At 48.0% G+C, this 121,896-nt stretch overlaps 1 protein-coding gene across 2 annotated transcripts; it reads right to left on the reverse strand.

Annotated features, from left to right (window-relative positions):
- Positions 1-48,859: 48,859 nt before the first annotated feature.
- LOC144173678 (very long chain fatty acid elongase AAEL008004-like) lies at positions 48,860-118,480 on the reverse strand. 2 transcript variants are annotated; one of them, XM_077702002.1, is made up of 6 exons: positions 118,389-118,480; positions 114,486-114,674; positions 100,017-100,162; positions 60,007-60,442; positions 53,727-53,927; positions 48,860-49,915 (listed from the first exon to the last, which is right to left on the reverse strand). In XM_077702002.1, exons 4-6 carry the CDS (start codon positions 60,418-60,420, stop codon positions 49,715-49,717), a joined length of 816 nt encoding a protein of 271 aa, XP_077558128.1. In that variant the 5' UTR covers positions 60,421-60,442; positions 100,017-100,162; positions 114,486-114,674; positions 118,389-118,480; the 3' UTR covers positions 48,860-49,714. The 2 variants fall into 2 exon arrangements, with proteins under 2 accessions (XP_077558128.1, XP_077558129.1); XM_077702003.1 differs by lacking the exon at positions 114,486-114,674.
- Between the last annotated feature and the right edge of the window lie 3,416 nt (positions 118,481-121,896).

The following is a 121,896-nucleotide window of genomic DNA, read 5'->3' on the forward strand; positions in this document are numbered from 1 at the left end:
ACGGAGATGGAGACGGAGGCAGTCGCAGCGACCCCTCCTCCGCCTCACTGCCTGTGCCACCTGTGGTGCTCCCCACGCCTTCGGCACTGGCAGCGCAGGCAAAGAACACCCGAAAGGGTACCACGTCAAGGGGGCCCAGTCCGGTGGCCACCCCCTTGCCATCAGATGACGACATGGACGTCGAGCCCTTCCGGCTTTCATCGCAGCGGAAGGACCGGGCTGCGACGTCCAGGTCAGTAGAGAAGGTCAGAAAACCCCTTCCAAGAGTGCAAGCCCCGAAAGACCCTACATAAATAATCACACTCCTGTAGCTCTAACACATCATAATGGGAAGAGAAAACATTGTTCAATGGAACTGCAGAGGCCTTCTGAATAATCTTGACGACGTGCATGAGATTCTGCATGCCAATCAGCCAAGTTTAATGTGTGTCCAGGAAACACATCTTAATTCCAAACACACAAATTTCTTGAATAGTTACCTGGTATACAGGAAAGACAGGGATGGCTGCACACACTCTTCTGGCGGTGTGGCCATAATTGCCCGCAAATCCTTAGCATGCCACCCTGTCACCTTGAACACTGTCCTTGAGGCTGTAGCAATTCGAACAATAATATTTAATAGGTTGATAACGGTATGCTCCATATACATTCCTCCTGATGTCTCACTCTCGAGCTCTGACTTCGAGGCGCTGGTTGACCAGCTGCCCGAACCGTACATCCTTACAGGTGACCTTAATGCTCACAACTCTCTTTGGGGCTCTTCTCGCACGGATGCCCGAGGTCGCCTGATAGAGAAGTTTTTAACATCCTCTGGAGCATGCCTTTTCAACAAGAAACAGCCTACATACCATAACATAGGACACAATACATACTCAAATCTTGACTTGGCTATTGGTTCAGTAATTCTCTTTTCATGTCTTGAGTGGGGTGTGGGCACTCACCCATATGGCAGTGACCACTTCCCCACCTCACTAACATATATTGGTAAAGGCCCATGCAGTCCATCTTCGCACAACATGTTCAACGAAGCAAGAGCTAACTGGAATACATTTACTGAGACATCCAAACTACACCACACATCCATAGGACACCTACATGTTGAAGAAGCTACCCAACTCCTCACGGCGCACATCCTCGACGCAGCCGAAAGGTCCATTCCCCACACCTCTGGTGCCCCGCGCAACCAGCGGAGGCCGTGGTGGAATGAGAACTGTAGGCGGGCGCGAGAGGCCCAGAACAAGGCGTGGGGTATCCTTCGTCGGTACCCCACGTCGAGTAACCTCCTCTTGTTCAAACGGGCCAAGGCGTTCGGAAAACGTGTGCGCCGCGAGGCAAAACGCGATAGTTGGCGTACATTCATGACATCAATTAACTCCTACACAGACACACGGAAAGTATGGACGAGAATACGTAAACTCAAAGGACAACAAACACACAGCCTGCCTCTGGTCAGCACAACAGGGGACACACTCGTTGACAAGGCTGACACACTCGCACAACACTTCCAACACGTGTCCAGTTCAGCACACTACACAAACACTTTCATGAAATACAAACAAACGGCCGAAAAGAAGCCTATACTAGATAACAATAGGTCAACATCTTCTTATAACTCAGAGTTTTCACTGTATGAGCTGAGGGCTGCTCTGAGCATGTGTAAACCCTCAGCTCCAGGCCCAGACAACATCACATATACAATGATACAATACCTGCACCCAGACACTCTTCTAACACTCTTACACCTATATAACAAGATATGGCTTTCGGGGCACATTCCAAACTCTTGGAAGGAGGCTATAGTTGTAGCTTTCCTGAAGGAGGGAAAGGACCCGTCGTCTCCCTCAAGTTACCGTCCTATTGCCCTGACGAGCTGCCTGTGCAAGCTTCTCGAGAAGATGATCAATCGCAGGCTCGTGTACTTCCTCGAGTACAATGGTCTTCTCAAGAGCTGCCAGGCAGGCTTCAGGGCGGGGCGATCCACGAACGATCAACTCGTATCTCTTGAATCGTATATAAAGGATGCCTTCGTTCATAAACAGTATTGTGTAACTGTGCTTTTCGACCTCGAGAAGGCCTACGACACCGCTTGGCGGTACGGGATCCTCAGTGACCTAATGTCATTCGGTGTCTCGGGTAACATGTTAAACACTCTTGTCAGTTACCTGTCAGAAAGAACGTTTCGAGTGAGAGTCGGTGGTGCACTCTCAAGGGTTCACGTGCAAGAAAATGGCGTGCCACAAGGTGGTGCGTTAAGCTGCACTCTCTTCATAGTAAAAATGAACTCTCTTGGTAAGGCACTGTCACCCACAATCTCTTATTTCATGTATGTAGATGACGTCCAGATATCCTATAAATCATGTAATATGTCAATCTGCGAACGTCAAGTACAGCTTGGTGTAAAGAAACTTGCCGGCTGGGCAGACAAGAATGGTTTTAAATTGAATCCTGCAAAAAGCTCCTGCGTTGTGTACTCCAGGAAGCGCGGGGTCCATCCGGACCCAGACATTACTCTTAATGGCGTGTCGCTTCCTGTGAATAAGGAGCACAAGTTCTTAGGTGTGGTGTTTGATCACAAACTCACATTCATTCCCCACATCAAGGAAATTAAAAATAAATGTCTCAAAACAATGAATATACTTAAGGTTCTCTCCCACCAATCCTATGGTTCCGACAAAGAACTCTTGCTTCGCTTGTATACTGCTTTGGTTGGGTCTCGTTTGCACTATGGCAGTGTGGTGTATGGGTCGGCGACTAAGACAGCCTTGCGAATTCTTGACCCAGTGCTACACTTGGGTTTTCGTCTTTCGTCGGGTGCTTTCCGCACTAGCCCTGCTGAGGTCTGTATGCCGAGTGTAATAAGTGGAGCCTTGAGAACCAACGGACGTACACGGACTTACTTTATTCTTTTAAAATTTCGTCGCTGAATAATCATCATTTTTATCCTGTCTTTAACGATACATCCACATCTCTGCTCTTTGTAAATCGCCCATCCGTTCCTCTGCCCTTTTCACTTAGAGTGAAAGAGCGAGCCTCGGATCTGAGCGCTTCGTTTTTAGACGTGTACAGGTCATCCTCTTTAAACATTTTCCCGCCTTGGCAAGTTCGTCCTGTGTCCTGTGACCTTTCTTTTATGAAACTTGACAAAAATCGGGTACCGCGAGCTGCAATACTTCAGCACTTTCTTTCTTTGCAGTTCAAATACCCACGTGCTGAATTCTACAGTGACGCTTCTAAAACCTCCACTATGGTGTCGTGCGCTGCTCATGGTCCTGATTTCAGTGCATCCAGAACCATGAGCGTGCACACAACAATTTTTTCAGCAGAAGCGTACGGAATTTTACTGATTGTACGACATATCCTTGAAAATGAAATTCCCAATTCTATCATCTACACAGATTCCTTGAGTGTTGTTCGCGCACTGTCATCGCATACACCCCCCAAAAACCACATAGTTAATCTTGTATTTAAATCTATCATGTCTGTGTATGCGCAGAAGCATCAGCTGCTCCTCTGCTGGGTCCCAGGACACGCTGGGATCGCTGGAAACGAGTTGGCAGACGAGAGGGCACCTTCTGCTGCACTCAGGAACACTGTAGACATAACAACCGCACCATATACAGACCTCAAGCCACACATAAGACAACACTTGCGTAGAACATGGCAAACACACTGGAGTGAACAGACAGATAACAAGTTACACGCTATAAAACCACGCTTGGGACCATACACCACTGACACACGCAACAGACACACAGAAGTCGCCTTGGGTAGGCTGCGGATAGGGCACACCCATGCAACTCACTCGTATCTGCTGACGGGATCTTCTAGACCCCAGTGCGGCAGGTGCGGAGAGGCCCTATCCGTAGTGCACATACTAATCACATGCAAGGCACTTCACACAACACGACACAAACACTTCAGAGAACTCTACAGACAACATATTTCCCTACATCCATCGTTTTTCCTAGGTGATGATGCCATTGTTTCCGTGAAACGTGTGAGTATTTGTCCAACGTCAAGTTTTTAAACCTCTTTTCCTATCACGCATCATGAAATCTGGCCCTATACACCAGCCATGCTCATTGTAGTTTTGTGACTTTACTTTTGTTTTTGCTGATTTTACTTAGTGTTTAAGGTTTCACTCCTATCATCGACTATTGTTTTGGCGCTCTTTGCCCCAGTTGGCCTTGCGCCATAAACATCCAACGATCATCATCATCAAGTCCTGATTCACTTGTGTTTGTAGTAAAAACCTGGGTAATGGGGATATGGTTCACCTGCAACAAATAGTAACAATTGAAAAATACTTATGGGATTATGAAAGTATTTCATTTCAAAAGCACGCTTGAGGTTGCCCTGTGAATATTCTCTAAGTCATGTACATGCATTTCTTGCTTACTACCTTTTCTTTTAGGCTGAAGTTTGTGGCCCGATGTGTAATGAAATGATGGTTCCATGCTTTTTTATGCTTTCACCAGTTTCAGCAACCAACATAACTGAACAGATTCTTAGAAGTTGCCATTCATCATTGAGTGTTTAGTGTCTTTGAACACAGCAGCCAAATGGGCGCATTACTGCATCATGCACCTCGTGATCTTACCAGTGTGCCTCAAGATTGTTTACTTTTGAGCACAGTTTTAACTTAAATAGAAACGTTTTGTTTACCCCATAGGTGCTGGTGAGGAGAGTTCCTTCGTCCCCCAGGAGGTTCCTCAGCAACTTCAAGCCGTGAAAGGCGTCGAAAAGCAGGTGGATGGAGGCACCGATGCCCTGCGGGTCAGGAAAACAGGGCTCCAGCTCCTCAAACGTTGTAACATGGACATGGCAGCCAAGGAGTTTTTCCATGGCCACATTTGCGCCCAGGCAGTCACACACCACAGCCATCACAGTCAGCCCACACTCCTGGAAGCACCGTATGGCTTCAAGGAGCAAGTTCTTCAGCACCTCCCCGGACAGGCCAGCATTTAAGAAGTATCCAAAAGGCAGCTTCCATGGCGCGGCCAGTCCAACGGCCATGAGCACGAGTGCGTCAGTGGCAAGCGGCACATCATCAGCATCGTCAGGTGGCTGGCCATTACCAAGGTCCTCGTAACCAATAAGTCGCCCGCTTGCAGCATCAAGATCACAGGTTTTCTTGATGCTCATGCCATCGAGCAAGATGGAGCACAATCGCTCCCGGGGGGAATCGTGCTGGTGTCAGCTTCAAATTGACCAGGGCCTCTGGTGTGAACCCAGGCCACGCACTAATGACTTGAAGCCACTCCCGGATGGATCTGGTGCTGGGCATGGGGAACATGGAGCACAGGTACTCGTACGCGTGAGGGGAGTAATAGTGCAGAGTTGCTGCAAACTTCTTCACCTCTGCACTATACCTCCTGCCTCTGGGTTGCTCCCTTGCGTTTGAGCACCAGCTGTTTACAATTTCGTGTGGCAGGGCGCCAAACTGCTCTAATTTTTGTTCGGCCTCTTGAGATAGCAAATTCATGGCTTTCAGTTGTCTAATTACGGTCTGCAGGGTTTCGTTTTTGTTGCTATACCGCTTCGTTTTCTCGGTGAGCAATTTCGCTTTTTTTCGGATTTTCTGCAGTGCTTCGCCCAGCCTCTTTACGTTTACCTCTAGATTCTCATTGTCCCAATAACTGTGGTCGTCGTGGCCGAGCCGGGTCCGAGATGCTTGCTCTGGTTGTGTAGGTGCACCAGTCTGTGCTTTTTGAGGGGCTTCACTTAGTGATGGTGCTCTTGCTTGCGCTGTGCTTGTTTGTGCTGGTTCCCAGTAATCGTGGTCATGCTGAATTGCTGCCCGTGACGGTGCTGCAGGTGGTAACGCTGCACTGGTGGTTGGCGGCCCTGTCTCCCAGTTTGTGTGGTCCTAGGTGGCAGTGTGCCTGTGGTGGCTGGGAACAGAGCATGCTCTTGCCTCTGGTTGTGAGGGCACTTTTGTTGGTTGTCCCTGTGATGACACAGCTCTTGTCACTGTTCCTGCACGGCATGATTGTCTCCCATCGTGTGGGCTGTCTTTGTGGTGAAGCTGTGATGATGGCACTGCAGTCGGTGTTATGCTCAGCGCCCGTGTGCTGCATGCTGACCAGTGGCCGTCTTCCGTGTCCGGTGGTGGTGTCATTTGTGGCTGCAGGGGAATGGGTGACATTAGTTAGGCGTGCAGAAGCCATTACCTCCTTTTCAACTTACCTCTCTGTGTGTGCCTCCTATCTCAGCAGCACAGGGGCCATGAAGTTGAGGCTCTGCTTTATTTCCACTTGTAACACAGGGACCCTACAAAAGTTGTGTGCCTCTTTATTGTGTGCTGCTGCCGTGAGATTTCGCAAAATTCTCTCGCATTCGCAGGTTTGTGATTGTTTCTTTTTTGTTTTCCCTGTCTGCTTGGCCGCAGTGCGATGGACATTGCATTTTTGTTTTCCCTGTCTGCTTGGCCGCAGTGCGATGGACATTGCCACAATGCAGTGTTGCCTATGGACTGACTTCAGGTCACGGCACACTTTAATGGGTTGCAACGTTGAGCTCAACTTGGGAAAATTACCACTATGACTGCCCTTGCAAAATCATTTTGTGGGATACTTGCAGAGTAGGACTGCCTCTTTTTCCGCCAAGGCTGGGCTAAGGTTGACATCACCCTTTTGCGTCTAATGCTTCCACAGGCTCGAGTGAGAGCCTAATTTTGTTTCTTGTTACAGTGTCATTTGCTTTCATGTAGGCTGAACGTGCACTCACGACAGGGGAAATCAAGAAGGCCAGATGGCATTGTCTTCGCGCGTCTTCTGGTTTGTCCCATGAAACATTACATCTGTAGGGCAGTTCATGTGCCCTTTAGAAAAGGCCTACTCGCTGCCGTGGCTTTTCGCTTGGTTATTTTCAGGCGAAAAAAACAATTGGGTCAAATGAAACCCTTCGCATTTTCAAATGGTTCAATTTGAACCAATTCTGTTTTCGGCAAGTCCAAATAGACCTGCAATTGTTTTTCGCCTTCGTTCACACATTGGCACACATGCTAGTTAGTGCAAATTTGTTTCGATGAGTCAAGTGACAAGAGTGTGAGGCAGAAAACATGAATCAGGCAGAATAGAGCACAAACTAAAAAGAATTTGAGCCAATCAAGGTGTTTACATTGCTTGCAGCTCCCCAAAGTACACCAAAGATGCCAATATGTGAATAACAAAGCGAAAAGCCACGGCAGTGAGTAGGCCTCACTGCCGTGTAGGCCTTTCCAGCCTCTTTGGCGTGAAGCCTTGCTGACCCATGGCTTGAAGCCATTTTTCCAGAAGTTCTCTGTTGTGCAATGGAAACCTTGAACAGGGGTTTTTATCTAGTTACAAAGCCACAAGGTAATGTGCAGCTGTTTTTCACTTGTCAGCTGAACAGGTCGCCCCTGCAGCCTATTTAGAACTTGAAATAAACTCATTGTCTTATGTGAAGCAGCCAACAAATTGTCTTCTAATAGCGTAACTAGTTGGCGGCCCTGTTTCTCGTCACTCGCAAGGAAGGTGTTAATAATTTGGAGCCGCGCGTATACAGAAGGGAACTCTTACTTGTGGTAGGACACCTCGCTGTTTCCTGGAACGTATTTGCTCTTGCAAAATAGGTAAGCACAGTACCATGACATGTTTACGTTACGGCTCTGGCAGCCAGAAAGCAGCGGCAGCAAAGCGGCGGTCCGCATGGTTCAAAAGCGCGGGCGAGCTACAGCAGCAGACGATAGCAGTCATGTATTTTTAAACGGCCTTACACATTGTTTGTGGGTCAATGATGCATTTTTATTTCACCAAACCATTCGTAGAACCCTAAAACATATGAGTATTGTGACACTTTTAAGAAATACATTTATTAAAAAGTGCCCACCCCGCTTTATCTGGGGCTAATGGCAGCCGTACTCCACATGTCTGCTTTTTATCTAAACACGCCATTTTATTTCGTACAACACCAATTTTTGGCCGCTGCCTTTCGTGTGCACAGAGTAATTTCTATACAACAAACCACGGGATGGGTGTTTATTCCGATACAAACCACAAATTCTAAAGCCACAAGCCCGTTTTGATCATACGCAATCCGGTTCCAGAACTACCCATCATTCCCATTGAAGCGTAAGCGCCGCTGCCATGTTCGCGTTGACACTAGTGCCAGTTACCTCTCTAGTTATATTGTGTGAAACTCTATGCGCGAGGCCACCCACGTCGTCACACGCATTTTCGCCGTGTCCAGTTGCGGAGAAAATCTACTTCGTCTCCCTACATTCACTGTTCTGCATCTCGTGGAACTGGTATTTGTTTTTAAAATGGGCGGCAGCACCATCACTTACATACCTAAGCATAGCGTATATTGGTGCGTTGTCTTCGAGATGCTGCTTGATTTTGGCGAGGGCCAAGCATGCAAGGGCAGAGTCATGACTAAGGTGGTCGCAGATGATGGCACAATTCCTCGTCATCTTCTTGGAGTTACAACACAAGTTGGCCTCTTGGGCCAGTGGTAATCTTGTACTTCGTCGGGCAGCACAATCGTCCAGTTCTCGGGAAAATCAAAGTGTAGCCCCACCGCGTTCCTTTCGCAGTTCTGCTTCGCACATCTCGTGAAGTTGTTCGGCACTCATTTTTCAGTTAACCTTCGGAGCTCTTCAGGGAATATTGGGGCGGTAATTCTTTTTAATAAGCTCGCCAGATTTCCAGGAAGCCATAACCACCTCCTCTTCAACGTCAACATGGAGCTTATACAAGGCCAAGTTTTCTGCTTTCAGGCAGCGTTCACAATGTCCAACAAAACACGCGGCTGTAGGCTGCGGACATGTGTAAAGGTCCAGCCCCGCTTTCGCCTGAGAACGAACGTCCACTTGCATTTTGGAGGGCTACTTGGGCCAGGTGAAAATTGGCGCAATATATGCACACACATACCTTGCGGTATGGAGCGCACTTCACCCACTTAGGACGCAGTGAAATGAACTTCGTTATCCCAACTCCGGAGGTGGGGTGAGTGTGCTTGTAGATACAGTAAGCTTCTCGCAGGGACCGTATCATGAAGCGCTTAGAAGTCCATTGTTGCTCACTGTGAACCTTAGCGCGCACCACATCCTTTTTATTAGGGATTTTCCTTGAGCAGTTCAGTTCATCAGGGTGTAGTAGCAGAGCAGTGTACGGATGTCTTCTTCACTCCCTCTGTGTCTACTGTAGGCCTCCACGGTAGACCACACCCCGTCAGAATTTGCGAGTTTCTTTGCCTTCTTGATGATGTGCCTAGTCGCCTCTCAAACTTCATTTGCGGTAATGGCAGGTGGCAGCAAAGCCAGCAAGTGGCACCGCTCCAGAAAGGAGGTGCATCTGAGATACGCTTGGCTCATGCTGCCTTGCCAGCTGTCACAGTCGTTGCAGCTTCCATGCGGCATTGTAGATGTGCCTGGGACATTGTGCGCCGCCCCGAATGTTCGTGTTGATTTCAGTGGTCACTGCATCATGAATGTCGTTCTCGTTCCTTGACGTAGGAAGCCTTGAGGCGCTTCCGCAAAGCATTCGGTTTCTTTAGCAGCGAGACCGCCAAGCGCCTGCCGACAAAGCAATTTATGTTTGTGACAATAACTTCTCCAGGCGGCAAGTTGTCAAGTGCGAGGTGAAATTGCTTTGGCGTGCTTCGGGTACCCTCTTTAAAATGTGGAAATAGTTCTGACAAAGCATGTCTTCTTCGTGCACCATAGTGGCTGTGTCCTAGGGTAGCAGTTTCTTGATGGTGGCGACACCAATTTCCCTCACACAACGAAAATACCTTTGAAATTGAATTCTGCGCTTGTGTCTTTTTAAGTGCGAATGCACTTTATAAGCGACCCCAAACCATCCACCGCTGGCGGCGTCGGCGTCCGCAGTGCTCCTCTGTAAAGAAACAGCATCCGGCGCCAGGTTTCGATCCGAGGACTTTGCGGGCCGCAGCCCGACGCTCTACCGAATAAGCCACGGACTCGACGCTGATATCGGTGTCAGTAACGCGCCTTATATCTTTAACGCATTCAAACTACGTCGTCAGCGGCGTGCGTTGGCGACTCAGCGGCGTTATAGCGGCTTGATAACTGCGTGGTGTACACGTGATACTACAAACCCGATGGAAGAGATGGAAGAGAAGGCGGCGAGGCGGTGGGCTGCGGGGGCCGAGCGCAAGCGCCGCAAGCGGGCCGACAACCGTGCATTCGCACTTTCACATTCTCCCCCTCGGGGAAATGCGGGGGAATTTTTTGAGGAGTCAGAACAAAACTTCTGCCCAGGAAAAGGCGCAATGTTCCTCCGGAGGTAATAAATGCTACTTGTTCAGGGTTGCCTAGTCTGTTCAGTAAGAAATAAATTGAAACTCTCACAGAAACGGCGGTGAAAGGCTGCGAAACTCGAGTGCTTCCGTATAGATGCCGGCCACAGTTTCAAATATACCAGATCCCCTAGGAGGTTGCTTGGCTATGTGGTAATCCAGATTGCTGCAAGTAGGATCCGCGGAGATGATAGGGGCACAGGATGACGATGATCAGGCAGAATTCACTCGAAGCTCGTGGATCGTGATAAAACCGTCATCAGTCGGGCACAACAGGTCCACAGATGACAAAACGTTTGAGCTTGGTCATTTTGGCGTTTTACCAAGGCGCAAATGACTGCCCCGTATTAGTCGAAGCATTTGTCTGGCCTTATAGGTTCTTGATTGTACGTGCTTTCGCACGGTGTAATTAGAATTTTTTGAAGCCGTTCTGTCCTTAATCTGCTGGAAAACAACGTACTGTTTCTCGCTTGGCTGTAAGGAACAAACATTTATGATTTGAGAATTTGACGGACCGGAAGGCAATCGTTGTAAACAGTAATCACGGAATTGGTGCTTACGCACTTAAAATTTTGAAGAGTGTGAACACCTAGTTTGGCGATTCGTAACGGTTTGTAGTTTGGCCAAACAATAGATACACACTGAGCCAAGAATAACAACGCTGGATGTCAAGTTGTTGCCTCTCGCAGGACTGCCGCAGTTAGCACAGCTCTTTGTTGTAAACCCTCACCCGCGCACCCTTCTTCAGTAGTTTGTTTACAACCTTCCGCGAAGTTTTCTAGAAACGAGCCGTCACATGGGTACGATTGTGAGCATATACAAGGTGTACGCTTCAAAAGGGTCATGGTTTGGGCCTGTTGGTGATGCATAATGGAAACTGAAAGCGCAAAATAGACACGGACAAAGAAAGGGGACAACAGGACGAGCGCTAATCCTGTCCTGTTGTCCCCTTTCTTTGTCCGTGTCTATTTTGCGCTTTCAGTTTCCATTGTGTACGCTTCCTTCAAGTTGCAACGGTGTGAAAGTGCGCTTCAAACGTGGAAAATAAACCAACAAAAAAAGGTAATAAATATTTTGAAATATTATGTACAGGCTAAAATTAAAGCCCTGATAATAGTCATAAGAAGGCGTCTCGATCCAGTATGATGCATTTTTTTCCTTCGCCACCATATAGAAAGCATGCAAAGGCTCACGTTCAGATTATAGGGCGAAGTATGACCTCATTTTTCTACATTCAAACAAAAAAAATGCAATACATTTTTACTGCTTCAGAATAGTCCTTCCTTGCGGCACAATTCAGGAAAATATCAAGAAAATTGAGAGACGTGATTTCTTTAATATAACGTCGAAATTTGGCTCTTTTTCAGAGCTTTTCATTTTCCAACGTAATTGACATATCACCATTCTGAAAAGTTTCTTTTCTACAGTTCAGAGAAGGGTACAAAATGATCACGCGCCCTTGGTAAATCAGGCAAAAAATTGAGACCATGGATTTTGAGCCTATGGGTAAAAAACATTTCAAAAGTGCCACTTTGACCGACATTGCTTTTCTAATTTTGGGAAATCTTTTCTAAAAAAATATAATTACGAAGAAGTCAATTTCGCTGAATTCAACAGAAAAGTTTGCAAAACTTTGTGTTGGCAATATGAATATTTAGAAAATTTTCCTTTTTGTTTTACGGGACATCAAAGTTGCCACACCGGACACAATGAAAAGAACTTTGCCCAGTCGCGTGGTAATATTTATTTTACTTCGCCAACTATCGTGTTGCTCGCTAAGATACTGTCAGGTCCTTGGTGCGGATACAATATTCTATGCGCCCTTAAAGTTTCGTTCGAAACAAAAAATGGTCATGACACCACTTTGGCTGTCCTTATCTGAATACACCCTTCAATAAAAACAAGCCTACACACCATAATATAGGACACAACACCTATTCACACCTCCATTTGGCTATTGGTTCCGCTGTTCTCTTTCCATCTCTGGAGTGGAATGTTGGCACTCACCCGTATGGTAGTGACCACTTTCAAACTACATTAACATAATAATTGATTGATTGTAGGGTTTAACGCGCCCGCAGGCGATGAGGCGCGCCGTAGTGGAGGGCTCCGGATTAATTTTGACCACCTGGGGATCTTTATCGTGCGCCGAAATCTCGTACACACGGGCGTTTTTGCTTTTCGCCTCCATCAGAAAAGCGACCGACGCGGCCGGGAATCGAACCCGCGACCTCGTGCTCAGAAGCGCAACGCCTTAGCCACTGAGCCACCGCGGCGGGGTCTACATTAACATAATAGATAAAGGCTCAAACAGTTCAATTTCCCAGAAAAGCTTCAATGAAGCTAGAGCTAACTAGAGTACATTTACTGAAACATCTCCACTACACCACCTACACATCGAAGAACCTTCCCAACTACTCATGGTGCACATCCTCGACGCCGCCGAAAGGCCAGCCCATTCCCCACTCTGGTGCCCCGCGCAATCAGAGGAGGCCGTGGTGCAATGAAGACAACAGGCGAGCGCGAGAGGCCTAGAACAAGGCGTGGGGTATCTTCCGTCGGTACCCCACGTTGGGAAAACTTTTATTGTTCAAAAGGGCAAAGTCGATGGGAAAAAGTGTGCGCCGTGAGGCGAAACGAGAAAGTTGGCGCTCATTCATAACATCCATAAACTGATACACTGTCACTCGCAAAGTCTGTACGCGTATACGAAAACTCAAAGGACATCAGACACAGAGCCTGCCCCTTGTGTGTACAGTAGGGGGCACCCTGGAGGACCGGGCTAACACACTCGCTTTGATAGTGAATGGGCGTTCGTCACACTTTTATGTGCTGTCGGACGAGAAAGGGGGCGACAGAAACGTTGTGAACAGGGGCAAAAATGTTACGTTTTTCTGTCCAACTAGTCCTGAGTTACGGGACGGAGAAAACAAAATACATCGTTATTTTACGTCAGTCTCACAAGACAAGTGACCCCAAAATAGAGTTCGGCAATTGTCGAGCTACTGGCTATTCTACCCCACACCAACGTTCCTCGTGAGTGGGCTTCAGGAATACTAAAGGCGTCGTCTTACGGACGATGACAAACAAGCTTTGTCATCGTCTGTTGATGTGGCTGTCGAAGCGAGCGAGGGCAGGGGTGGCACGACTGCTGCAACTGGATCGTCGCCGCCACGCGGCTGCTCTACTGTGTGCTGCGCTTGCCACGGGACAGCGCGCCGATGTCTGATCCCCGCTCAGCTCGCGAGGACCACGTCCAACAAACGACCCCGGAGAAGAGTACCCCGGTAGCGTCGGCGAAGGCCCGCACTCGGCAGGTGCACCCTGGCAGGAGCCGTTCGACAGGCCGACCCTTGGTCCTGAGACAGGCCACCAGGGCCGGTTGAGGTAGGCATGCCCTGGGTGAAGGCCCGCAGCAAGAACGACGGCAGGAGCTCTTCCTCTGGAACGTCGCCCAGCCCGTGGTTCCATGGCACGAGACCCTTCGCAGGTTCCCTCGTAGCTCTTCCGGCTTCGCTCTCCTTTTTTCTTGATTTTTGCCCAGCTGCTGTGCCACCTGACCACAGCCCGTCGTTTTGTCTTCCGGTTTGCAGTGGTAGCTCGAGTTGACTCACAGCCCATGTCATAGTGCATTAATTAAACAAAACACAACACACAAGTGAAACAAGAAACTTGTGTCCTTTCCTCACACTCGCACAACACTTCCACAGCACACTACACAAACACTTTCATGAAACACAAACTCTCAGCTGAAAAAAAGCCGTTACGTGACAGCGACAGATCCGCCATTACCCTTTAACTCCGAGTTTTCTCTTCATGAGCTGAGGGGTACTCTAGTACCTGTAAACCCTCAGCTCCAGGCTGAGACAACATCACATATACAATGATACAGCACTTACACGCAGACACTATTGTTACACTCCTTCAGCTTTGCAACAAAATATGGCTTTCGGGGCGTATTCCAATGTCTTGGTAGGAGGCCATAGTCACAACATTATTGAGAGACGGGAAGGACGCTTCCACTTCCGCAAGCTGTCGACCCATCGCCCTCACAAGCTGCCTTTGCAAGCATTTTGAGATGATCAATAGAAGACTCGTGTAGTTCTTGGAGTACAACGGTCTTCTCGAGAGCTGCCAGGTAGGCTTCAGGGTGGGGCGATCTACAAACGACCAACTTGTCGCTCTTGAATCATATATGAAGGATGCCTTCGTGCATAAACAGTTTTGCCTTACTGTGTTTGTCGACATCGAGAAAGCCCGTGACACCGCTTGGCGGTACGGCATCCTTAGTGACGCGAAGTCAGTCGGTGTTTCGGGCATGTTGCACATCCTTTGTAGTTATATGTCGGAGAGGCAATGTCGTGTGAGAGTTGGTAATGCACTCTCCAGGGTTCATGTTCAAGGAAATGGCATGCCTCAAGATGACATTTTGAGTTGCACACTCTTTATAGTCGAGATGAACTCCATTGTGAAGGCACTGCTACCTACAGTCACTTACTCCATGCATGTAGACGACGTCGAAATATCTCCTAAATCTTGTAATATGTCATTCTGTGAATGCCAAGTCTATGTCAATCTGTGAACGTCAAGTATAGCGTGGTGTAGCCAGACAGGCAAAAATGGTTTTAAACTGAAGCCTGGAAAAAAAGTAGAATTTAAGTTGAAATTAAGTAGAAGAAATGGACGTGGGCAGGGCATGTAATGCGAAGGCAAGATAACCGCTGGTCATTAAGGGTAACAGAGTGGATCCCTAGAGAAGGCAAGCGTTGCAGGGGGCGGCAGAAAGTTAGATGGGCAGATGAGATCAAGAAGTTTGCGGGGATAAATTGGTCACAGTTGGCACAGGACCGAGGTAATTGGAGAATAATGGGAGAGGCCTTTGCCCTGCAGTGGGCGTAGATAGGCTGGTGATGATGATGATGGAAAAAAAAACATCCGTCGCATTACCCGCTCGAGGGACACAGGCTGACAGACGAATGGGGAGAACTTTGAACGATACAGATGCCTTAATACTGAGAATAAAGGCATGCCGACTGACAACGACCCCTTGACCGTCATCCAGCAAATCGAAGCGAGTGCTGGAGTCAATGACAATAGCACGGACATCGGCACGTGTCACTGGGTGCACACAGAGAACTGAGACGCAAACAAGATAATTTGTTGGTTTGTTCACACCAGGAAGCTGGACATCATTTTGACGAAATGCAGAAAGAAAAAAGTATACACCTGTTATCGGGACATTAAAAAGAAAAGGTCCAGGCTATGTAAATGAGCCCAGCTGCTGGCAGAGTGCTATTACGCAAAGAACACTGAAAAACGTCAAAATTTCCAGCCATGCCGACGTTGACAAAATCGCGTAAATGTAATGGCAAACTTGGGTTTAACATGACAATGCGACGCTATAGCCATACGGCGGCGAACGCACAAGTAAGTGGTGACTACGACAGCAGCGAGTAATTTAACCGTGAATTCTGCAGCCGTGAAATTTCACTTTCACTCGTTCATATGACTATCATAAGTATAAAAAACCTCCGTCGCATGCCCCCGCGCGAGGGACACGAGTAAATGCAGAGCATTGGGGGTGGTCACGTGGCGTAGATTGTGGTAGTTGGCGATGGTAGTTGTAGTTGTTGTCGTTGGGGTTGGGTAGTTGGGTAGCGAGCAAGAGAGAAAGAGAGAGAGGGAGACGAGAGACGTAAGTACGTAACGTGTTATTTATTGCCATCGTTTGCACCCCACCCTCTCTGCGGGGCAATCGGTTGGATCTTTATTATAATTCTTTTCTTTTCTTTTCTTTCTTATTATCCCTCTCGGGAGGGCAGTGCGCCATCGTCGAAGTTCATAAGCGATGGAAGCAACACCTTTAACCAGTACCGCGACGCGAGCCAACGTCAGCGTTGCAGTACCAGTTCAAGACATCGTGCCATCCTCTTCATCGACGGCGGCAGAAGACATGGCGGCGAGACGGCGCGCTGCCGACGCCGCACTTCGTGCACGAGAAGCCGCAGCCAAACGTCAATGTCGGGCCGCGGATCCTTCGCTCGGGCAACGAGTATATTTGTAGCGCGCGCAGTAGAGGGAGAGGAGGTAGCACCTGCTGCTGCAACGCCTCTTTCAGCGCCGGAGCACGCGCATGCGCGCCCGCACCTGTTGTTGAGAGCGAGGAGGAGCGGGGGAGGGGCGCACGTGCTGGCTGGCTGCGGACGCCGATCGCCAACGGACGGGTGACATTGTGAGTTAAAAAAATACTCTACATTTAAAAGCTCTCGTGTTGTGTCCTCCAGGAAGCGTGGGGTTCACGCGGACCCAGACATCACTTTTGAGAACGTGCCGATTCCTGTGAACATAGGTATTTTATTCGATGAAAAGCTTACATTCACAGCGCATATCAAACAGCTCAAACACAAAAGCTTGAAAACAATGAACGTAAGGTCCTCTTAAACCAATCTTATGGTTCCCACAAACAACTGCTGCGCCTCTATACTGCCTTGGTAGCGTCTCGGCTTGACTACGGCAGTGTCATGTATGGGTCGGTTACAAAAACATCACTAAAAATGCTCCACCCAGTGCTGCATCTTGGCCTTCGTCTTTCATGCGGCGCTTTTCGCACTAGCCCTGTCGAGAGTCTGTATGTCGAGTTTGACAAATGGTGCCTAGGGCATCAGCGGGAGTATGTTGACTTGCTGTATGTATCTAAGATAGTGTCTCTCACCAAACATCCTTCTAATCCTATCATGAACGATATATCAAACTTGCAAGTCTTTTTGAACAGGCCATCTATTTCCTTACCTTTCTCTCTGAGAGTGGGAGAGCAGGTTTCTGCACTCAACGTACCGCTTTCAGACACGCACAAGACACCCATCCATAATTTGATGCCACCATGCCATCTTCGTCCTATATCAGGCGAGATGTCATTCATGAAAGTAGATAAAATAGGGTACACAGGAGGGCGATTCTTCGGCACTTCCTCTTTCTGTTGGACAAGTACGGGTGCGCTGAATTCTTCAGCCAGGCGTCCAAAACTGCTTCTACGGTCTCTTGTGCAGCACACGGACCAAATTTTAGCGCTTGTAACACTATGAATTTTTATAGCAGTATTTACACGGCAGAAGCGTAGGACATCTTACCCGTTTCAAATCATATCATCAAGCAAAATTCCCACGTCCATCGTGTACACAGATTCTCTAAGCGTTGTCCAGGCACTGGCATCAGGATGGTCCTCTAAAAAGGGCCCATCTCCCCGCGAGGGGGACTCAAGTAAATGCGTCGCATAGGGGGTGGGTGTATTGCGTTAACGTTTAGTGTTTGGGGAGTTGGTGGTAGTGAATGCGTTGTATCAGCAGCTTCTTGACGTAGTTTGAATGAGTCAAGGATATAAGGCGCGTTCGTAGCCTTTCATTCTGTGTCGGTTTTGTGGCGCAGTGTGAAGAGCACCATGTACTTCGCGTTCCGCCCACAGGTAGTGAATGCGTTGTATCAGCAGCTTCTTGACGTAGTTTGAATGAGTCAAGGATATAAGGCGCGTTCGTAGCCTTCCATTCTGTGTCAGCTTTGTGGCGCAGTGGGTAGAGCACCATGTACCTTGCGTTCCACCCGCAGGGTCGTGGGATCGAAACCTGGTGCCGGTAAGTATTATTTTTTTATATAGTGTAGGGGGAGGGGTGCAGACCTGTTGAGAGCGAGGAGGGTAGCGTGATGCGGGAGAGGAGGAGTGGGGGAGAAGGCGCACCTGGAACGGCTGTTGCGGACACCGAGGCACGCCGAAAACGCCGGGTGACATCGTGAGTTTAAGAAATGCTCTGCATTTAAAAACTATGTGATCAATGTTCTTTTAGGGGTTGTAATGACTGCAGATGCTTCAAATTTAGAAATAATGTGAGACACCCTGACCACGACTCTGCGCTCTTCAACACGTTACGGACATTTCCTCGTAATCGGTACATTATCAGTGCTAGCTCTCATGGCCCCGGCATCATCATCACCTGTACATAATCATCATCAGCACTTGATGGGGTTTTTCGTCCGAGTGTCCGAATAAACCGGTCACGCTTTCTATCGTCTCTCAAGTGGTGGAGGGTCCCTTTGGATCTCACAGCTCCGTTCGGGCCGCCGTCTGCCTCAGGGGACCATGCCCATGAAGCTCGATCCAGCCAGCGCCACGGCTACGCCTCCCCCGCAATGTTTTATCAGCCGCCAGCGAGATCCGCCCGACTTCGCTGGTCTTCGTGGGGATGATGTAGAAGAGTGGTTGGAGAACTTCGAGAGAGTTAGCGCATATAACGGGTGGGGCGACAAGCTAAAACGGCTGACTGTCGGCTTTTTCCTCACCGAGATCGCGAAGACGTGGTACCTCAATAACGCGGGACGCCTACCCGATTTTACGACCTTTACAACCGAGATCCGCAAGATCTTTGGGACATCCGCAGCTCGCTCTGAGGACGCGAAAAAGAAACTGGAAGCGCACGTGGAACACCCGTGCGAAAGCTACGCCTCTTATATCGAAGATGTTCTCGCACTGTGCCGGAAGGTCAATAAGGATATGTCAGAGTCGGACCGCGTACGCCAGATACTGAAAGGTATTAACCAGTTTGCTCTCACTGCGCTCGCCCTTCAGAACCCAAGAACCGTCTCGGATGTCACCACTACTTGCCAACGTCTTGACGATCTGAAGTCGATCCGCATTCAGCAGGATACATCGGCCACGCGCTTATGCGACGAAGACCTTCGCGTGCTTATAAGGCAGCTGTTTCGGGAGGAGCTTGACGGCCGGGCCTCCGTGTGTGCTTCTGCTCTTGCTCACCATTCAGCAAGCACCAATCTTCGACAGATAATCAAGGAGGAGCTTGCCTGTGTGCCTGGTCGGTCAGTGCCTCATCTTGCCGCCCCTTATGCCGTACCGTCCTATTCGGAAGTCGCTGGAAGGCCGCCCCTGCCAATGGGCCCGGTTACCTCGCGACGTAATGACGTAACGACGTAACGCGACGTAGCGCGACGTAACGAGCCCTCGGTATGGATACCGCCCGCGGGGTTACCAATCTCCGACCCGCCAGACTCCTCCCCCAGCCGATTACCCTGGAATACAGCGCGATTCACGTGATCAACGACGCCGCTCTCCATCGCCTTTCCGCCGATCTGTATCGCCGCTTCGCCCCGTCGTGCACGACAGCGCTCGTCTCTCGGAAAACTAAGCCATGCAGTTTTTGGAGGGGAAACTGCGTACAGGGAAAAGATAAAAATTCCTCCAGAGCATCCCTCGAACTATTTGTGTGTGTTCGTCGAAGGCATCCGCAACGAAGCGTTGGTGGACACTGGTGCAAGCGTCTCAATTATTCATGCTGATCTGTGCAAAAGGTTACGCAAGGTGAGAACACCGTTTAGAGGTCCCTCATTACGTGGTGCAAATGAGGCACGCATCGATCCTTCCTCGTATTGTACAGTGCGTGTCTCCATTGAAGGAATTTGTCATCATATCCAGTGTGCCGTAATCTCCACGTGTCCATACGACCTAATTCTTGGCTGGGACTTTCTTTCATCGACGTCCACTGTTATTTGTTGTCGAACTCCTGCTATTAGCATCACAGATACTAATCATTCAACTGTTTCCCCGAGAGAGCCAATTTCTTTGGCGCTGACGACCGATCACGTCGTACCCTCCCGTTGTGAGCACATCATTTCAGTTTCTGCTAGCACTATACTTGACGGTGATGTCCTGGTCGTTCCCTGCAGCCGCCTCCTTTCCCGTGGACTTGCTGTTGCCGCATGTCTCGTTCGTTTTTCCGAAGGGCAAGCTCTTATACCTATGCAAAACACCACTGCAGAGGACGTTCTGCTTCAGCAAGGTTCCATAATTGCATCTGTCTCCGATGTCGAGGTCACCATTCTGCCTTCGCGTTCCCGTCCCCTTACATGCCTGGCTTCAGCGACTACGTCCTCGAAGCCTTCTCTTGCAGTCACCGACAGCCCGGACCTGACAGTCACAGAAATTCTCAGTCCTGGAGCTTTTAAATACGCACCGTGCATCGTTCGACTCCTACTCAACCGTTCTTCCCGACACAACCACGGCCACGCATCGCATCGAAACCGAAGGGTCGTCTATTGTTCGCCGTCGACCGTACCGCGTCTCCTCATCAGGAAGGCAAGTCATCGAGGAAAATGTGGCTGACCTGCTGAAACGCAATGTTATCCGGCATTCCTGTAGTCCTTGGTCGTCCCCGGTCGTACTGGTGGAGAAGAAAGATGGCACCGTACGCTGTTGCGTTGACTATCGTGCCCTCAACAAGATTACCAGAAAAGATGTATATCCCACGCTACGCATAGACGACGCCCTGGACTGCCTTCAAGGATCCTAATACCTTTCGTGCCTTGACTTGTGTTCTGGCTATTGGCAGACCCCTATGCATGAGTCCGACAAAGAAAAGACCGCGTTTGCAACTCCCGATGGCCTATACGAATTTAATGTCATGCCATTCGGGTTGTGCAACGCTCCGGCGGCATTTGAACGCACGATGTATTCGGTGCTCAGAGTACTGAAATGGAAGACCTGTTTCTGCTACCTGGACGACATCGCTGTCTTCTCGTCGACGTTTACAGAACATTTTAAGCGTCTGGACGAGGTACTCACATGAATTTCTAACGCCAGACTTCAACTCAACTAAAAAAATGCCGCTTTGCTCCTAAAACCATCAAGGTGCTTGGCCATGTCGTTAGTAAAGATGGCATCAGACACGATCCTGAGAAAATCGCTGCCGTTGTCAGCTTTCCTCGTCCACGCCAACAAAAAGACCTCCGTAGTTTTCTCGGGTTGGCTTCGTATTTCCGCCGCTTTGTCCGGAATTTTGCCACCATTGCGTCCCCACTGAACCATCTCCTACAGTCAGGCGCCCAGTACGTTTGATCCGATGACTGTCAACGTGCTTTTGACGATCTGAAAGCCGCTCTAACGTCTGTTCCGGTGCTCTGCCACTTTGACGAAACAAAGCCCACTATACTCCACACGGATGCTAGTGGCCATGGCATTGGCGGTGTTCTCCTCCAAAGTGATGATAAACTTCGGGAGAGGGTCGTCGCCTACGCAAGCCGGTCGTTGACACTTGCAGAGAAGAATTACACCATAACTGAACAGGAGTGCCTTGCCATCGTTTGGGCTGTTCAGAAATTTCGCCCTTACCTTCATGGCCGTCATTTTACAGTGGTGACCGACCATTATGCGCTATGCCGGTTGTCCACCATGAAAAACCTCTCTGGACGCCTTGGCCGCTGGGTTGTCCGCCTCCAGCAGTACGATTTTTCCGTGGCGTATAAGTCAGGGAAGAAGCACATGGACGCCGACGCTCTCTCTCGTTGCCCATTGTCCTCTTCATCTTACGATGCGCAGGAGCCCGCCGATAACACAGTTTGTTTGGCCCCCGTTATCTCCTCAAACATCGAGGGACGCGTCGATTTGCCGTCGCTGCAACGCGCAGACACATATTGCGGCCCCATCGTTTACTATCTCGACGGTCGTTTAACACCTCCGAACAGCCGTGCGCATCACCAACTAAGTAAGTTCAAACTATTTCATGGCGTTCTTTACCGCCAAAATTACCATCCAAATGGCAGAAAATGGGTCCCCGTTGTGCCTCGTACACTCCGGCGCTCTATTCTCGAAGCCTACCACGACTCAGCTACCGCTGGACACCTTGGTTTTTGCAAAAACGTACGAGCGAATACGTAGTCTCTACTTTTGGCCTGGCCTGTCCACTTCTGCTGCCAAATACGTTCGCTCGTGCGCTTCCTGCCAGCAACGCAAGCGCTCAACTACTCCTCCTGCCGGACTACTTCAACCTCTCCTTTGTTAGTGAGAGCCTTTCGGGACCGTCGGCATCGATTTGTCCGGACCACTACCTCCAACGCCATCTGGATACCGTTGGATAGTTACGGCTGTCGATCATGTGACACGATACGCTGAAACAGCATCCATTCGCTTGGAAACGGCTGCTGAAAACGCTGACTTTGTACTGCACAACATTATTTTGCGCCACGGCGCGCCACGCGTCCTCCTCAGCGATTGCGGCAGGGTTTTTCTGTCCGCTGTAGTCGAAGAGCTTCTGCTTGCCTCCAAGACCGTGCACAAGACAACGTCCAGCTACCATCCCCAGACGAATGGATTAACAGAGAGATTCCAACGAACCCTCGCGGACATACTCTCGATGTACATCAGCCGTGATCATCGCAACTGGGATACCATCCGGCTATTTGTGACTTTTGCCTACAATACTGCAACGCAAAAAACGACTGGATACTCACCATTCTTCCTAGTCTTTGGCCGCTCTCCCTCTATTACCTTCGGATCGACTTTCTAGTATGCTCCTGTCCCCTCTGAAATGTCACCTGGGCAGCAGTACGTTTCACGGCTCGCCCACTGCCGCGAACTCGCGCGAAGTCGAACCGAAAGTCAACAACAAGAACGCAAAGTTCGCTACGACGTCGCACATCGCTCTGTTCAATTTCGGCCAGGTGATGAAGTATCGTTATGGACCCCTGTTCGTGTACCCGGTCTGTGCGAGAAATTCCTTCATCGCTTTCTTGGTCCATACAAAATAACGGAACAGACTTCGCCAGTTAATTACAGTGTGACGCCAGTAGAGCAGTCGTCAGATCGGCGCCGCCGTGGTACTGAAATCGTACACGTATCTAGCCTCCAGCCGTTCAACCGCAGGACAGAAGAATAAGTCGCGGCCAGGTGGCCGCTTCCGGCCGCGGAGGGGTAATTATGTGACACCCTGACCACGACTCTGTGCTCTTCAACACGTTACGGACGTTTCCTCGTAATCGGTACATTATCGTCAGTGCTAGCCCTCATGGCCCCAGCATCATCATCACCTGTACATAATCATCATTAGCACTTCATGGCGTTTTTCGTCCGAGTGTCCGAATAAACCGGTCACGCTTTCCATCGTCTCTCAATAACTATAACACTTATTTTTAGAAATAAAAAAGTGTAAAAACTTTCGAATTTTGTAATACAGTGACGTGTTTGGGTGGGAGGGACTACGTCATCAGTAAAGAGGCAGTTTTTAGTGCGCAAACTACCTTTACATTCTAGTAACACGGTCAGACGCAGTAGACTACAGGCAGAACTACAACTGGCCAGGCATGTTTGTTGGCCGTGGCTTAGGACGAACCTACGTGATCAATATTCTTTTAAGGTTCCAGTGATGACATACCGCTCAAATCTTGAAATAACTATATGCTACGTCCCAGGGCACTGTGCAATTCTTGGCAATGAGACCGCTGATCAAATGGCTGGTGCTGCTGATCTCATCACCACGGTTGACGTAGCAGTACCTTACACCGACTTAAAGACACACATCAAAGGACAGCTTCGTAACACATGGCAACTACACTGGAACAAACTACACATAATGAAACCACAACTGGGACGCTACATAAGCGACTCACACAACAGATACACTGAAGGCGCCCTGGCTAGGCTGCAGATAGGTCACACACATGTAACGCACTCCCACTTGCTCACTGGAACTTCGGGACCCATGTGTAGCAGGTGTGGAGAGGCCCTATCCGTAGTCCACATACTAATCACATGCAAGCATGTTGACACAACATGACACAAACATTTCCCCGAATTACAAAGACGACACATTACACCGCACCCATCATACCTTTTAGGCGACGAACCAATGTTTTCTACTCAACGAGTTCAGTTGTAAAGCAAAGCTTTTTACCTCAACCCCCCAAGGGTTCTTTCGCGACCGTTGGTGTCAACAGAAACTCCCGCGAACAAATTTCAGAATTTACTGGCACCGCCAGGAATCGAACCTACAACTAATAGAGTAACAGAGCCAGAGGCCGTTATCTTACCAATTCAGCTACGGGCCCACAAAGACAACTGGTGCATTCACCAAGCACATCTACGGGTTTAACTCGTGGACTCTCGTTGAATGCCACACGATAGCGATTGAAGGAAGCTCACACCAACCGTGGCATCTCACTTCTAGTACGCGAATGTGCTAAAGCCTGTGGCTTCCAGTGTTGTCGTAAAAACTCTCAGCTTTTTGTCGTCCGCCCTCACGCCTAACGACACCTCAAGGAACACATTCAAATACTCCTTGACGGCCAGACCATCACTCCAAGCCCCAGAATCAAGATCCTGTGCCTACATCTTCAGGCCAACACCAACAATGACGATCCTTGCAGCGCCTCAATCACAGCATCAATCAAATCCTACACGTGATGAGTCGAGCTGCAACCACAAAGTGAGGCCTCAAGGAAGCCAATACCCTTCGATTAATTCAAGCATTTGTCCTCTAGAGAATCACTTACGTCACCCCATATCTCTTCGGCAAGGAGGGCATAAAGGTGCTTGATAAAATTATTATACGTGCGGTTAAGCAGGCCATTTGTCTTCCCATCAGTGAGTCCACGGAGAGGATGCTTAGGATGGGGCTCCACTACGGGGTGGAAGAGCTGCTAGAGGGCCATTTTCTAACCAGAAGCTCCGATTCAGCGGAACTGCACTAGGTCGCCGTATCCTTCACCAGATTGGCAGAGCAGCACAGAGTGTCAATCCACTGGATGTACTCCTGGACTTTTGGCGACAAGAACTAAAGATGCTCCCTTTGCTTAGAAATATGAACCCCTCACACGACGAGGGTCACCAACAAGCACGGGCTCAAGCGCTCAACACCGCCCTCGGTTGGGATCACGCAGTTGTCTACACAGACGCCTCCCAACATCGAGGGCAGCAGTACGCCATCATCGTGGCCACCACCAGAACCAACGTCCTTGCTTGTGCTTCACTCAAAACCGAAAATATGACAGCAGCACAAGATGCACCCATCGCCTTGGATCTCTTTCTACCAGGGGTTCGTAAGTAGTCACCCATTCCCAACAACCCCGCACGGGGCACCTTGAGTAATCTTGGTGACGGTACTGGCGATACCGCGGACCCTGAGCCCCCCAACATAAGCTATGACCTACCGTTGTGATGTGTTTTTAAGGTGAAGGGTAGAAACCTCTAACGGTGGTCGTCGGAGCCTTGGTCAAGCTCCGGCCGATGGGCTCCCTGCCTGTCTACCAGGCAGGGAGCTCCGGGACCTCTTTGACTACCAAGGTAAGGTCAAAGAAGAAAGTACCCCCGTCTCCCTGCTTTTATACTATGCTATATGGCATTTTCCAAACCCCCCCCCCCCAGACGTGATCGGCCCCCGAAAAGGGGTTGCACCGAAGTTTCCTTTCCACCACTTCCTGACTTGAGTCCTCCGAAACCGAACAACTATCCTCGCTTCATCGTGATGGAATCTGTTGACCAATCAAAACCTCTTGCTTCACAGTCGGTATTTCTCATTTCAAAGTTTCTTTACGGTATTGTTGGAGGGTCGTATAAGGTCAAAAAACATTGAACCGGTGAAATTCTTGTCGAGGTCAGTAGCCAGGATCAGGCCAATAAACTTCTTGCTCAAACCAGCATCGCCGATCTGCCAATCCGAGTCACGCCCCACCGCAGCCTAAACAGCTCCCAGGGCGTGATTTCCGAGTATGACCTACTAAATGAAGCTGAAGCTGACCTGCTGGAGGGCATTCGTAGTCAGGGCGTAACAGCGGTCAGGCGCATAACCATCCGCAGAGACGATAAACAAATACCGACAAAGCACCTGATCCTAACCTTTGACAAGTCCACCCTTCCAGAATTCATCAACGCAGGTTACATCCGATGTTCAGTCCGGCCGTACATCGCGAACCCACGGCGCTGTTTCAAGTGCCAACGGTTCGGGCACGGCACAAACTCCTGTCGCGGCCGACTTACCTGCGCGAAATGCGCCCAGCACGACCACGCGTCAGAAAATTGTAACGTGCAACAGTCTCTTTGCATAAACTGCCAGGGTCCACGCGCGGCCTACTCCAGGAAATGTGAAAAATTTCAACTTGAAAAGAAAATCATAAACATCAAGGTAACCGAAAACATCACCTTCTCACAGGCGCGGAAGAGGTTCGCCTCCTTCCCTCTGGGCAGGTACGCCGACGCAGCTCGCCGGGGGGCGGAGCGGCGTCTTGTTTCGGCGGGGACCCAGTGCCGAGAGTCGGACTTGCTCCCGTCCCCGCCGCCCCTCTGGGTTGCCTCTTGCAGCCCAACCCGCCTCCGCACCGCTCGCTGGGCCAGCAGCGGCTGTGGTGGCTTCCACATCTGGTGGTAGTGATGCTGCATCCTCCACTTCCGCTCCATCGTCCCAAACCACACGCGAGGGCACGGAGATGGAGACGGGGGCAGTCGCAGCAACCCCCTCCTCCGCCTCACTGCCTGTGCCATCTGTGGTGCTCCCCACACCTTCGGCACTGGCAGCGCAGACAAAGAACACCCGAAGGGGTACCACGTCAAGGGGGCCCAGTCCGCTGGGCACCCCCTTGCCATCAGATGATGACATGGACGTCGAGCCCTTCCGGCTTTCATCGCAGCAGAAGGAACGGGCTGCGACGTCCAGGTCAGTAGAGAAGGCCAGAAAGCCCCTCCTGAGAGTCCAAGCCCCGAAAGACCCTACATAAATAATCACACTCCAGTAGCTATAACACATCATAATGCGAAGAGAAAACATAGTTCAATGGAACTGCAGAGGCCTTCTGAATAATCTTGACGACGTGCATGAGATTCTGCATGCCAACCAGCCAAGTTTAATATGTGTCCAGGAAACACATCTGAATTCCAAACACACAAGTTTCTTGAATAGTTACCTGGTAAACAGGAAAGACAGGGATCGCTGCACACTCTTCTGGCGGTGTGGCCACAATCGCCCGCAAATCCTTAGCATGCCACCCTGTCAACTTGAACACCGTCCTTGAGGCTGTAGCCGTCCGCACAATAATTTTTAATAGGTTGATAACGGTATGCTCCATCTACATCTCTCCTGATCTTGCACTTCTGAGCTCTGACTTTGAGGCGCTGGTCGACCAGCTTCCTGAACCGTACATCTTAACAGGCGACTTCAATGCACACAATTCTCTTTGGGGCTCTTCTCGCACGGATGCCCGAGGTCGCCTGATAGAGAAGTTTTTAACATCCTCTGGACCATGCCTTTTCAACAAGAAACAGCCTACATACCATTACATAGGACACAATAGATACTCAAATCTTGACTTGGCTATTGGTTCGGCAATTCTCTTTCCATGTCTTGAGTGGGGAGTGGGCACTGACCCATATGGCAGTGACCACTTCCCCACTTCACTAACATATATAGGTAAAGGCCCAAGCAGTTCATCTTCCCATAATAGGTTCAATAAAGCACGAGCTAACTGGAACACATTTACAGAGACATCGAAACTACACCACAGATCCATAGGACACCTGCACGTTGAAGAAGCTACCCAACTCCTCACGGCGCACATCCTCGGCGCCGCCGAAAAGTCCATTCCCCACGCCTCTGGTGCCCCGTGAAACCAGAGGAGGCTGTGGTGGAATGAGGACTGCAGGCGGGCGCGAGAGGCCCAGAAGAAGGCGTGGGGTATCCTTCGTCGGTATCGCACGTCGGGTAACCTTATTTTGTTCAAACGGGCTAAGGCGTTCGGAAAACGTGTGCACCGTGAGGCAAAACGAGAGAGTTGGCACGCCTTCTTGACATCCATTATTTCATACACGGACACACACAAAGTCTGGACACCTATACGTAAGCTCAAAGGACAACAGGCACACAGCCTGCCCCTGGTTAGCACAACACGGGACACACTTGAAGACCAGGCTAACACACTTGCACAACACTTCGAACACGTGTCCAGTTCAGCACACTATACAAGCACTTTCATGAAACACAAAACATCTGCAGAAAAAAAGCCCTTACAAGACAAAGACAAATCAAATACTTCCTACAACTCTGAATTCACTCTCTATGAGTTGAGGGTTGCCCTGAGCACGTGCAAACCTTAAGCCCCAGGCGCAGATAAGATTACATACACCATGATACAACACCTACACCCAGACACTCTCGAAACACTCTTACACCTATACAATAAAATATGGCTTTCGGGGCACGTTCCACGCTCTTGGAGGGAGGCCATAGTAGTTGCTTTCCTAAAGGGAGGGAAGGACCCTTCTTCTCCCGCCAGTTATCGTCCCATTGTCCTGACACGCTGCCTGTGTAAGCTCCTCGAGAAGATGATAAACAGGCGACTTGTGTACTTCTTAGAGTACAATGGTCTTCTCGAGAGCTGCCAGGCAGGCTTCAGGGCGGGGCGATCTACCAGCGATCAACTCGTTGCATTACAGGCGTATATCAAAGATGCTTTCCTCCACAAGCAGTACTGTATGACAGTCTTCTTTGATATGGATAAGGCGTACGATACTGCTTGGCGGTACGGCATCCTCAGCGATTTGAAGTCCTTTGGCATGTCGGGTAACATGATGAACACGCTTGCCAGTTACCTGTCTGGAAGAACGTTTCGCGTGCGAGTTGGAACTGCACTTTCCAGGGTTCATGTGCAGGAAAACGGTGTGCCGCAAGGTGGAGTTTTAAGTTGCACTTTGTTTATTGTAAAAATGGATTCTCTTCGGAAGGCATTGCCACCGTCGATTTTATGTTCAATTTATGTAGACGACGTACATTTATCTTTTAAGTCTTGTAACTTGTCTGTCTGCGAGCGGCAAGTCCAGCTTAGTGTGAACAAGCTTGCCGGCTGGGCAGATAGCAACGGTTTTAAATTTAATCCAGGAAAGTGCACTTGTGTTTTGTTTTCCAAGAGGCGTGGTATCCGGCCGGATCCTGACATTCAACTCAATGGTGTCTTGATTCCTGCCAAAAGTAACACAAGTTTTTAGGCATAATCTTTGACGAAAAGCTTACATTCATCCCACACATAAAACAACTAAAACATAAATGCCTAAAAACAATGAATATCCTGAAGGTTCTGTAGCACATCTCTTTTGGTGCTGACAAACAACTTCTTTTACGTGTTTTTTCAGCTTGATAGGTTCACGATTGGACTATGGTAGTGTTGTTTATGGGTCAACAAGTAAAACATCCCTCAGAATGCTGGACCCTGTGCTTCATCTAGGGCTCCGCTTGGCGTGTGGCGCCTTCCGAACTAGTCCAGTTGAAAGCCTGTATGTCCAGTGCAATAAATGGAACCTACAACGTCAGCGAGCATACACAGACCTCCTTTATGCTTTTAAAATTTCATCCATGCCTCACCATCCTTTTCAATCAGTTTTTCATGATACGTCCATGAGTGAACTCCTTTTAAATCGACCATCGTTCTCTGCGCCCTTCTCTCACAGAGTTAGAGAGGAAGCATCAGAGCTTGCTGTTTCCTTTTTAGACACCATCCAAAGTTCTGTAACAGATTTAATAGCACCATGGCATTTCCGCCCTGTGTCATGCGACACATCTTTTAAACATGTAGATAAAAACCGAGCTCCCACATGAGCAATTCAGCAGCACTTCTTGTGTTTGCAGGAGAAGTATCAGTGTTCTGAGTTTTATACGGATGCCTCTAAGACTTCCACCTCTGTGTCCTGCGCTGCGCATGGGCCCGGCCTTAATGCCACTAAAACTCTGAACAGTTGTACTAGCATCTTTACGGCAGAGGCTTATGGTGTACTTCTTGTTGTTAATCATATACTTCAAAGTCACATCCCACAATCCATTATCTTTACAGATTCCCTCAGTGTTGTGCGGGCACTGTCGTCAACAGTGCCTTCGAAAAACCACGTTGTCAATCTGATGGTCAAGGGTATTATGTCTGTGTATGTACGCAAATTTGAACTGGTTCTTTGCTGGGTCCCTGGCCATTGTGGTATTGCCGGGAACGAAGCAGCGGACCGAATGGCTGCTGCTGCTACACTCTTGAATACAGTAGACATAACCACATTACCCTACACCGACGTGAAACCACACATCAGACAACAACTTCGCAAAACATGGCAAACACACTGGAGTGAACAAACAGACAACAAGTTACACGTAATAAAACCTCACTTGGGACCATACACCACCGACACACGCAATAGATACTCTGAAGTCGCCTTGGCCAGATTACGGGTAGGGCACACACATGCAACGCACTCGCGCCTTCTCACTGCATCTCCAAGGCCTCTGTGCAGCAGATGCGGAGAGGCCCTATCCGTGATCCAAATCCTCATACAATGTAAGGCACTTCACACAACACGACACAAACAATTCAGAGAACTCAACAGACAACATATCCCACTACATCCATCACTGTTTCTAGGTGACGATGCCAGTGTTTCTGTGAAACGTGTGTTTGATAATTTGTCAGACGTTAAGTTTTTAAAGCTCATTTTCTATCACGCATAATCAAATCTGGCCCTATACACCAGCCATCACCATTATCTTTAACTGATTTTACTATGTTCGGTTGACACGTTTTTTTTACCTACCTTTTTGTGGTAACCACTTCACTTCATTAAATAAACCTTTCTCTGGCGCTCTTTGCCCTTAGTCGGCCTTGCGCAATTAAAAACCCAACCATCATCATCGATTCCCAACAAGCCAACCGGGATTACCAGTCGGGTTTGATGTCCCGACGTGCACGGCGTGTGCTAAAAGATCACTCTGCAGATGGTTCCATTCAGCTCATCTGGACACCACTCACACTTCCATGGAGAGCAACGAATACGCCCACCTAGCCTGCACTTTTACTCCCCGTGCTATGGAGCTACTCGAGAACAGTAACCCAATTGTTTCGTTCAGAGACATAACCCAGTATTATCGCATTCTGAGACAGACCCTACCTTCGCCTTACCCTGACTTTTGCATAGAACAACAAACTACCCTACGGCTCACGCAATCCGGCATTCCCACACCCGACGCGTCTTCACCTAATGCCCCCGAATCGTTACGGCGCTGAATGCAAATTTTTCTCAGAAGAAGGAAAACTCTGCCACATAATAGGGGTGTACGACGCTAGCCCTGGGCACCCTCCTCGCTTTCCGTCAACTACCGAACAAGAGCAAAGGGAGATGCTGCTGTGCAGCCCCTCTCTGCTACCCAGCTTCAGCTGGTGGACGGAGCACAGGCGGCTCGGACTCAATGTGGGCTACAGTGAAGAAGGAACCACTCCATGGGCCGCACTCTTGGCCGTTCAGAAATCTGAATAGAAGTATTTCCCCCTTCTCCGGCTCCTCCTCGATCTCTGCCGCCGATCTCGTCGATTCCGTCCGCGACGGCAGAGACGGAGAAGTGAGATCGTCTAACACCGGGTTTGAGTTTTAGTTTATATAAAAAAACAGTTTCCACTCATTTGCTACACCAGTACAGCTCAACCAACCACCGCTCATGCATCAGGGAATAATTTAATTTTTGCAAGATTATCTCTTTGAAGTAATAGAGGGTGTGGTTAAGTGCATTTCCCTTCTCTCTGCCTTCAGTATTTGTAGAGCTTCGTCAGTGAACTTAAGTGACGTCGCTTGGGTAATCGTTGTGGGTGACTTTTACAGCTTGGCTTTCCAACCACATTCACAGGCAGATTAGCGCTAATTTTTTTGGCTGAGGTAAAATTTCTGCAGCTCTTATCATATCACGTGTAATTATCCTGGCCCTATACACTAGCCATCTCCGTTTTGCGTCCCTTTTACTTTTACTCACATGTTTTAGTATTTACGGTATCATCAACGATTAAATAACTTCTTCTCTGGCGCTCTTTCCCTTGTTGTCCTTGCGCCATTAAACTCCAACCATTATCATCATCATGACTTCCTGAAGCAACGAGTACGGCAGGTGCTTCTGTCATCGGTACCTTTCGACCCTCATCCATTGCCCAGCGGACTGCCGCGTGCTGCCGAGCTTTTCATCCATAAGGCTCGAGCTGGAGCGGCACTAACCGATGATGTTCTCGCTAAATGGCGAGCTTACATCCCTCGTCATGGACGCCACCAACCTGACGACGTTGAGCCCTCCCATCCTGACGTCACCTGCCGAACCTGTGACCGGGGGGTTCGTCCTACTGTGCAGCACCTAGTGAGGGAATGTTTCGGTATTGAGAGTATTCGCCCGCTGATTGCCGCCAAGTGGCCATGTACGAGTTCTGGATCACGCCACCACAGCACACGCCCGTTGCCCCAGTCCTACGTTCCCTCTGGAATGTCACACGTGAGGCTTTCATCCCGAGCCGGACCTAATTTTGCCCACTTCAATCCCTCCCTACCATCCTTACAGGCCTCGGAGCCAGCCCCTTCCGTAATAAAGTTACAGCTATCTATTTTACTCTTAGGGCAAGAGGAATTACACAGGGGAGTGGTTACAAGTCCAAAATACAAATACAGTTTAATTGTTAATAAGAAAGAGACATAACGTTGCTCGTAAGTATAGAATTTTTGCTACGCATGCGCGAAATAAATTGTTATCGGCAATCGTAACAATTTCTTAGGGGAGGTGGTTCCATTCCCGTTATGTCAGCGGCAAAAAAGACTGATAAAATGCCTTCGTGTTACTTTGGTGAAAACCCACTTTGTGACGGTGATCGATGCGAGAAGAAAGGTACAGAGGCCGGGGGATAAGTTCATTGCGAAGAGCATCATAGTTTTAAAGTTTATAAAACAAAGTTAAGCGAGAAATTTTTCGCCAGGACGATAACGATCGAAGTCCAATGTCTGACTTCACATGGCAGTTATACTGGCGCGTTGGTTGTAATCAGATAGTATAAAACGAACCCAGTTATTCTGTACCAGTTCAAGTGCGTTAATTAGATTAGCCGGGTGAAGGTCCCAAACAGTCGTAGCGTATTCCAATTTGGGTCGAATTAGTGTTTTGAGCAGCAGTAATTTAGGCTCTAGCGGTGCGTTACAGTTTCGTCGTAAGGAACCGAACATGCGAATAGCACTGTTAATTATATTTTGCATATGAAGGGAACAAGTGAGGTTACTTTTATGTGGATACATAAGTACTTATACGACTCTACAGCTTCTAACGGAGTGTCATTTAAATAGTAACAAAATGTAGTGATGTTATGCGGGATATTAGCATAGCTTTGCAGTTGTTAACATTTAGTTGTATACGCCACGAGTTACACCAGTTAGCGACAGCATTGAGTTTAGATTGGAGCGTGTTATTAGAGAGTTATTGGCGAGACCTTCAAGAAATATTACGCAGTCATAGGCGAAGAGGTGTACGTTAGAATTTACAAGAGAAGGCAGGATATTAATGTAGATAAGAAATAAGAGGTGACCAAGAACCGACCCCTGGGGTACACTGGAATGAACCTGGGCGGGTGTAGAATAATGACCATTGGGTGCAAGGTACTGTAACCGGTTCCGTCCACCAGTGGCGCGCAGGCGTGGTACAGGTGATCCGGGCAAGAGCAGACGCGTTCGGGATCCACAGGCGGAGCCGATAACGGAACGACGAAGAAGGGAGCAAGCAAAGACTGGAGCAAAAAGACGGGCTTTGTTGGAGCCATGGCGTAAGCACTGCTCCCGTGCCCACAGAATTGTTGTAGAATTGTCAAGGCGGGTGGCGATATGCGTCCATTTAGGTAGTTCCTGCAAGCGGATTGGCAATCAGTAATAATAGTTAAAAATCCTTCGCCTGTTGCGGTGGGCAGGGCGATGATAACCTTGCTGTTATGATAACCTTGGGCGATGATAACCTTGATGATAGTCTTGCTGCCCGGCGTGCCCTGTTGTATGCGGGGTGCATATTCCGTCGGATAGGAGCAACGCAAATGTTTTGTCTTATAGCCAGGAGGATGCGAATTTCCTGGGCGTGGTTAGGCGGTATAGAGTATTGTGTCAAGAGAGTTGCCCTACCCGTGGGAGTTAATTTAAGCCGTTGCATTTGGGAGATGTGGTATGCTGCTTCGATTTCTTCCCATATGTTGTGGACGCCAGGCTGCTGGAGTTTCGTAGTTGCGGTCTTCGGAAGGAGACCGAGGGCTGTCTTGTATGCTAGGCGGGTTGCTGAGTTAAATTTAAGGACCTCGGCTGGTTGGAGGGCTAGTTATGGAGCAACATACTCTACCCGGCTGATGAGGATGGCTTCTATGAGGCGAAACGGGTCCATTTCTTTAAGGCCGAAGCTACGATGGGAGACAAATGTAAGAGGTGCATGAGCTTAGCGAGAGTCCGCTGTAAGGGGTGGATCGTTTGGGAACCTGGCCCATCCTTTGGAATGGTTAGTCCCAATATGCTGGGGTAGGGGACGTTGGGACCGGCTGGTTGTTGATCTTGAGTTCCTTGTCGGGTTATCTTGCGCGTTTTTCTTGGCTGTTCTTTTGCTGAGTGTTATAAGGGACCATTTTTCTGGAGCACATTCAAGACCGCGTGCTTGGAGGAATTGCGTAACATGTATTCCAGTGTGGAGGGTAACTTCTTCGGCACCGATGGATCCTGTAGGGGCCCATAGTGTGAGATAATCCGCATACTTACTATGTCGGAGGTTGGGGATTGGGGGGATGTCGTAGGTTGGGGAAACTGGTGGGAGGTCCTTCATAGCGAGTAGTGCTGAAATAACGGAGTGTTGCGGGGCTTCCTGCGGTATGCTTGTGAACATGCCTGAGCGGAGGTGCCCAGTGCTCACTGTGGCGGTACGGTTCGTGAGGGATGCGGTACATATTTGCAAAGACCTTGCACAACTGATTGAGCTGAGTCCTCGCAGGATGGCTTGATGTGATACGAACCTCGGACAAACGGAGAAACGCAGCGAGAGCCCGTTATTTTACCGATCGAGCTACGGCCCAAACGACGGCGCAGCTCGAGCGCCTCGCCTCCACAAAAACGGGCAGGCGCATCCTGGAGCGCCTCGGGATGGTACTGAAGACCTCGAACTCGCATCGGCACGAGACGACGCAGCTCCAGCCGGAGGTGATGCAGCGGCTCCGGATCCTCCCGCTACCCCGCAACGTCCACCCCGACCGCAACCGCGGCTGCCGAGAAGCGAGGGCGCGCGCCCTCGCCGCGACGCACGCAAACGACACGGGCGCCCTGTACGTGGACGCCGCCCGGTACCCCGACAGACCCGACGCCTACGTCGCGGTGTCGGTCCGCGCCACCACGGGTGAAGTGTACAGCGCCTGCAGCGTCCGCGCCCCGTCTGCCCGCCAGGCGGAGGAGACGGCGATCGCGGTGGCGCTGACGGACCCGCGATGCACCATAGTGATCACTGACTCGCGCTCGGCCATAGCGAACTACGCCAAGAACAACGTGTGTGAAAGTGCAGTGCGTGTTGTGAGGTGTCGTGCAGTGATCAGTGAAGCGGTGCCGGCCACCCACCTCCGGTGGTTTCCGGCGCACACGGAGATCAGAGACGTGGGCGGCGGTCTCCCCAACCGCAACGAGACGGCGGACGCCGCCGCGCGAGGACTGACCAACCGCGCGGCGGTGGCGACGGCGAGACCGGCCCGCGGCCACCGAGCTGCCGGCGGGGCCCCCCTCCTCCTCCGAGCTCCGCGGCGGAAGACCACCGAGAAGACGACGACGACGACGACGGATGGAACCCGGAGCCCCTCCTCACGTTCGGTGAGGTGCTGGAGTGGTACCGGCTCGGCCGCCGCACGGCGCCACCGCCCCACCCGGGACTCCCGCGTTCACAGGCAGTGCTGTTACGCCAGTTACAGACACTATCGGTAATCACGCCGGAACTCGCACGCCACGTGTGCCTGGACGTCTACGTCAGTGATGTGTGCAGTGTATGTGAGCGCGAACGCGCAACTTTGGCCCACATCCTGTGGGACTGTGCAGTGCATCCTGTAGAAGCAGCCGACCTCTACGGCCGGTTGCCGGACACCATCGTCAGTGCCGCGAACTCACCGGACCTGACATCACAAACCTTCGCCGTCCAGCAGGTCGAAGCTGCTCTCGCCAGGCAGAGACGGAGAGAGGCGCCGACGGGGGGGAAAGGGACGAGTTCACGAGTACCTTTCGCGCGCTGCTCTCGCCGACGCCGGCGGGGCGACGTAAACGCGTCCGGGGGAGGGAGCGGCTCTGCGTAGCCCGGACCTCCCCTCTGCTGGCATTGAATAAAGTCTTTCTCTCTCTCTCTCTCTCTCTGAAGTGATACGTTGTCGAAAGCACCTTTGATGCTTAATGCAAGGGTGGAATACTTGTGATAATTTGACAACTTGCTGAGTATAGCTTCTTTCATCTGTACTAAAAACCTAGAATTGTGTGAGGAAAGTAGTTGTCTTCGATTTGGGGTGAGAGGCGATTCTGGACCAAATGTTTCAAAAGTTTTCCTACGCAGGATGGGAGGGAGATATATCGGGGGCTGTGGGGGTTAAGTGGCTTTCTGGGTTTGGGGATCTGTGTTATTTTTGCATGCTTCTATTGTGAAGGCAAGGTGCCTGCGATTCAGTGTTCGTTGATTTTTGAGTAGATTGTCGAGCGTTACAAGATCCAGATTACGGAGGAGTTTATTGGAAACTTTGTCCTTGGTGTCGTGTAACGGGAAAAAAATCGACAAGCACAGGGAGAGGCGACGGGCACAAGCGCTACTTCCAACTGAGGTTTATTGAAAAATTGCACGAATTTAAACACTGAGGCGGGCATTATCCTAAACAAAGATAGAAAAGAACAAAACAGAACCAAGACCTTCCCTGTGGTAGTCTTCCTGTGCACTGCACCTTCGATTTCAGTTATGGTAAAGAGTAAATCGAGTTCCGAATTGTAGTGGCCGGTATATAGTGAAAGTATCATGCGATGCTGTGACGGCGGTGCTTCGAGGTGTCGTTCTAGTTCTTTTAGTAGGTCTTGTTGAGTTCCTGGGTGGTTGTGGATGAGCTATCGGAGTTGGTGTGCTGTAAACGCTTCTGATTCTTTCGCACCCACAAGAGGCCGAAGTAAATGCCAGTGCAGCAGGTTCCGAGTGTTCCTTGAAGTCTGTCGGCAAACAGAGTCCAGTTTTGCCGGCTTAGTTGGTGCGCGCATGCTTCTGCATGTAGCGTGATCTGGGCTATGCGGATTCGGAATTTTCCATTTGTTCTCCGTTTTTTCCAGCGTTTCAGCAGTCCCCTACGGGCATCCCACATGTGGCGTAAGTGGTTGTCTACGACAGGGTTTTCCTGAGTGAGTGGGACTTCTTTGGTGTGCTTGCCCATTGGTGTGCTTGCCCCAGTGTGGCGGCCCAATCTTCCAGATTGTGGATTGGATCAGTAGGGGAATGTGGATTTCTAGCTCTATTATGTAGTTATAACTCCTCAGCGATTCTTCCATCGTCGTCATCATCATTATCACCAGCCTATCTACGGCCACTGCAGGGCAAATACCTCTCCCATCAATATCCCATTAACCCGTTCCTGTGCTAACTGCGACCAATTCATCCCCGCAAACTTCTTGATCTCATCTGGCCATCTAACTTTCTGTCGTCCCCTGCCACGCTTGCCTTTCCTAGGGATCCACTCTGTTACCCCTAATGACCAACTGTTATCTTCCATCCACCTCCAAATGGCGTTCATGATGTTGCAGGTCAGCGTTAGATCGGGCGAGGTATCACCGGGTATGGTATTTCCTATGCGGCCGGGGTGTGTGCAACGGTGCAGAGATGTAGATGAGTTTGATGGTGTCTTCGTATATTTTGCTGCCCTTGCTGTTGTTGCGAAAGTAGCCCCATGCCGTATGCTGCGCGTTAAATTCGCCTAAAAATATTAACTTGTGTCCTCTGGTGCACTGTTTTGCTTGCTTGAAGAATTGGTCAATATCAGAGACCGGGGCGGTGGGAGGGCCGTATATGTTGAGGATATAGAGACTATGTAGAGTCTTTTTTCGAGGGAGTATTTCGATAAAGGTGTAGTCAATGGTTTTAGGCAGGGAATGGAGCTGTGCTGTTTGGTTGGCTCGTACGAGGACGGCTGTTCGTGCTGTGGGGTTCGTGGTGTATGTTGCATAATCGCGGAGAGTTACTTTTTTTGTGTCGGATTCTTGTAAGGCGATGACATTAGGAAAATTTTGCCGGGTGATTGGAAGAAGTCATGACTTTTTGGTACAGAAGGATCGACAATTCCATTGCCAAAGTAGTATCGAGGGTAACGATGTTGTAGGTGCATTAGGTGGAGGGGAAGGAGGAGTCGCCATCATTTAGAATGGGGCGAGCTTTGCTGTCAGGCTTGAAGGTAATGCGCGGTGTTTGGGTTTCTTGTGCTTCTGTTTGGTTGCTTCAATTGCACAGAGGCGCTTGTCAAGAACCCGAATCTCGGATCGGAGTTGCGAGACGATTGTCGCGGATGCGACGCAAGAATGGAGCCAGACAGCCGGTGGCCCGTTCGCTGGGCTGGTCACGAGCAACTGGCCAGCAGAATGTGCGAGCTAGACCCATGCCCCGTTTCTGTGCCAGCGGCCTCTTTAGTACAAGCATCAACACATACTCCCCCGCCTCCAAGGTGCGCAGGTCAAGCGCGAGGAAACAGCTCATAGGCGGTAGCCGATCACACAAATGCACTCATGTTCAATAGATAAAACAGCTGGTTAACCCTTTCAGCCCTGTTGGTGTCATTTGACGCCATCACATAAAAGTTCCTCTAGCACATAGAGAACAAAACCAAAACCGTTAGTTTTAGGGGGAATTGTCCTTCAATGATGCCTATTGCAATAGATATTGTTGTTGTTTCATTTTATTAGAGCTAGCGCTACAAAAAAGAAAAAGCTCCGGTGAAGTCGAAATACGACACTGAGGCTGAAAAAAATACCGGTCTCAGTTTTATTCCCAAGCTTGTAAATCTATATGTACATGCACTAAGACCTTGATTTTTTGTTTGTACGTTCATGTAGTCATAATCTTTAGGATAATGTGGAAAAGTGATGTCATTGCTCCAAATAAACTTTTTAATTTCCAGATGTCTAATTGCCTCATTAATAAATCTGTTATTCCCTTTAGTTAAAGCTCTATTTTTGAGTTGTGGCCTTATGAGACCTTAAAATTTAGGAAAACACTCAGAAAACACTGTTTTGCCTGAAATAAAGAAACCAGGGCTGACAGAGTTAAGCAATACATTTTCGCACATTCCACATTTTTTGTAACCAATTTTGCACATTTAAAATTAAAAACTCTATCGGTTACCTCGTTCCACTGTTTTTCTGCAGTATGCAGCAAGCAGCCACAAAACCGAAGACAACTGCTTGACCCGCCCGCACAATACTGAGCTGAGTGTTGCGATTGTTGGAATACATCATTCCCGAAGATGCCACCTTTGAGCCAATTTGCACTCGTCTGTCACCTTAGCTGTCTCTCCTTACGATACTTTCCAGAGCAAAAACGTAATAAATGCGTAGAATGTAAAATGTGCAGTCCGAAACAGTTACTTCTTTAAGCCCCCCCCCCTCGTCCGCCAATCCCGACATCCTCCATTCGTGCCACGTTTACTTGCCGACATCAACGAAGAAACCGGACATTCCTGAAATGGGGTCTTGAAGATTAAAATTGGGCAGACATGCGCGCGCAGCAAGAGTGGCAGCGACACAGAGGTGTTGCGACCGGGCGGGGGCACCCGATCCGTTCTCCGTGGCCTCCAACATACGATGGGTAGCGTGTATGATGCGAGCGGCCAGCCGCTGTTGCAGCCGTGAAGAAGTCCAGAGCAGTAGGATAACGTAACTGTTTACTTCATAGCGAGAGGTGAGCCGAAGCCAAAAACATACAATGCCCTGACGGGCGAGGTTACAATACAGGACTCGAGCAGAGCGACCGCATTGATTCGCTGCTCAGAAAGGAATGAATTTCAGCGTTTGTGCTGCTTCTATTTATACAAAAAAACGCCCCCAAGAGTAACACGCCACGAACATCACAGACACACACACGCTCTTTCCATAGTTCGTGAGTCATCCATGGCTTCGTCCCACGTGGCGTCCGAGAGGGGGGGAGAGAGTGTCCGTGAAAGGTGCCGGGGTCGCGCTATCGAATGTTGATCGCGCCGATAGCGAAACGTCTGAGCGGGGGATGTCAAGGCGGGGGTCACCGACGCGCAGGTACCTGAAGGGTGTGGCGAACGTCGTGAAGAATGCCTGGGCGTGCCGCTGGCAGCCGCCGGAGGCGCGTAGCAAAGCGAGGTGACTGACCCGACATGGCGAGACACGAAAGTACGATTCACCGACACGCGGCGCACGTGGTCGATTCCCACGTGGTGGCTGATGCGGGAAAATACGGCGGCGTTGGCCGATTCGTAACAAAGGCAACGACTGAAGCTGAAATTGTGCCACGAGGCGCGTCAGGCTGTAGGAGCTCCGAAGAGTGCGACCCACTAGGCCTTCAACAAGACATCCAGGATCGAGACTGTGTGACTGCTCAGAAGGAGCACGCCTCGGCAAACTGAATTCCCATGTATGGGGCGGTCCAAGAGTCGGGCTAACACTCACCTGGCTGTCAGCCCCCAGGTCCACAGGCCTGTACTCATCGCTCACACTGCAGAACCTGCACGGGGGAGAGAGAAATAATTAGAGTGGCTTAGTTCGGCTATGCCAGGATATACGTAGCGTGAGCTCAGGTTCAGCCGGTTATTCTTAGCTTTCCTAGTTGTCTAGGATTAGCGCCACTCAGCCTCCTGGCGACACTGGTTTGGTAGACATTCCTCCCTTTGCTTCGGTGTCTCCGCAGCACGTTTAAGCCTTCTTCTGTTCGTTCTTCGCTCATCCTCAGTGATGTGATTGGGTCGAGTCATTTTGAAGCAGCTTTTGGAGCAGCCAGAACAAGCTTTAAGATTTGAGAAATAATGCTAGAAGGGGAGCAAAACAACCGAGAGGAGCCCCAAAAGCAGCATTCTGGGCACACAGAAATGTTTAAACAAGTAAAATGCCTTCGGTGCAGACGAGTTTCTGCCGCGCAGATGTCTTTTAGCAGTGATTATGAAATGCCGCAAGCTAAGCACCGAAAGAGTTCGTGCGAGTGTGCACATGCATTCACTGCATGAGCGAACAGATCATGAAAGAATTTGAAGTTTTATTTTAAAAACGAATATCGGGGTATAATTCCAATCAATAGGCTAAAGAACATTTAGTAAAACCATAATGAACGAAACAAAGTAAAATAGTGCGGACAGTTTGATGTACGTACAAAACATTAGAACATTTAAAAAACGTACAAAACATTGTACAAAATTTTGTACAAAACGTACAAAACATTAGAAGACAACCTGACTAGCGTAAGCAAAACATGTAATGAAACAAAACAGGAACTTGTGCTATGCCCATGCTTCTTGGGTAAATATGATCAAAGTAGAACTACCGTGACTGGTCCAAAATTTTATTTTGTGCCATTTTGTCTAGTGCTGCCGCAATTCTTCTTTTACCCTCAGCTAGAAGAGACTGTCCACTTTCGACATCACCGAAGCTCTTAGACTTCATGCCTTAGATAATTGCTCCGCATTCGCCAGCATTTCTTTTGCGGTCTCCACTTCTCGCAGGAGCCTGACTCGGCCATCGTGACTAGGAACAGCCTTGTCTGGGTCAAGGCACCACTGCTTAGCTGCCTGAACTTTTTCAGCTGCATTGCGCTCTTGGTAGTTTTCGCTGAACGTTCGTACTGCTCTCAAAACCTCTGGTATCTCATTGAAGTGACTTGCATCTCCTTCAAAGCGCTGGGAGAACGAAACGGTGTGCCTGATGCCATTAACATTTTGTATAGTCAACGAAGCCCTTTCATTAAGGTGCCGGCGGTTCACACTGAAGCCCCTTTACATATCTGCGTTTCTATGTAGAATGCAAAGCAACGCCTTCAGTAGGCCAAGAGAGGGACTTTGGCTTTGCTTTCAGCCTCCTTCTGCTCAAAAATCTGCTGCCAATACTCGTCACTTTCTGCAGACGGATCTGATTCAAAATGTTCGAGCTGGAGGAGCGTGTATTTATCACTCAAAGTAAAGGAACTGCAGGGTTTGATCACTTGCGGCAGCCTGGTAGCTAGTGCCCTAAAATGAGCGCAAGAGGACTTCTCTTCCCTCAACTGTGGGCTTAAGAAGCGCAGGCTCTGCAAAATGACATTGTCGAAATGCAGCTGCGACACAATGTACTGAGTGGAATTTATGCAAATGCTTCTAAAGCCCAACCAAAATGTCTGTTTCTCTCCGGGTTCCCAAGACGAAATTGCATGTCCTCTCCGACTTATACTCGCACTTTCGAACTTGTAGGTGGCTAGGTTTGCAACAACGGCAACTCTCCGGCTTTCTTTCAGCGGTAAGACTGTCTTCAGGAAGCGCCCACCCAGCTTGTGAAAGGGGGTAAACTATTATGATCATTGAATAGGTGGACCAATGGCTAACCTATTTGAAACGAAGACAAAAAAATCTGTGAAAACATCGACCACATTCTTCACGAAGAGTAGCTTTGCAAAGAAAGTTTTATCAGAAAATGCTTTCCTGAAGCGCTCCTGTAGCGTTCCTCATGAACGACATGCTGCGTCAGACAAGTTAGCTTTCTTTGAAGCTCAAAGCTGTTCAGTAAACTGGCTTACAGCCAGTCCCAAATTAAGCCATCTTGAACTTTCGTCCCTTTCCACTTTCCCACTGGTTACCCTTGCAATGCCCTCTCCATCTTGACCTCTCGGAGGTAGTCACGTGAAGTCCTGCCAAACTTTATTGCAAAGCGGATAGTAAAGCGTGAACCGCATGGCGCGTTTTTAAGCGTGAACCACAGACAACGCGCCGCGCACGTCACAAGCGCGCTGACTCTGCCGCGGAACCACCTACACGCTGCGCGCGGCGCGGCCGGCGGCGGCAACATGGCAACGGCTTCAGTCGCGAAGTGGTGTGGGGAGCTCGAGGGACCGCTTTTAAGCGCTCTCTAAAGTGCTGCTCAAGGCACACACTAAGTTGCTTGTGCGTTAATTATAACGTGAGCGAAAACGGTACTATAAAACGTCATCCACGCACCTAGTGAAAGCGCTCATGCAATATCTGACGAGGCGATAAGCCTAAATAAACATCTCTGGCGGAGTCAGCCGGCAGTCGAGTGTTTTTTTTTTTTCGTCGCAGAACGCCGAAGTGCCCGAATCGCGTGTAAAAACGCTCCATGCGGTTCACGCTTTACATGTGATGAGTGCGCGTCGGCGTTGCGTGGGCGATATTTTCACGCCCGCATCGACGATATCGCCCCCGCGGCACCTTCTATCTCGGTCAGAAACTCACGCCCGACGTTGCGCGACAGTAGGAGGAGCTTGCCGACTTGCCCCAATGGGGAGGCGTGCGCCTCATGGCTGAAGTTTAGAAGCGCTCGAAAGAGCCGGCTGGGTACTGGCTTAGACACACATGTTTAGGCTCAACACCCCGGCAGATATTGCATGGCCGCTTTCACTAGCGGCGCAGATGATGTTTTATAGTACCATTTTCGCCCACATTATCAGCTCCTTTACCACACAAGCAACTTCGTGTGTGCCTTGAGCAGCATTTTAGACAGCGCTTAAAAGCAGTCGCTCGAGATCCCCACACCACTTCGCGGCCGAAGCCGCCGCCATGCCGCCGCCGGCCGCGCCGCGCGCAGCGTGCGGTTGTTTCACGGCAGCGCCACCGCGCCTGTGGCGTGCGCGGCGCGTTTTAGCGAGCAGAAAACACTCAGACTTCCTCCTCTTCAACGCTCGTGGCGTTAAGAGCGCGCCACATCAAGGAAGCCCGGCGAAACGAAGCTTCGGCGCAAGATTGGCGCAGATCAGTTGCTTGAAATCAGAGTCCTTGTAGTAGGATGTAGCAGGATTTGCCTCTCGGTGCAGTTAAGCGCAATTGGCGCAGGTATCACATCACTGCAACCTACGCTTCGTCCCACGCTAAACTGCTAATTGCCAGGCAACTACTTCAGGATCCAATGAGTTAAGCACCGCACTAGGAAGTTCAGGAGGAGACATGCGATGCAAATTCAGCAGTCAACGACGTGGGAAATTGCATGTGGCGCCTAAACATCTCGTTGCACACCACAAGTGCGCCCACGGAGTAAGTTTATCGCAGAGCGTTTCGCGCCGGGGCGTCGCCCGTGAAGCTGCGCTAGAAGGACAACCATCCTATGCGGTCCCCTTTAGCGGCATGGCGCCGGTTAACTCAACCGCTGATGCAGAATCAGCCTGCGGCGTTTCTATGAGTTTCCTCGGTCTCAGGCTTCACCACCTAATGTTTGAAGAAAGAACCGAGCGACGAAGAGCGCTGTTCTAACGAACGAACGAACACTGCTGTTCTGAAGAGCAGCAGCAGGAAATGCTGGCGGGGCCATGCCGGTGTTCAAGAGGAAATTGTCGTCATTCGACGGCACGATGCTTTTCGTGCGCCTCAATCTGATTGCCGGCACTTGAGGCGTGACGCGCGGGTCGGCAGGTGCTATTGCTGAAACAATCCCATGTAGCTTCGACTCATGCGAAGGACTCTCTGGTGCTGGGGGCTCACGTCCGGAGCTCTTCAGAGCCAGCGGTACTGGGTTGGAATGCTTGGAAACTTGTGATGCGTGCGTTGAATTGTCGGGAGTCGGTACTCTTTGGCTCTAGCGAGCCCTTCAGAGGCTTCGGCGATGTCGCAAACTTGGGTGGGGTTCGATTTTTCGGCGCTTGAGTTCGTGGTGTCGAGCTCCACTGGTCACAACTGTCTGGAGTAGCTCTTCGGGCTGGGTGACTGACGCCTTGTCTTTCGTGGCACGCTCGGCACCCGACGAGTGCTGCGTCGGGGGGAGCAACCGGAACCTGTGCGCGGGTCCTGACTTCCATCTTAGACCACGACATTCCTGACTGTCCTTGCGGGAGGCTGCGAGGCCGGGCAGGCTTGCATCTAAGTATAACCGAACTCCCTTGCGGTTCTGTTGCTGACAGCCCCTGTTCCTTGCAGCGTCCAACCAAACAATGTCTCGAAGGCAGTGACACTGGGATTCAAGCTCCAGATTCTTCCGGACGACACCTTCCAATACAGGTCAGAGCCTTTCAAGACGCTAACTCGATCCTTCGAGTACGTGTCGCACAGGTAACGGTCCGCTGCGGGTAGACCGCAGGACTCCAGTGAGCGGAGAAGCTCTTCGTTGACGGGTGGACTGGTGACGATGCAGATTTCTGGAACTTATAAAGCGTTGGTCGTCACAATTTGTTCATCATGCTGACTCTTCAGGGTCACTGAGACGAGATTGCACTGAAAGGTTTCCGTTGGAAGGATATGGCCAATCGTGATACGGCCACAGCTGACCTCTCAATTGGACTTGGGCAGGACGCTGTCGTAGTGCTTGCTGATGCGTGGACCGTTGCTGGTGGCACGAGGAGTATCGATGCCCTTGTTCGGTGAGGGCCCGCTCCCACACTCGAAGAGGTGAAGGTGGTAGGCTCAATTTCTTTCGGCACTCCCTGCTAGCTGTAAGGTGATTAAGTCCGGAAAGTTGGCACTCTGGTGTGCAGTAGTGATCCGGTGCGGGGTCTTTCGCGTGACACTTAGCACAGGTAGATTCATTCGGGTTTGGAGACACGTCTCGCCGGTGGCCCAGTTCACCACACAGTGAGAAACACTGGGCTGTCGGCGGTATGGTCTGCAGCGGGTAAGGAGGCCGTAAGCTTTGATGTTGAACGGCACGTGCGGGCCTTCAAAGGTGATCACTGCAGCAGGAGATGCTCCAAGAATGCGAGCGTTGATGATTCTCGGTCCTGTGGTGGCTATTATGTTGCTTAGTTGTTCTTGCCTGGTGCCTTGGTCTATGCCATAGATACCTCCTCAAACGGTGCCCGGTAGGGGTTTTAAGTATGCTATTACTTCATTGGTTATAGTGCCAAGATGTAGAATGTTGATTTGTCTCAGTGATTCAACGCAAGCTTCGTCAGGCGTGCTGGCGACGATGAGGTTCTGCTGCGCTTGCGGTTGCGTTGTAAATCGGGTGTGAAAAATTTGTTCTGGGATTCGGCTAGCTTGTTGTGTGCTTTGCATAATCAGCGATCCTGCCAAGCTACAACGCGCAGACCCGAACACGGTCGGAATATGATTAGTCGCTATCAGGGAGTCCGCGAGAGGAGCGAGTGCAAACGGTAGTTGGTTGCTTACTTGCTTTTACTGGGTGGGCATGTATCATTGCCCGTTGCTTGATTAAATGCCACTCTCGGAGTATCAGCTGCCATGGATTGGCAAGGCATTGCTCGGCCGTTGAGCTGATCGAAGTCCATTGTTTCTTCCATTGCGACCCTCGGAGCATGCATTTGATGTACTTGAAATGATATGAGCGGAGAAGAGCCAGCGTATGCCGGCTGTACCCGTGCGGCAATTGTGGCCATAGTAGGTGGTGTGAGGCTTAGCTATGGCCATCTGACAGTCGGGTCTTGGAGAGACGGTTCTCGTTAGTCGTTGTTCTTGGGATCGTCTTGAAGCGTGACGATACGTCGATGGTTACATGAAAAGTACGTAACAGATGTTTCTGAGCTGAAACAGCTGTTCGTCAGCAGACACAAGCCGAAAGGCGGAAGCCTCACCTGCCGCTTCTCCTCAAGTACGTTTGAGGAGAGGAGAAATATTTGTGTAAAACTGAGGGCAAAAGTTGAGCAGCTTTTGAGAAATCGGTACTCGCACGTTAGACGTTAGATGCTTCAAAGAGTCCCAAGAAGAAATGGGTACATATACAAGGCTGGCTAGGTGGCCTAGTTAGTGTAGCATCATAAAGGGGTTAACAGCGCACAAAGACGACGACACACAAGGAAGAGATGACAGGACAAGCGCTGAAGAGAAATTTGCTTCAACACCGGCGCGCATGCCAATCTTCTTGAGGTTATGGGCAACCCTGTGCATATTTCTCTGCCCCTAACAAGCTTTCGAATCTGTGTCCGATGGTGAATGGCGGTGGCAGAGAAAAAGTGGGGTGCTCGAGAAAACACCGGGAACAATTTGTTTAATGGGATGAAGGCGTAATTTGTTCTCTTCAGTTGAATTGTGAAAAAACTTATGTCAGCAAGCGGTAAATGTCTCAACGATCGGCTAAGGGAGCATAAAATCCTAGTAGAAAAGACGGCTGTTTCGGGCCACCTAGCTGCGCACTGCAAAGATTGCGCCTTCGTGCCGCTGTTCGGGGAGTGCTCAGTGATTGCTAGAGGAAAGGACATGCATGCGCGAGAGGTTATCGAGGCACTCGAGGTTGAACGTCTTGATGAAAACGGTGTCAGCAGGTCATCTGTTGCACTCTCAGAAAACGAAAAACAGTATCTGCAGCAACGAGTGTAGAAGGCGGGGCGCGAGATAACTGTTTGTCATATTTTTTGGGCCTTGTTATTGGATGTGTCTTGGTTTATATTCCGTTCATGGCGAAATAAAAAATCAGTTGTAGCTCAGCGCTTGCCCTGTCATCTCTTCCTTGTGTTTCGTCGTCTTTGTGCGCGTTAAGCCCTTTGTGGACGTATCCGCTTCGCACCGCTCCACCGCAACACGTCAGTTTCGTATAACGAGTACCAGTTTATTCAGACAGACACCAACTATCGTCAGGGCATTCTTGGGTCAAGCTAATGACGAGGCAAAGTCAAGTATAAAACACATAAACGTTCGACCGTTACTCACCCCGTCTGCACAAGACAGCTCTTCTTTATTTTCATGCTCACTTAAACGTCAATACGGATGATTCGGCCAGGTCTGGGCGAAAGCCACCGGAGCTTAGTTATTGGCGCTGCTAGGGCAGGCAGAGCTGACGTTTTCTTAATCATTTGTCCCGCCTCTTTTGCCATCGTTTCTAGACATAAATGAGGTGGTTAAAATGTCTGTCGTAATAAGGACCAGAATGTTTATTATTAGTAAGAGGACGGGCAGCGGATCACCAAGCATGGCCACGACTCTCACAAAACAAAAATATACCAGTAACAAGCTTCGGCGAACACACCTGGGAGTATGTGCTGCCGCCCTTGTTAGCCTTACGTGTAAGTTGCGTTACCTTTGAGCCATACGACGTGCCAAACGTCGAAGTCACGGAACGTCAAACTGCGAGTGCGGGTGACACGTTACACGTTGAGCACGATCTCTGGCCACAAAGAATGTACCAAGATACCTATTACACTTCAAGCTCCTGGTACGTGTTAACGTCCTTTCACATCAAAGCCTCCAGGGCAAAGCATTGGGCAACTATGTGAAGCTGTGTGTGTGTGTGTTGTCATTTACCCCGACAACGTAACGGTTGCGGCAATGTTAAAATAGGGCTGGCTAACACATTCCTCATGGTATTTTATCCCCAGTGGGCATGCAACACTCTCGGAGGTTTCGCTCACGTGCTAACGTCAAAACCTGCCAACCAGGCAGAGGCTACGAGCTTCGCTGTAGAATACGAAGTTTGTAAAGGAAGAATAATATGAGCGGGCGCATGATTTCCAAGCAGATTAAGCTTCTCATCGGCACTGCTGCGTCACACAGAAGCGTAGCACTCACTAGATATTTATTGCGTTGTGACGGCGCCCCCTATTACGGAATATCCGTTCTGCAGCTGGACACAAGTTTTCGCACTAAACGCGTCATAGGAATTGCTTGAGCGCCTTCGCATTTTTAAATATTGTAACACTATGCCGTACAACGCTTAGAAAGTGGTTGGAGGCAATAAAAACAATACATGTTTATTTCTGTTGCTCCGCATTGGTAAAAACCAAGAAATAATTGGCTATATATTATTTTCTACTCAAACTGCCAGAGCTATTTATCGCTAGCATTCGTGTTAGCCTTTGCAATAAATTTTTCGTGTTATCCTTTTCATCCCATGTTTTTTGCGAAGACCATATTCTCTCAGTGCGGTACTAAAGCAAAAATATTTGTTTCATCCTGGGTGATTTCACACCAGGTGATAAAATATATTCACAAGGAATGAGCACAGGTTCATTGTCGTGGTTTTCGCCATTTATTTTCCTTCACATTGGGTGTGGTTGTTTCTGTACATACGTTCAATCCAAGGAAGAGGGTGGCGCATTGTCTGGGCATTTTTGCCGCCTTCCGTAGCCAAGTGTGCAGCGACGGAGGTCGCCTTGGACACACCGCATGCAAACACCGTACTCGTGAAGCAAATAATTCATAACCCATATCGGTGAGCTCAGCCCACATTTTATGAACTGAAGAAAGAGTGCTGTTCCACGGAAGATTGAGCTTCCCACGGTGTCCGACGACTGATTGCCGAAAAGGGCAGAGTTGTGCTGCGTCGGTTTTCGCTTACTGATGGAGGGGCCAGCAAGATAGTCTACGACACGTGTAACACAAGGTTTTCTCTAAAGACTTTGATGCATGTTAAATTCGGTCGAAGCAAAAAGCTCAGCCAGCACAGGATTTTGTGGCAGGATTTTGTTCGGTTGTTATTTGCAGCAGAGCCACACACTCCAGCTACAAAAGAGTTCAGGTAGGATGTCGCAATGCTTTGCGGCGCTTTGCACCCGCCGGGACAGTTTTCGGCCAATGCTTTTATTTGTAGTGTGATCACAGAATGGTGCGGTGCTGACCGGTGAAATGAGCTGTACAAATCGCCGAATCGTGTCGGCAGTAGGGAGCCCCGCATGAAGGTAACACTTTTAGACTGCATCTAATGGCGGCTTTGGTGACGCTAAACAACCGGCATTGAATCGAAATGCACGGCTCAGTCGATTTTGTGGCACTCGAAAAGCATGACGGCGGCCTTGGAGCGTCGGTACGTTTCCAGGTAGAATGCCGAGAACCAGACGAAGAAGATGATCCCCTCGGCTACCAGTATCGTTGAGAATGCTCGCACGAAGTTGCCAGCGAAGAACAGCGGCAGGGCGTTGTGTATCATCAGCACCACGAACTGCACCAGCTGAACCTGCGAATGGGCAGCCGACAGGAGTTCACGGCATCAGACAGACGGGAACATGCGCGGACAGCAATGAATGTTAACCAATAAGCCAAATTGAAGGGAGTTATAGCGCTAGTTTGGCAACAAAAGTGGGCATGACAGTTACGCCATCCGGTTTTGACCGCACGCTGTCCGCTTTCTACACTACCAGTGATTATTCGCTCTTCATGTAACACACCTCCGAGCTGCTACTTGAATTTCAAGGCAGACCATCCCGCATCGCGTTTACTACCCGCTCCACAAGCCTCTTATAAAACCACGGAGCTAACACGTTCCGAAGTGGCTTCGCGCCTGTAATACTGCGCAAGCATACGTCAATATGAGAACAACTTTTAACTCCAAGCGGCTTCGCGCATGTAATACTGCGTAAGCATACGTCAATGGGAGAGCAACTTTTAACTTTTCTTGTCACACAAGAAGCAGCGTTACGTGTTTGAAGGTTTGGCTCATCCATCCGCAGCCACAGCCAAGCACGTGTTTGCCTTGCCACTGGCGTTCATCTGAGTATGTAAACTTGACCAGATTTATTGAGCGCAACGCTCCCCACCCGCCCCCACTTAGACCGAGTCGTCATCGTTATGTTATTAAAGTTTCATTCATTCATTCATTCATTTATTCATTCATTCATTCATTCATTCATTCATTCTATACAAATTCGAAAAAACCTAAAGTGCTACCACGTTCTTACAACCATAACCAAGACTGTTTCCGACGATTTGTTCCCCGCACGGGGCACCTTGTAATCTTGGTGAAGCTATTGGCGACACCGCGGACCCCAAGCCCCCAAACATAAGCTGTATCCAGTCGTGGCGATGTGTTTATAGGTGGAGGATGAGAAACCGTGAACGGTGGCCGTCGGAGCCCAGGTCAAGCTCCGACGGATGGCCTACCTGTCTGTACCAGGAAGGGAGCTCCTGGACCTCTCTCGGTTCAGGGTAAAACGAGCGAAGAAAGTACCCCCATGCCCTGCTTTTTCCTAAGCCGTATGGATAAATCAAAACCCCCTCAAAACGTGATCGGTCGCAATGGTTTCCGCAAAAAAGAGAGAGAGAGAGAGAGAAAGGAAAAAATAAGCGAAAACCACGGGGAGCAAGAAAATCCCGAGCGCGTGCCTCGTGGCGACCGCTGATTCCCCGGCTCCCGCAGTGGCTTAAAAAACTGCAGCGCTGTCGTCAAGCCCTACTGGGAATGTAATGATTGGTATGAGGATTACGACGATATCGATGCGTGTGACGATGATTACTACTAGCACCGGGCAAAACGATGACGGAACATGCAAATAAATAATTTCAAACTTGTACAAATACGTGGTGGTGTGTCCTTTACTGCTCACGTATAAAGAAATCGTGAAGCTTCGCTGTGGTTCATGCCTTGCCCGACTTAGTGCAAGCTTCGCCAGTTGCACTGGCGGAAGTCTGGACTGCTAAGGACGACTTTGCATCAGCCATTCGCCACGAAGAAGACGACGACTTCTTCGATGCATACGACGACTACTAGCACCGCAACTATGCAAATAAACAATGATTTACCTATGTGTCCGGCATTGTTCACTACAACTGGTCTGCATTTAAGTCTTGCGCGTGTGTGCATGCTTCCCTTTTTTTTCTTGTTCGGTCGAGAACAATGGCCACTTTAGTAAAGAGTACCGTAAAGTTCCGAGCGAACGCCCACTCCCGAAACATCGCCAACTCCCTTTTAGGGGTAAAATATTCAATTTACCAAAGAACCCCAAAGATTTCGCACCCCCTAAAATCGATGGCTTTAGCTTTAGCGCCGAGGAGTGAACAAAATAAACACGAATCATCTATTCATATGTTGATGCGGTCGCCTATTTGTCCTTTCCGCGCTTGAGCCGAAAGTTTGCCCATCTGGTATTTTTTCTTTATATCTCCGAAGATTTCGTTGGCGGTGCGGCCACTTTTTTCTAGTTTTTTGGACCTGACCCGAAAGATCGCCCACCCAGTATTTTTCACTTGATATCTCTGTACTTTGAGCGGGCGTTGCTTCGGAAGTTTACGATAAATAAATATAATACGCTGGTGTGGTGCCGCTGGGACTCACGCCCAGGTTTTAATGGTATACGTGCACGACGCTCTACAAACTGTGCTATTCTGCCACTTTTTTGTTGCGAGCGGTAGAAGAAAAGTTGACTTTGTTCCTTTCTCTATAGCCCACGCTCACTTGGAAGGCTGGCCCACAATCGGTAACTCTGAGAGGCCAATGTCAACCCGTCACAGAATTCACAGAACTCTCAATTTAAAAAAAACATTTGAAAAGTGCATTCCGCGTGACTCTTGAACGTGATGACACCTCAGTAGAATAGGTGAGCATCAGCCGCGGAGAACTCTAATTCTAAGAAGGCTGTCAAGTGTTCCCATCTGCTTGCTGACGTAGTTCGTGTAGTAGGACCAAGGATGAAAGCGAATAAACAGATACAAACACTCTCTGTCAGCAAAGACGTCTCGTTAGCAGGTATCACCAGGCTTCGCCCTTCAAAGCGCGTACTCGGACGTAAGTGCCCCAGTGAATTTTTTGCTGCGCACCGGAACAAAGGTGAGATGTTATGCGCGAGGGAAGTTTGCTTACCATCATTTTGCGAGCACAAATAAATTTACACCACTTAATCGGTCGATGCGAACACCTGAATAACCACGCAACATTGGGGAATAGTTAATTAATGTGAAAAACGACAAATTCAAACCCCCTGAACTTCATAGACCTGTTTAGCGGTGAAGGTAATTACACTTCACACTGTAAAAGTGCCATAATACCCAAACTGGACATCATACCCATGATCCTTCTAGACTCTGGAAATCGCACAGACGAGTCGGCATATTCATCACGCAGCGCCGTACCGCTTGCAGTGGCACTCTAACACCCAGCCAGTGGCGTTCACCTATGGTATCGCCTGAACAATGACAGTACGGCAACGGCCGTTATCAATTTTCAGGTACCCGTTAATCAGGGCGTGCCCACGCAAGAGGATGGCTGGTGACCGGTAATAATTAAATACGTGATTGCAATCAATCCCTTCATCATCATCATCACCAACAGCCCATCTACAGAAATTCGAAACAGCGCGAAAAGACGGGACAAGGAAACGACGACACAAGGCGCTTGTCCCGTCTTGTCCCGTCTTCCTTGTCCCGTCTTTTCGCGCTGTTTGGAATTTCAGTATGCACCACCAACTAGCCCAAACCACCGTTCTAACCTGTCTACGCCCACTGCAGAACGAAGGCCTCTCCCGTAGACGTGCAATTACCCCGGTCGTGTGCGCACTGCGACGAATTTAGCCATGCAAACTTCTTGATCTCATCTGTTCATCTAACTTTCTGCCGTCCTCTGCCGCGCGTGCTTCTCTGGGGATCCGCTCTGTTACCCTTAATGACCACCAGTTATCTTGCCTTCGCATTACATGCCCGGCCCACGTCCATTTCTTCTTTTTAATTTCTACTAATAGGTCCTTAACACGCGTTTGTTCCCTTTCCCACTCCTCTGTCTGCTTGTCCCTTAATGTTACACCTCTCATCTTCCGTACCATTGCTCGCTCAGTCGTCATCAATTTCAGTTGAACCCTTTTTCTGAGTTTTGAAGTTCCTGCCCTGTAGTTGAGTACCGGTAAGATGGCGCTGTCAATCGCTTAGTCCAGCGATTTTAATTAAGCGTTACGCTTGCAGTCGCACCATGCGCAGATGCTGGCCACCCTCAATTTGTCTTATTTTGTTTTCGGGGCGCCTTCCCGTTACACATTAGGGGAACAGGAAGGGGAACACTTTACCTGGGTTAGATAGCGCTTCCACCACAGGAACGGTTGTGCCCGGGGTCCGAGCGCTGAGAGGAAGTAGTAGGAGTACATGACCAGGTGAACCAGGGTGTTCATGCAGGTGACGAAGATGGTCTGCGCCTGCCCCCCGTACGTCACGCACATCCACATGTTCCACGCGATGATGCAGTGATGGAACACGTGCAGGCCGCTCACCTGCGTGCGCGCCGAAGAGGAGCTTCATAGGCGGCAGGAACGCTTCAAGGGGAGCCCTCACGCCGCGCTCTTTGCTGGGCATTTAGTGGGCTGTCGAACGGCAATAGAGAGTTTTAGCTTACCGTCTGTACTATTTCTTTAGTGTCCACCAAGTGTACCGAGACCCGACTGGGCATGCGCGCGCGGGCATCGCAAGAGGCTACCCCTCAGCGGAACGAATTGCGCGGGCACGCCAAGGGCCGGGCGCCCCGGCAGCGGAACTAAACCACTACGCCGGAACAAATCCGCATATATGCCCCATCGGGTCCCGGTACACTTTTAGGCAAAAATGACTGAAAGTTTGTCTTTCTGGGGGACTGAAGGGCTTTGCACAATGATGACTCCATTTGGGGACTAAACGTGAGTGGATGAACGATTAGTCCGCCACCCGGTTGGTCTGTTCCGAGACTCCTCAAGGACGAACTGCTGAAATGGAGTCGCAGAAAAAGAAACATCACCAGCAGGGATCTAACCACCCACTTCCGCAAGAATAACTAAGAAAATGAATACGCTGCCACTATACCACACCGCAGGACGGAAGTTTCAGTAGAAAACATGTACTGAAGTGTACAACGTGCGGTACTGTGCACAACTCGACAGATTCATTGTAATTAATGTCCGAATTTCTATCCGTGCTAGCGAACGTCCCCCCGATTCGCGGTAGAGATTATTGCCCAGTTCGAGTCTAAGTACAGCCTCACAACCATAGTTTTTTGTCGTACAGTACAATCAACTCGTCGCCTGATTGAGACAGGTGGCTGGGTGGACTCATTTGCTTTCGCTCAAATAATCGCAAAATAAGTACATGGTTAGTGTTCCCTACATATGTTAAGCGCTCTAGGTATCGTATGTGAAAGCATTCGTCTGTGTGAGTGTGAGGACAGGGAAACAGAGCATACTTTCCTGCATGGGCGAAACCAAATTTGGTGCTGCTTAGCCATGAATTCTTTTAGTTAGCGTTGCTACGAAGTCGCGACTGGGAAATGCAGCCGGGTTTCAAAGCAGTTGCAGCAGTGTCATAGCTTTTGTGCTCAAGGCAGTTATGTACCGAGCGCGAAAGATTACTTCACGGGGCTGAGGTGTCGCGAGCATTTTTAATTTTAGTTGTCATCAGCAACTAATAAGTTTTTCTCTTTTGTTAAACATATGCATTTTTTAAGCTTAGAGATCAACGTTTGCAATTGTCACTAATATTTGTCTTATTGTTGACGAGCTTGAAATCTTCCATTGGCTGTTTTTACCTCGCCCGAATCGTATGCAACACAGCGTATTAACATAACCTCACCGAGAAGCGTTTGTCCATCGCGCTTCGCCGCTCCTTGCCATTACCCACCGCTCGATTAACCGTAGGCGCTTTTCTTGTAATCAGCATCGATATTTTCTCCCGTGCACAATGTAAAGGACCCACTGACTGCAATGGTTTGTGTTTTGAAAATCTGAAACTGTCCACAGACATATGCGGGAAATGGCAATGACGACGCCATTACAGGGGATTAAAGGGGCCCTGAAAGGCGTTCTGAGCACACTAAATTGACTAGCGCAATCGTTATATTAGGTCGTCAACATCATCTGTGCCAAGTATTACTCTTTTACGCGCAGCGGAAAGCTCACACTTTTGTTGCAAAGTTTGTCGCTTTTTTCTCACCCTTTCCTTCGTGTTTTTGGACGCCGCCATCTTCACATGTCTACATCATCGATTCCCAGATGTTCGTCATGACCTAGACATCGTGCTATTGGGCGGCTTTTTCACGCACTTCCGGCAAAGAGATGAGTCGTCTGCTCAGCGTCGGCTCGCCGGCCGATCTGCCAGCGGAGTGCCGGAGTGCTTGGACATTTTACGACAAACGAAACAAGTGTAAACAAACGCTTAACCGTTTGTATTGAATGCAACAGGGCCATAACACGACATGAATATTCTCTTACTTGAGTGCGTTCCATAAAGAAAGCGTTGAAGCCCCGTGGCACTTCTTTCTTGCAATCGCAGAGAACGCCCTGAGCCGAATACCCGGGTTTGACGCATACATTTTATTCAACTTCCAAACAACCCAGAGATGCGTTTCGAACGAACACAACGTCACAACATGCGTTGCAAGTCCGAACCGCGATTGACAGACGATGGGTTGCCTCCTCCTGCCCCTCGTAAATTCGGCACTCACCTCGCGCGCGGTTTGCGGGGACGAACAGCAATTGCAGTCACTCAACTCTGGCGCACAAGCCGAGATGGCTTTTAGCCACGCACACTGCACATACGCCATGCGAGGTTGAGTCATACGCCGCTTGAGAAAGATAATCCAGACCATGGGAAGCACTATCCACCCGCAGAAGCACAACGTCGCATTTCATCGCGAAACAAAGGCGTCCACAACACACACACCATCGCCTCCTGTAATGCCAAACGCATCTCGCACTTACATATGGAAGTGAATAGTATGCCTGCAGTGCCCATATGCCGCGAGGTGGGGCCCCAAGCTGAACCGGGATCACGCAACCGTAACTGACTTCTAGAGCGGTTTGTGCTTTGTTTCCAGGGCAACCGATGTTTGAGATTGTCAAAGAAATGGTGCTCTCCAGCGCTAGAAAGCTCAGAGCCGCGGAGGAGCGTGTTTTGCCAACGTTGCCGCTCTCCACCACGCGTCGCCCCAAGCTGAACTGGCGTTTTGTGCACGGGTTCTGTATCGGTTTAAAATGTCTTTTTCACATGCTGCCGCCAGGAATTACCACCGCCACAAAATAAGACCCGGCACCAGCGGGGCCACATCTGATACGGCGCTTTTTGGATAAACAGTGCGCTGTGTATCCAACGGAGCGAGCGCAGGATCCTCCCCGTGCGGCTGCGAGTTCGCCGCCGATAAAGAGTCGCGTGCCGCCTATAGCAAAGTTCTGCAGCAACGTACACCGCGAAAGGGCAAGGCCAGGCCGCCGCACACATGCGGCCAGATTTTTCGTTCGCTTTTCCAGCCTTGAGCGGAGAGCGGGATTCATGGTGTCAACAAAGCTTGCCCGTAGCAGACGGCTGTGTGAGCAGCACAATAGCGGAAGTACGTCACCGCCGAGGAGCGCAGCATCATGGGAGGGAAGGCTCGCTCGCCGTCAACAGCGGAGAGTAAGTAGAAAGGAGGAGGAAACGCGGCGCGACGATAATACGCGGTTTTTGATTTACGATTTCTCAGCTAATACTCATCGCTTCAACAAAATTTTTGCGCGAGGAGATTGCTAATACATTGCTTTATTTGGTTACATCTACATCCACGCATCGGCGGAAGGTATTTCAGGTCCCCTTTAAGGACTCAGCAAAGCGACCAAATACATGTGTTTTGGTTTCCCGTTACTCCTTATGGATCGCAGGGGACGAACGTTTAGTTCGTATTTGTGCACACGGCACACACTCTGCCACAGTTACTTTTCTTCAAGATAAACGGTTACCCGCGAAGACTACCGGCCGTATTGTAGTTCCTATTTTGCTCCCTTTTGCCTAAGAATGTGCGCACGGAACACACGGTACAGACGGTAAGATAAAACTCTCTGAGGACCTGCCTTCCCACCTTGTGCCAGTTTTAGACAATATGTTTCCGGTTTTCAGGCTTCCGTCTGGCAGTTTCTATTAATTCTTCAGCAGCAGGCTTTTAGAGGAGTCCTGTCATTATTTTGCGTTCTAAGGCCAGTTTGAATCACATGCAAGTCGCGCCTGTCGCCACTGCGGTTAAGCTTGCTGGTGAAAATGGCGACGTTCCGCCGGCATAGACACTAGGCTGGCTTGCCGGCTTCGGCATCAGCTTTTTGCGCCAGCGCAGCACCGCTCATGTCATCTGACAACGTACGGGAACATTTGAGGAGTTTTTTTTTTTGTTTCGGAAGTAGTCAAATCCACATACCAGAAGAAAGTCAGAGAGAACTGTAGAGACAAGAAAAGCTCGCCGATTCTTCCCTAGACATGAGAATGCAACAAAGTAGGCCAGATAACGCCCGGAAAACGTGTACTTCGTATCGGATGTGAGCCAGATCCTGTTGTGGTACGAATCAAAACAAGCCGAATCTATTTGCCCAATGGAAGTTTGCTTCTGCCGTGACTGTTCGGACTTTTTCTTGGGTTAACTTTGAATTTTTTCTTATTTTGCTTTTCGGAGCTGGCTTGTCTAGGTTCGGACGAAAAATAGGAATTCGGCGATAGATGTGCCCTCAGACTTCGACGAGAAAGGGAACAGAAGAAGAAGAACTGAACTAAATGCAACTGAGATACTTGAAGCATCCCATCTTCCCTATCCCTACGCAGTAATTTTTTGTATTTTTGTCGTTTTACTTCTAAATTTACCTTTTATTACTTCACTAAATAGCCACCGCCCTCAAGTCCTGGCCAATCTCCCGACCATTTGTGGGCACGACCCATTTCTTTAAGACCAAGAAAAAAAGAAGATATGACCACTCTTCTTGTGAAGCGGCTTGGAAATTATTGGTAATGAAGAGCTCGCTTACGTCTTCTCTTTAGGCATGCCCAAGAAAATGATTCTGCGCCAGGACTCGAAGAGAGCTGCTTATGCTGCCAAGAAGACTCACCTACTCTTCATGTATAGTTCTAGTGTTGTTGAAGCCCCGTCGCATGTGTTAAATTGCTTTTCCTCCAAAACTCCATCGTGCCTTCTTCAAGGTCAGTTTCGATAAAGTTTTTATAAGAATGCCACATCAAATTGGGTGTTTAAAATCTATACGAGCCAAATCCAAATTGTCATCCTAATATTGATTAACTCCGTTGTATAGACCCGCCGCGGTGGCTCAGTGGCTAAGGCGTTGCGCTGCTGAGCACGAGGTCGCGGGTTCGATTCCCGGCCGCGGCGGCCGCTTTCCTGATGGAGGCGAGAAGCAAAAACGCCCGTGTGCACGAGATTTCGGCGCACGTTAAAGATCCCCAGGTGGTCAAAATTAATCCGGAGCCCTTTACTACGGCGCGCCTCATCGCCTGCGTTGCGTCGGCGCGTTAAACCCTACAATCAATCAACTCCGCTGTGTAATACTTAATTACTTGAGGGCGTAAAGTTCCCCTAGCTGGCATGTAAACATGTCGTATAATAACTTTGGTGGCGTTGCATTTATGTACGGCAACAAACTTTCGCTTTTTTTCTCAAATTCTCTTTGGATAGATTTGCCTCGTTTTGAAAAAAACTCGCCATCGGCTTAAAGCGAGATCACAGAACACTCGTCACACTAGTTAGGTCGGCTGCTTCGGGTTACAATCACCGATAATACCAGACTGGGCAGGACAGCCTGATTTCTGCGGACCTTCAGAGGACATTCACCCCTCATAAAAAGGCTCGTACTCACGCGTTCTTTGTATATATACTTGAAAGAGGATGTATATATTTTTTATTATGGTAAATTTTTTTCGGCCTGTGACCGTCATGGTAACTTTGTGGAACCGTACCAAAAACGCCCAGCAGTAGCTTGCTGATAAATTATAATTGGGGGTTTTATATTTAATTACTATATATTTTAAAGCTTCAAAACAAAATAAAAATTCACTATCGCTGTTAAAATTACCCTTAATTCTGCATAGTAGCATGAACGCCAAAAAGAAGCGATACTATTTGGCGAGAGGGTCTTGCCAGTGAACCTGGAATAAAATTTAAAATACCACACGCCCAGTGGTTGAGTCAGGAACGAAAGCGGCTAATACAAAGGAGGGGAGTATGTAGAAATCAAAACGGCAAATCGACCAAAACGGGCAACGCCAGTTACTAGTAGCAAACCTAGTGGCGGTGCTAGAGAGATGTCCCTGCGTGTCTCTAACGCACATTGTGGCGGTTCTTCAGCTCGATTCCCCAGAATGTCTGGGTGAGGAAGGCGCACTCCTTGACCGGGTTTCTTCAGAGCCTCGTATCAACCACAATGAACTGTACCTAAATGTTAGTAACACCTTTTACAATATCTTTCTAATATGTACCTGTTTTTCTAGAATCAACATTGGCCTCTCTTATACGTGTCACTCGTTCTCCCCGACGCCCTTGTTCGCCAAAACATCAAAACTTCTCAAAAAACGTTTTACCCTCACCTGTCCGAACTTCTTCCTGAGCACGAAGAAGAAGGTCTCGGTGAACTCAAAGATTCGGAACATGTAGTACCACCAGGACAGGCTGACCAGACGCAGCGTGGCCGGCCGCATCGTCGAGTCGACCTCCTGTAGGAGCAGGCTGTAGCCGTTTTCGATGAACGCTAGCCGCACGAACTCCACCAGAAAGAAGGCGCAGTTGAGCACCATGAATAGGTTGTACCCTAGCACCAACCAGCGTATGTTGAAAGGCTGGCGGTCCTTCATGGCGCGCGGGCCGGCTACCTTGACACCATACACGTACAGCGCAAGCAGTGCGACGAGGGACGGCAGGTGGCCCGTCAGGAACCAGCCCTGTGACCGGACGTCGGGCTCGGGGAACCACCGCTCGCCGAGCACGGAGAAGCGTGGCAGCATCGCTTCGGAGTTTGCGCAGGGCCTGCGGGATAACAATGGACACGACGTCGGAAATGTCTTGAAAATAATGCAGTAGCGAGGCCTATACTTCACCCAAGCGACAAAATAAATACGGCAGAGTATTCATTTCGCCGGTACTGTGCTCGATTGATTGATTATGGAGTTTAACGCGCGAACGCTTCACGGGCGATGAGGCGCGCCGTGGTGGAGGTGTCCGGATTATTTTTGACCACCTGGGGATGTTTAACGTGCACCGAAATCTCCAACACACGGGCGTTTTTACTTTTCGCCGCCATCAGAAGCGGCCGCGGCAGCCGGGAATCGAACCCACGTTTTCGTGCTTAGCAGCAGAAGCCGGTATTTTCGCTCTGTTTTTTAATGATAAGACACAAAGCAGTGGTGACATTTTAAATTGTTCAGCGTACATACAAGAGTTGTCGGCACCGTAGGTATTTGTACATGTAACGTGGATACAATGGTTATGAATTTCGATCGCTGAAATGAAAAGGAAACAAGCAAAACTGTGACGGTAAAGGACAACACAAGAGTTGAAGCTTGGGTTGGTTGGTTGATAACTTTGAAACACAGTAAAAACTGGCTATTCCAACTTGAATGGTTCGATTTCATGAATAATTTTAACGGAATTCGGTCTCAAATAGTTGTAGATAAAGTCTGTTCTGTGCCTTCTTTTTCTCTGCGTTTAGTCAGTTTATGATCTTTGTAGTAAGATGGCTCGATACCAACCTGCCCAGTTTTCTGTTCTGAAATTTACCTCTACTTCCGTGGGCTGCTTTACGTGTTCTAATATAAACCTAGATAACCCCGTCGTATTCGCGACGCTAACCTCCGTCTGCATTTGCACGTCCCGCCCGGCCTTTTGGTATTTGTACGTGTGACGTGGCCATCCGCATAAGCCTGAGGGCCACACTAGATACCTCGCATCTGGTTGCATACTTCGCTCGGAGTGGTGGCAGCAAGCCAGATTCATGAAAGACCACCTTGAGATTTTCTGCACCCACCCGGCCATGGGCAGCATCGACTCTACTGGGAGTGGTGCTCAACGGCCGCTCAGCTGAGTTTACGTCGAACACACTTAAATTGACACGGGCAAGAAGAAGGGAGTCGTCTGCGTCTGAGGGTACAGTGGTCGTCTTGGGAGACGTCGCGGTGCCTGACTGTCACCGTCGTGTGCTGCAACCAGGTCCAAAGGTTACCTGCTGTCTAGGATTGTGGCTGGTGCTGCTACAGAGGGAGCTGTGGGTCAGTGTGTCTAGTACTATGTTACCGGCTTCACAGGGATGCCAAGTTGGCCGGTTCAACCGGGGCGCTCACAGACCCTGGCGAATTTTTTTTTGAGATTCCATTGCTTCTAATTGTATGAAAGAAGAAGGATGCATTGCTCTTTTACATGGTTGGGTGCTTTCCAGAAAAACTTCGCCTGCTGTTGAAAAAAGCGTTTATAACTAGTAAGGCAAAGCCCAATGATGTGAAAGAACGTGTAATTGCGGTATTGTATTGAAGTAGTCTGGATAGCCTAAGTGTGGAGGTGAAAGCTGCCAAAACTAAGCAGTGTGTTCTTTTCGACAAAGACCCATGAGTCTAGACTCCCTTTAGGACCATTGCGACCAAAAGCAACACTAGCCAATATTAACTTCCGGGCATCGTCAGAAGCACCTCTTGTCTTTGATTATTGCTCACCCTTTCCGTATTCCTGGTTGTGACAAAGCTCCACACAGCGTCTGTCCCGTAGCTCCTTAACCTCTGTGTTTCGTTGGTTTAGCGCTGTTTGCGGTAAGATGAGCTTCATGTAATAAAGCCTTCTCGAAAGACCAGTCAACCTGATCTTTCCTACATTCGCATACAGGCAGCGTCACTCCCGCATTTCTTCTCCAGTGACGGAGCAAACAACAGCGGCTGCAGGAAGCTTCGACATCAGATGCATTATCACCCGAGTATTCTATTCTTTAGTACAACCTTTGACAAGCGTCGCCAACAAAAGATGTTTAGCACTAATCTTGCATTAAATAATTGACTAACCCACGTACCGTCAAGCCCGGTTATAGCGAACTGTAATATGCGCCGCGATTAGTACGATATATCCAATGATTTGATATAGCCGAACCCGTCTATAACGAATATACGCGCAACCCCCCCCCCCTTCCGCCATTCCCACATAACGAAACGAACACATAAAGGATGCTATTACCTTACACAAAACACTCAAGTTGCATGCAATAAAGCTCCTTTCCGCCTTAACTGCCTACTTCGCAAAGAAAGGGGTGATTTTTGTTTTCACTTTCGTTTTGGCGGCACTAACTAGCACCACATTCTCTGCACAAGACACCATTTGCACCAGCTCAAATACGTGTCCTTCAATATCGAAGCAATATTGGCGGCGAACATCGGCTGGTAAAAGTGCTTCATGAATCATCGGACAGCTTTACGTTGTTACATCCTCAGTTTCTTCAGTGCTTTCAACAGCACCAGCTACCACGACATCGGTGGCGGTGTGTGCGCTCGGGGGGCTCACAGTGACGGCAACATCGTCGTCAACACTCAGGAAATCCTCTGACACCCCTTTCCGCACAACATCAGGAACGTTGGCGAGCTCTTCCAGCAGTTCGTCGATGATGCCGTCTTGGTCCGGACTCGCTGGCTCGATGGGCACTGTCGTGAATTCCGTGCGTCGGAAAAAGTTACGGAAGGTGTCGGGCGTCACGTCGGACGCTTGCCACCTTTTGCAGGTGAGAAATGTAGTATCGAGTTATTTTCCCGACAGGTCGTATTTGATTTCTCTGCTGCGAAATTCTCTCCGGCGTTGTGAGTTTTTTGGATGGGGAAAAACGCTTGAAAGGGAGCTACTAGCAAGAATCCTGAAAGCATCCGGCTACATCCTGAAAAGAATGTTACAGGCGCGAAGGACATGTGTCAGCCTTTATCGGCGATTTACAAGTTTAGACACTATTTTAGGACAGAAATCAGTGAACCGAAAGGGTCTGTATCGTTTTGTACTGACGTATGTAATGCTGTTAAAACTGCCGCCGGAGAACTACAAAAATTGAGACAAGAGATGAATCAATTTCCAAAAAAAAAACAAAGAGGTAAAACTGAGCATGACGGGCTGACAAACGAATGCGAAGAGCTTTGAACGATACAGATGCCTTAATATTGAGAATAAAGGCATGCCGACTGACAACGACCCGTTGACCGTCATCCAGCAAATCGAAGCGAGTGGTGGAGTCAATGATAAAAGCCCCCGCACGAGGCACCTTGAGTAATCTTGGTGACGGTACTGGCGATACCGCGGACCCCGAGCCCCCAAACATAAGCTGGATCCAACCGTGGCGATGTGTTTATAGGTGGAGGGTTAGAAACCACGAACGGTGGCCGTCGGAGTCCAGGTCAAGCTCCGGCGGATGGGCTCCCTGTCTGTTCACCAGGCAGGGAGCTCCGGGACCTCTTTGACTACCAGGGTAAGGTCAAAGAAGAAAGTACCCCCGTCTCCCTGCTTTTTCCTATGTTATATGGATAAATCAAACCCCCCCCCCCAGACGTGATCGGCCTCGAAAAGGGGCCGCACCGAAGTTTCCTTTCCATCCCTTCCAACAATCCACAATCCGAAACCTGACAACTGTCCTCGATTCTTGGTTATCGAGGCAGTTGACAAAACAAACCCTGTTTCTTCCATGTCCGTATTCTTGATCACTAAGTTCCTGGAAGGCATCCTCGGAAAATCGTTCGATGCTAAGAAACTCGTACCTATGAAGTCCTAGTCAATGTCAAGACGCAGCAACAAGCCACTAACCTCCTGTTGCAAACCTGCATGGCAGATCTGGCCATCAGAGTCACTCCCCATCGTAGCCTCAACAGCTCTCAGGGTGTGATCTCGGAGACCGATTTGTTAAATGAGACCGAAGCTGATCTGTTGGAAGGCCTGAAAGATCAGGGTGTAACTGCAGTGAGGCGTATCACCATCAGACGAGACAATAAGGGAATCCCCACGAAGCATATAATCTTGACATTCAACAAATCAAAACTTCCTGCGCACATCAATGCTGGCTTCATTAGGTGTGGTGTACGTCCGTACATACCTAACCCGCGCCGCTGCTACAAGTGCCAGCGATTCGGTCACGCTACAAATTCTTGTCGCGGCAAAACGACCTGCGCGAAATGCGCCGCACATGACCACCCTACTGAAAACTGTGACTCTACTACCTTCACCTGTGCAAACTGTCAGGGGCCGCACGCTGCATGGACCCGCAGCTGTGAAAAGTTTCAATTAGAAAAGAAAATCATTAACATCAAGGTCACTGAAAACATCACCTTCCCAGAGGCGCGGAAGAGGTTCGCCTCCTTCCCTCTGGGCAGGTACGCCGACGCAGCTCGCCGGGGGGCGGAGCGGCGTCTGGTTTCGGCGGGGACCCAGTACCGCGAGTCGGACTTCGTCCCGCCTCCGCCCCCCCCCCCCCCCCCAGGGTTGCCCCAGGCAGCCCAACCAGCCTCCGCACCGCTCGCTCACCCAGCAGCGGCTGTGGTGGCAACAACGTCTGTTGGGGATGCCGCTGCATCCACTGCTTCCTCTCCACCGGCCCAAAGCACACGCAATGGCACGGAGATGGAGACGGAGGTAGTCGCAGCGACCCCCTCCCCCGCCTCACTGCCTGTTCCACCTGTGGTGCTCCCCACGCCTTCGGCACTGGCACCGCAGGCAAGGAACACCCGAAAGAGTACCATGTCAAGGGGGCCCAGTCCGTTGGGCCCCCTTGCCTTCAGATGACGACATGGACGTCGAGCCCTTCCGGCTTTCATAGCAACGCAAGGAACGGGCTCCGACGTCCAGGTCACTAGAGAAAGCAAAAAAGCCCCTCCCAAGAGTGCAAGCCCCGAAAGACCCTACATAAATAATCACACTCCAGTAGCTCTAACACATCATAATGGGAAGAGAAAACATAGTTCAATGGAACTGCAGAGGCCTTCTGAATAATCTTGACGACCTGCATGAGATTCTGCATGCCAACCAGCCAAGTTTAATGTGTGTCCAGGAAACACATCTTAATTCCAAACACACAAATTTCCTGAATAGTTACCTGGTATACAGGAAAGACAGGGATGGCTGCACACACTCTTCTGGCGGTGTGGCCATAATCGGCCGCAAATCCTTAGCATGCCACCCTGTCACCTTGAACACCGTCCTTGAGGCTGTAGCAATACGCTTAATATTTAATAGGTTGATAACGGTATGCTCCATATACATTCCTCCTGATGTTACACTTTTGAGCTCTGACTTCGAGGCACTGGTTGACCAGCTGCCCGAACCGTACATTCTAACAGGCGACCTTAATGCTCACAATTCTCTTTGGGGCTCTTCTCGTACGGATGCCCGGGGTCGCCTGATAGAAAGGTTTCTTACATCCTCTGGAGCATGCCTTTTCAACAACAAACAGCCTACATACCATAACATAGGTCACAACACATACTCATGTCTTGACTTGGCTATTGGCTCCGCAGTTCTCTTTCCTCTTCTCGAGTGGGGTGTGGGAACTGACCCATATGGCAGTGACCACTTGCCCACCTCACTTACATATATAGGTAAAGGCCCAAGCAGTTCATCTTCCCATAATAGGTTCAATGAAGCACGAGCTAACTGGAATACATTTACAGAGACATCCAAACTACACCACACATCCATAGGACACCTACACGGTGAAGAAGCTACCCAACTCCTCACGGCGCACATCCTCGACGCGGCCGAGAAGTCCATTCCCCATGTCTCTGGTGCCCCGCGCAACCAGCGGAGGCCGTGGTGGAATGAGGACTGGAGGTGGGCGCGAGAGGCCCAGAACAAGGCGTGGGGTATCCTTCGTTGGTACCCCACGTCGGGAAACCTCCTCTTGTTCAAACGGGCCAAGGCATTAGGAAAACGTGTGCGCCGTGAGGCAAAACGAGAGAGTTGGCGTACATTCATAACATCAATAAACTCCTACACAGACACACGGAAAGTATGGACTCGTATACGCAAACTCAAAGGACAACAGACACACAGCCTGCCCCTGGTCAGTACAACGGGGGACACTCTGGAAGACCAGGCTGACACACTCGCACAACACTTCCAACACGTGTCCAGTTCAGCACACTACACGAACACTTTCCTGAAACATAAAGCCTCTTGTGAAAAGAAGTCCCTACAGGACAACAACAAATCACAGACTTCTTACAACTCCCTGTTTTCACTACATGAGCTGAGGGCTGCTCTGAGCACGTGTAAACCCTCAGCTCCAGGCCCAGACAACATTACATATACAATGATACAGAACTTACACACAGACACTCTTGTAACACTTCTTCACCTTTTCAACAAGATATGGCTTTCGGGGCACATTCCAAAGTCTTGGAGGGATGCCATAGTTGTAGCATTCTTGAAAGAAGGGAAGGACCCTTCTTCTCCCGCTAGCTATCGACCCATTGCCCTGACCAGCTGCCTGTGCAAGCTTCTCGAGAAGATGATAAACCGGAGGCTCGTGTACTTTTTGGAGTATAAAGGCCTTCTCGAGAGCTGCCAGGCAGGCTTCAGTGCGGGGCGATCCACGAATCATCAACTTGTGGCACTAGAGTCATATATTAAGGATGCCTTCATTTACAAACAGTTCTGTTTAACTGTGTTTTTCGACCTAGAAAAGGCCTATGACACCGCTTGGCGTTATGGGATCCTTACTGACCTGAAGTCATTCGGTGTTTCTGGTAATATGTTTAACACCCTTGCTAGCTATTTGTCGGAGAGAACCTTTCGCGTCAGAGTTGGTTCGGCTCTGTCAAAGGTACACTTGCAAGAAAATGGCGTGCCGCAAGGCGGAGTTCTAAGCTGCACTCTCTTCATAGTAAAAATGAACTCCCTTGGGAAGGCACTGCCGCCTACAATTTCTTACTCCGTGTATGTAGATGACGTGCAGATATCTTTTAAATCATGTAATATGTCCATCTGCGAACGTCAAGTCCAGCTCGGCGTCAAGAAGGTTGGCGGCTGGGCAGACAAGAATGGTTTTAAAATTAATCCCGGAAAGAGCTCTTGTGTTGTATTCTCCAGGAAGGGTGGGGTCCACCCGGACCCAGACATCACTCTTGCGAATGTGCCAATTCCTGTGAACAAGGAGCACAAGTTTTTAGGCATTTTATTCGATGAAAAACTTACATTCATTCCTCATGTCAAACAGCTCAAATGTAAATGCCTAAAGGCAATGAATATTCTTAAGGTTCTCTCACATCAATCTTATGGGGCCGACAAACAACTCCTGCTGCGCCTGTACACAGCGTTGGTGGGATCCCGGCTCGACTACGGCAGTGTCGTGTATGGGTCGGCGACAAAGACCGCCCTGAGAATGCTCGACCCAGTGCTGCATCTTGGCCTTCGCCTCTCATGCGGCGCTTTCCGCACTAGCCCTGTCGAAAGCCTTTATGTCGAGTGCGACAAGTGGTGTCTAGGGCATCAGCGGGAGTGTGTTGACCTGCTGTATGCATCTAAGATTGTGTCCCTTACCAACCATCCTTTTAATCCCATCATGAACAATACATCAAACTTGCAACTCTTTTTAAACAGGCCATCTATTTCCTTACCTTTCTCTCTCAGAGTTAGGGAGGAGGCTTCTGCACTCACGGTCCCTCTTTCAGACACGCACAAGACACCGATCCATAATTTAATTCCACCATGGCATCTACATCCTATATCATGCGACCTATCATTCACATTAGTAGAAAAAAATAGGGTACCCAGGAGTGCAATTCTGTAGCACTTCCTGTTCCTGCAGGACAAGTACAGGTGCGCAGAATTCTATAGCGACGCGTCGAAAACTGGTTTTACTGTGTCTTGTGCAGCGCACGGACCAAATTTTACCGTAACTAAGACAATGAATTTTCATAGCAGTATTTACACGGCAGAAGCCTAAGGCATTTTACTCGTTTCAAACCACATCCTCGAACATAAGATTCCAAAGTCCATCGTCTACACAGATTCTCTAAGCGTTGTGCAGGCATTGTCATCAGGAAGGTCGTCAAAAAACTATGTAATCAATGTTCTTTTAAAGGTCATAATGACTGCATATGCTTCAGATTTAGAAATAACCATATGCTGGGTACCAGGTCACTGTGGGATCCCTGGCAATGAGACCGCTGATCAAATGGCTAGTGCTGCTGCTCTCATGACCACAGTTGACATAACAACAGTACCTTACACCGACCTAAAGACACACATCAGACGACAGCTTCGTAACACATGGCAACTACACTGGAGTCAACAGACAGACAACAAACTACACGTAACAAAACCACAACTGGGACGCTACATAACTGACTCACACAACAGATACACTGAAGTTGCCCTGGCTAGGCTGCGGATAGGTCACACACATGCCACGCACTCCCACCTGCTCACTGGAACTTCGGGACCCACGTGTAGCAGGTGTGGAAAGGGCCTATCCGTAGTCCACATACTAATCACATGCAGAGCACTTGACACAATACGACACAAACATTTCCCTGAATTATACAGACGACACATTCCTTTGCACCCATCATATTTTTAGCCGACGAACCAATGTTTTCTAGTCAGCGTGTTTTTAAGTTTTTAGCTGAGGTGAACTTTCTGCAGCTCTTGTCATATCATGTGTAATCATCCTGGCCCTATACACCAGCCATCTCCATTGTCTTGTTTTGCATCACTTTATTGTCTTTTAGTCACATGTTCTAGTATTTACGGTCTCATCACAATTCAGTAACTACTTTTTGGCGCTCTTTGCCCATAGTCGGCCTTGCGCCAATAAAACCGAACTATCATCAATGATAATAGCACGGACATCGGCACGTGTCACTGGGCGCCCACGGAAAACTCAGATGCAAAGAACATAATTTGTGGTTTGTTCACCCCAGGAAGCTTTACAGCATTTTGTCGAAATGCAGAAAGAAGAAATATACACCTCTGATCGGGGCATTAAAAAACAAAAGGTCCAGTATGTAAATGAGCACCTGGCTCACTCACCGGACCTTTGCTGTCTGAGACGATCAAAAAGGAAGTGGGACGGAAATTATTTTGCGCAGCTACTGGCAGAGTGCTATTACGCAAAGACCAAACAGTGAAAAACGTCAAAATTTCCAGCCATGCCGACGTCGACAAAATCGCGCAAACTTGGGTTTAACATGAGAATACAACGCTATAGCCATGCGGCGGCGAACGCAGAAGTGGTGGCTACTACAGCAGCGAGGAATTTAACCGTGAATTCTGCAGCCGTGAAATTTCACTTTCACTCGTTCATACGACTATCATTAGTATAAAAAACAAAATGGATGAGCTTAGCCTTTTTGTTGAATCATTTATTTTCCACTGTGACATCCTCGCCTTTTCAGAAACGTGGTTTACAAGTCCTCTTAGCGCGCCACATTTGAATGGCTATCGTTACGAGCACCTGTGTCAAAAAAGCAAAACAGGTGGTGGTCTCTTCCTTTATTTATGGAAGAACTGGCTTTTGATGTGCTGCATGAAGCTTTCTTTATTTCGACAGGTGTGGAAAGTTTAGCGCTTCGGGTAACGACACTGACAGCGCTACTACTTAACCCCCCCCCCTCTTCCTCCCAAGGACGAACAAGCAACATTTTACAGTTTTTCGAGTTGTCCTTCTCGTCTTCAATATGTATAAAAATGTTCTTGCGTTTTCTTGGGTGACATAATATTGATCTGGGCCGTAATGGTATCTATGCTACAGAATTGAATGCTCTGTTTAACTACGCACGTGCTATTCTACGGGACATACGTGCAACGAATAGGCATCCACAAGAATATCGCGGTGTTTTTCTATCCTGCGACCCGAGCTATCATTTACGAATATTTTTTAACAGTGAAGCTGTTTAGCGAATCGTTAGAGTTTGGTGGAAAAAAAATCCGAGCGCACGTGAGCGCATGCCGAGCGGTGATCGCGCGGTAGTTAAAAAAGAAACAAGAAAATGCGGAGCACTCGTGTGTGCGCGGCTCGTGGCGACCGCGCAACGTCCCAAGCGCATGTCTGTGAAGCCAAGCCTACTACTCCCTTAGCAAAATTGTTCAAAATTGGCCCCCAGAAACCTCCACCGTTCGCCGTAATCGCGGCAACACTTGCTCGGAATGAGGACACGTCATAGCGTACGCCCCTCCAAGGTGATGTCCAATGATTAGCACTTCTACAAAAATGAAGGAAGCTCACACTTGTAGCAACAATGATGGATTAAAGGCTGTTGCGGTGGCGAAAAAGAAGCAAATCGGCTGCAATCGTGGTCTTAAACCTCCGTGATGTTCGTGAATGTTGCGTAGAGCTTCGCTAACTTCAAGTCTTACGCGTTAGTGTAAGCATCCTTTATTTTTATTTTTTGCTAGGGAAAAGTATTCCCTTTCAAACAATGGAATTTTGCAAACCATGGTTGGCCGCTCTCCTTTACGTCCGAATAAAAACGAAAAACCATTTATACCATAATTTTTTTTACTAGGGCGATGCTGATTTGTTTACAAAATACAAAAATACCGAGTTTTGTTGACATGGGCTAATTAAAGAGTGAAGGAACGATATTTCTGCAGTAGGTTTGAATGTACTCAGGGAGTTGACAACTACACTCGATGGTACGAGTGTATATGGGAAGGCTGAAGCCAATGCTATGATGCCCATTTTGCGAATTCATCTTCCAGCTGGAACGATAACGAGGATGCTGAAACTACGACACCTGTCACATTTATTTTCGAGGCACTTTTTAAGGCCTGCTGATTTTGTCAAGGTAAACTGAATATTTTAAGGCCTACTGATTCTGTCGATATATAATCTCTGATCAGAAAGCTGAAACGAAATGTTACAGCAGGAATTGATGGCGTCGGGCCGTCCGAGATGAAGAGAATAGTACCGTTTATTTCCAATTTTCTGGCATATATGACAAACTTTAACTTAAGCAATGATGTTTTCGCAAAAAATTAAAAGCTTCACAACTCACTCCTATATATAAAGGTGGAGATCTAGAAAGTCCATTAAATTAGCTCCCACTTTTAGTGCTGGCAGCGCCATCTAAAAGCTCTGAGCGTGTTACTTTAGGCGGGCTTGCTTCTTCCTTGGATTGACGCGGTGTAATAACGGACAGCGATTACGCTTTCGAAAAGGGCGGTCAACTGAGAAGGCTTTGCTTCTTGTCAACGCGACAATAACAGCTTACAATGAAAATCAAAAGCACACCCTTGCACTGTTTTTGGACACCAAGAAAGTCGTTGTATCCGTAAAACATAACCTTCTGCTTAAAATGGCTGTTTATGGCGCTTGTGGAATTGCCTATAAACTTGTTTTGTTCTCTTTGCATCATAATTACCAAACTGAATGTTTATGGTACATCGTCCGAAAGATTGGGTGTCCCCGATGACTAGAGTACACGACCGCTTCTCTTCCTTAAATATATAAACGACATTGTTTCGATATCTCATTCAGCACAACTCAGAATGTATGCAGATAACAGCAATATTTTTTCCCGTCAAATAATATGTACTTGAAACTATCGTTAACGATTTCATGCGATGGCTGTGAAATTGGCTAACAGACAACAAACACGTTTAAATTACAAATAAATGCCCTAGAAAAACGTGCATTATATTTCCCCTTCTGAATAAACCACTAAGCACCAATACGTTGTGTTCAATAACCAGCTTCTTGAAAGTATTTGAGAGGAAAATTTTTCGGCGTGAGCTTCCAGGAGGAATTATCATAGAAAGCACATTTTGAACACTTATGGAGAGAATTGGCTGGAACAGCTTGCGGTCTGTACAAGATAACGACGTATATTCCACTGTGACTGAAAAAACTTCTTTGCCAGTCTCTGTTTGGTAGAACCTGTGCTATTTATTATTAGTCTGAAGAACAGCGACGTCAGGAAATTAGAATAAATTAATTGTACTTGAGAAGAAAGTACTTAGATGTCTCAAAAACTATCACGAAAGCTACCACAAACTGCCAGCTCCTCCGCCGTTCTTGAAACACGACATATTAAAAGCCGACCAGCTTGATTATTTTAGCCTGCTTCAGCACATACAACAAAACAAGGTGTACATGTGGGGCATAGATGATGATTCGCGTTATTCAACACGAGAAAAAAAGGCGGGGATGCGAAAGAGGGGGCTAAATTACGGGAAGCATACAACCGCCCACAAAACACTTTTTGTACCTAATAAACTAGATGGCAGCATATATTTCGCGCCATCAGTCAGGGCATGAAAACAGGATATTAAAAATGTGTGACGTCACTATCTTTGCACTACGCCAACTGACACTGCCTATCATTTTCTGTTTACTGGATCTGGCCGACATTGCTCTTGTTCTTTTTTTTGTTTTTGTAAATGGTGTTACCGTCCAGAGTAAAATGTGGCTCACGTTTGTATGATTATACGATGGAGCATGCGGATATGCGTGTGGTGTTGGTGTACCTCTGATGCTTTTATGTAAGTTGCAAAACTTGCTTCATATTATGTTCTGAACTTGCTCGTATGTATTGTTGATGTAGTTTTTCTTGATGTTCGTTCACTAGAGATATTCGGTAATAGTCGGGAGGCGACCTGAGCCGGGAGGCGGCGGACGCGGCTGGGATGGAGTGTAATCGGGAATTATATCTTTTAACATGCGATTTAAGGTCATAAAACAGTCGCTTTTACAAACGCATACCCACAGTAATTGTTCACAATGTTCTGGTTAAACAAATAGCAATCCACAATCATCTACATTCAAAGCACAACGCGTGTTTCAGACATTGGTAATGTAATCTGGCAACCTAGGAGCTTGCGATCTAGCCGCATCGGTGTTCTTGACTGTTTCGTTGGTTTCATGTGCGTTTCTTCGTATTTTTGTGCGTGTGTAGCAAAAGGATCCAAAAAACGCCCAGAAAATATCCACCAAGGTTCACACAAGACAAAAAGGCTCTTCTTGTGTTGGTTCCAATCATGGTACGAATCAAATTATAGCGCAAGAAGACGGACGTATCTTTGCAGCGAAAGCTGCCCAGTGGCGAGAAGCTGCTGCGGAATTTTCACTCCGTCTTTGGTGTCACGAAACGCGACGCGGCACGATTGAACAATGCTGGAACAACATGAAGCAGAAGTGGAACGAGGAAAGTTTCCGCTGAAAGCGATAGAAAAATAAGTAAAACGTTCGCAAGTAAGTAAAACGTTCGCAATTTCGTTTGCAGACCCTAGGATGCGCTACCCATAGATGTTAACGTCGTTGCGCCTTATGTTCGAAACGTGTTTCTTTCACGCGCCATGGTGCGATTTTAAATGCAGAGCATTTCTTAGCCTCGCCTGTTCCTGCGTCGGACGGTGTCAACAGTTCCGCGTCCGCAGCAGGTGCGCCTCTCCTTACCTCTTCTCTCTCAACAGCAGCTGGCGCACGCATGCGTCGTAGTCAGCCCGTTCGCTCCGTCGCGGTCTCGGCGTAACAGGTGCGTGATAGCAGCGCGGTGGGGCGTGGAAGGGCGCGCGCTGCTTGCGCATGCGCGCTCTCCCCCCCGTACTGCTCTCCCTCGACTGCGCGCGCTGCAAATATAGCGGCTAGCGGTCGCTCGTGTTTCAGTCACTGCGTTGCTCCTTCCTTCCTTGGTTGACGCTCGTGCCCACGTTTACTCGTGTCTGCTACTCCAGCATCACGGAAGAAGCGATGGAAGCAACACTGCCTTCAATCAGTACTGAGGCCCCAATGCTCTGCATTTACTCGTGTTCCCCTCGCGGGAAGGCGCGGGAATTTTTTTTTTCCTGTGCTCAAAAAACGTTGCCGGTTCCCCTTAAAAAGAGCTGGGGACGTTATGTCACCCCTGACTTTCGTTCTTGGATGTAATAATCCTGTTTAACGTGCCCGAATTGTATATTTCTGAGCGTAACCGTTTCAAAAATAAAAAAACCTCGCCTCAATAAGTGCATATAAAAAATTAGTAACCGAACCCATTAAACACCGCGCATCATGCGGACTAAAGGAAATGTGTGCCTGCCACATTCAGTAACCCTGGTCCTGTATGTGGGGCTTCCGAACCTTGGCAAATAATGTGTCCACGCCCAAGTACTGACCGCTTGTCGGCAGTTCTGTGAAATTACAGCATACTGAAGTACATGGAGGCCTGCCCCAGCTACAGCACAGCAGCCTTGAAGTGAAGCTTTCATTCTTACCTTTCAACTACTGTTAGTTTGAAAGAGAAGCAAACATGTGATCACTAAAGCACAGGTATATATATATATATATATATATATATATATATATATATATATATATATATATGTGTGTGTGTGTGTGTGTGTGTGTGTGTGTGACTATTTTCACTTTAATGCTGGTGCTAAACCCGTTTAAGTGCTCACATTCACTCCAGCCTTTTTTTTCACTGACGGTACGTTACGCATTGCTTTCTACTAGGAGGACCACCACTGCAGTGAACTAGAATAGGCGTACTGTGCTCACTGCGGAGCGCCTGAACGAAGCGTGCTGACGCCGGCGTCGTCGACTTTTGATAGTTTCCGCCCGCTCCGCTTGGTGTCGCTACGGTTCGAACCACAGTAGGGGATCTGCCCGGGCGGTCGTTGATCTGCGTGCGTTCCGGCGTGGTGGTTTGGTGGTTGTGCCGAGTTCAGTCCGCACTTGTTATTACGTTCCTGTTGCGAGTTTAATTATTTTGTGTTCATTGAACTGGAAAGTCATCAATGTAGCGTGCGGCGCGTATTTGTTGGCCTGTGAGACTCCTTCACGTACGAAAGAAATAACGCGCCGGGCTGCAAGACCGCCTACGTTCACAAGAAAGGCGGCCCTAAGGTGTACCAAAAAGGTGGCCCTTTTTAGTGTACCAAGAGAGGCTTATCGAAGAGAACAGTGGGAGAAGAACCTCCAAAGCGCAAATAAATCGCTGGACGACAACTGCGCCGTTTGCGAGTTAAACTTCGAGCGGCGCTCCGTCATCCGCGATTACGTTCATGTCGTGCAGGGACGAGGGGTCCGTATTTTTCGCGGAAAGCCACGCTTAGTACCACATGCTCTGCCGACAATGCTACCTAATCTGCCTGCGTATGCATCGAAGAAAGTACTGCGGGGGAGGCTGCCAAGAAAGACTTCAAATTATCAGCTGGAGGACAAGCGAAATCGTCACCCGATGCAAGGCGTAAAGGGCGTTTCAAAAGTACCGAAGGTTGCAATAGGCAAAACGAGGTTTCGCTGAATGAGCACAGTGAGCACTCACAAGAGCCGGAGACTCACTGGCCAAGCTACACGACCCGAGGCCGTGTCTTCTTTGGTAGAGTCTTTACAGCCAAAAGACTTTTTGGAAACGCCGAGTACACACCGTCAGTGTTCTGGACGAAGCAGGCACTTTGTGGAGAAAACGACACAACGTTTTGCTGCGCATCTGTGTTGAACTCTACCATGGAACTAGTATATATATATATATATATATATATATATATATATATATATATATATATATATCCTAGAAGGTGTGTTTATTCGCATCAGCCTGTGCAAGGAGGTCGGTTGAGACTCTCATGCAAGGATATTGTGAAATTTTATATTGTCGTGAGGCTTCACTTTGTTAAACTGAGTACATAAGCCGTTTACTTCGCCTTTATGCTAGGCCCGGCCTCACAAAAGTGTTTGACTCCGCTGCCTTGAACAGAAAAATTAGTATTTGAAATTCTCTTCGGGCGGAGGAGAGTGCACGTTTGCTTAACGGGTATGTGGTTTTACGAGTTATCCACAACACCTGTTCGCTTGCAAAAACAACCAGCGAAGGAAGAAAAACAAATTTCTAGAAGGAAAAAAAACTTATTCTATTAGAACGGACTGGGGCACTGCGCGTGGTTTATTTAGGCTAGTACAACATCAGATAAACAAGAAGTAAAATTTTGTAACACTTTCTCATCATTACAAAATTATTCTGCCGTGCGCAAAAGCCGGTTGTGCCTCTTCCCCTCAGGCGGGTAAGCATCTATAAGAAGCGTTAAGCTATTGTTCAGAACCGAGAAAACGCACTACAGTCAACGTTTTTGAAACGTAAAAGTGCAGGTTGTGTTTTTAATTACATTCGAATCCATCAAGAAGTACGCAAGAAAGCAGCCGGACTCGCTCCGCGCTTGCACATCACGAGCTGCACTCTTCACCGCGCATTCACTCGTGTGAGGCTTCTACCGAACCCGCATCCGCGCTTTTTACGCCTGATATTACAGTGTACAACGTTATAAGCCAGCCCAGTCGTTTGCGGTGATGCGTGCAGTGTTTTCCTGTGAGCCAACGCGACTAAGTAAGCGCAAGCTGGTTTGTGGCGTCCCTCCCGTAGTTACCACAGCAGCGCCACTGCAAGCGGCCGCCGTTGTCGACACAGGCGGCTCCACTCCAGCCGCGCCTCTGAGCACACTACCCCTATTATAGTTCACTATACCATCACCTCAACCCATGTCACCTAACATGGAGATGGTTGGCAGAGTAGCAGGTTAACGGCCCGAAAACAAGAATTATTCGGACGGAACACGCCGCCTGCGGCCTGTGCAGAGACAACTGGTCCTATAGTTGCTACAGGCAATGGGGGACGGCACCAGGGACACAAACAGTCTTTATGCCGCAAATGGTTACAAATTTTCCATCTCTAGGGGGGAAAAACTGCCCAACATCTATGAGCTGCAGTGCAGTGGGGGCTCGTGGTTGAATGAATTAGCTTTGGTTTCTTATAAGGGGCCTAACGTCACGTGTGAAGGCATTTTGCTTCAAAAGAAAGACAAAACTGGTCATCCGCAGTTACTAGCACGCATGTTTAATGCAGGCCGCTGCAGCCGGTTTTCTGTAGAGGGTGGAAAACGAAAGGTCAGCTCACGTTAAAGGGTCCATGAAGACAAAATGCAAGTTTGGTCGACTGGAAATCTTGCCTCCTTAAAACGCACAACACCAGTTTAAACACAGACTTAACTAAAATAAGTGATAATGAGGAAAACAGAGACTGGGCATGGTGTACCCTAGCTACTTTTCCGCACTGAACTGATCACGTATTATGGGCAGCTCGTTACGATTCGCTGAGGCGGACGAAATTCAACGCAAATTACAGGGATTATAAGCTTGCAGAACGAGATATCTGCGTTTAAATTTCGTGCATATTCTAATTATAGCAGTAACAGGTGTACGGTAAACAATGGAAGGTACGAGCAAACACATAAACATACAACAAATGTATCTTGTCTTTATGGCCCCTTTAAAGAATGCCAGGTCGTCTATTCTTAGCTATCCACCAAGGTGTGTCTCGTAATCATCGCAGTTGCACTTAGGCACTTCATGCTGTTTTAAACGTAAAACAAATACAGCATGAATACCACGTATCTTGATCTCTTACATTTTTCTGTGCCCTCCCGTTTCGCCTTTTGCCAAGTGAAAGACCTCCAGTTTGGGCAAATTTTGCCAGTGCATTAAAAAATTCCTCGGGGCCCTTAAGACCGCTTATGTGCGTTGAAGGAGAAAGCATTATGGCTTCTCCTGGCTGATAAAAAAACACAACTATGTGTGTGTAGCCCCCTCCTTTGTGTACCGTCTTAAGCGCTGTTTTTTGTATTTTAGGAAGTACGAAACAACAAACCCGAACACTTCCATTGCTTGGCTTTCATTTTTTGTTTTTTCGTGCGAATTACTTGGGCAAGCAGGCTGGCGACACTTCACGCCACAGCTACAGCAGAATCATAATTCTTTGCAGCTATAGTGCGCACCTCTTTTGCTTGCATAACTTCACATTTAACTGTTGTTCTGCCCCTGGCCATGTGTTGAAGAAGCGGAGTGGTAACTCACTCGGCTCCTACTCTTGAGACTCGATAAAATTTCCCTTACATAATCATATACTCAAATGGCTATATAAAGAGTACGGCAGCCAATTTCTGTATCGTGGAATAGGCAGTGCCGTCACCCTTGCCTTGAAAGGAAGATTACTTCCCACTCCCCTTCCGTGCACTCATTTATTGCATGAGAATTCACATTCAACGGATCGGGTTTGCTTGTTCACTTCAGATTACTCAGTCAAGCCAGACGACCCCCGAGAGGAAACATGGGCGGCGACAGTGCAAGACGACAGCCTGCCATGAGAGTCTCTTTCCGAGCCAAGTCTGGTAGCGGTGGCTACAGCTTCCAGAGCCGGCAGTAGCAGCGGCAGTGATGCAGCAGCACCTGCTACGAATGCCGCAGGGCAACCAAACGGTCATATGGCTCTCCTCGAGTGAAATCTCGGAGCTGACGATAGCACCAGGGTGGTGCTCCTGCATGAGGAGCACAACGTGCACCGTCTGCTGATAAGGAAACAGCAGCAGGCCACACCTGAGAAAATACAGCTAGAGGCTGAGCTGATAAATCAGCAAAAAGAGCTTGACGTAGAGCTCCTGAGAATAACATAAAGTGTGAGCAAACTTTGCTCGCCCAGGCTTTTGAGTGGGCGAGCAAATACCCAATATCTTGAGTAATGCACGCATTGGATTTTTCTGCAGTTGGTGTTCGTACGTGCGGCTGAAATTTATTTATCAGCCGCTCTTATGCTCATTGTTTGGAGCGTAGCTTTGTCTTCGGGTTCGAGAGGTTTATGGATCAAAGATGTCCGTAGGAGAGACTTTAAAAAAGGCAAAAACATGTGCAGAAATCTGATAATTGGCTACTAATGCCTTTGCTACGTGAGTAATGTGCAGATATTTTTATTTATTTACCGATACTTTACGGCCTGGTCGGGCTCATGCAGGAGTGAACATAAAAACACATCAGTATTGGTTCGCGTCGTTTAAAAACGCCCCAGACAAATAATTAAAAGGCATAAATATCTAATAGACGCAAAGGGGTCCGACCAAGGATATGCATTCGTAATGTATTCCAATTTAGAATACGACGATTCAACCAGAACATATATTTACAATACGTGGGGAAAATTCTTCTCTAACGATACCGAGTTCACTGTTCGTTCAGTTAACTTATTCCAGTAAGAAATTGCACGAGGAAACAAAGAGAGCTTTCGAATAGTAATTCAGCTGATTGGCTGCCTAATAGTCTTACTATGATGTCTTCTCGCTAAACCTCTGAAATGCCCTTATTGGTAGTATTTCCGCGACAATTTTAAGTTTCTGTAGTAAAAAAAATTAGGCTAGAGACGACCCTGCGCTGCTTAAGTTTCTGAAGGTTTGCCCTATTATGCATATTGAGTACGCTAGAGTGACGGGAATAAACAGAATCGTCTGAAAGGCCCTTATAGGTAGTATTTCCGCGACAATTTTAAGTTTCTGTAGTAAAAAAAATTTGGCTAGAGACGACCCTGCGCTGCTTAAGTTTCTGAAGGTTTGCCCTATTATGCATATTGAGTACGCTAGAGTGACGGGAATAAACAGAATCAATAAAACGCAAAGCTAACTTTATAATTTTCGCCGCTTATCATGACTGCGATTTTTTATAGCCAGATGTGGCATATGTATCCAGATACATAGGGTTACTTTATTTTTATACATGTTTTTATCTTTTATAGTTTTCATCTGTTTCTTTTCGACATTGATGTACACGTGCGCTATTATAACGATTAAATGGGTTAGTCCGCCAAATACGATTTCTTTCAAAAGGAGGGTGTTTTTTGCGATTTTTTATTTGTGCTTCCGCGGCGCTTTTCCGGGATTTATGATTTTATCATTTTTTGGTTTGTTAATTTAAAAGGTGTGTTTGTTAATTCAGAAGTTTTGTTTATAAATTTGTTAATTGTTAATTTTTTTGTTAGGCTTTGTTAATTTAAAAGATTGGTTAATTGGTATGACGAATTGTAACCAAATGCCGTCGTCTCTAGATTCAAAAAGTGAAGCCCAGGTTTGAAAAGCAGTCAAGGACTCTGGATTTACTGAGCATGCTATCGCAGCGGCTGTGAACAAACGGAAATAAATGAAAAACAATATGAAAATGTTTTTCATAACGTTTCATAAAGTGGGTACGTTATTCCGGGAACGGGCTAAATAGGAAAATACGAAACGGGAACGTTCTTTCGCCCCGGGTTGAAATGGGAAGGAACAAACGGGAAGGTTGAAATGGGAATGGGTTCAAACGGGAACGGGCCAAGTGGGAAAGGGCGAAACGGGAAGGTCGTTTTGCGCCGTGTTGAAACGGGACGGAACAAGCGGGAAAGGCGAAAGGGGAATGGGTTCAAACGGGAACATCCCGGTCGGGAAGGATGGAGGAAGAATTTTATTGTATTGCGAGCAGGAGGACGTTGCAGCAAGGACAAGGAGGCCTTGTCCTTGCTGGAGTTGTGTTTCTTGTTGGACTGTTTAGGGAACATTGCAATAAAACAGCAGACACCGGCCAACGAACTTCTAATAACAAAAACAATCAAGACGTTTGGCTTTACTACAGGAGCCTTGGCTTCCCTAGACAAACCAAACATCTTGTTTGTCTTTGAAAAGGTTGGGATCTCTTATTTGGCCACTGCTTTTCATTTTTATTATGGCCAGGGCTTTGCAACCGAAATAATAAAGGTATGTGTAAGCTCTGTGATTTCAGTCTGTGGCGTTTATTTGACGAGTATGGCTATTAGAGTTTTAGGAGTGCTTGAACAAAACCAAATGCCTTGGTACAGGCATATTGTTACCAGTCTGCTATTTTGCCTTGCATGCCGTAGTGGGGGCTTTTTGCACTAAGGGCAACGAGAATGGCGAGCAACTTCGAATACAGTACAGAAATACTTAGCGGGCCGAAAACTGCTTGCTTGATTCGAATTGAAACGTGAATATTTGTATAGGCACGTTGCAGTGATGTTTGCCGCTTCAGCAACATAACCGTTTTACGCGTCATGGTGGTGTGGAACGTAACCCCTTGAGGATATGTGCCTCCCCAGTTCACAGAAATAGGTCTACGTAAGAGTCCCTGCCCAGCTTGAGTCATCAATATCCATTTTTGTCATGCATTAAGCTAACAAACCCCACAGGAAGGCTATGGCATGATAATGAAATTAACCACAAAATATCGGTTTGAGTAACTTGTGAAAATCACACGATACCAGTGACGGAGTGTGCGGCCGGCCAATTCAGTTTTGTTGCAAAAACATTTATTTGAGCCGATTAAAATCAAATAAATGTGGATTGCCTCTTCTAGATCAGCAAGCCAAACGTGATCACGGTTGTTCTAGCCCGGAAGAACAAGCGTTCCTGAGTCTTGACGTGACAGCTGGTCAGCGGGTAAACGAAAAAAAAGTGACACCAGAGGAGTCCCTACATTTTTCGGCTTGCATAAAAAGTGCCACTGCAGAGTGCTCTCCACAAAAGGGGGTGCAGCATCAGGCATCGGGTGATAACTGCACTCTAAGCTGGGTAACCCTTAATAGAGGTATACATTTTCAAATTTTTGTAACCTATAATTTATAAGGTACAAATGTAACCTATATCTTCGTAACTCTTATATACGTATACACGTAAGGGTTACTCAGTTATGCGTTACTTTGCGGCTTTCAGCATGTATACCTTTATATAAGTTACATCTACCGCCGTCCAAGGCCACACACCTGGAAGGTGTCATGTTGCGCGCCAAGCGCGCTTTCGCCGGCGCCGCTGTAGCGACACCCCGAAGGCGTCTTTCCCGCGTGGTAAACAAACATCGCGTTAGTGGAAGACGATATGTGCGACCATGCTGTTCATTGCGCCGTCTAAACTTTGGCGTCGGGTGCCTTTTGTTCGTCCCTCGAATAAACTGCCGGCCGCACGGCTGGGGCTAACAGAGAAGTTACTTTTATAATTCTTAAATTGAAGTGCCAAAAAGCTTGAAAATATTCTCTTAATAATCCATTGCATTACCTGTTCGATAATCGTTACCCAGGTTGTTATCCAAAAATCTTCGTGAGTATTGGCAACGCTTGTCTTATAAACAGGCATAACTTAATATGATGTTTGCATCAGCTTTGTGCCGTTTAAGAAACCAGTATCAAACATGCATGATAGTCTTTTGGTAAATTACGGGCATGAATTCGAGCTTTAGTTAAACAACATTAGGCTTTAGTGAAACCAAGCTTTAGTGGAAACATGCACTTGATAGCATACTTCAAAAGGACGCCAAAGGTATGATAGCATAGCCTTAAGCCAAAATTCTTGCTGACAACTTAGGCCATGATTATCAAAAGAGAATTGCAGTACATACACACACATTTGCGCATTTAACAGGAGCACATTTCCTGAAGTTTGGCATCAGTAGTTTTGAACATTCACATTTGTTATTATGGAACACCTGTAGGCTATTTATTAAAAAGCAAAGCTGCGAAACACCCCAATGTTATCATTGTCCCTTAGATGAGTGCGGATTCCTCGGCTAATTGGTGTTTCCTATATTGCTTTAGACTTCCAGGTCTTTACCTCAATTTTTGCACGGATGTATGCCAAGAATTTCAAATTGTTCGGATACTGCCATTGAACAATTTCAGACGAATTCGAGTTTGAGCTACAAGTATAAGACGGTTCTCAGAGCTGCATTTTCCAATAGAGCGCTATTGCCATGGTTCCCCACAGAAAAAACGCAGAATGTGGGAAAGTAGAAAGAACATTCATTACAAAGTCACTGTTTCATACAAAGCAGTGTTTATGGCTATGTTCCCTACATTCTCCGTTTCACTCAGAGTCTAATATTACACTTGGAATTCACTCTTCTTTACGAATCCATCTTTACACTTCCCTCTTGGGTTCCTCTTCACAGTTCCACCTAAATTGTGATTCCCAGTCCAAGTTATCGTTTTTATGCAGCACTAACAAGTTTCTAGGCCGACTGCAATCTGTCTTTTGGACAAACTTTAAATGGGATCTTTAATTTCCTGCATGAAAAAAATGCGCTTGGATAAATTCAGAGATAAGCTTCGCAATTTACGTAGTACACAAGCAGGCACAAAATGAGGGCACGCTGAAGATTTCCCGCGGTCGTCTGAATAACTTGTTCCCTGATGCCGCAGATGGAGGTATATATGTGAGGGGCCGTCCCTTGGATTTCCCCATCTTGAAGAGCCATCTGCAGAAAATTTCAGAAAAAGAACAAAATCCAGTGCAACCATAAGCCCCTCAAACCAAACCACAGGCATGTGAAGTACGAAAAATATATTGCACGAAAAAGAAGACGGAGACCAGAGAATGAACTGAAAGGACGCACCAGAGGAGTGATTTACGGACTTTCCTAATAATTTCACATCATTTCAGTAATCGTTACACACAGTAATTTGGCCGCATTGTTCAGAACAACACGAAGCCACTATAGTCATACCTGCCAACCTTACCGAATTTTAATCGTGCCGTGTTGCAGTTTATCTCGCGAAATGTTTCTGCATGCTCACGCAGAACAGGCAGAAACTTTAGGCTACGAGATAAACTGACATACATGTTCAAAAGAGAAAACAAAAACATTTCCGCGCCTTCATGTAGAATCACTAGTACACGCCACAGAATGAATGTCGCACTAAACCCAGGAAACGTACTTTCACTATGCTGACGCCGTCTGCGTCACATTTTTGGCTGTACTTAAACATCTCCCTCCCCACCTTGTACTGGCAGTTTCATTTTGAACAAGGATCCCACGTGGACGCTGAAACGTTTTTCATTTCAGTAAAGTGTTCTTATCGGTGGTTTCTTCCTCGGCTATCAGTAAAAAGGAATCGCCAACTTACATTTTTTCTTCGTCCAGATGTGTTGTGGGAGAGGATACATCTAGAACTTGCACCGATCTTCAAGTGGCATTCCCAGGAGGTTTGTACCTGTAATGACTCGAAGGGTTATATGGGTTACAATGTAATATGCTTTAGAGCTGGGCAGTTGGTATACATTCATAATAAAAGAACACCTCAAACTTGACAAGACGAAGAAAAGATCGATTTGATTGATTGTAGTGTTTAACGCGCCTACGCAACGCAGCCGATGAGGCGCGCCGTAGTGGAGGGCTCCGGATCACCTGGGGATCTTTAACGTGCGCCAAAATATCGTTGACACGGGCGTTTTTCCTTTTTGCCTCCATCAGAAAAGGGGCCGCCGCGGCCGGGAATCGAACCTGCGACCTTGTGCTCACCACAAGGTCGCGGGTTCGAAGCCACCGCGGTGGGTAAGACGAAGAAAGAAACACAGCTCAAGCACTCACTAACAACTGCAGCTTTCTTAAAGAGCTCTTTTCGAAAAATAGTTCTTCTTGTTGGCTCTGCAAACCACGCGTCTTACAGAATTGCTAGAGTTGCTGAAAAACTACAAAGCACCATGCTGAGGAAATAATTATGTGAATTCATAACGTTCATGTAGTAACGAACTGATAGAAAGAGTCACTAAACTTGAGGCAAAATAAGATACGAAATATAACATCATAACACTTGAAGAAAGGCCTCGCATTTTTACAAGTGAATAATTTGTCTGTGCAGGCCTGGGTGCCATCTTTACAAAGAATATTTGAATGAATGTGTTTGAGTTATTGTGAGTTATTGTATTTTCATACCGTTGTTTCCACTAAAATCAGACCTCATTTCAACTTGTGTCATACGCAGGGGAGTCCTGGTTGTCAGCTCAAGGAACTCTGCCTGCAAGAAAAACAGTAGTGCTGATAAGTCATAGCATAGGTAGCCAGATGCAACCACACTTTTCGAACAGCCAGGAACCGATGAGAGTGCAGCACCCATTTTTGCACCTGCACCTGTCTCTATGTAATTCGCCACAATTTCTGTATCGTCAGAAAAAAAAACAATCAAGCAGCCGGCATGCTGGCTCATACATACCACCATTCTGTAAAGTCGCTTTACTGCACTACACTAGGATCACGTGAGACAACCATTTGCCCTGCAATACCACGCGAATAAATAAACGACTGATTTGTGCGATTGAGAATAATAAACCCACGTAACATGGTGAAAATATCCCGCTGTCTCAAAATGACTAACACCAAATTTACCCACTCAAGGAAAAGAATGACAAAAATTAAGAGTGTTGAACATATGAAAACTTTTTATTGTGCGGTAGGGCAAACTTTCACAGAAAAAGAGGCTTGTGCTGGACAAAAGTGAGTTTAGAAATTTCGGGCAGTATTTAGTGGACTACTTTTCTGCAGCACACACCTTGTGTTTATCCGGATATATTACAAGACCAATAAACTAGACACCATTCCGAATATATGCAGCACGAAAAATGAACATTTCCCGACGGCTGAAACAAAATGATAATACCCAGAGAATAGCGCGATAATATAAGAATATAATGGGAAAAAATTCAATTGTTGAAACAGAGCTTCCTGACAATTACATGGGCCAATAACTCGTCAAGTGCGCCCGATGGAGCCAACAGCGTAAACAAAACGCTCAACACATGACGAAGGCGCGCAAACAGAGCAGAAAGCAGGTCACGAGCGCCGTTATCTGTTATAATGTACGGGCTTTCCCGATCGTCCGCTGCATAGTCTGACGCAACGAACGCAAGCCCGTGATTTCATTCAATTGCCGTCGCGGACAACAGAAAACGCCCAGCGAAGCAACGAGTCAGGTAACGAAAATCCCTCTCGAATGCTGCAATTTCAAATTGAAAAACCCCCAGCGAAAAGATACATCCAACGAAAACACGGAAACCGTTACGGGAATATACTCACCGAGTTCGCTTTCCCTGGCGCCGGGGCATTGGTCCAACATGCGAACTTGATGCTGGTCGTAGAAGAACGGGCCCTGTAGCGCTGCCAGTCACAAATGGGCTCGCCGCAGTCTCCGTGACTCGCGCCGACAAATAAGTCTTGTAACAGCAATCCTCGTTCATCGTAGGGGTATCACAGCGGTAAAAGGCTCGAGTGGCGCGAAACCGCGGCCACCGGGCCTGCGGGCACCGCCATTTCTCTATATCCCGTAATGCAACGGAGAAATCAACGGCCGTTTGGAGAGAAGGCGCGACGAGCATCTCTTAGAGGTTACAGGGCGTTTTATAGGTTACATCGTAAAGGCTACATGTCATATTTTGTTTATGTAACCTATAAACCGCTTTTAACTTCACGCTTGTAACCCTTAGAATGGACTGGGATAAAGAAAACATCAAAATGGATCTATTGTAACCTTTATTTTATAGGTTACTTCCGTTTAGAAGTTACATTAAGGGTTACCAGGACTAGAGTGTGGTCAAGAAATTACCCCCCCCCCTTCTATCGGAGGTTTGCAGTGCATTACAGGAGGAATGATAGGGAAGCTGCTGCATTTTCAGCGGCCTCTGTACAGCACAGGGTCCCTATGGGACTTCTGTTATGTAGCATCCTGTACCACTTCTCTATTGCTTTTTAGTTCAGCTTTTTTGTCTGCTTGCGCATCAAATTGCTCCTGTGCACAAGGCATCTCGGCAAAAAGAAAAATTCCAGAATGAAATTTGCATGTTTATTACAAATGCATTCCCGCGTCATCTGCCAGCCACCTAAATTCCTTTTACAGGTGTTTCTGAAAGCTTCAGGCATACAAAGTAGAAATAAATCCACAATCAAAGCGAATTTCACCGAAATCTGCTATTGGACGCCTTTGCAATAAAGTGCACTTCTAGCACAGTCGACATGCACTGTTGTCACACTGATGCAACACACGGCATAACACATAACGTCGACCAGAGCACCACAGAGTGTTTAAATAGGTTTCGTATAGGTTTATTATAAGGGGTATAATGTCAGTAAAAATCTGGGCGAGCACTTTGTAACTGGAAAGTGTTGGTTGGTGGCACTGCACACTGGCGGTCTTCCCTAAAAAATACTGCAAGCGTTCATCGGACTCCATACCGTAACAAGTGAATTAAGAATGTAAACGTGCGTGTATAGCAGAAACGCAAGGCGTGGCAATTGGGAACAAAGTATTTGTACCGCAAAAAAAAAATAAAGATTAATTGATTGATTAAAGTGTGCCTAGACGCATATAGAGATCATGCATATCGAAGGTCATAGCTTTGAGCCATGTGTTTTGTTAGGCACATTATATCTCAAGAGCAAGCCACAACAATAAAAAAACAGTCATTCGCTTTCGGGTGTTCGTGATGAACAGAAGTATAAGTGACTTATCTCTGGCCCCTAGCTGCCGTTACAGTTTTCCTGAAATCTCCCGAGCTTGTTGAAATAGTACGCCTCTCACAAGGAACAGAGCATCTGCAGAGAGATGAACTGCTGTAAGAGGACCAGCAACATGACACACTGAAAAATTGGCACGGAGTACTCCTGCTACAGTGCCTGCAGTTGCCGTAGGCTGAAGCAATTACATAAAAGCAACAAGTGGTACTATGTAGTTGAAGCAAAAGACGTAAGCAGCAAGGAACTGCACCCATTTCGAACTTCAAACAAATGTGACTGAACAGTTAGAACACTTCGAAGTTTTCAGCCGCATTTGTTACCAAACTTATAATGATAATACGGAGCCTCAGCTCAATAAACTGAAAAAAAAACAGATACCAAGCAGTTCAGCTTTGCACAAAGGCTTCAAAAATTTCCTAGTGTCGAGCCCAAGTGTTCATTTTACAGCGAGGACAACATGGATAGATACAGCGAGGTGAGGGGATGAGAAAACGTTCTTCGAGAAGCTTCCATGCACTTTAGATTTACAGTTTCTCAAAGCGCACTGCTGGACTGCCTTGTCCAACAACTTGAATCGAAAAATTAGGCAATAAAAGGGGTCACAAAGACAAGAAGATTCATTCGACACATGGCGACATGAGAATGGAGAATAACAATGAATAACAATCACGCTGATTCTAACAGCCAGCAACTCGCACTGCCCCTGTGTAGTCACTGGGACTAGACTAGTAGTACACGGTCGACAAAAGCCATTATCAATAAGCCCGACTGTGTAATTGTATTGGGCCCTAGGCTCCATTCGATTGTGCCGCCTGAATGCTAGCATGCAGTTAACACACCGACTACACTGTTTGGTTACCTCACAAATGAGCGTACTGATTACACCGTAAAGTAAAACATTTGGAGCTGCAATAACTCTTTGTGCATGCGAGACCACCACTGGGGCCAAAATAGAGTTTAATGTAACGGAAGGCCGGTCCTTTAAAGCAAAACAAAGATGTGTGTTGTATTCATGGTCCCTCTCAAGGAGACACTTGTGCACACTCTAACCTGAACAAGTCTTTTTTTCGCTGGATTTACAGTGTAGACCAAAAACACTGTTAACAATCACGTAATGTTGCAACATAAAAAGAAAAAAAAACACCAGAAAATGTTGGAACTAACCACGTGAAGCCGCTTTCGCGAGGGATGCGTCAAGTTATACTCGCTGACAAGTTCAAGGGCTACCGAAGTGCAAAAGCAAGTTGATCAGACTGCCGTGACTGGCAATGATACCACTTGCAGCACTACCTCGACGCGTCCGGGAAGTGCACCATCCTCTCAAACAGTGGCTTTTTCCGAGCAGCTCAGTCACCCTTACGGTATGGCACACAGTAGGTTTCACCAGGTTTCAATTGAAAGGAGCTGGCGCCGTAAAAACTGTCAAAAACGGCGGGCCAGCATCAGCTGTTGCAGTGTAGACAGTGGCAGTCCCCGGCTGTCAGGTCGCCCATTAATTACCGCGGTATTTTCGGCTTTTCGTCGTCGTATGCGCATCACCAAACACAACATAGTGGCATGACAGACTGCCGCGAAGCCGGCGATCCGTCGCGCAATGTCGCGCCGCTACTCTTGCCGGTGGGAGCCACCATGTTGTAATAACGAAAAAGGGTCGAAAGTTGGGCAAGTTGGTATTGACGCATCTTAAAAATCCAACTGCGCGCAAATTACCGAGGACGTGAACACACTGAAGACACCACAAGCGCAGTGGTGTCTGCGCTTGTAGTGTCTTCAGTGTGTTCACGTCCTCGTTAATTTGCGCGCAGTTGGATTTTTAAGTTGTAATAACGAAGTTGCCTTCAGGCTAGCTACGAAGCTGACTTGAATTTCTTCAGGCAAAGATCAGTCGAAGTACGGTTAAAGTACAATTGAAGAGCGCGTTGAGTCTATGAAATGAGGTAAGTCGATATAGACGGCGGCAAGTTAAGCTCGGTTTAAGCTGAGCAGAAGATACATCTATGAATTCTGAGGTTGAGCAGAAGATACATCTATGAATTCTGGGGTAATATTAGCCACGGGAAGTCGGCCGCCGTTTGCAGGCGCGCGTGCCAAGGCTCAGAGTTCACGGAGGAGTACCGCTGAAAACGGAAGTCCAGCGTAGGCACAAAGAGCCGGCGTGCACGTAAACGTTCCCACAGCGCTTCCTGCTTCACTTCAAGAGCCACGCACGAACCAGCGTGAACGAGCCGCGCACGAGCCCCGCCACCTTGCGGGCATCCGCTTTGGTTCGTGGAACACCGGCTGAAGCTTCTATCATAACACCACGAAGTAGATATTGCTGTAAACGTACGAGCCCCGTTCGGTCAATGAGCACACCGGACGTAGCATAATGAGCAATAAAAAGATATTGTTGCAGTTACGAGATTTGAAGGGCAGGTAATAGAAAAGCTAAGATACTGCATTCAACCTTTTCTACATTGCTGGTAAGTATAAAGAGAACCCAGGTAGGGATTTAAAAGGAATAACACCAACGCCACGCTCGACGTTTAACCTAGTGATGACATGTCTACATTCATAAGCGGTGCTTTCAGCTTGTGTAATCTGCTGAACTACCTTTCAGATCAGTATACCTCTTCCGGCATAATCCGTGCGCGCAAAGTTATTTTTCATAACTTTACTACCGCGTACGCTACAAAAGAAGAAAAGATAAAGCGTGAGGCATCGTCTGCCAAGCCGCTCGTCCTAGTGGTGCAGACTCCCCTCCAAGTATAGCGCAGGGGTCCGTTGAAATGAGCAGCGGCACATCGCTGACCTGACCGGAGCGGGCGGAGGGGCCCACTGTTGGGGGCGCTGACGGTAATTACGGCTTCGCGGACCCTTTCCTGAAGTTGGGTGACGGGCCGCACGCCGCGGACGCCTTTTGGGGCGGTTCCCTGCCCTTCTCAAACTGGCCCGCATCATAAAGATCTGAACACGGAAGAGCGCCACTTCCTGATGTGGTGGGACTCGAGTATACTGCGATCCGTGGCAAACTGTTGGCTCTCTGCGCCGCTCCACTAGACAAAGCAAAAAGCAGAGAGGGAAAGAATTTCCGACAACCGGCCAAACGAGAAGGCTCTCGGGCGAAGGAAACAGTTGTGCAGTTTCATAAGGGGTAGAAATGGTCCTCCGTTTGCCCGCGGCTTGAACAATTGTTCACATTCGTGCATTGCTTTGGAAGAATCGGCTGCGTTTAAGTACTATTGAACAGGTAGAGAACCTTCCTTGCTACATTTGAAGTCTAAAAGGCGCTGACCCCTTCGCTGCATGACGATGACACCAAGTTCACTTCAGGTTTACCAATTTCCTCTTCACTTTTTAAACGCCTGCTGTTTTGTGTCGATTTCTCTTTTGACGGACGAATTTTTTTATTCCCGGCAGGATAGTCATTTTTCGCACGCAGGTAACTGCATTAAAATGGCGTGTGCTTTATAGTGCTGGTCTGATTAAGACGCAGGAGGCGGAGGGAAACTCTGCCATAGCTAATATACGTTTTGTCGTGACTGGAAACAGCAACACAAAATATGCAAGACCAAACGCAAATGCCGTTGCTTCTCTAGGATCACGCGAGTAACACTTATTTGATTGATTGATTGATTGATTGTAAAACTTTACGCGCCGACGCTACGCATGCGATGAGGCGTGCCATAGTGAAAGGCTCCAGATTAATTGTGACCACCTGGGGATCTTTAATTTGCGCCGAATTACCGATCACACGGGTGTTTTTGATTTTCGCCTCCATGAATAAACCGGTCGACGCGGCCGGGAACCGCACGGGTGACATATATTTATGCGCAGTGGAGGAAAAATGATAAGATCAATAAGGATGGATGTATATGGTAGTTTTACCTTACGTCGCATGTCCGGAATAATTTGCTTCATTAAGGGGCCGTTACAATTTACAATTACAAAATAGAATTTCGGTTCATTGCAAAAAACAACTGCATCGTCCTTATAGCAATGATACCAATTTTATCACGGATTTCGGAAAAGTGATGGATGTTTTAAGGAAATATATGAAGCAGTGGCTACTCCACGGTCACTTTCCGGTGTTTTGTCAATAATATCACAGAATCTTCTTTGCGCGATTGTCGGCCGCGGGCCTGATGATGTTTGATGTTTAATGGCGCAAGGCCAACAAGGGCAAAAGCCCCAGAGAGGAAGTTATTTAATGGTTGATGAGATCGTAAATGCTACAACCTGTCAGTAAAAGTGACGCATAACAAAAGACAATGGAGATGGCTGGTGTATAGGGCCAGGATGGTTACACGTGATATGACAAGAGCTGCAGAAGTTTTGCCTCACCTAAAAACTTAAGAACACGTTGAATAGAAAACATTGGTTCGTCGGCTAAAAAGCATGATGGGCGCAATGGTATGCGTCGTGTGTATAATTAAGGGAAATGTTTTTGTCGTTTTGTGTCAAGTGTCTTGCATGTGATTAGTATGTGGACTACAGATAGGCCCTTTCCACACCTGCTACACATGGGTCCCGGGGATCCAGTGAGCAGGTGGGAGTGCGTTACATGTGTGTGGCCTATCCCCAGCCTAGCCAGGGCGACTTCAGTGTATCTGTTGCGTGAGTCAGCTGTGTAGCGTCCGAAGTGTGGTTTTATTACATGTAGTTTGTTATCTGTTTGTTGACTACAGTGTAATTGCCATGTGTTACGAAGCTGTCGTCTGATGTGTGTCTTTACGTTCATGTAAGGTACTGTTGCTATGTCAACTGTAGTCATGCGAGTAGCAGCACCAGCCATTTGATCAGCGGTCTCATTGCTAGGGATTTTACAGTGCCCTGCGACGCAGGATATAGTTATTTCAAGATTTGAGTCATATTCCGTCACTGGAACCTTTAAAAAAGCATGGATCACATGGGTTCACCCGCGGGCCTAAGCCAGCGCCAACAAACATGCCTGGCCGATTGTAGTGCTGCCTATTCGCCCCGAGCGCGAACACAGTCGGCCCCTGGCGGCGGCGGGACGAACCGCTCCTAGTGTGGATGGTGCTCTCGCGTCGTCTGCTTTTTCACGTTGCGTGCGGCGCAAGACGCTTGCTGCACACGACAAAACAACCAATATGTGTGCTCGTTTGGCAGTAAGCAATGACATTGTTACCTCTGCTTGCGCATTTCCTCTAGAAACGCAATAATCAGCGGCTGTTGCGGGTTAATGCGCTGGTATAATTCCACGAAACATCTTTGCCCTGGTCACCGCTTGAGTGTGAAACGTGTTATAAACATTGCTTCCAGACATTGCACTATTCTTATTGTTGAGTGCAGTCGTCTGCCGTTTCGGGAACGTCGAAGGGTGCTTTTTGAAGGTGGCGTAGTGAATATTTGAAGCATAAAAGTTTAGTACGCGAAACGGGTAAGAAGTGACAAGACCTGTGCATACGCGTGCGAATTCTACACCCTTGTAAAATAACGCTGTGTCCTTATAGAAAGAAGAAACAAACAAAAATATTTACACTCACACGACCCGTGAGCTATAGCCCATACATTACCGGACACGTATTTTACACCCGCAAGCGCCTGTGTGATCGCGTCCTTCCCGTACTTTTTCTAAAATAAATACCATTTTTGGACAGTCGTTGTTTGTACTGAGGAGAAGGAATAAACATTTATTCAACTGTATCGAGTTGCTAATTTTACGTATTATTTAAAATACGTTTCTATGGATGCGCAAGAGTATTCAGGGGGGATTTTTCGGTAAAATTAAGCAGTTGTGAGTTTGCGTCTGTAATGTGGCATTTCGTGTGTCATTTTCATATATATCATTTTCAAATCCGACATGAATCACCTTGTCCAGAAACGTGTCTCACTCAGCATAACCAAATGCCTAATATGGTCACGTCTTAACCTTTTAAGGTGGACCTCAGTTTAAAGAAAGAGGAGAAAACGCATAATATAATGCACGTTGTTGCCCACATGTGTGAGGGGTGTGTGCCATGACTCGCTGTTTTTTAAATGCAGAGCATTTCTTAGCCTCGCCTGTTCCTGCGTCGGACGGTGTCAACAGTTTCGCGACGCAGCAGGTGCGCCTCTCCTTCCCTCCTCTCTCTCAACAGCAGCTGGCGCGCGCATGCGTCGTAGTCAGCCCGTTCGCTCCGCCGCGGTCTCGGCGTAACAGGTGCGTGATAGCAGCGCGGTGGGGCGTGGAAGGGCGCGCGCTGCTTGCGCATGCGCGCTCTCCTCCCCCGCCCCCCCCCCCCCCCCGTACTGCTCTCCCTCTACTGCGCGCGCTGCAAATATAGCGGATAGCGGTCGCTCGTGTTTCAGTCACTGCGTTGCTCCTTCCTTCCTTGGTTGACGCTCGCCCCCACGTTTACTCGTGTCTGCTACTCCAGCATCACGGAAGAAGCGATGGAAGCAACACTGCCTTCAATCAGTACTGAGGCCCAAATGCTCTGCATTTACTCGTGTTCCCCTCACGAGACGGCGCGGGAATTTTTTTTTAAATTTTTTCCCACAATGCTTGCTTTCAATACAAGTTTGAAAAAGGCGAGCCACAATTCCTGGACAATCTCAGAACAAAGGGGGGTTAATCAGTTCTGAAAATACGTACTGATTTTTCACCGCTACAGAACACGACGCTTAGTGCAGTTTCGATTGTAAGTAATACCAGAGTCCTTCAATGCTTTACTGGTCACGAAACTTCGGCGCTCGTTTCATGTAGGGACCGCGCGCGCGACTACAGGCGCCACCGCCGCACGAAGATCATCCAGCCGCCGCTTTCGCGGCGCATTGGCCTGCTCATGGCGTGCAAACGCTCGCTGCTTTTGGTGTCTGCGCGCTGATTAAGTGTGTTTTTTTTTCGTAGTAGTTAGCGATGAATAGTCCAGTCATCACCTGCCTTCAATAGGGTTTTATTTTTTGAAGTAAATTGCCGTAAACTTCGGCCGCGAACGGCAACGGCTTCTGCGTGCTCTGGCACAAGCGCTGCGCCGTCGTGTTTTAGAATTTTTAAATCTCTATTTCTTCTTTTCTTAAAGGAAAAGTTGTAAATACCACACATACGGTAGCTGCGTAGTCACGCACTGCTGCGGGCCTATCGATAATACAATAAAAAAACTGAAAGAAACCAAGTATACGCGTCGTTCAGACTACGCTTAATGAATCCGTTGATTGCTCTGGAATGCACAGAACACTAAAAGAGATAGCCCAATAGTATTGTCGTTTCATTGAGTGGGTACATACTTGAGAACATCTAAAAACGCAGCAGAAATGCGAAGGATCAAAACACGAAGAGATATATGTTGCACCATGTGTCTTTCCGCTTCCACGCTTTGCAATCCTTGCAAAAACAGGAAGCGAAAAAAGAACAATAAAACAGATTTTATCACACGCAAAAAAATTAAATGTTACGAAGGGAGACAAAAGAGCGTGGTCCAGCGTACAAAAATTTATTTTTTCGCGCTGCGATGTGGAGCACAGGGAGGAAACAGAATGTTGCCACGTAGCCAAGAACGACGCAAAGCTTTTCTGAATGCCGCGAGCTAGCGAGCTCCTGTTCTACAGAAGACTAGAATGAAACGCAAACGTCGAAGAAGCAGTCCGCAGTGTGGCGTGCACAGATGAACGTCAATAAAATGAGTTGCGCAGCGTTTGCTATGCATGCATTACTCTCGGAACGTTATTAATTTCAGATCCATGGAAATGGGACCGAGAACATGGTCGAAGAAACAAAAAATCAAGTTGGCGACAAGGTGGCAGGCACCCTTTTCATATCAAACAATATTGCCCGACGGGACGTACGACAAAAAGAACAAACGGGCGCTCCGGTTGAAACGCGAGATAAGAAACCGGAATCGGCCACGCGCGGTTACAAAACAAACAAGACGAACCCTAAGGCATAATTCGCAGAAATATGAAAAGTAAGAGCACAAGGAAGTCCCAAAGCTTTTTTACCGGCGAGCCTGAGCACAATTAAGGTAATACAAGTTTGCAAACAGGTAATGAAGCACCGCTACAACCTGACTGATATGACAAAAATTCTAGGTTCACGATGCTCTCAAAAGCGTACATTGGTTTTTTCATTCTCACACACAGTGCATTTCCACGCACTGTCACACACTTATAATCGAAGCTGAAATCTCCCGTTTCTTGCCTTGGAATGGCGCGCCTCCATTTCTCTCGCAGCACCCCGTCGCTCGGTCAACAGAACAAGGAAACATTTTCTGTGGTATCGTTGTACAAGGAACGACATCCCGGTACGCAACACATGTTAGGCATCGTCGTTGCACTACTTAAGTCGCATTACAAGAGCGCGAGATGCACGTTACATTTTTTTCCCGCACAAAACAAACACAACTCGCCGCGGCTCCGCCGTTCGAGCCAGCACAACTCCGCCCGAGGAGTGACCTCAGTGAGAGGGTGGCGCCACCGCGCGGCGGCCAAACGCAGCATATGAAGCTCTCCCATTGAGTTACGGAGCAGTTTCGTGACCAGTAAAGCATTGAAGGACTCTGGTAATACTGATAACCACCATAGTTTGGCTTTTCGCGTTACATGCGTTCTCTTCTCGCTGCTCTTGCAACGTTGGCAAGACCCCCCCCGCCCTGTCTCTTCCCCCCCCCAAAAAAACTAAATGCACAAAATTTCATTTTTTAACCAATCCTCAAGAACTAAATGCCAAGACAAAGGTTCAGTTTACAGTTTATTCAGTTTACAAAACAAAGTAGTTACCTGGAACGCGTTGCGCTGATTCGCAACAAGAAATAAAAAGGAAATGTTTTACTACATCTGCAACAGCGCAACTTCATTTATTTCCATCTTTAGGGTTCGTAAGCGACCTTATACGCAAGAATGCAAACACATCTCGCTGTTGCAGGCACCTGTTAGATTTTAAAAGGAACGCAAATGGTCAACAGAGCAGCCGTAACAGAAAATTTGTGCTCACTGTGAGGTCCCAGAAGCTTGGTTTGCACACTGTAAACCTGCTTGTCACTTTGCGAAAACCTAGCTAAACATGAGGTGTTGATTGTATTGCGTGCGTTGACAATTCAATTCGCAAGTTCGTTTGCGACGAAAGCCGTAAATAAGTGATCCGAAACAGTTATTCATCAAACCTTCCTTCAGAGTCGTTAAAATTTCATTTAAAAGACCAGTTAGAGCGGTTACATTTATATCTCTGCGCTGATCAAAATTCAGTAATTTTAAGTTGCCTTTTGAACACACAAAAATATCGTAAGCTCTTAGAAAGAATTTCAGGGCAATCAAGCAGTGTTACCATGTCAGGGCATGCCAAAATGCAAGAACGCGTCATGCTACCAGTGAAAGCGATTGAGATTGCCGTTGTCAACTGAATTTCAGAGATCGAGGCTTCCTGATTTGTTTCTATTTATGCTTTTATAGAAGGCTCAAAGCCATAGTCTGGACAGATCGAGCTTGCTACGAGCCACAGCGTACAAGTTCATTGTCAGAATTGCGGCCCTTCTGAGATTCCCGATGAGTCGTCGCTTTTTTTGGCGTAGTAATGAAAACTGACTGCCGCTTCCATGCTATACGTTGAACGTTGAGGAACCGAACTACAGCATACCACTCTTGTTTGCACCTTTCGTGCGCACATACGGCGGGAAAAAGGCACGAAGCGCGCCCACAGTCTGCATTCTTACGGGCCGCTCAGCGGAGCATCCACACTAGCACCACGACGCTGTCGCCACCTACATGACGAGCTCGCGGCGAATAGTCTACTGCGTTTGACCGCGTTTCTGCAATGCTAAAGTGCAGTTAGTGCACTAAAAATTGCATTTTTAGTCATGACGTAGTCCCTCGAACCAAAACACGTCATGGTATTACGAAATTTAAAAGCTTTTACCACTTTTTTTTGTTGTTGAAAAAACACTTTTCGTTGCTGGAATGCCGCTGAGTGAGTAACCGAATGGTTCTTATCGGAAAATTAGCCAAAGTTGTGTTTTATTTGCATGGCCCCTTTAAACTGGCAGTTTTGGACACTCCGTACGCATTCTCCTTTGATAATCAACACAATGGCATTGCTGTACGTCAACAGATATCGCTGTTGGACGAAGTCCCCTCAGACACGCTCGTCTCTGAATTTCTGTTTGTTCGTTTTTCTTTTTGTGTTGTGCTGTCACGCGGACGGCCGTTTACCCAGTGTTTGACGTCATCGGGGGTAACGCATTGCATTAATTCGGTCCGGTGCGCGAAAAACCCTGCAATTTTTCTCCATGCCGGATATGGCCCGATGCACAGCCATAGAAAGGCTGAATTTCACAAGACACATACTTCCACTCTTGTCACGCAGACACTGCCACCTTCCTCTGAAGTAATGCTGGATCTCCCAACACCCGGCCGCTACAACGCGGTACGGAACTGTTTACACCACTCCGTTCTCTGTGCCTTTTTAACTGCAGACAAAAAGCTTGTTCCAGTATGCACGCAAACCAGCTTTAATAAAAGAGCTCTAAAACAAGGCACAACAAGGAAGAACGATTACACAGATCCGCTGTTCGTCGTCGTTTTTACTTGTTGTGTCTTCTCTTAAGCGCTCTTCTGCAGAAGCGGAAAAGTAACAACTAGCCCAATCCAGAATTCTATTGATACATCCAAATGCAGGCCTTCAAAGCGGCGGTTCATAAGCACTGTACAGGTACACTGGCTACGTCGGCCTTGCAAAAGCACCGAACGAGGGCAACAACTGGAGTAATTGTAAGCCATGGTTGCAAGTATAAGGCATAAAGCTGCAAGCGTAACGGTCAGCACACCATGCAAAGGTTGTGGTGAAACTTCCCTAACACTGTTTGCAATTTTTCAGCATTGCACGTGGTTGTATGAAACTGAGCCAAGAAATCAGGTTCAAGCGAGATGATTTGGAGGCGTTTTTCACGTTGTATTTTCCACAGCGCATCTAAATCTCAAAATGCAAAAATTAAAATATAAGTATCGGTTTGCAGAAAAAAAATCGTTCCTCAAAGTCCTGCAAGCCCTAGTATTTTTATGCATATATCACGGTGAACCAACCAACTAAGCATTCTGTTTTACTTAACAAAAAGAATGAGTAAGATGTTGTTTTGACGCTTGCTCTCTCTGTCTTTTTATTTTTATTGACGACATAAACACTCCTCGAAAAATATTTCTTGCTACCCTACTGCTGTCACTGGCATCGGTTATTTCGTTTTTTACCCTGTATTCGCTTCACATATATATTATACATATTTCTAGCGTACCAACATCTGGCGCTTTATATATCCTATTCTATGATGGGATGCGCCTGGCTATGGGGACAGCGTACAGTCTGCAGGTAGGCTTGAGACAGACAATGTTTAGCCTATAAGCCATGCCGCACTTTTCTATGGTACTTTTCGTGCTTTTTTACCCTTTCTGTACCCTTTTATGTGCTCCCCCACCAGTTTTTGTTGACGTTGATCTATAACAATCTGTTCCATAATAAATCTTTTTAAGCTCCATCGCCACCTCATTTGTATCCGTGCTCTGTTTTTACTTCAAGCAAGTTCCAGTTAATCTAGAAGCTTACGCCTACACTGACCGGCGACATTTTTCATTAACGCCCATTCTTGATTGTTGCAAATGCTTGAATGTGGGCTAGTTGGTTGGAACAATAAAACATGATAAAAAATGGCAGCATCTCCACACCGTCGATGATGTCGAGGGTGCGGAGTACGGGGACTCGAAATGACATCCAGGTTGCCCCGAGCGACATCCGATTTGCGCCCCGACCGTCATTCGATTTGACCTGTGAGTTGCACGTTGATTATTCCCTAAATGAAACTGCAACCCCCGGCTCAAATCAAATTTCGCTTGATTTTCGCTTGATGGTGGTGTGATAACGGATGGACGCGGACGGACATTGTGCGGTCCTAACGTACTCCGCACCGTCATAGGCGAGGGAGTAAGCCGTTTGACTCTCGGATACTCACTCATGGTTGTGGCTCAATGAGTAAGATGACTGGCCCTAGTTCTGTCTGGTCTACCAGACACAGGCTCGAATCCTGCCGGTGCCTGAGTGATTTCTCGCGATTGTAAATGCTATGCGCGCGGACGTGAACGGGCATTATTGCGGTCCAAAAGTACTCCGCAGCGAAAAACAGCGCAGCTAAGGACAGGAAGCAAAGGAAGAAAGAGAAAGGACTAGGCCAGCGCTAGTCATTTGTTCTTCTTCCTTAGGCTCATTAGCTGCGCTGCTTTTACCACGTTTCTTCGTTGTTCCTTCTTGCACCGTGGTAAATTTCACGACGGGCTTTCCTTGTGGGTCAGTTGACGGTGCAGAAATATTTTAAAATAAAAATAAAAGTGTTTCGATAAAAGAGTTGCTATCACTTTAACTTTAAATAAAAATTTTGTTTTGGACCAGAATATTTTTTGTGTTTTAGGGAAGTTTAATGCCATACCAGTAGCTCAGTTTGTTCTTATTCACAGCCACAACATCAAAAAAAGCTGTAAAATACCACAGACCTAGTGAGAAATACAGTAGAAAAGAGTAAAATACGACAGAAAAATTGAAGGCGACGCTGAATGGTAAGCACAATACCGGTACGTGTAAAAGCAGCCCACCTTATTTGATGGACTTGGGTGTATTCCGCACGGCGTTGGTGCTGCCCCGATCCTCCCCTGCAAGGAGCGTCTGCAACTCAGTCAGATTGTCTGTAGCGGTGCTCGAGGTAGGAGAAAGTCCAATAAGATGAGCTGGTATGCCACGCCTGTATAGAAAATAATTTCTTCGGTTGAGTGGTCTGTATGGCAACCGTCAGTACGAAGTCGGACAGTTTCGAGACACTTCGGCGATATCCCGCACCTGCGCTGAATAACACGGGAAGATTAGACAACGTGCGTCTGTTGCTGCAGTCGCCATTGTCAGAATAACACTGTAATGTACATAACTACTGTCTCAACGCGCTTACGTCCTTAGGATGACTCTGGAAAATTTGGATAGGGATTTTCTCTGTGCCTGTTACTGTAGCGTGGATTTAAAAGGAGCATTTAGGTGGGGAAACACGTTGGATTATAATGACATGGCTACAAATCTACAAGTCGAGGAAGAAGGTTCGTACAATACCATCTGGTAAAGAGGCATAGGCTCCTGCCGGTTCCACGCGCGTATAACGGTAGAACAGGTAGAAAACACACCATGTGGAAATGGGAACTGGTCCTCACTACGAGTTGTGACACAGTGAATCGTTGATGGAAAGAGGGTATTGTCGGGGCCAGCTTAAACACACTTGTGAAATAAAAAACAGCGAGGTTGATGCACACAAAATGAACGTATCTGGTAAAATATGCTGAAATATTATGCACAAGAAATCACCAAATTCAACTTGTAACTGCTACCAAACAGTGTTCATCAAAAGAAAAATGCTTGTGCATTGTATACACATGCGTGCACCGTAACAAGCTACAAAAGTCTGTGAACGCCGCGCAGTGACGCTGCAGCGCCCCACAGGCGCCCCTGGCTCGTTCAGCGAAGGCTGGGAATTCGGGATGGGGTCTTGCGTCGCCATACGGGTGCATTTCAGCTTGGGTTACCTATTCATAAGCTGATTATTCTGTTTACTGGGAAGAAAAGCCGAAAGAGCTGCTGAATTATTACGGAAATACCGGTGATTCGCGCCATTTCCTTTATCTGTAGTTTGTATTGTGACAAATTGCGAAGGACAAAAACAGATGGGTGAATCTGGTTTAAGCCTTTTCGTTTAACAAAAATACGGGGGGGGGGGGGGGGGCACGGAAATGTAACTAAATGTTTGTGGAGACTTCGACAGAGCATACGCTTTCGCATTGTTGCTGAGAGCTTAATTAGGAAGGCGGAGGAGTTCTGCCCACATTGACGTCATCAGGTCACTCCGTGGTGTATATTATACCAGAGTTATTTATACACTTGATTACGCTGGTTAAAACAATGAATTACGAGCTGGCGATCGCAACTGAGTATCTATAGTTTTATTGCATTGAAGGAATGGTTAAAAAGGCGAAACAATGTCGCGCCATTTCCGCTAACGTAAAAACTGTGTAGTGACGCAGCATGCAGTGCCTCAGAGTATTCTTGGCGCCTTGGCATTTTTGCCCACGAATATGAAACAATTGAGGGGCAGAGGCATACAGCTTTGCTGTAAAGGTCTGGTATCTTTGAAGCACGAAGAGTTCTAGCGCGAGACGTTGGAAAGCGAGTGTCCCGTTGTGTTCTTTTCGTGCGCGTTTTCGCCCACGGGGATGAAACTTTAACGCGATGTGATGGAAAACGTGCCCCGCTGTGTTCTTTTAGTACGTGTTACGTTCTAGCGCGAGGCAAGGGCGAGTCAGGGCGCTTCTCACGAGCCACACGCTCACGGCGCTCGGTGATTTCTCCGTGCATTTTTTGCGAGCTACTTACGTGGCGCAAGCCCTCGCGCTAGCCTGGCCGATGCCAGGCGCTCCTCACGGGGCGCGCGCTCACGTGCGCTCGGTATTTGTTCTTGGTATTTTTTTTTTTCTGGTAACGCTCGACGGCGGCACTAAAAGCTTAAACATCTTTGCTGTTAGAAACCGCCTCTCCCAAGACAGCTTTAAAGTCTTGTGTACGTTCTGCGGCCCAAGAGAAAGAACAATACTGTAGACGCCGTAAGTCGAAGGGGGTTAGCTGGCAGCACTGTGAAGCACTTATATGCGCATTTGTTCTTCCAGCCACGTTATGTAGCCTCCACAGCCACTAAGTTCAATACTGGCAACAACAGCACTAAACAACACTGCAGCGTGCTTATATTTGGACGTGGGGATAACTAACTGACATCTGAAAACATGAATTACCCTAAATATTGGGCAAGTGGAGTTATTAAAATGTAAGGTTTTGCCCTAAGCGTGTCGGCAGAAGGTGTTTCGATTTTACGCCGATACAGGGCTGAAGCATAAAGCGCGAAAAAATTGGTTGCGTATTTGCTGCTTTCATTGCAAATGTCGACGAAAGACGGCAGTCTTCCTAAGATTTGCAAGTAAATGCCTTCCTTAGCTTTCCAGCTCCCATCTCATGCTGTCCCTCTCCCGTCACGCTCCTCCGAAGGTAAACACTCTAGAGGTTTGCTTAAATCATTTTAAATTTACCGCGTTCCACTCCTCCAGGCCGGGTGCCTCGATGCCAGCGCTGCCGTACGGCGCACACGCGCGTGAATCGAGGCGCCCTACTTTAACGTTTGTAGACCCACGTTTCCCTGCTCTACGTGCGTTCCAAGCGGGACGTGGAATCTATCTAGTGGAACCTTTCCTTACTGTTTCCGTTTGATTTCTTCAAATGCTGCTAGAAGATATACGCCTCGAGCTTCGCGATCGCTGCGCCGCCTGCCGCCGCTTCTCCGCGGTGTTGACGGGATTTGCACTGCGTGCCTGATAGGGGCTCGTGCCGTGTTTTGGTTCTGTTTCGCTTCTTTTCGCCTTTCCGCGCCCTAAAAAAACTTGTTATAGTGACGTCTATAGGCAAAGAGTACGTTTAGGTCACTTAAAAAGCAGCTGCGTCTTTGTAGAGTACGCGATCGCATGCAATAGCTACCCGGGGACGCGGTTCTGCGCGCATCGTCGCCGCTCTTGCGGGCGTCGGCGACGGCAGCAACGTATCACCCCTGTCACCTCCAAAACATCAGGCACAAATGAATTCTACTGTCGCCTCGTTTAGACCTGATACTGGCACAATGAAAGGTTGGCTTTATTTTGCTGCGTGGACAACGAATGCGGCTTCGTTTCGAGTACATACGTCGCAGAAAAATATGTTTCGGGGATGTGATTACCCAATCCAGGACAATTATTTATGCCTTTTATAAGATATAAACCCTGCGAAAATCTTAAGTATATTCCAAGCCTGTGCGTCGTTAAATATGTGCCCACACACGCCATATAGCAAGAACCTAGGCAAGTTAATGAAAGCACGGAAAAATAAATGTTGTGCAAGCGCGGAATTAAGAAACATAATAGCTATAACGGAAATGAAAAAAAAAACAGCACAGCTTCTGACATGCTAAAGACGTTCGTCGAAACGTAAGCCAGGTAGGGTTCACTAGACCACCTATACGCGAAATGCACTGCTATTTCGCGAGACGTCGGTGAGCGGGGGGGGGGGGGGGACGCTGTGTACAAAATGCGGAGCGGAATCAAGCAATGAACGTTTTAGTAATCACACACAAATGTCGCGTTCACTTTCCTTTTGTTTTTCTACTTCAACGAACAGCTGATCACACGGCGGACGCATCTTTGGAAGTATACCGGGTAGGCTGTTCAACAAGCGATAAAAGGTGTCGTTGGAAGAGTGCACATGTGGTATGTGATAAGGCCCTCTGATTTCAGTTTCTGCTTTATTCTGCAGGCTCCCTGTGCCAAATATGACGATATAGTCGCGGACGCGGATTATATTCTAAGCCCGTCTCCGCGCTGCTCGCAAAGGATATATGTAGCAGATGAATGTTTGCAGGCGCTCACCTCACGACAAGACGACTCTGTCGTGTGCTGATCCCCGAGTATAATTATGCATTGACCATCGTACTTTTGTTGAATATTCCCGAAATTAACACAGACTGGCTTGTAAATGGTGGTGATCAATATCTGAGGTATATTATTGGCAAACGTAACTGGCGTGCTGTCAGGTATGAGTGCTCCGCTGATTGCGAACAAAACCGATTTAAATCGTAGTGTATATTCGTATTATGAACATCTTAGGACCCGGTGGTTATGGAGACACTGCTAGTAAATTCAGGTCAATGTAACTACAATCGGCTCCATCATACGCCGGTTCCACAACGCTGGCCTGTGACACACACCTGACGCTTATACAGATCGAATATACCACACTAAGGTCGCGCCAGAAACATTTATACTCTCGTAAACACACCCCATTTGCGAACAGAGGGACTGCTCCACATAAACACTGATTTCAAACGCCCGCAAACGGTAAATATCAGGCGTGAACGTGCCGCAAAAGCAGCGGCGGCACTGGGGAGCCGGGCATGAACTCCCGCGCCTGCTTTCGAAACGGGCCGCTAGGGGGATTTCAGTGGCGCCCCTACAGGCCGCGCTCGAGGCGTATAGTGTTGCGGGCGACAGCAGGCCAAGGAGTGAATTTTTATGCAGTGGATGCAGTATTTTATTTGGTATCGCAAAAATCAAGCACCCATGAATTTGTTATAAAGGAACACTGCCAACATAAGTATGTATTGGTTTTCTGCCTTATATTTGCGTAGTTTTTTCTTCATGTTCAACGATGTTGACAAGCATGAACATTGCCACGGGACTTGGAAGTTTAGATTTGGCTGTGGGTATATAAACCTATTGTGCAGCAAGTGTTTCACTTTGGTCGGGTGGTTGAACCGAGTTACAGACAGACAGACAGACAGACAGACGGAAATTTTTGCGTTCAAGTAGGCCAAGAAAGGCTGTCGTCTTGAATAAGGCGTGTGTAATCGAGACGGAAACTAGCTTTTATTTCACTAGTAATTACCCCCAAAATGGGGTCGCTAAGAGCGTTGTTGAGATAAATACACTACTCAACCCTATTTCTATTATAAAACTTCACTTCGAACGAGTATACTGCATGAAAAAAACGTTTAAGTTTATGGGGACGTATTGCTAGTGCCGCCTGTGCTCGGACAGAAAGCAAGCGACACGTAGAACGTTTTAATCTGAAAACGTTAAAAAAATAAAGAAATCCCAAAAAATTGCGGAAGGGTTCCGTTTATTATATAGTTCTAGTGCACATGAATAAAGTTTGAGCCGGTTAAAGTACTTTACTTGATATGATGCCCTCAAGGTTGTAAGACAAATTTAGGCGCCGAACGCGAGAATACAATAATTCCCTCCCTCTGACAATGTATCACATCAGGCTATACCGAAGGACTCCAATTAACTAACTGCGGCACACGCATATACAATTACATACAAAACTTTCTTACCGATCGCACAGCCAACCTCAACCTCGGCTCCATCCGATCCGTCTTCTTTTGTGCCCGACCGCGTGGTACACCCCAGGGATCAGTCATTTTCCCACTCCTCTTTATTCTTACCCTCCTACAACTTCCGCCACTTCTAAAACAAATTCCACATATACAACACGCACTTTATGCCGACGATCTCACTATTTGGACCACAGGGGGTTCGATTGGGGATCAACGAGACGCCCTTCAAGAAGCCATTGACACCACCGACAACTACCTTACAGCCCGCGGCCTCAATTGTGTACCAGAAAAATCTGCCCTTCTCGTCCTCCAAAAACGCATGCAAGGCCGCAAAGGACAACCTCTCCCAGACCCACAATTAAGCCTACATGGCGCTCCCATCCTAACCACCCCTACAATTCGTGTTCTGGGACTTACTATCCAATCAGACGCCGGAGGCATTTCTACTATTCATAAATTACAAGAAACGCTATTACAAATCACGCACCCGATCAAACGCATTACTAATCGTCCACAAGGACTGAAACAAAATGACCTCGTGTGCCTCACTCAAGCCCCACTAATTAGCCGCATCACATACGGAACTCAAAAATAGTGAAATCCAACAACTCGACATAATAATCCGGCAAGCCTATGAATAAGACCTAGGGCTACCGCCGACAACTTCCACTGCCAAATTACTACAGATGGGACTTCATACATAACACCTGGAACGAATTTCGAGAGGCCCATCATGTCAACCAGACTGAACGGCTCAAGCTCTCACACACTGGCTGTCACCTCCTCCGTCGCCTTGGCTACCAACTACCTGCCACCCATCACCCCCGCCAACGCATCCCTCTGCAACTACGCGATTGCGTCTGCGTCGCCCCAATTCCCAAGAATATCATCATCATCATCACCACCACCAGCCTATCTACGCCCACTGCGGGGCAAAGGCCTCTCCCATTATTTTCCAATTACCCCCTATGCACCCCCTTCATAACCAGGATCGCCGACAAGCCCGGATTCGAATGCTTCGCAAGATGCTTCAAGTCAAGCCAGGAGACACCCGCTACGTTGACGCCGCCAAATATGCCGATAAACCAGCCTTCGCAATTTGTACAGTACACCACCGAGGAAATGAACTGACTTCCGCAACAGTAATTGGCAACGACTCCACAACTGCAGAGGAAATCGTAATATCCCTCGCGGCCACTACATCTCAAGGCGTTATCACCATAGTCGCAGATTCGCAAGCTGCCTGTCGCCATTACGCTGCCGGTCACACTGCTCCCTTAGCCATCCGCATCCTACAGTTCATCCCTAACCCCTCCTTACCTGTTCATTCTCTGGACTCCGGGACATTAGTCCCCGGAGGGGAATGAGGCGGCTCATGCTGCCGCCCGCGCGCATATCTACCGGGCGTTCCCCTCCAACACTCCAGCGTCACCGTCCCGAAGCACAGCATTCTGTACGTCAAAAATTCAAAGACATCCTCGAACACTACCGCCTCGAACGCCGCATCTTTCCCCCACCCAACGGCAAGTTGACTAAGGAAGAATCCACCACCTAACGCCGGCTTCAAACCAACACCTACCCGCACGGCACCCTCCTCCACGCCATCCACCCCACGTCCTACTCCGCCACCTGCAAGTGCTGTCCCCAACCCTGCACACTCTACCACATGATTTGGGCGTGCTCCCACGCACCATCCCTCCCCCCGTTCCCTCCCCCAAGCATGAGCAGTGGGAAGGCATGCTAGCCAGCCCGGACACCGGCGATCAGCTTCGGCTGGTTGAAACGGCCCGCCTGACAGCGACCGCCCAGGGACTTCTGGGCCGAGGAGACCCCCCATTGCCACTACTCGAGAAGTAATGCAGAAATAAATTTTATTCCTCCTCTTCCTTCTTGAGATAAATTAGAAATTCTTGAAATTACTCGGCTTTATCAAATGGCGACTTTCAGGTGCACTACCGAGGGTATGCACGGGAAAAATTAGTTCGTATTTCATGCTTGCTTAGAAGAAATTATAGGCCATAGGATATACGAATCAATATTATCCAACGTGTGTACTCTTCAAAATAGAGCCACGTGCATGAATCAGCCTTGTTGTTCAGACCTATTTGTGCACCTCTCGTTGTGCGTCACTTATCTGTGTGTCGTCATCCTTGTCATGGGCTGCGGGTCGCGGCGATGTCGTCGCAACGCGATTCGATATCGGAACGTGCGATTCATCGGCGTCGAATATGGGCACTATAAAGTATTTAAAATGAATTCGCAGTAAATTATATTGCATTGCTGTTGCTTTCGTTGGAACGAGTGTCATTAAGGAACCATAGAAAAAAGTTTGCTTCGTCCCCTGGATGCTCGGATTCAGCGCACGGACTGTTCGAGGACCGACTGAACTAGAACCGAAGCTTACAATTCATGGATGCTCCTTTAGGAGCGGCCACAAAACGAAAGGGTGACGCAGCTCACGTACGAGAGCTTCGAACGTAATGGTGTCCTGCGAACACCTATCGTGACGAGGCTATCGGCGGGTATCAAGACGTCTCATGGACGATCGATAACACAGTAGTTGCGGACTACTCTTGCGAGATCAGATCTAGATGCGAAAAAGATTTACCTAGAGGACGTCCATGCATGGCCATGACGTGGAGGAGCACGACAGTGAACGTTGCGTGGCGCTTAACCGGTATTTATAATGATAAAAGAGTGCGAACTGTAGAAGAAGGAGAGGAGAACACAACACGAGCGCTCATTAAGAGCTTAGCTTTAAAAAAGGGCGCAAAAGCATTTAAAAAAGCGCCTGCCTACTGGCAACAACCGGGATATACCAGGCGCTTTTTTATACGCAGTGTCCTCTGGGCGACTCAATTAAAAGCCCATTGACATGCTGTGGAAGTTTTTTTTTTTCATTCTTTAACTTTTTGCGACCAGTCGCTGCAGTGAAAGCGCTCAGCTAAAACAAGACACTTCAGTTTTTGACCCTCACTGCCTCATTCAAAGCGCAATTAATGCCTGTTCAACCGCTTTTAATTTTTGCTGCTGCTTTGCAGCCATAGGCTGAAATAAGTTCCTTCGCCAAAATTTTGCGACTTCCACTCTGAAATCGAAGACCAACTGGCCCAAAAGCACGCTTTAATGCTGTCACCAAAGCTCTTTTTTTTTTTTTCAGTGATTCACATCTGTTATATTAGACGCTAAAACGCCAGGCTTAAACGGACGATGGGCCGTTTGTGAAATACAGGGCCACCCATGGCATGACTTTACGCTCCTCTCCATGCAAGCAACACGTTGGCCTTGTGCTTGCTTCAGAGCGCACAGACCGCCGTTGACGAGCACTTGTACCGGCTTCCCCCGTAGCTCAATTAAAATGTAGTCTCGCCGCATTCAGCCGGTCTCAAACTGCCCAGGGACTCGGCTGCGCGGGGCGAAACGGGACATAAGACGCCGCAAGTTCTGCCAACTGAAAGGAAGGCTTAGCGCAAATAAGACGTAGACGGTGACGAGGCGAGACCGGCCTCGCCTTTGCGCTAAGCCGCACTGTCAGCACGAGACAACTCGCCGAACAACGCGTTTTGCTCAAGTACCCTGCCAAAATGTTTGCTTGGTGTTGTCATTCATGCCGTGCGCGGACTTCTCGGTTTACAGTGAAAGCTTATTGATTAGAGCTTCAACCATTCGAATTTGTCGATAGTTCAGACTGTGCGATTTGGTGCGGCCAAGTTCTGTAGACGTCCAAGTATTAAAAAGCGCGTTACCGCGGGTACGCCCCTCACGGATAATTCGAACTAAGGGCCAGAGCGCCGGCGGTATAGCAGTAGGCACACCACAGGAACGCAATCTCTCGCCTTACACGCGACTGCGTTGCTTACAGAATAGAGATAATGATAAGATAATAATGCAAATATTAAGTAAAATTATGCGAAACCGATTTTTCAGGTAAAATTCCAGGAAAAGCGTTACAAACCCTAGTGTTCTTTTCCGACTACCTGATGTTGGTACAAGTGCCCTGGTGTAATATATGATTATCGGACAGATGATGACATCATTTCTCAGTCAGAAGAGCAGAATCTGTCTCTGCCCCTGATGACGAGGGGGGAAAGGACGAAGCACGGGGGCGGCTGTCCGCGGCAGAAGTCACGGCCGCTTCGAATACCACCCGAGCCACCTTGTTTTACAAAATACCAATAATAGCCCTTCCGCCACTCGTTAGAGCAAAAAGCGCTGGCAGTCGCCTTCAAGGACGACATTCGGACTCCAATGAGGGATTTTATCACGCATCGACCTAATAGCATGCCTTACTGCTTCTAATCTCGGTGTAGTGTTGTTGGTTTTCTTAATTCGAACGTTAATATATATGAACTAAGACAGCTTCCCCTCGCTCTTGGAATTATTGATCTTTTATCCCGACTGCTATCTGTGTCGCTAAGTGGTTAGACTGACGTGAAGCTTTCACGTCACACATCTCCCGAGTGGCCAGGTGGCGTCACAACACGGCTGATCCGAGCTGTTTCCTGCCGTTTGAAAACTGCGATAAAGATACCTATTTAAAATTGGTCCCACGCGAAATTTGACGCCTGTAATCGCCGAAATGCATCATGGCATCCTCCGGAGTAGACCCACAAAAGTTTTTAGAAATCGAAATTTGGCGTCAGTAGTTCTGAAAGTCACGTGAAACATTGTTGTGCAAACGTTTTATCGATTCTTACCGCGACTTTAAAGCCAGCTTCAAAGCGTGCGTAAAATCGCGTTATTACAAGCAGATCGCTGGGACAAGCAGAGTATCAGAAGCCGTTAAAAATTAAAAAGAAAGTGAAGTAAGCGAAGACGGTTGGGTAGGCGGAAAGGGTGGGAATAAATGAGTCATAATAGAACGCGATATAAAGCGATCAGTAAATAAACCTGTTAGGAAAAAGCTCAAAGGAGTGCGTTGCTTTTTGAGGCACCTGCTGGCTGCCGGATGTGCCAAGTGGATGTTATCTAGAAATTGACGGAAAGAATGACGCACACATAGACGACTTCGCTCTCTCCGGCGGGCTCTTAATGTCCATAACTCGCGGAGCACAATGTAGATGGCGCAGCGAAAGAGACCTTAGCCGGCGGCGCCTAAGCGGCCGGCGTTCTCCGTGCGCCGACGGGCGAGTTGGCGGAACGCATTCCGTCGGCTCTGTCGTCTGCTACGGCGACGGTAGTTTTGGGCACGGACTGCTTTGGGCCTGCTTTGGCGCCGCTTCGCGTTCATTGCGTGCCTCCTTCGCACAGTTGATTAACTTGTTCGACAGCACCTTCCGGGTAACCCGGACCCGAAGGAATTGAGTGGCCGTACGGCAAAGATACGTTAAGGATTGGTTTCCATGTTGGGAAAACAAAATATAGAGACCACATACAAACATATGGCTGCTATACAAACACTACCTTTTGCGCGGTGCTTGCCGAAAATGTGGCTCCGTTTTGTAAATTTGGGAATACCAATTCGGCTCTGTTTTAACAGGTTTTACAAAAGGCGAAAGGAGTAACTGGTGCTGATCACTGGCGATTATAAAAGTTCCCTCAGCTTTCTCGCAGTTCTGCAACTTGCGTCCAAAACAGAGTGCGCCTAGAACACGGGCCGGCACTTACATGCTCATCAGAAAAGAACAGAAATGCGATAACATCACCCGCGACTGCCCGCGACGTAGCAATCTGCTCAAGATCAAGTCCCTGACAGTGCGGTCTTTTCACAAGCCTTCATTTCGCGAGCCTTCATTTCAAGAAAAGGTTTAACGAGCCGGTTGTTTTGCTGGTCAGTCGCTTAACGAAAAAAAAAACGCCAGGAACCCTGGTAGGCCAAAAAATTGCAGCCATACAAATCGAAGCATTTTATTTGAAGATCGCGGTGTTATCGACGAGATAACACGACCGTAGAGCGACAGTGAACATCGGGCGGTAAGTTGCGGCATGAGTTAAAATGAAGTATGCGTTTGATATTCTTGGGTTCCTTATCAAGCTGACAGTGTTTTTGTACAGTTGATACAACAGGGCAGCCGTCCAATTCAGTCATTGGCACAGAAATGTGCATCATTGCCCTTTGCCGATGGAGTCTCCGGGCGACCCTCGTAAGCGTTGTTCGTGCGCAGAAGCAGCATAAATAATTAAGCACGCGGCCGGAGAGCGGGATAACAACAGAGGGTAACCTTTGCGCTGCATCGATTCGTCGTAAGCAGAATCACGCTAGACTATGTTGTGGCTTTCCATATTACTCTTGCTCATTCTTTGGTGCTTCTGAAGTCGTCGTCGTTCAGTTGCGTCTTACATGTGCTGGGTTAGTACAATATTTTTAGTGGATATTCATAATGTCAGACTTAACATTCCGGGAATAAGCGATTGCCATGTATGCGGCGGCGTGCGCTTATCTGCGCCGTTTATTGCGGCCGCGCACGGGTGTTTAAAGTCCGCGCGTGCACGCATGCCTCCTGCATAGTAGGACAGGCATAAGGCAGACGTCGCTGCGCAAGAAAAGATGCCTCTGGGGAGAGCGAAGAAGGGAAGAGCCATGTACAGAGGCACAGCGACGAGAGGGCGAACGAAGGAGGAAGAGAGGAAAGGGAAAGCTGGGCGGCCGGCGGCGCGTGGACATTATCGGCCCGAGCAAAAGATTTTTTCTGGGCCACAGTCGGCGCTCCTCTTTATATCTTGCTCCGTGGTCACAACCATACCTACAGCTTCAGGGCGCAATCAAAAGGACGCATGAGTAGAGATAAATCACTTGAGCGAGCGAGTTGGTAATTGCAATCGGCCCGATCTAACGTCGTTGTCGTTGTCATGCTTATCATGGCTGTTCATCATGCGACGCTCTGCTTGCGTGATTGAATGATTGTGAGGTTTAACGTGCCGGCGCTACACAGGCGATTAGGCGCGCTGTAGTGGAGGGCTCCGGTTCCGGGCTCCGGCGCCTCATCGCCTGCGTTGCGTCGGCGCGTTAAAACCCACAATCAATCAATCAACTTCTGAGACTATACGTAGCCTTTTTTGGCTGCTTAAACCCGAAAATTTTGGTCTCCTTCTGTATGTCTGCCGGTCACTCGATTGAACCACCTTGCTGGGAGATAAAAGATACGTGAAAGGAGTTCATAAACGAAAAACGCTTCCAAATCACTACATCTGTAAATTTACGCTTCTCAACTCTGTCCACACAAAAAAACAAAAAAAAAGCGAGCCGACATTTTTTAATTTAGGCATAAATACTAGTGCTTGAAGTTGTTCATTAAATTAAAATAGCGATGCGGTTGATATTTGCGAGCGGAAATATCAAAAAATATGCAGTGAAAACAATATTGTGACCCTAAAAGACAAACATAGCTCACGCCCGAGCTACAGTGTACTAGAATGTAAGGTGTGTCATTCGGAGAAAAAACCAATTGAGAGCGCGGGTCCCTTTTGCGATGAAAAAAAAAATTGTATGGAGCGCAGGCATACCCCAGAGAACTCCTATTGCATCCAGCGCCGCCTATAGGTTTTTAATGCAAACCAAACAGTGTTCTGACAGGTTTTAGAAAACATTATATCAAGAAATAAAGAAATAGGACTACTAAGCACAATAAATAAGGGATCATTTAACAAACAAAATTTCGGAAGCAACTGCTAAGAAGCGGCCGGCAGGGGCGCTGCTTACAACAGGAGTTCCTCAGCAGAAATTTTCATTGCAAAAGGGACCCCCCTAATCGGCCCCAAATGACACACCTCTCTCTTCTAGTACACTCTAACCGAGACTAGACTTGGTGACAGCATTACAGTTCCTAGAGTAAGGAACGGTTACGATAGGTGGCGTGTGAAAAGCGGCAAAATTGAATTGAATTGAGCACACATCCCCCGTGTTGATCGTGGGATGAGCGAGACGGGAGGGGAAGAGCGTGAGAGGTCGAAGCACAGGGAGGAGGGGAAGTCACGTGGCAGGGGCGGCGGAAGTGTCGTCTTTCGATATTTGCAACGAAGTGAGCAGATACGGATTCAGAACATTCAGGTTCAGAACATTGGATTCGGAACAGCTGGGAGGAAGGGTTGATGGAGTATTTCCAGTAACCTCAGATTTGCTGATGACGCTGCCTTGCTAACTAACTCGGGGAAAGAACTGCAACGCATGCTTACCGCAACAGACAAACAGAGTAGAACCATGGGCCTGAAAGTTAATACGCACAAAACTAAAATAATGTTCAATACCCTGGGGACAGCTCAGCGGTTTCAGATCGGTGGCGAAGCAGTGGAAATGGTAAGCGAATATATCACCTTAGGCCAAGTTGTGACCCCGGGTCCCAACAGTGAGGCAGAGATGATTAGAAGGATAAGAATGGGGTCGAGTGCATTCAGCAGGCATTCTCAGATAATGAATGGGAGCCTACCGTTGTTCCTGATGAAGAAAGTGTATGACAGCTGCATCTTACCGGTACTCAACTACGGGGCAGAAACTTGGTGGCTCATTAAGAGGGTTCAACTTAAATGAAGGACGACTCAGCTGGCAATGGAACAAAAGGTGGTATGTGCAACATTAAAGCACAAGAAGAGTGGGTCAGGAAACAAACGCGTGTTAAGGACATATTAGTGGAAATTAAGAAGAAATGGACGTGGGCAGGGCATGTCATGCGAAGGCAAGATAACCGTTGGTCATAAGGGTAACAGAGTGAATCCCTCGAGAAGGCAAGCGTGGCAGGGGGCGGCAGAAAGTTAGATGGGCAGATGAGGTCAACAAGTTTGCGGGGATTAGTTGGTCGCAGTTAGCACAGGACCCAGGCAGTTGGAGATGTATGGGAGAGGCCTTTGCCCTGCAGCGGGCGTAATATGCTGGTGATGATGATGATAAGCAGACACGTGTCGATTCTTTTCTGTTGTATGACTGGCGACATCCGTTACGATCTGCAACAGCGTAGTATACACAACAAAGCGTTCCTCGCCCTGTATGGATACACGTTCACCCCCGCCAGTCGACGCAAAATAAGAGACCATTTATCCCCATCACGCCCCATTTCTCTCGCACGTGGCGTTGCTTGTTTGGTTTCCATCGCTGGGGAGGAAGTACGCCGGCATTAGCTCCGAGAGCAACCCCGTGTCTGGCGCAGTGCCCCCTTGCAGACACAGGGCCCCCTAATTGAGCCGTTCTTACCATTTATACACACGGCCGGACAGGTGCGCAGTGCCTCGGGAAGCAATCGGCTCGTGAGAGAGCAAGCGCACAAATTACAACACCAAAGTAGGTCGGTGACGTGCGGCCGTTCATGTGAGTTTGCGTGACTCTGGAGATCCTGGTTATGCCGCCAGGAGAGGTGTCGGTCGTGGGCGGTTCCCACGAAATCTGAAAAAAAAAAAACGTTTGGCGAGCTGTCGACCACCGCAACGGGCCAGTTTGATTTCCGCATTTCTCTTTGCTCTCTGTGGAAAGGAAACACGGGCAGTACTGTTTCGTCGCTCCTTCTGCAAGGAGACTGCAGCAAATGGACGTAAATATTTTTACAGCGGGGCTGCCATAGGTTAAATGCTGACCAGAAGTGCGTGGGTCGACGGGAAGTAGCGTCGACAAACTACTAATATACGCATGTTGAAAAACGATAACAATAAAACTGGCCAACAGAACGACTCTAACATTATGTCGAGTTTCATTTACGTGTGCTAATTAGTTCAGAATGAAGTTGGAAACGATACAGAATTCCCGGCTGCTCTGAATACGCGGGCTTCTATAAGAGGCAAACTGGCAGCCGGGTGTTTCTCCTCTATAAGAAGTTGCAAACCGTGCAAACCTAATTTAGCTAATGAACTAGGAAGTATGCTCAATCGCAAATGACAAACAAATGCGTTTTCTTTCGTGCTCCCATTTGAATGCGCCCCGCTCAACGGAGCCACATGCAGCTCCGCTGGTCATTCACCTTCACAGAGTGGAATGGCAATTGGTGTTTTAAACACTGATTTACTAGATCAGAAATTGATCTACGCAGCCGTGGGAAAAGAAGCATACCTACAGGAGTGCTGGAAACTTTTTCACGAGCGTCAAGAACCCCCGTAGCGGGACCAGAGCTCCTAATGTGACCTGCTGATAGGCTCGAATTGGACTCATTGATAACGTGGACGTACAAGAAGGGCTTCTTTCGCCGTACAAGCTCGCTAACCTATAGAAGCGACGACAAATCATGCGTTCTCGGACGACCAGTCACCATCTACGTATTTGCATAGCAACTTATTCTTGCGCCTAAAACACGCGTACCTGCACTCGGCACTCGGTAATAGGTACCGCACATTTTGGTTAGCGTCTAGGAAACAACGAATGCAGGTTACTTTCGTCGAATCGGAAATATAAAGCCCGACACGAGTGGGCTGGTTGGTATACTACAGCCATTTATTTGATCTGTTTACTTTCCCTATTCTCTCTCAAACAGGCACACAAATGCACAGGCAGCGGACAACAACGCAGAACACGCGCCTCGCACGAGATCGGAGGTTTTGGGCAGTGAACCAGGTTATCTTGAAAGAGTAATTTGGCTTCGCTTTTACACTCGTGGGAGTGTGGAACTCATGAGTTCCACACTCCCACTCTCCCACTCCCACTCAATTTTTATCTATTTATTTATTTATTTATTTATTTATGTACCCTAGTGGCCCAAGGGGGCATAAGATAGGGGGACGGAGGTAAAACACAACAAAAATACGTATTCATAGCCGTTAAAAGAACAAAACTCCCACCTCCCCTCGCGGGAACCCCTGTGTAGATGCGACGCATAGGGGGTTCACGTTGCAGCGTTGGACAGCGGAGGAACGGCGCTGGAACGATGGAGGGGAGCGGCGCAGGCACCGCGTTTTATAGCGCGCATAACGGTGAGGGGACGCGCCGGCGCCAGTGCGTCTGCCGCGGCTATGACGCAACACAATCCAACAAAATCCACTTTAATCCAATCCAAATCCAAGCCAAGCCAAGCCAAGCCAATCCTATCCAATCCAATACAATGCCTCTCGTGAGAGAGTGTTCGCTGTCGGAGAGGAGAGGGGGTGAGCGGCGGAGAGCGCAGCTGGCGCGGCGAGGAGAATGGGGGAGTGGTGGACGCCGGCAACGCCGACAACGCCGGATGGATGCAGGGACAAGGCGAGTGAATGAGATGCGCTCGCATCTCAAATGCAATGGAAATACAATAACTACTCAGGATTTACACCGTTAATGGCAAGGTACAGCAGTAGACTTTGTAAATAAATACCAGACTGCATAGTGACCAATACCAAGCGGCGTAATATCGCCCAGACAAGATCAGTCATTGGTGCAGCCTTAAAAATAGAAAGAAAGCAGGATGCAAAGGGAAATAAAAATATTTTTTTTGAGTAGTTTGAAAGACAAGGAGCGCCGTTTGAAAAGCCGAAACATCTGTTAACGTCCCAACGTTTCAAGGCAAAGAATTACATTCGTTTTTTGCTTGTACAGGAGGAGACACATAACGCAAGACTGGGCGTGGCGGTATATTGTATGAAATTGGGCGCCTTATGTCATTGTTCTTCAACTGTGCTTTAACTGAGCCATCGAGACGAAATAAAGGTCGAGTTTTGTAAAAAAAACTGCTTTGCCCTCCAAAATGGACACCAATGTTACCACAGACCTGAAAAAAATACTAGATATATTAAAGAAAACACGCGAAGCAATGGCGACTCTCCGGCCACTTCCGGGCGATTATCTCTATGACGCCACAGAATCTAGTTTGTAGATATGGCGGCCGCCGATCTAATCCACCGCCAAGGAACATGCATCCGCAATCGTAGTGGGCTCTCTGGATCCATCGGAACATGTCGCTTGAATGATAGCGTGCAGCTGAAATAGTGATAACACGATGATGTTGTTCTGGCCAATAGTAGGTCACTCCTGGTGATATTACGTCACTGTGTCGCGAAATGTGAGTTTTTCAATATTTCTGGCATTCTTTCGGATACAAAAGCGTCCGTCGTGGCTAGAATGGAGCCGATTGAGTCACCAAACGGTAATTATTTGAAGCTGGGCAAAATTTATGGTTGTCCGCATGGCCTCTTCAAGTTACAGGGTGCACAACGTTCGAAAGCACACATACACGGAGCGAAGAGGAGAGCACGCAGGAGTGTACGTTATATCGAAGAGTATTTGGAGAGGTCTGTAGCACCACAGCGATAAGCCAGTTGTCCTACATGCGTTTCGATCGCTTTAAGAAATTGACAGTTTCACTACCCTTGGTCAGCTCACACCACTTAAATACAAGAGGGAAAATAAGGCACTCTTATACGAACACACCGTGAGTTGACTTCAAAATATCCAAACAATCTCGGCCTCACGAATACATTCACTTCAATAGAGGAAAACCAAATTTCAAATGAAGATTCTACCAGCATGCTTTGCCTGGTTATCCCTCAGAACTCACTTCTTAGTCACAGATAGTATTCGCCCAAACACTGGGCTTGTGATGCTTTCTGATACGCGGGAAAAGACACAACGAGGGACGGAGGCTAGGTGCGTAGCAGAGCCACGAGTTCCAACTAACTTGTACGCATACTTGCGGCGGTAACCGAATCGCTCGTCCTTCGCAAGCTGCCAACTGTGCAATTGTAGAAGTTGTTTCGAATAACACAGCAAAGTCGACGTCAAAATCACTCGAGGACGCAACCATTCGCCGAAGTTTGTGCATTGCGAATAGTTCCAGTGGCGGCGCCTCAGTCACAAAGTAACCCGCCGCGGTGGCTCAGGGGTTAAGGCGTTGTGCAGATGAGCCTGAGGACGCGGGTTCGATTCCCGACCGCAGTGGCTTCTTTTCAGATGGAGGCGAAAAGGGAAAACGCCAGTGCGTCGAGATTTAGGCGCACGTGTAAGATTCCCGGGTGGTCAGAAGAAATCCGGAGTCCTCCATTACTGCGCGCCTTAAAGCCCAGCTGCAGCTTCTGCGCGTTAAACCTGATAATTAATTAATTTATCAATCAATCAATCAATCAATCAATCAATCAATCAATCAACCAACCAATCAAGTGATCAATCAACAGTCATAACGCTTAGAAACAGGTGCCCATCATACCACACCTGGGCATTTGCAGCTTTACGGAGTGGAAGGTGCCTCGTGCGACGTGCGAATGGCGAGGTCCTCAGGTGCCGTCTACCTGGGTGCGTTTCCATACCCCAAGCGGGAAGCCACGCGGAAAAGCCGCACGCGTTCTCGAAGGCTACTCCTTCCAAGGCCATGATGACTACACACGCAATGGATTCGATTCTGGGCGAGACGTGGAGTGAATCGCTTACGCTGCCATTTCTGCGCCGTCTACGCGCTTTCTACGTGATGCCATTTGAAAGCAATCTCGGAAAAATGGGACAAGTTTGTATGCTCTGCAATTGGTTAGCCCGCAATTAAATCAACGAGCTAACCCAAGCCCCATCACAAACGCCAGCATACATAAAAAGGTGATTCTGAAAACGAGAAAGACTATTCAATCTGCCGTCGTGAAAAGGGCGTCAATAAAGACGACCCGCACAGAAAGGACGCCGGAACATTTCACTTGTAAAACGGTGAAATGTACGAGCGGCAAGCAAGATTCTTTACTTCACCGTCCGGAGCACTCGCATCGGACCCTGAAGAAAATTAACCTCCGACGAACTTGTGCCTGCTGCCTAACGTAAAACGCCCAAGGAAGTGCACGCGCCGTAGCGTGGCTGCTCCTTCCAAGAATCTTGATTTGCCAACAGGCCTTCAAACAAACCTTGCGTATTCAGATTTCTCGCGACATCCCTTTACTCGATGGTTACCTGAAGTCCTCTTTTAACCTTTAACGACCAGTTCCAAGCTCAACAACAAGGCACCTATGTGGTGTCTTGTTTGTGAGAGGTATTCCTACTTATATATTTGGTCGACTATTGACCGTTATCTTAAACAACACTAAAAAACTGGAGAGGGCGTTCACGTCAGCTTTTTAGATTTGTTGACGAGCATTCGTTATGTTAAGAATGCAAGAAATTCCTCCATATAACGGCATGCGAAGTCTTCTCACAACGAGGCAACGGCAGAGCTTTGAGAAGTCGTTGCAACTGCCCCAGATTCTTTCCAATTTTTCGACGGAAGCTGAATTTTACAGAAAAAAAAATGGAAATAAAGTTGCTTGCGAAACTAAGCACCCCTTTTTTGCCAGGAATCGTGCGTTGCCCAGGCCACTAACCGAGCTTGTTCTCTCGGTGGCTTAGCCCGAGCTTTCACAGCGGCGTAATCGTTGTGTTCTCGTGCACGGCCAGGCTAGAGTTCCTAGCCTGGCTGCGTTTCGTGTTCGAAGACTACGCGACGGGAAAGCTCGAGAACTAGTCTCCGTCAACCATCGCAAGCTGCATTTCAGACTTTCAAGTTGACACTCTTGAAAAGTAATTTATGAGGCTACGAAGAAAAAACAGCGCTAACGGCAGGACTAAGTAAAGAACTACAAAACACAGGCGCTGACGAACAATTGAGCGCTTTATTGCAGCAGGAACATATATATAGAATAAGATAGATGAACCAAACAACGAAAAAAACCCAACAAAAACAGATGTCGCGAAGAATTATGAGAGCCCGTGACAAAAACGTAATCTACCACATGGATTTACAGCGTAACATGTTCATGACAAGTACACTATTTCTTTTTACAGAAGTGCAACCGACGGCTAGCTTACACACGCGTTTCCGGTCTTTTTGATTTCAAAGGCTTCAAATATTTCCCGCTCCTTCTGTCCACTTATCATTTATTGACGAAGGCTTCTACGCTGGTTCAGTTTTTATCGATCTGTCTAAAGCATTTGATACTATCAATCACTCTATCCTTTTTACTAAACTCGGATGGCTTGGAATTTGTGGTCCACCTTTATTACTCATTAAAAATTACTTACGAGATAGAATTCAGGTTGTTTCCGTTGGTGACGTCTACTCGCAAGCTAGAACAAATAACATTGGCGTACCCCGAGGTTCCATATTGGGGCCACTACTTTTTTTGTTATACATTAATGATTTACCGTATTGCCTTGCCTCTTTAAAATGTCTATTATATGCAGACGATACCACTCTCTACAACTATGACAGTACTGTTTCGTCACTAACGTCTAAACTAAATGTAGATCTTCGTAACGTGTTACAGTGGTGTAATCTTAATAAGTTAAAAATTACTGCTTCTAAAACAAAGTTCTTTGTCGTCCATTCCCACCAAAGGGCCATAGCGTCCACACCATCTGTTACCAATGACAATCAGCTAATTTTCGCTAGTGAATACTCCTCATTTTTAGGCGTCCTACTTGACTCAAACTTCAAGTATCATCATCATATTGTTAACGAAAAGAGAAAAATGGCTTATGGCATGTCCATCCTCATTAAAGCAAGACCTTTCGTCAGTCATTGAACGCTAATGTCACTATACTATTCATTTACTCATCCACATACCGTAAAAACCCGCGTATAATACGGACCCGCGTATAATACGAGGTGTAATTCGGGGACAGCAAAATCAGAAAAAAAAGTTTTCATCGCATGTAATACGAGGTAAAGAGCACAGAAAACATTTATTTGCACTGCAGTTATCCTTCAGTCATTGTCAGTTTTCACTGGCACTGTCTCCCGACGTCCGTTCAGTCATCGTCAGGTTCACTGCCGCTGTCTTCTGAAGTCGCCTTGTTGGAAATGTCTTCCCACAGAAAGTGGTCCTCAGTGCCATCAAGGGCGTTCGAGATGCCGCATTTCTTAAAAGAGCGACTGACGAGCTCCTCTGGGATGCTGGCTCACGCATCCGCGATCCAGACACAAAGCACTGCTGGAGAAGCCCGCGTCAGCCATCCGGTAGCTGTCACTTACGGGTCTCCTGACCTCATCCACTCTTGGTAGCAGGACCTGATGCAGTCTTTGAAAGGCTTGTTGATGCAAACGTCTAGCGGTTGCAGCTGGGATGTCATTCCTCCTGGAATGACAATGAGTTCGATGCGGGGTTCGCGCAACAACTTATTCACGGCATCGTCCAGGTGGCAGCGAAAGGCGTCCAACTTGAGCGCTGACGGGAACCCCCAACAGTGCTCCAGGCCGCCGACACCACACAGACTTTATCCAGTCAAGCACCTGTTGCTTTCTCCACCCGCGAATGCTGCCTTCGGTGACGCCGAACTGCCGTCCTGCGGCGCAATTACTGATGGGCTCGGCACATAAAATAACTTTTATTTTTATTGCTGTTGAATACTGCCTTCGTGCACCCGACATCGTGATAGAGTTGCGGGGAACGTGCCGATCCTTCGCGCGGTCAAAACAATCAAAATGGCGCCGGCTGACAGAAGCAGCAGCCAGCTAACGCCACCGCAAGAAGGCCCACCCTCCGCTGAAACCAAAACCGAAAGTGCAAATTTTCGGCTGAAAACTTTGGGATTCACATATAATACGAGGCAAAAATTTTACATAGTAAAATTTGGAAAAAAACCTCGTATTATACGCGGGTTTTTACGGTATTACATATTGCATCTCATGCTGGGGCAATACATACGACACTCAACTTAACCCATTACAAATCATGCAAAATCAAGCTATTCCAGTTATCTCATCAAG

This window comes from Haemaphysalis longicornis, unplaced genomic scaffold (genome assembly GCF_048455015.1).
Source record: "Haemaphysalis longicornis isolate Haplotype H1 unplaced genomic scaffold, Haemaphysalis longicornis Haplotype H1 scaffold_3, whole genome shotgun sequence".
NCBI lineage: Eukaryota > Metazoa > Arthropoda > Arachnida > Ixodida > Ixodidae > Haemaphysalis > Haemaphysalis longicornis.

Excerpts from the sequence above, each read along its gene's own strand:
- LOC144173678 (XM_077702003.1), bottom strand. The coding sequence starts at position 60,420 with ATGCTGCCACGCTTCTCCGTGCTCGGCGAGCGGTGGTTCCCCGAGCCC. Across the intron at positions 53,928-60,006 it reads TCAGGAAGAAGTTCGGACAG|GTGAGCGGCCTGCACGTGTT; the intron begins GTGAGGGTAAAA and ends GCGCGCACGCAG. Across the intron at positions 49,916-53,726 it reads GGAAGCGCTATCTAACCCAG|GTTCAGCTGGTGCAGTTCGT; the intron begins GTAAAGTGTTCC and ends GCCCATTCGCAG.